Here is a 144179-nt window from a genome sequence, read left to right as displayed (position 1 = left end):
CAGCTTTAACACAGAACAGGCACAGCACATAAGAGAATGCAAAGCAAATAAAAAAATAATTGCCTTCCCAGTTTGTTCTTCCAATACGGGTCTCGACCTGCACCTTGCCCTCTACGTATCGACGATGTTGGCTCCTTCTGCGATTTTTTTCCCCCATTGCGTCGGTGACCTTTGCGTAGGTAGCGTCGCTCCACCGAGGTCGACTGACCTTCAGCGTTCCACTTTCAGAGGACGTCGCTGGCTGTGCGTCCTCCATCTTCATGTCGCATGTGCTCGGTGATGCGGTCCGCGGCGTCCGATAGAAGAATCAGGCCTTCTATTGATCTGGACACACGTAGGAGTGACTCTGGCCACCAGGGCGCAAACAGTTTGAGTGACTATTTTCGTCTTCTATGGATGACAAAAAGCAGCAGTAGATGTTCTGGGACTGACGAGCCGTGAGGCTGTAAAGTATCTGTCGGTCTCCTCGGCTCAAGGTGACCACATGTCCAAAACGAGAGGCCAACTCTCTTCCAAAATCAGAATCGTCAGGAAAACACTGAGTGAGTCTGTGTCCCTGTGAAGATTTTTTAAATTCCTCTCCAACACTTTTATTAATCATCTCACGTCTGCCACAAGCCAGAATTACACAATTCTGCATCACCTCGTCACCGCCTCAACTGTGGTGTTGCAAAGTGAAGATAAAACGATTTACAGATGAAAACACGTTTGGTCTTATAGGCCCAGTAGGTGGGTTTTAGGGCCATCTAGTGGTCTAGGGAAAATTCAGAGTGGTTGAAAATTGTTGCTTGGGGAGGTTGGCAGGAGGGACGGGTGGGCGTTTGGCTCTGTCCAAACCGGCCCGATGAATCTGCTTATCCAGGACGAGACCAGGAGACGACAGTAACGACAGACCTCTTCGTCTTCCATTTCTTCTTCTTCTGCTGTTGCTGCTTTGCTCAGCCACTGTTTTGTTGATGTTTGTGGCTAACGGTCCGTGCACGAGGTGCCGGGATGACAGATGGTTCACATCAGCTCAGACCGGATTCGTTTTTCCCCTTGAACTCAGAGGTCCTTGTGCCGCTCCTTCCAGAGAAAATTGAAGTGGTGCTGGGGAGAGAAGACGATCCCAGGCTCTCAGCTGCACTTAGTATCAGTTGGTCTCAGTTGGCTTCGATTGTAAGCATGACGAAAGCAACAGTGAAGTTCTGCTTCTGCTTGGCTTGAGTTTCATTCCGGATATGAAGTAAAAATGCATCCATCCATCCATCCATCCATCCATCCATCCATCCGTCTGTCCGATGCCGCCTGTCTAAAGATGAAGAATTTATTCCCTTTCTTTTATGAAAATGCCCCTAAAAAGCACCATCACAGTTCCGCATCGTTCTTTTTCCGGTTAAACGGATGTTTTGAATCCGACGATGTTGCCCCACCTGACTAATGAAGCCGTGACTTCACGTTTCTTTCTTTTTCGCCACAGTACAAACGTATATATATTATTTTACACAACACCCCGTGTGGAGTCGCAGCCAAACAACCAGATCTGAGGAAGACCTCAGCAAGTCACAGATGGAGACGCTTCTCATACAGCATCAAAAGGAAACAGAAATTAATTTGCATGTTAAGTAAAAGCGGCGGGCACCGACGCGGCAACTCTCGCTCTGTCTTATTTGAATATTATCGCTAATTAGATAAATATACAAATATATATTTTTTAAAAACAGTCATTGATGGAATTTTTACTTCTTGCTTTCAAAGCAAGAACCTTCATAAAATCAAGTGCATTCATTCAGTTTGAAGTGACAACCAGCCCCAAAAAAATGGAATTTGTTTGCATTGAAATATAGATTTAAAAATTCGAATTTGACTTGAAAAACAGATTTTCTGGCTGAACTGGCAGCATCCCAGCGTGACGACACTCTCTGCACCGCTTTGCATACACTCATGAAAAAATAATATGTAAAAATGAAAATAATAAATAATTAAAACAATAAATATTTACATATATTATTTTTAGCTTCATCTTTGTCCCGAGCCGGAGCTGGAAATGTCAGGTGATTTAGCAGGAAGCCACTTGACTGTGAGGCCGTGACGCTGCACCATCAGTGGAGAGGCTCCTCATCCGCCGAGCAGGGCTCAACCGCTCGGACATGATTGGGTTACATCATTAAGAGATGCAGCCAGGGGTCAAGGGTCAAGTCCAGCAATGGGATTTTTTTTTTTTTTTGTTCTGTCTTTTTGTAGTTGTTTTTAGGTGGGTGAGAGGGAAGAGAGGGAAACTAAAAACGCAAAGGCTTTTGCTCTGTCAAAAAATGGAAAACAACTTTTAAAACCACTCAGAGGATATAAAATGTTTTTAAGTTCAAAGGGCAGACAGTTGTTATACTGGTATACTTTTGCTACGCTAACCCGGCTGTCGTGAGAGCCTCTCGGCTCTGCGGCGAGGAAAAGGAGCGTTGCATCACTTTGGGAAGGCGACGCCTTCGTCAAGCTGGTTTTGCCGTCACAGTGCTCTGCAGTGAACGGAATCGTCTCCCTTCTACACCCCAGTTCACTACTACTACACCTCTACTTCAGACCTCGGAGCTAATGGCTTCAGCAACAGAGAGCAACACAGCTCATTTAAAAACTGCAAATTAAAATGAATCATCGGTCGCTGAACAATATCAGCGAGTTGAAAGAGAGCCGCGCAACAACATTTATTAATAATCGGGTGAGTGTGTGTGTGTGTGTGTGTGTGTGTGTGTGTGTGTGTGTGTGAGTGTGTGTGGGTGACAGGCAGCGCAGGACAGGGTGGGGTGGTTCAGGACGCCTCATCACAGCATATTATCACATTAAGAAAAAGGTGCTACACATCATGATCTGGGTGAGGCGTCCAGCCTCCACTGTCAGCGAGCAGAGTGCCAGGAAGCCAGAGAGGATGAATCACACGACTACAAGAGAGAGAAATAAATAAAGAACACCTCTCTGTTTGACACCCTCGCTTTTTCACACTCTGTCGCTGCAAGAATTATGCTCTTGAAGGCAGCACAAAATTCTCACAGCTTGTCTCCGTGGCTTGTGCATCGAAAACGATGCTCACGTCTTTGACGACGAGACGGTTTTTCAGCGCCCGAGGGAAAAAAATCGAATGATTTGACTCAAGGAATTCTAGACTCGGTGAATGAACGGTCGGAATTTTGGAAAGACGCTGTTCTGGATTGATCCACTCGTGCTGAAGGGATTCTATTTTATTCATTTATTTATTTTGGGCCAACTGACATTGAAAACTCTTTCCCTCCTCAACCTATGTTTTTTTTCCCAAACGCCTCCCACACTGAAGACAAGAACAGAACTTGATGAAATCCCCCGACATCACTTCTTGCCTTCACTTGCCAAAAAAAAAAAAAACCCAAAAAACCTCCAACATGGACAAAAACAGCAGCGGCGTCTTTGTGAGTTATGTTTTGCCACGACGACTGTTGCTTGAGGATTCGTTGCTTGAAGGCAACCGCGGCTGATTCCACTGGCTGCGTTTCTTCAATGAGATTCTAATCAATCGGATTCAATTCCAGCTTCAGTGTTTTCAAGGGCTGTAGCCAGTAATTGACATCCACCTTTGAGAAAAATAGATAGTTAATAGATATATTCAATGTATGCATCCCATGATTGAATATATATTTTAAATGGTGAAAAAACAAGGAAAAAAAATTGTGTATATGTACATATATACATATGCATAGATAATTTATTATGAAAAAATCATCAGTGTTTCATTTCCCATCTGATCACAACAGAACAGCTGAAAACAAGTTGAAGGCTAGGTAATGGTCACTTTGCTAAGCCCCTCCCCTTTAAAAGTTCACTGTCCAATCCCTAGTTAGCTGTTAGCAGCAGTTACTATGCAGAAGAGGTATTGCAGTCGAGGGTCGTATTGGCCCTCCCTAAAATACAGTTTCTGGCCGCTACAAAATGATCCGAGCGTGACATGTGTGTGTGTGTGTGTGTGTGTGTGTGTGTGTGTGTGTGTGTGTGCGGGCATTAAATGGGATGCAAGCAATGTGCAGCAAACACGCTGATCATTAGCGACAGAAAAGAAAAAATCTGGCCGTGCAGCTGCGTGATATTTATTTTTCCGATGGAAAACTCATTGAAATTCATGAAATTTGCATATTAGAGCTTTTTTTTGTGGGCACAAAGAGCCTTTTTGGTGAGTGGATGGATTTTTGATTTTGGCTCAGCCTCTCCAGCTGCGTGCGTACAGCCTGGAAGAGTGAGTGCGCTGTTGACACGGTGCTGCGGGTGCCACAAGTCAGGTTGAGACATTTTCGTCTTTGCATTCAAGCGACTCAAACCTCTCAGTACGGCGTGTACGGCTCGTTCCATTGCTGCAAAGACTAATTACTGGGGTGTTTTTCACACTTTTTTGTCTTATTATTTCTTTCAGAGGCTCTGAGTGCTGGATCGGACATGACAAGGAGGAAAACAATAATTATTATAATTATTGTTGTTGTTGTTGTTATTGTTGTGATAACTGGTGCTGAAGACAGTGTTCAAGATGCAGTTCCACGGCGATGGATGTCTTTAATCTGTTGGTTAAATTTTATTCACTTCAACATTGTTTTTTTACTCTTTCATTTCAACGTCCAATCACGTGGCTCACGCGGTTGTTCATTTTATTGCCACGGGGTGGCTGACACTCTCGACCTTGGAGAAACCCCTGTAGTGGTTAGATGGATTTAAAAAAAACTTACCTGAGTCGTGAGACTGACATAGTGGGAAACAAAATGCAGTTGTTTTTTTTTTTACGATGAGACTCAGTTGTCAGGAAAGAGTCGACAAAAAACCAAAACAAAGCTACTGTAGCTTAACTTGCAGAAAAGATTAAGATTCTTAATAAATAAGTAGTGTTCTATAACACTACTCCTCCTCCTCCTCCTTCTCCTCCTCGAGCTCCTCCGTCTGCAACCCTGAGGAGAAGAACGACATCAGGTGTGAATGAAGGACACGGCCGACCGCACGGTGATCCAAGACAACGCGCATCACGCCCGTGTAAAGTCCTGAAGCGCTCCGGCGGTGGCGCCGCTGAGAGCGAAGAGCGGCGGTGTGCTTGGAAATAGATTTCCTGCCTGGAAGCGCTGCTGCCCAAAACCCTTGGATCAGCTCATTCATTCTTATGAGATACAAATATTAATGCCCTGACATTGCACCTTGCACTGTTTGTGCATGTGTGTGTGAGAACAGATCCAGCCGATTTGTATTCAAATTACTGTCGTAGCCGACACACATCAAGACGGCTGTGGAAGGGTATATTCTGTTATAATGAAAGGGAAATGGAAAGAGAAGGAGGTGAGTGGAAGCAAAGCTTTACATGCATGTCAACACAGCCGTGCAGGCAGGCAGGATGTGCAGCCGGGAGATTCATGTATTCATTCCTATTTATTCCAAAGGTCACTGGCAACCCCGAAACACACACACACACACACACACACACACACACACACATGGTTGCGCTGCAGCTGGATGGCTCATTCAGATTTTAGCTGGAGCTCGTCCATCTTTTCAAACTCCAGTTGGCAATGTTTGTTTTTTTTTCAATCAGATGTTTTCATGGATTCCACAACCAACCAATCCGATTCCATTCTGGACGAAGCTGCGGGCACTTTTGAGTGTGAAAAGTGAAACATTGTTTCCTGCAACTGCAAATCAGGTGATCACAATAAGAGTACACACCTACACATGCTCACCGTGGTTGGGTTCTTCTCAGCCTGAGCTCCGAGTGCAGTGTGTTTCAGGGCCACTCCACTGGGTCTGAGTGGCCGAGATGAGGAGCGTTCAGTGGAGTGTGGAGAGAAAACACACACCGTCCTGCTAAAAGGGTTTTTTTGGTTTGTTTTTTTTGAAGTGCCTTTGGTTGATTTTCTTCTTTCTGTGTCTTGGTGCTTTATTTTGTGTGCGTTTTGCCCTCTGCTGTTTGCTCCAACACGCTCCAGTGATCGACCCTCAGCGGCTCCACCTGCGCTAATGAGGTTCCTCCTCGGCCCCGCCCCCTTTCCCAGAGAGGCCTCACATGGGCTCGTGTGTTTTGTCTGTCTCCACCTGTGCAGCGGCACACACACGTGGACAAACTACAGATTCAGGCTTTTTGTCTCGACACTGGAGCCTTTGACAAAAAAAAGAAAAAAAAGAAATCCTCTATAACTGCGTTTCCATGATGCCCAGAATTGTGCAAAACCTAAATATGGCAACAAAGAACTGGTGATGGAAACAGCTACATTTGGAAAAAGCTCTCAAATACGGCTAAAAGGTTTTGACGCTCTCATGAGGTGGTTTTTCAGACGTATCCAGATTTGACGAGAATTACGGCTGATGCTCTTCGCACCATTCAATGGAAACACTTGCAAATCGAAATTGTACTTTGTCGAAATTTTAGAACTATCACTTTTGTTTTGCGAAAATCTGTCATGGAAAAGAAGCTTCTGAAACGGCTCCTTTTGTTTCCGACCTCATGTGATTAGAAACAGAGGCTGTCTTTGAACCTTTTCTAATGGGACCTTTCACATGTACAGGACTGGAGTGCAATTCCCTGTGTTGCATTAACTTTAATGCTGTTAAGTTGTGTTGCATAATTGAACTACTGTAAAACCAGACAGCTCTCAGGAATCATGTTGGGCTCCGGCAACACGCACCGACCTGCAGCAGAAAATGAAATCGCAAACATTTGGGAGGCGGGAAGAAGATATATTCACTTCTGTTTTTCTTCAACTTAATTTTCTCAGCCGCCTTCATTTTGCTTCGTGTTTGCGCTGCATCCTCAGCGAGGCGTGCGAGACGTATAGCATCAACATCTGGTTATTCCCCAAAGCCTCCGCTCACTCTTACAAGCCTGGGAAAGCACGCACTTCTCAGAGCACATTAATTATCCAGCGCGCATGAGTAAACACAGTGGCTGGGGGGGAGTGCAGGGGGCGCCGAGGTTCCTCTGACTGTGGATCTCAGCAAGCAGTGGCGAGCCGTCGCTGCTCCGAGAAACGCTGGTCTCTTGGAGAACGGCATTCCGTTATTTTTTGTTAGCCCTGTCTTTTTAGCATCCTGCTAAAACTGTTCCTTTTCTTTTGGACCATGGCAGTTCTCAGAGGATGGAGCCAGGAGTTTCTATCCATCCATCCATCCATCCATCCATCCATCCATCTTCTACCGTATTTATCCGGAGTAATTTTTTCAAAATATTAATTATAAAAAACATTTTTCTTTTTCTTTTTGCCGCCACATACAATGTCATGTGACACTTGTGATGTGATGATATGTGCAAATAAAACAATTTACATTTTTTTTTTATTTGCAATAACCGCCTCTTAGGAAACAGCAAGATAATAAACCACCTCCTGTTATCCTGATTGTCCTTTGAAATAAGAGTGTGTGGGTAATTGTTGTTGTTTTTGTTTTTTTAAATGAGGGCCCTGTGATGGTGAAGTACGACATCACAAAGGGCTGAGTGTTTTCACACTTTTATGAAAAGCAGTAAACCAGAGAATAAAAGGACGGGGTTTTCTAATTTGGGGACAGCTTGCAGACGATTGTCAGAAATCATGGCTAAAGTGAAAGTGGCGTCATCGCAGTCCTGAAACCCTGAGAGAAAACAACTCATCAGCGGGAATGTACGTCCTCTTTTATCTTCTATTCAGACACTCAGCGGCTTCCAAACACAGAACCTCTCGTCCTTTGTTTAGGAATGTTCCACTCAGCTACTGCCTTGTGCCGTGACTGGCTTTTTTCCTCCCACTTTGGATGGAGACTTTCCCATCTGTCCCATTGTCAACTACTTGCCAGTAAGCAGCTGCACTGAAGAGGCTGCCACTGCCACTGCTGGTTGGCTGCTCGATGATAAGAGTTGCAGAAGAGAGCCCAGAGTGTTGCACACGCTCTTTTTCCCACACAGATTTTCTCAGCAGGGCTGATTAAGGGCCAAAATTTGAGGTTCGCAGCTCTGTTAGAGGAGCGGCAGCGATATGAGACCTCGTCTGACGAGCTAATGAATAAATTATTACCCCCTCTCCCACTCCTGTGGGAAAAAGAAATGGATGATGAAATGAATATTGCCGAATTGAGTAGGTGGGGAAACGTTTAAAATTGTCTAGTTTTGCTTGAAACTTTGCGGAGCTCGACAGCTTTCGGGGGGACTTAGAGGAATTATGTGATCCAGGACAATGTTGTGTTTGTGGAAAAAGCTCTTGAGTCTCCCTGTGGTTTGGTTTTGCAACGTGTTTCACCTCCAGTTGCAGAGCGACGAGCCTCCCTCCAGCTCGGCGGGGTCCGAGAGGCCGAGACGAGGAGTGTTCAGTGGAGTGTGGAGCCAAAACACGGCGTCCTGTGAGGGCTTCTTCAACCGCCGCTTCATTCCGCCGCCGTGTTCATTTCATCTTGTGCTGTTTGTGTCGACGCCAGGCCATCAAGCTCTCCTGTTTGCTCCAGCACGCTTCAGCGATCAGCCCTCGGCGGCTTTACCTGAGGTTTCTCCTTGGCCCCGCCTCTTTGCAGAGGCCTCAAATTGACTGTGTTTTGGTCTTTTGGTCCATTTGCAAATTATTGTTTTTTAAAAAAAAAATTGTTTTGTCTTTATGGTCAAAGAATTCCAGAAAACAAGTGTCTGGTTTACTTTAGTTCGACCCTCCCACCAGCAGAGGTGCCACATGGCCGATATTATTAGCCGTATGTTCAAGCTTAATATTCAGAAATAACAGCCCACACATGTGAACAAGATGTGAGCATTTATGGAGTTAGTCATGCTCTAACTTTGACCCTCTGATAACAGCATGCAGTGCACCACACACTATGCAAAATACGCATTTTAATTCCTGTGTGGTAAGATCCAGACAAAATTGCAAAACGGATGTTTTAGATTCAAAACCGGGCCTTTTATAGAGGTGATTGGACATTTTCAATTTTATTAGTAAAAAAAAAAACCTTCACCACATTCATGAAAAACAGTGTCCTAACTGGGACAAGGTCCAAATCAATGAAAAGTCCCATGATGCACCTGCGCGGGCACGTCTGACACGTGTTGTGGATGTCAGCTGGGCTGTTGCTCTCTTGTAGGACATATGGCAGGTGACGGCAACGCCGGCGTCCCCGGAGCATCAGCTGACGGCCGCTGTGGTTGGCTGACCTTCAGCTGAACCCGCTTTACATTGATTCTCAGAATCGGACCATGCGCAGGAGATGCTGGGCGAGCCAATCAGAGAGAGTCTTGTTTAGATGGAACACAAACAGACAGCAGCATTAAGGTTCCTGTCCGTTCCTGTCCACACGTTTCAGAAACCCCTCCTCCCTGCTCTGTAAGAGACTTGGTCGTATAGAAACCATGTCTGACCACTGAAGAGCCCATCGGTCTAAAGGAGCAAGTCCAAAGATTTTGTGGAAGGCATTTATGAAAGCTCTTCAATTTTGTGTTTGGACTATTTGTATTTTTATTTTCTTAACATGTGTATCTGTCTCACATTTTAGAAATAAGCAAAATCTTTGTGAACACCACAAAAATATTTGATCGGCCCAGTAAGCCTGCAACAAGCATGCCAGGCCAGTAGGTGGCGATACACACAATATCAACTAAATCGAAGAAACATCCTGAGCACGTGGTTTTTCCACCTTTGGATTGCTCCCTTCGGGGACGCCCACAGCCAATCACCTGCCTCCATCCTCGCCCCTCCCCCTTACGCCACCCGACCTCCTGTCGCCGTCTCTCAACCAGACGACGGCGCCGCCCTCTGGCTGGCTGTTTATGAGGCCGACAAACGCGGCGCGTCGAGATGAGCATCTATTTGCTAGTCAATGGGAGGAGCGTGTTTGCTCCTCTGAGCTCCTCGGCGGGAGAATGGAACTGCTCGCTCGCCTCACCTGGAGCTCGCACGGCCCACTGGCTTTTGTGAGGGAAAGGTCGCCTCCGCCCACAGACTCCAGGGGTGGTGGTGGGGTGGGGGGAAGTGGTGGTGGTGGTGGGGGAGGGGGGGAGGGGGGGGGGGGTCTCGCCTCTGGCTTTATCTCTTGCTGCCAGTCCCACTCTCTCTCTCTCTCTCTTTCTCTCTCCCTCCCTTCCCACACACACGCACACACACAATCAGCACACACACTATAATTACTGTCAAGGCAGCCTGCGCAGGGAAAGTCGACTTTTTGGCCAAGTTTTTAAACTCGCGGCTCCGCCAGCTGCCTCCATCTCCATCGTCTCTGTTCTGGTGAGTCTTGGTGACGGCGGGAGTCGGAACCACCAGAGGTCCGTCAGACGCTGGCTGCGAGTTGAAATCCCGTCCATTTGGGATCAGCTATTGGTTCCTATTTCACTATTTCACATTTTTCTTCTTCAAGCACACCTGCACTTCATTAATGTGTCTGAATGCACAGCTGCGCACGGTGCTGCTAGTCGGAGGGGTCCCCGAGGCGGCCGGTGGTCAGGATTGACTCCCGACTCCCGACTCCTGACTCCCGACTCCCGACTCCCGACTCCCGACTCCTGAACTGCTTCAAGTTCAGAAGGCTTGCAGCGATTCACTTCGAGCCCCTTTATAAATTTCAGAGGGAAACGACCGGCGCTGGATAGGTTTGTGGACCAAAGTTACTTTGACCTGCCCCCTAGTGGTTGCAGGACTTGTCTGTTTGAACAGATGTCTTCTGCTCAACCTGCACTGTCACATTTTTTTTATTTTTTTCATTTGTATTTTTGCGAAGTGCCGCGTGTTATGTGAGCAGCCGGGAGGCTTTTTTTCTCCCCCCCCCCTTGCAGTAGTTTTTATTTTGCATCCTTGGTTGCCGTGGTAACACAACACAGAGAAGTTAAAAATAGTGGCTGCCGGAGAGAGCGGAGCAGCGACGTGTCGCTGAGAAAAAGGGAGCTTCAAACAATGACGGCGGCCCCTCCGTCAACCGATCACAAACGCCGAGCACAAAAACTCAACAGCCAACGACGAAGGCGGAGAGAATCAAGCAACACTGGTCGGAGGACGGTGGGTCGGTGAGGTGATCACGTCAAGGACACAGCAGAGGGCTGTAGAAGCAGCAGGGCGAAAAAACAAAACAAATCAGTTCAAGTTTAGAAGAGGTGATAGAATAATTAATGGCTGGATGAATGATGGATGGATAATAGATGGGTAGATGGATGGATAATGGATGATGGCGCGCTGATACTTGTGGATGTTTTTATACACGTGCACAAAAAAAGAAAAAACAAGCCCCATCAAAGTGAGACAATGCAAACTAATCAAAGATGTTTTCAGCGTTGCAGCAGACAATGGGGGGGAAATTGGACCTCGTTACAGGCTTTTGTGGCCCAGTGGGTCCCAGGTAGCTGTTCACACGACACCGTCTCTTCCTAAATACCACTGAAGAAACATAAGAAGTCCCTGCCAGGGTTCGGAAGGCTTGTTCAGCGCCAAGATCAGGGTGTTTCCATGATTTTCAAAGAAACGCCAGTGTAAAAATAAAATGTCGATCAGAAGTTGTCAAGACTGCAATGCTAAAATCGGAGAGATGTCGATTTTTTTTTTTTTTTTTGCTTTTGTGTTAAATGGAAAAAAAAAAAAAAACGTCCTTTTTTTAGGCTGTTTGGCTGGAAAAGAAGATTTTCCTGCACGCTGGCTGGGTGTGAACGGCTGATATTGGCTGATTTCTCCGTTTACGACCAGGGCATCTGCAAACTAATGAATGTCGAGTCGGTCCGAGAGGTCGACCCGCAGCACATTAGTCACCATGTGCATCACTTCCTGTTTACATAAATCAAGGTTTTACAGCCCTTCGCTTTATGTGACAACTTAATATTTTTGCCGACATGCACGCAGGAAGCGGAGATATTTATTATGTATGGCTGACAGTTACAAGGCGCCGCTCCTCATTAGGCAGTTTCACGGCCATTTCTGCAATAAAGACTCAACTCACTTCTCATCCACCGCCGGTGTGAACGCCGCATTTCCAGGCGTGGAAAATAAAAAAACTGTAAATGTGCCAAGAACGGCAAAAACAAGCAATTTTAGCTGCCCGGCCTTAAACGCATCATCCTATTGTTTCAGACAACATCCGGCAGAGGAGGACACATCTGGCCGACAGCTGGCGGAGCGAGTGGATCAAAGTCCAGGGTGGAGAAGAAGAAGAAGAAGGAGGAGAATAAGAAGAAGAAGAAGAAGGAGAAGAAGAAGGAGAAGAAGAAGGAGATTTTTTTTTGATTTTTACAATCACATTTATTTACAAAATACAGGCTAAAGAAGAAGAAGACAAACAACTCGTGCCAATCAGGGCCGAGCCGCTGGGCTGCTGGCTGTTTAAGTCTGCGCAGCAAAGTCAGAGTGGGCAAACACAGCCTGTGCTGACTCATGAAGGTGCTGGGTGCTGGGTGAAGGTAACGCTGGGAAAAATAAATAAATGAATAAAAAGAGGAGTCGCCGCCAACTTGCAGAGGTCAAAGTCATACACAACTTCCAGGAACTGCATCGCAGCAGAACTGGACGTTCCTTCTGGCAGCCATGGAGAGTTTTCTGAAATATTATTGAAGTTATTTTCCAACGTTTGTCCTTTTTTGACATTGCAGCTTTTTCTTTCTAAACGTTTTCTGTGGGCTCTGTCAAATAAATGTGAATTCACTCTGGCCTGTTAAAAATACCAAGACCGATTTTCACAATTTGGTCCTGACTTTGTGTTACAGATGTGTGTGTGTGTGTGTGTGTGTGTGTGTGTGTGTGTGTGTGGGTGGGTGTTGAGTTTGATGGTTTAATGCGATTAATTATACAGAAAGCCTCCATTACCCTTCGTGACATCATCACGGGTGCATTACAGAACTTTGGTCTCAACTTTGCTGCTCGTCCAGTTGTATCAGGTTGTCTCGCAAAAAGATGCAGAACCTCCACATGCACGACCAGACTGCCTGTGTTTGCAAGATCTCTCTGACCCACCTGCATCAGAGGCAGCTGAACTGCGAGGCTGCTCTGTCGTTCCCGCCCTCATGCAAATGCGAGCGAGCGCTTTAGCTCATCGCGGCGCAAATGATTTTGTTTTTTTTTTCATGAGGGATAATCGCCGATAGAAACTGAACTTACGGACAGATGGACAGACGGATGGATGTACGGATGGATGGAATGTCAAACGGGAGCGTTCCATTAAAAGCCGCTAAGCGCCACGACTGCCAGCGGGAGGGGGGGGGAAAGGAGTCATTTCTTGCCATTAACGAGCTTCGACGCCGAAACATCATCAACGTGCAACAGGAAAACAAGATAAACACTCAGCCAGCGAGAAAATCCCCCTTTCAAGTTCCTCCGTGAATATTCATCAGCCGCTTGAAGTTGCGCTAGATGGGGAAAAAAAAAAAAAAAAAAAAAAACTCACAGAGTGCGGCTTGTAAACAACGGCCTTAAAGTGCAATAAGCTGCACCTTTTGCACGCCGTAAATGAGAGACATCGACCAAACAGCTTTGATGTGCACGACGGCCTCGTTTTTTTAAAAACCTGCCGAGGATCCCGACACGCACGCACGCACGCACGCACGCACGCACACACGCTGCTGTTGTTGTTATTGTTCTTACATAAAGCCGCCGCAGTGTCATCACCGAGCAAAGACGTTGAAATTGTCGGGAGGGGCGTAAAGACGGGCGGCTCCGTCAAACAGCAATAGACGACCAAAGAGACGTGTCAGTGGCTGCGTTTCCAATCCCCCCAGACGCTAACTCCAAAACGCTCCAAAAGCTCCTAGCTGCTCCAAAAACGCAAAATGTTTTGGAACTCCATCCTCCTCAAGGTGGGGTCTCGCAGGACTAGATTTGACGAGCTTCACACAATTCAATGGAAACACCTGCAAATTGCAATTGTACTTTGGCAAAGTTTTAGAAATATCGCTTTTGTTTTGCAAAAAATCTGTCGTGGAAACGCAGCTATTGTGGCAGGACAGCTGCTAGCCGCTAGTGGCTAGCCGCTAGTGGCTAGCGGTGGCAACCTCTACACACAAGTCCACTCTACTCACAAGCTATGCGTTTTAGTGAGAACTTGAGCCGATCCGAGCCAAAAACGTGAGGTCATCAGAGCGACTGGACAGGGAGCCACGTCACAGGATGTGTCATGAGAGCAATTCAATGAAGAAAAAGAAAAGGAAAAAATAACTGCAACTTGCATTCAAGGTCCAGTGTGTAAAACTTGGGTTGATTCATGATTTTTATGTTGGTAAAAGCATAACGTGCTGCATAAAGTGTATGCTTGCAGTACAATAACATTCATTTTGTTTTCCTACCCTCAAAACGGTTCTCATATATACATGTACAAGAATATAAATAGAGCAATAATGTTCTTGTTCCCAGTTAGCTGCCATCGTGTGCTGCCATTTTTAAGGAAGCCTTTCTGAGAGTGAATGAATGACCCTGAATATGAAACGCACTGTCAGGCAGGCTTCCTTCAAAATTTTGCACACTGGACCTTTGAGCCCGAGACTTTCTTCTTTTTATCAGCATCAAACACCGCAATCTCATGTGGCCCTGCGTCAAAGTGCAGGAGGGACACTGGTACAAAACAGATGTACATTTGATGCAAAACATTGCTTGAATAATGTAACTATATATGCATAGAGACGTACATAGAGGACATACAACAAAGATGGACATTTGATGCTAAACGTTGCTTGAATAATATACATATATATGCACAGAGACGTACATAGAGGACATACAACAAAGATGGACATTTGATGCTAAACGTTGCTTGAATAATATACATGTATATGCACAGAGACGTACATAAAGGAGCCCTTTTTGTTCCTCAGAGCAGCACTGCAGCAGCAGCAGCAGCAGCAGCAGTCCTGCTGCGTGGAGCCTCCAGCAGGAAATGAGTCATCACCTCCTGCTCCTGCGTCTGTGTGTGACCCCGGCCGGCGCGCGATTAATTAGCCGTCATTATCCCATCCATCCGCTCTCTTCGGCGGGCGCAGTGCGGCCTTTTTTGTCTTTACATATTTTGCTTTTTGCCCGCTCTTTCATTGGCATTGCTGGCTCCGCCGCCTCTCTGAAGCCGCTCTGGAGAGTTGGACCGAGAGGCGGCGGTTGGCAGAGGTCGGGCTGCCGATTCCGCATATGAATGCTTCTTCAACATCCCCTTTGTGGGGCAAAGCAAAAAAGGGAAGTTAGAAAGGCGGGAAGGATGTGCCGGGCCGACCAGAACAAGGAAGTTGAATGAAGTCCTGGAGAAACGCTGCGCTGGAGTTTGGCTCATTATCCATAAAAAAAACAAGCCGGAGGTGCGAATCAATATTCATGCAGCAGTCATTTGGTATAATTGGGTGCTAAAGGTCCCGCGTTGTCATCATTTCCACACATTTGCTTTTCACCCTGAACTCCGGCAAGGCAGCCTCGCATGAATGAGCCTCTGAGAAGCCAGAAAGACGGCATATTTAGCCCTCTGTTTGCAGCCTCCCGCTAAAACCGACGCCTTGACGGACCTTGTTTGGAAGTGGGAGGGGGTGGCGGAGCAGGGGCTGGTTAGCACACGGCCGTCTCTCGAAGGCGGAGCCAACATTTGACTGGGGGTGTGGTCACTCACCTGGGAGAGGCATCAGAGAGCTTTTGTTGCCCTTTGTGACATCGTAAAGGGTAAATTACAGAACTTTTTTTGTTTTCTTCGCAACAAGCTTGACTCCGCCCTGTTGCTCGGACTTTGACTGGATGCAGACACGTCATTGCAACAAAAAGTCAGCTTTGCATCACGTGGGTCCTTTAAGCTGGAGAGACTGCGTCCACTTCCTCCCGGTCGATTCTGGTGGTAACTACAACGATGTGCCTTAAGGTGATTTAAGCCAGTTTGTTCACGGTAAAGCAGCAGAATCATTCCTGCTGTTTAATTCCAGTAAATGTAAGGAGGCAGGCTGAACTGACAGCCAACACTGAAACCCTCAGCGAGGCGTCAAGAAAACAAGAAAAAAACAGGAAAAAAATGAACGTCGTGATTAGCTGAGCAGGAGATCTTTAAAAAAAAAAAAAAAGAGGAGATAATCTGAAAGCTATCGGAAAATTAAATTCATGCCTGCCAGAACTGTAATGAAGTAGGAGATTAAAAAGACGCGGCGTCAAATTAAATGCGAGGGAGTAATTATGATGTTTATCTGCAGCGTATGGTGCATTTTATGGCTTTGATTGAAAAAAAAAAATAAAGTAAAGAGAGAAAAAAAACGTTGTCGTAGAAATATTGTATTGACAAGAATTAAACTGTGTGAGCTTTCCGGCACACAGTGATCCTCAGGACGATTCCCAGCACCAACCGAGTCAGACGGAATGAAAAGTGAGTCGTTTCCTTCTCAGTGAATCACTCTGATGTCGCTCCAGTGCTGGAGTTCAGGATCCGGCCAACTGGGAATGTGGGAGTTTTCCTGTGTACCCAACACACATTTCCAATTACTCACTGCTGCTTTCATCATCCGGCTATGCATTTTTTATTTATTTATTTATTTATTAGCGATCAAAACAAACAAACAACCAACCAAACAAACGGGTAGATTTTATTTGTCGCCAAACGATGCACACTGACAGGTGAAAGTGTGTTTTTGGTCACCGACGCTTTTGGAAATTGCTGCTCTTCCGACCGGAAAGTTCCAAATTCAAATGAAGTGGAAAGAAGCAAATCAGCGCTGACACATCAGGCAGCAGCTCCGTGAAAATGCAGAGCGGCGGAACCGAACCTGTAATTTTATCTGCCACCACGAAGCCGCAATCACTCTGATGTGACGCGGCGGAAACTCAGCGTCGGCAGGGAGCCGCTGGCTGCAAGAGGCTCGGCTGCTGGTTGACTGGATTTCAGGCCGTAATTGGAGGGTTTTATACCTGCAAAAATCGGCCATATTTTCATAATTATTCAGTTTGTCTCTTCAATATATAATAGTTAAATGCAGTATTAGCAATATAAGTTTAGAGTTGATTAAGGTATTTGTTTTATATGCAATGTGGTCATTTGTAATCCCCTCCCTCCCCAGGAGAGAGATTGTAAATATTACACAATTAAAGAAATGTCTGCGTAAAAATTGAATCTGCTCGTTTTGGGAAAGTCGAATACGCAAAGATAAAGATAACAGCCGTCACCCTCCCTGCCCCTCTGGGCCAGTCAGGAAGTCTAATTCCCATCAAGCCTTTATTGCAAAAGATGGCGAGAGGAAGATTTACAGCGAAGGTCAAAGTGGGAGATTAAAGTTCACGTAAACCTCAGCGCACTCAACACACGGCGGACGGCGCCTATTGCGAAAAACGCCTCTCTGGGATTGAAACCGACGGCGCTCCCACTCGCCGCCCCCTGTGTGTTTGTCCTCACCCATCATGCACTGCAGCTTCCTCTTAAAGCCCCCCTGTGAACCTCTGCAGCCCATTAAATCTGCCAGTGGCCGCATAAAGCCGACATGATTGCTTTTATTTCACCGCAGCTCTCGCACAAATAGAGCTGGTGGCCCCTCGTTGTGGGAGGTCGCGACCTTTGCAGGTGACATTCAGAGAGTCCCTGACCGGCCGTGGTGGAGCTCTCGGCCCCTGCACGGAGCCTCCGACACAGAGGATTTTGTCGTTCAGCAGAGCGACCGAGCACAGTTTTCCTCCAGGAGACGTTTCAAAACAACACAACTTGAAGAACCGCCGCTGCACAAACACAGAAGTCTGATCATGAACACGGTCTGAGATCATTACGTCATCGCTTTCCCCCAAAAACAAACCCCGGCTGGCTGGAGTCTAGATCAAAGAAAGGAGAAAAAGCCAGGGGGCGCCGAGAGACTCGTGGCTGCGCTTGTCACCCCCGATTTTTGTCATAAGAAGACCAAAACCAAACATGTTTATTTAAAATTCCTGCCAAAAAGCAACTGGTGCCACTGGCAAAGCTACGTGCACACAGTCCAATTTTTTCCTTTTCCAAATCCATGATGAAAACAGAAACTTTCTGATGCTCCTCTTTCAGCAGACACACGCAATGAAGTGCATCATTTTAATGGTCCGGCTTTCTACAACCTCAGACCTGCATGGTTCATGTTTCGGACTTCTGCAGAGCAGCAAAAAAATTAAATCCCATTACATCTGTAGAAAACAACACATTTAGCCCTCTGTTTGCAGCCTGCGGCGAGATGCAATGCCTCGTTGGCGCTTCCTCGGTGTTCAGAAGGAGACAAGAACGAGGCGGCCTTTCACCTCCTCCCACTGAGAGCTCGTCCACCAGGACGGCTGGAGGCTCTTAGAGGCGCCTCTTTCCTTCTCCAGGAACTAAAAGGTTCCCATGTGCTGCTGAGAAGCACGACGGTGACACGCACGGCTGCGTGATGCAATCTTCACCCTGAAACCACCATTTTCCTGAGCGATCCCCTCTCGAGATGCGGAGCCTGAAGGTGCTCGGGGAAGAAATAAAAAAAAAAAAAACACGCCATGTTTTTTTAATGACTCCTGGAGGTCGGCGGGGCGATCGGGACGTCACATGGAGAATGACGGGAGGGAGGAATAGCGAACGCCGGCGGTCTGCTCGATCCCATCGGAGAGATCCGAGGCTTTCAGGGAGGGACCGTCACGGAGCCAAGCCGGGGCCATTGAACCCTCTCCGCCGCGCCGCTTGTCTAATGGAAAAACAAAGGAAAAAACAGGCGGGTCCCAGCGGGACCGGGGGCCCCAGCGGAGTGCCGGGGCCACGCTACAGGGACTCCGGCTGCCTCTCGGCAGGAAGCCTTTGACATCTTCAGGCCTTTTAACGCACATCGGCCGCAGGACGGAGGTGGAGACTCTGACTCACGCATCATGAATAACTCATCAATAGCTTCGTCAATCGACGTGCATTTTTTTTTCCGCCCCTGGCCTCTTCACGTCCAAATATAGTCTCGCACAGCTTATGGGAGCCAAACTCGTAGCTTTACACGAGAGAAGAAAAGAAAAAGAGCGCCAGCCTCTGGCTGCAATAATCTCCACTTGATGTTGCCCACAAAACAGGGATGGAGCCTTTAAAGGTGTTACTACCTACTACCTTTGTATTGTTCAGTGCTGCTGCACCCGAGGCTGCTGACAACCTGCAGGGAGTCAGTTTGTTTTGGTCGACGACACCTAGTGGCGAAACGATCATACGTCGACCCGTTAACGCAGCGGGACAGGCGTCACATGTCAAAGATGGGAAATTCCTTCTGTTCTTGGGAGTGACGAAGGCTGAAATAATCCTGTTGCCGTCGAGATCACATCCCATCACATCGAGCGACTCAGATCTGGTGTGAAAAGACTGGATTGAAAGCGATTTGTGCTGTTCATAATCAGATCTGAGTCACTTGGGACGAAAGGGATCAGATTGTGTGTAAATGTAACCTTGAACACACACACACACACACACGAGTCGTGACGGGCGAGACAGTTGATCTGATTTACTGTCTGATGTGAAATAAAGAGACGCGTTGTGATGTCGTGGCACAGAAACGTTGAATAGGCTGAAATCATGACTGGAAACTTGAATGTGTCGTTTTGTTTCATTTAATAAATATAAGGGGAAACAGACACATCGACACATTGAACAGATACACACTAAGAGGAAGCTGCATTGATTTCACACTGTGGAAATGTCATGACAAGCTCTGTGAAGAGACATTGACTCAAAATCTGTCAAAGCTTCAGAGAACACAGAAAGAAACACGCCGACTATCATGGCAACATTATCATCATCATCATTATTAATACTATCACTATTATGACTACATTTATCCTTCATCTCAGGTGCTCAAATGAAGAGACATTAAAAAAAACAAACACTCGACGAAGCTGCTCTCTTGCGTATGATGCCGCAGTGCCCCCTGGTGGTCGCAGCTGCCATACCCGCCTTGTTCAGACATGCGTGGGACGAAGGTCCGCCGGAGACCAACGAACAGATCTGAGAACACATGCTGGGACCGTGTGGGAAGTAACGAGGCTCTTTTCACAGAGAGAAGGTAGATATGTGACGGCAGCAGCTATCGGCCCTCTGCGACTCGGCCACTTCTACTGAGAACGCGGCGGCGGAGGCCGACAGAGGAGTCCCTGATGTGCAGGCTGCAGAGGCAGGAACTCGATTGATTGATGGCCAACATGTCCATGACATGTCCACTTAAAAAAAAAAATGTTTCAAAGTGTTACAGTCAAAAACTAAGCTCTAATGATGGAAAGACGGATGTGAAGTGGCACTTCATTGGTGGTCACTGCTTCAGTAAAAACAGTCCCCCCCACCCCCCCACCCTTTCACTGTTACACACATGCAAGCTAACTAAGATGCATCGAAATGTGTTGATCTTTTTGTATCACTGCAGCGACCGTCCAACAGGTTACAGGTTGACCGCTGCATGCACAGTTCGACCTCATCGCTTGGTAACAGTTACAAAGAAAAAGTGCATTTCTAACAGCGAATGTTCAAAGTTGTATTTTTCAATTGTCATTTCAACAGAAAGATTCAGAACCGGGACTCCCTGGGAGCTGTAACTCAGTGCACTAAAAAAATATACAGCAAGAGTCATACTTGGACACAGATGCACAATAGAACTGTAAAAAAAAAAATTTTTTTTAAAGCCAATCCATACGTCTTACGTCTGTACGTAAAAATTAGCTGGGCTAAATATGTAAATCCTGATCATTAAAAAAAAAAAAGACTGGAAGGGGAAATACGTGATTTTCATCTTTGTCAGATTTAACGTCACAAAAAGCTGCTATGTGAAGCTCTGGTGATGTTATCTCTTCACATCACACATCCTCTCTCTTGGTTTCCAGTCATTCTATCCTCTCGTTTACAAAACCGGACCGGCCGTGACCAGATCTTGTTGTCATGTCGCGTTTCCAAGGGGACAACCATCAGTGACGGACCTGCATTCAACACAGAACTCTGCCAAAATACGCAAGTGGTTCAGAATTTTTTTTTATTTTAGTGTAGAAGGGTGAAGTTGAGGGAACTGGGTTGGCTTTGCTTCTACAGTAAGAAGAAGCTGGAGCTCCTTCACTGTCGTGGTTATATCTCAGTTTAAGTGGCCTCCTCCAGGTCGTTGGCTTCCAGTCATCCTGCTTCTGCACACATCTGGCCAGTGGGCTGGTGCCACCTGCTCCTGCAGCCACGATTGAACATAACTAAAGAAAAAGTCTTGACAGAATTCTGCGTAGGAGGCAGGTGGTCACTGTGAGCGCTCCCCTCGGAAACACAACACGGTAACAAGAGTTATGCGACCTGGCTTGAAGGTGACCCTTTGAATTTAGGGTTGTATCCAGGCCGTTCAGGCCACATTCACAAGACTGCGCACTCTAGTGGTGATAAAAAAAAAAATATATATATATCACTTATTGCCCCTTTAAACGGCCGCACTGTTGTGACAGGAATAAGCCCAGAGGTCATGTGATCATATGGAGGCGAATGCGGAGAATATATCACATTTATCTTTAAAAATCTTGAGGGTTTTTTTCTTAACAGGGGAGGTTGAAGGAATTGACGGCTCTGCAGTTCAGATTTCTAAAATGAGTCATGAATCATGAGTCACGGCTTCTTTCTTTCTCCATTTTTAGAACTTACTCGCTGCAACAGATTGGCGCGGCTCGCCTCCAACCCCTCCACGACTCCCACAGGGGAACCTTGAAACTTCAAGAGAGCCGCTCCTCGCAGAAACACGACTTTGCAGAGGATGTTAGAAATGTAGATTTCAAGCAGGCGAGTGCTGGAAATGAGCATGCTCACAACAATCTCCCGCTGGGAAACATAAACTCACATGAAATAAAATCCACTGGCCGGCCGTTGTGACCCCTCGTCTCCAGCTCCGCGTCCTGAATCGACGTCTGTTTGACTCGCAGTGAACCACTGCGGCCACTGGGTGGCAGCGTCGGTTAGTCCAGCGGAACCTCGGCCACGCTGGGCAACATGAGCGTGGTGGCCTTCTTGGACTCGTTCATCTTGTCCAGGCCGAAGAGCAGGTCCAGCTGGGTGATGGGTCGAAGCCGCTCCTCGTCCACAGGCCTGGTGAGCAGGAGGTCAGAGGTCAGAGGTCAGAGGTCACACACTGAACTTCAACTCTTGGAGCAACTGCGCATGAGTTGCATTAACGGTCCAAGTCAGGGGCGGGAAAACCTTTTGAATGGTGGAGCCACAATGGGTGCGAAAATGTGGCAGAGGGGTCGGAGCAGCGGCAGATGGACGGACCGCAGTTTGGTCCAAATTAGTTCTGCACATCTCGTGAAAAACAGCATATTTAACCCTAAAACAGACCCTTTGTTGGACCTTCTACATGTTTGGAAGGAGGTGGTCTCGGCCAAAACCATCAGGGCCCTGCGTGACATCACAAAGGGCTCGTTTCAAGAATTACAGGTGTTGGCAAAAATCTTCTGAAAAACGGGGCAAGCAGAAGAAGTAGAAAAATTTTCATCAGATTCTGCACTGTGTTGCGAGCCGGCTTTGGAAGGCAAGCGACTGTGTGAGATGTCCTTTACGCTGGCACTGATCTACCTCCTCGTACGTCTTGACGTGAAGAGCAGATGTCCGCTTCGGATGAACTTGCCTGTGCCGTGCGAGCAGGCCAGCCAGCCAGCCAGCCAGCCAGCCAGCGCCACAGCCGGAGTCAAAGTTTGTGAAATGTTGCTTCATTTTAGCGTTCACGGCTTTTCTTTTTCTTCACAAGGGGCTGAAACAGTCGCTAAGCAACAGCAGCAGAAAGAGCGTCGCACCGATCAGACATTAAAGGGCCTCTTTCTTATATAAAAACCACAAGATGTCAACAAGACCTTCTGACAGCGCCCTATTATGTTTTTCCGTCACACACACACACACACACACACACACACACACACACACACACACACACACACACACACACACACACACACACACACACACACACACACACACACACACACACAGGCCTTTAAGAAAAAAGCAACGGCAGAATAGTAAAAGATGTGCTGGCTGCTTTGCGCTGTGGCTCATACCTCTCCTCCTCCAGGCCGTCGTCCAGCTGCAGAGCGATGCTCCTCATCTGCTCCTTGCGGACGTAATCCCGCACTCGGTATATGGCGGCGTCGCGGCACAGCTCCTTCAGGTCGCTGCCAGAGTAACCCCCCGTCTTGTCGGCGATCTCCTTCATATTGATGGCGTTGCTCAGCTGTCCACATTTTAAAAGGCGACACAGCACGTCAAGATTTGTCTGAATTTTCGCCTGGTGTGCATCAATAGCAGAAATATTTTAACTCATCCCTCAAAGATTCTTTATAAAAAGCGAGTTATTAAAGAATGGCAAGCGCGACCTCAAGCTTTAGGAGCTTGTGGAGATGAGGCAGTAAAAACTGATGTCACATGGTCAAACAACATTACGAACCAAAGGAAATCTTACATTTTCTCCTGCTAAAATCAGCTTCAGGATCTCGTGTCTCTGCCTTGTGCTCTGAAACCAGACAAGAAAAGTTTAAGTGAAAAAAAAAAAAAAAAAGCACCTCACTCATCTGGCAGCAGTCTGTCTCAGACTGACGGTGCGAACGCCTTGAAGACAGCGATTACTGTTATTGTATATCTGACGTGATGAAGGCCAGTTTAATGCGCTGGGCTGTGGTTCGACACACAAAAGGCGCGATGGAGACAAAATGTCACGTTGTCACGACTCGTGTCCATATTTTTTTTTTTTTTTTTTAAATGATAATTATCCATAACTTTCACTTCAGATTTTTACAGATAACAGTGTCAGAGATTTTAGGTTGAACACTGTGTGTGTGTGTGTGTGTGTGTGTGTCTCACTGGTAGGCCAATGTGAAAAGTTGCAGGCATTCTGCGCAGGATGGCCGGGTCCATGTCCTGCGGCCTGTTAGTGGCTCCCATCACCATCACCTGGAATCACACACACACCTTCATGACACTCGACTTGAACTCCATTTTCATTATCAGTCAGTTTTACCACTCATGCTCGAAGACAATCTCCCCCCACATTAATCTGCTGTTTCATCAACCTGGTGATAGAGCCGCTGCTGATTAATCAAGTATTAATCAAGTATTAATCAACACTTGATATTCTGTATCACACCTCTGTAGAGAAGAGAAAAGCTACATTCCCTTCAGTGGACAATTACAGCTCGCCTGTCAACTATCTTTATCCTTTATTTTGCACTTTGGTGAACCATGGCTGTGTTAAATGTGCTATATAAACAAAAACAATGTGCATTAATAAAAAAAAACAACACAGGAAAGACAGAAAACGTGAGGTGGCCGTGGTGCTACCTGGGTAGTTGAAGACGTGTCCAGGCCGTCCCACAGACTCATGAACTGGGCCTTCATCATGGCTGTGGCCTCGTGGTCCAGACTGGAGCGGTTCCTCAGGAAGGACTCTGAAAACACAAGAGCACAGCGAGCTGAGAGCGACTGACGACACTCACTGAGGGAGGGTGAACGACCTGGATCTACCGATGAACATCAATCTGCAGCTAAGGCGATTAACTTTGATGATGCAGCTGTGGCTGTCAGAGATCAGAGCAATTTTCTAGAGGTTAGAATTTGAGAACCTCTTATGATTTAAGAACCGTTGCAACAACGAGATATTCATTTAAATTAAGCTTGTAAGGAATGGGTTGCAAATGAAGAGGAGGAATAAAATTTAATGTGTGCTAAATTTACAGAAACAAAACATTTAAATGTATTAATGGTTTTAACGGCTGGGAAGTTCAAAATAAAAACAATTACAAAGCAAAGTATTTTCTTTTCACTCCGGTCCAAAACTTGGGAATTCTTAAAAAACAAAAGAGCACAGTTATAATTTTGGCTTCTGAGTCTTAAAAATTCTGAAATAAGTTATATATGGTTCAGTATGAACACTCGGACAGTGTTCAGACCTGACACAGACTCGGATCTCAGCCTGTTTGACACTTTCATCTCTAAAAACTCATCACTTCCATCACAACCTCACCGATCTCGTCGATGAAGATGATGCAAGGTTGAATTTTGTCCGCCAGTGAGAAGACGGCGGCCGTCAGCTTCTGCGACTCGCCGTACCACATGTCAGTCAGCGTGGAGGCCTGCAGGTTGATGAACTTGCAGCCCGAGGCTTTGGCTGTTGCCTTGGCGATCATCGTCTTCCCACATCCTGGAGGACCGAATAGCAGCACACCTGCGAGGACAAAACCGTATCAGGAAATGTAAGAGAGTGTGATTTAAGATGTGTGTTGTGTATGTTAGAATAAACCAAAAAGAACACAAAGGTTGATTCCAGAAGAATGAATGTGGTTTGGGTGAGCTGCTGCGGTACCTTTAGGGGGCTGAAAGAGTTTTGATCCAGCTAGAAGATGTCTTTTCTGAAAAGGGAGGATGACGGTGTTCTGCAGCTCATCTATGACCTCGTCCAGACCGGCTATATCTCTCCAGGTCACCTGCAGAGAAGCAAGGCAGACCAGCAAAGGGTTTAACAAGTCAAGTTAAAAGTCAAGTGGAAAAACCAATGAGACCGACTGGTTACCTTCATGGACAGTGGATCGACGAGGTGAGACGCGATGTTCATCTCGTACTCTGTGAGCTTGACTCCCTCCACGCCGATCCTCTTCATCATCTGTTCGGCCTGGGGAGTGAAGATAGGCAGCTAAGACATTTCAGTCACTCCAAATAAGGCCAATGATACGTTCCTCTTTTTGGCCAGTGTACCCTTTTCATGGCCTGTTTTTTCCTGGCCGATGTGGGATCCATAGCATCCACGACCCATTTGATGCTGTAATATGTGGCGGCACCAAATATGGTCAAGCGCAGCAGGAGGCCAACCACTTCATTCCTGGTCAGGGGCCGTATGAGGGCGTCTCTGGGGAGATCTTTGAACACCATCCCAACTGGCTGATGTCAGTCCATTGGCTGAAGTAAGAACAAGAAAACAGAAATTTGGCGACAGTGGCAAGAAGAACATTAATGGAATAAATCTAAAATGCAGGACAAACGTGAGAGATCACTGAAAAGACAGTTGGCAAACGCTCATTACGTCATATGTATGAATTTATTGGAAAAAGGCTACTTTTGAAATTTAAATCAGAGGGCTGCAAATAAAGAAGTGGCATATTTACATTTGATTCTTTTCTTTTTTTTCAATTTGAAATTGGATTTTGCGTTGTGCGCAATAATAAGTTATTTATTGTATCGTTTTAAGCTTTGCTTGTTCCATATTCAGGTTGAAGCAAAACTTGTTTGGGTGGGTTCCCATAAAAAAGATTGACTGTTATATCTAATGGAAGAATTTTTATTTTTTTTCAATAAATAACAATGTTGACCCACTGTGTATTTATTTGACACCCCTGGGCTAAAGCTAGTACAGCTGCAGTTAGCTAGTGCCGAAAAGTCACATCACCGTAGTCACGTTTATAAATATAAAAAACCTTTCGGGCCACTTCTGTTTGCCGCAGCAAATAAAGACAACACCACTCGAAAGACAAAACACATAACAAAAGACCTGACTTACCCCAGGTGACTTTGGAAATGCGACGAATATTACATCAAAACAGTCGAGGTTCTGCTACTGCTGCTGGTGCACCACCTTTTCCAACCCGGGTAGGAACGAGCACTTAATCTCCAGCGTTCGTTCCTACATAATAAACTGTAAATTTTATTTCTACCCCTGTGCCACTAGATGGCAGAGTTGCATCATACCTGCACTACGAACCTCCGTATGACCACCAGGAAAGGTAGACGAGACAAGAGAGAGACTAGAAAGGACAAAATGTCACAAATGAACTTCAAAGGTTGGTACAAAAGTTCAGAGGCGTGTTTGGGGGTTGCCATCTACTTGTAGTATCGAAATAAAACTTCAATTATACTTTAGCTTGAAAACCCGATGATGAAAACATGACTGCACCGCGGTTAATTCTTGAAATAGTTATTTGAAATACCATGAAAATTTTTTACCAAAGTACAGTTTACCCGCATTTGAGATGAAGGATAAAGAACTGAAAATGTGTCTAACGTGGAACCCTGAAAGTTAGCCACCGACGTATGAATTTGTTGTGCGCATCTTCAGTGACTGTTTCGTGCCTGCTTGCTTCCCACTCGTTGTTGTCTGATAACAGATAGCTCAGCCTTCTATCAGCAGCTTTCAAGATAAGGGCTACAAGCAAAAAAACAAACAAAGCTATTTATCTCACCTGGGTGGAGGGAACCGTTGATTGTCACAGGTTGTGAGATGAGTTTTCGAAGCATTTGCCAGAAATTGCATTCAAGTTCACTATAGTCCAGCCATTTTGCTAGTAAAATACAACACAATAGGCTGCTGCTGCTGCTGAGAGGCAAGCGATGCACAGATGACTTCAAGCCATGAGTGCGACTCCACAATCTGCACCAGGTGGCTGCAACGCGATATGGAGACGGATAGACGGGAATCTTTTGGCATTTTCACTTTGGGAAGGAAGAGTAATGAGCTGGTTTTTGAAGGACCCTCCCCACCACACTCCAACCCAACCTGTTGTCTAATTAGCTGCCCAAATTAAATGCAATGCACGGCAAGGTGAGGTCCACCTTTGTCGGAGGAGGAAATGTCATGGGGGCGGCTAACAGCATGCACACCTTTGGCCGTGAAAATACTCTGCAGAAAGCTGAAATCCTCCTGCACGGCGGCGGCCAGTCCCAGGAGACAACAGCCTGCCTGCCTGCCTGCCTGCCTGCCTGCCAGGGCCGCTTTGATGCGTCTCGGCTTGAAAGCGTCGGCTTGTGTATCTGTAAAGTGCAGCCGGGGCTCCCTCAACACCGTGCACCGACCACAAACGGCTGCTCTCAAGCGGGCTGAGCCAACAGGAAGGGGGAAAAAAGGAAAAAAAACAACATCCAAAAAATAAATAGATAAATAAAATATCACGGTCCCACGGCTGTCACCAAGCCGCTGCTGACAGAAAACTTGAAGCAATCTGCTTGAGGCGCTTTCCTACCTTCCAAAGCGAGAAAACAGGCTGCTGACCGATGGGGCTGCAGTGAGATACAAGCTCCTGCGGACAGGAAGAGCTGGCGCACTTTGTCATTTTCCCCCCAATCATGGTTGAAAAACTGGCCACAGTTTTGTCTATTTCCCCCCCCAAACACACTTTTCAAAAATAACAACTTCATATCGATTCCTCTGTGGTGAGTTCCAAGCAAGTGTGGTGGCTGGATACGAAGCATTTTCATCGGTTCCGAAGTGAACTCAAAGTCCACTTTATTAGGTACACCTAGAGTCACCGGGAGACTATATTAATTCTATAAAAAAAGCATATATAAAATGTTGAAGCAAATAAATTGGATAAACGTGATGTTAAGTAGAAAAGTGAAGATATTGCTTATGTACAACATAACTATTCGAGTTAAACCAGTCTAACGCTCGAGTAAATGTTGGTCGGTCGCGCACACACATGCATACACACACACACACACACACACAGGTACAGAAGTTGTTAATTACCCTCTCAGTCTCCAAGGGAAAAGATATTATCTCCAGCCTTATAAGGAACAGCCTTAGGAGGGGTTATTTATTTGCCTGTTACACCAAAGAGGCGAGTGGATTTATTTTGGAAAACACTTGGCCCTGCGAGTCAGCGACTCACCTGAGTGTCAGCACAGACTTCCGGACAAGGACGCTGCCTGCAGGGAGGGATGTATATACTTTTTCGCTGAGCTTTTTTTGGGGGGGGATTTTCATAAGACCCAGACCAGACCAGACAATTTTAACTGGCAGTCTGTTACAGCAGGGATGTATAATTCACAATGTAAGTCTGTCTGTGTGCACTCTTCCCCCCAGAACCTTGTTATTCACAGTGTACTTTTCCGGGGACATCATCAGTTCCAATTCAGTGAGTCGCGAGCCTACCTGTCTCATCGCTGCTGTCAGCTCCTGGCGCTCGCTTGCTCCCTCCCCAGTCTGTTTCTGCCGCCGCTGTTGTTGGTGAGTTTGGCACCATTTGTCAGGCTGGAAATTTCTCATTGTTGTTGCACTCCTTGGTTGCAACAACAATGACATTCCCTCGTCCTCGGGCAGAGCTGAGACTGGCCTTCATCCTCCTGCTCTCTCTTGCCTGAAGCCGCCGTCATGTTTACAGCGCGGCTCCGTTCTGCTGCAGGGGGAAACGCAGCGTCTTGTTGGCAAGGTCGGTGATTTCATTTGATTTCAGCGTTGAAGTGCGGAACACTGTTTGGGTTTCACTTGATGGCCCAACGCGTTGGATCGGCTTGGATCTTCATCATTGCAGAGACGTGGAATGGAGTGGGACGTCGGAAAACGAGAGGGTTTTGCATTAATGCTGTTTGCTCACTGCTAAAATCTCCCTTTTAACCGCTGCTGCGTGGATGCCTGGATTTCTCAAATATGCCGGTGGTTATGGTTTAATTCAATTGTCTATGCCTTATTTTGCAGCCTGACAAAAAAAAGAGAAAATTGATGTCAGCTTGGCATGCTGTGATTAGCATTCACAGTTACACAGACTCTATAAACCGAGTGCGTCCTGCTGTTGCTCTGTCCTGCCTGTGAGCTCATCAGAAATGAGAAAGGTCCACCCTGCACTTCCACTTTGCAGAGTGCTGAGACACCATTGCCCTTAGTGATGTCACAACAAAACCCCCGGTCTTGTTTGTGCCCAACAGAGCAGTCGTTTTAGCTGGAGGCTGTAAACACAGGGCTAAGCATGCTGTATTGTGTGTCACTGATTGAGCGAGGCTACGCCACTGCAGTCTGAATGAAATTCAAACACAGCAACCGCTGCTGTTTGGAGCGCCTCAATTTCCCAAACGATGCCAAAAGGAGGTTTTCGCGTAATTCAATTATTCATGCAGTATTTTTTGTAGTCCGTTGAAAAACCGATGAAGACGTTTTGAGCAAATAAAAAAATCATTTATTTATTTATTTTTTTTTTTTTAATTCCTCCAGGGTTGGACAGTCGGCAGCCATGAAAATAAGACAACACCAGGAGCTGAGTAGACTTTGAACCGCCGGCCGCTTTTCCTCCTCTGCTGTCCGCCAAAACATTTCAAGATTAAGGTCTCGTGCATAAACCCACCATTATGGTTTGGCAGGGGAGTGATGGGGGCACGGGGGCTGCCAAATCTGTTTCCGCCGCCTCGAGGGGATTTCGCGCAGCCTCCCTGCGATCTTTGTGCGCTGTCGGCAAAGACACCGGCGCCAGCTCTCGGCGGCGGACGGAGATGATTGCATTTCGGCTTGCGGCGGTTCCCTCCGCTCGGCCGGCCTCGCCGTGGTAGCAGGACGCACCGACAACAGAGGCAAGAGCGGGTGGGCGGCGAGTGGGAAAACAAAGGAGCGGGGGGATCATTTGTTTTCCTGCTTCCCCTCCATCACCTGAGACAGTTGAGGCGCATTCCCAGCGGCGTCTCCACCCGTGCATGTAGATTAGGGCCGGCCCTCTTGTTTTGAAAGGGAAATCGGTTTGTTCGGCGAATCAGTGAGATGGAAATTTGTGTTCAAAACAGAAAAAGCCTAAAAAAGGTTTGGCATCTGTGTCAGAAAAGTTTGTTTTTCTCCCACTGGGCTTTGAAAGATGTTTTTTTTTTTTTTGGGTTGTTTTCGGTAGAAACAGTGGGAAGTCACATATTCAACGATTTGAAAGCTACAAATTAAAATGATCTTTGATTGCTTTATGGCATGATTAGTGTTCAAACCAAGTCATGTTGAAAGTTGTTAAGGTCCCATTTCGTTCCAAAAAAAAGTGCCATCAGCAGTCTTTCCAGAGTCATTTAGAGACACTCTGCGCTGTTTTAAAGCATTTTTGTTTGTAGTCTGCAGCCGATGATGGCTGCATTCTCAATTCCTCCCCGGATTGGACAAGCAGCATGCTGTGCTGCACCTGCAATACAGGCAGAAAATTAAACCAATTTGGACACAAAACTGGAAGAGAAGTGACTTGTGAGCCGTTTTAGCCGTTTCAGATGCAGCAGCAGCAGCAGGGCAGTGAGAGCAGCGGTGTGGAAGCAAAGATCAGCACGTTTTATCTGACCACAACCGCCTTCTGTGACCGATTAGAAGACGCGGATTCAATCATCTGACTGCAGCCTGAACTCGCGTCACGCTCCATCATGAGGCTCCGTCCGGCTGGTGAACTCTGCAGAAAGGAGGAAAAGTGCTGAGACAAAATTCTGGAGATCTGCGCTCTGTGATGTCAGGCTCAACAAAGCATTAGTCTCAGCAGGAGGCTGTAAACACAGGGCTATTTCTCTTTTCTGGAGATCTTTTCTTACTTCTCTGATATTTTGTGACCTCTCTCGATGTTTGTTATCAGCTGGAAGTCTGTGTTTGCGTCTCCATGTCAACTGTGACAACAAAAAACCCCCACCAACAACAAACAAACAAACAAACAAAAAAAACGCCTTTCTCCACAGTGTATTCAACGCTGCTGCTCAAAGCTGCCGTGCAAATCGTTGGTTAAATGTCAACACGAGTCAGACGGAAGGGCTAACGGCAACACCACAGGTTTCCTGACATTTAATTGGCTCCGTTTACACTTTGTGTCAGCCTGACATTTTGTTTTGTTATTTGTGAAATGTCTCTGTTTGTTTTCAGACCATCAGCCTGTTCCAGCCTGTTCTTCAAGGAGTCCTAACAGATGTCAAAGATCAAATATTTCCTTTTATTGCTTAAACCTGTTTGTGAAGTTAAAAAACATGAATGTATGCAGTAAAAACCAAAAATCAGAAAATGGAGGAAGGAAGGAAATGCAGTGGTGCTGGTTTTCTCGTCAGTCTTGGATGATTAAAACTGCTGCCGCACAAAAAGTCACGCTGTGATCGAACTTTTTAAACCTCTGGTTTCTTTTTTTCACCTCTGAACCAAAGTCTTACCGAAAGACTTTGTGCTTCTCTTTGTGCCTAATATTTGGTATGGGAATAAAAAAAACAAAACAAACAAAACAACTTTATTGGAAAAATTTCCAGGACAGCATCGGTCACGGTCTCTCTCTAATATTTTTGTTATGTATTTTTTTTTTGTGCGCTTGAGGTTGTTTGTCACAATTTTCTGAGCTTATTGTTCAACAATTGTTATGTCTCTTTCAGCGAAAACAAAAAAAAGATTTCTAAGAGGGAACAACAACAACAACAACAACAACAACAACAACAACAACAACAACAACAACACTTTGCCCCCTGCCACTCTTTTTGAGCTGTTACGCCTCCTCTGTGTGAGATGGTTATTATGCGACAACAACCAGGACTAAAGTGACAAATGAAAACGATTTCAATTGAAGTTGCTCAGCTGTTTGCAACAATATAGATCTAAATTGATGAGAACTTCATTTTCGTCTCAGAATTGTGTTTGTGTGTTTACTGTTCAATTGTGTTGGTCTTTCAACGCAAACAATTAAGAAAATTGTAAAGTTGGTTGTCTGAACTTTGCAAGTATGTTTGTTTCCAAATGAAAGTCTGTCTGGCGGAAAATTTGTTATCCAATAAACCGAGCTAGCATAACACAACAAAGAAAACAGAGCGCCACAAAAAGTGTTCTGCAGTACCACCATATAGCCACAGGGGTTTTGCTTTCTAACTTTTCAGGTGATATTCTTGGACCTGAGTTTGTCGACTCAGCTGCAACGGCAGCCTGTGAGGGGCAGATCACGGTGAGGACAAGACAAGGAGGACGTTCGAGTTCGTCCTGTTTTGGGTAAAAAATAAAATGAAAAAATCTCTGATTCGTCACAGCTATAGCACTTGGACACGTGGAAGTGATTGAATAATTAGCCAAAGCAAAATTTCATCTCTGTTCACCTCCCTCCCTCCCTCCCCCTCCAGTTTCTCCAACACCCCCCACTGTCACGCTTGGCCCCCGATGTCTCAAGTCCTGGGAAAGAAGCCGAGCGTTTGACCTCGGACAGCTCCGCGCTTCAGCTTCCTTTTCTCCACGAAAAAGTGTGGTGGGGTTTGCATTTGTATGCACCCCATGTGGGTACAGAAAAGTACGCTTCACCCCTCACTAGCCTGCTCTCGAGCTGTGACCTGCCACATATTCATTATTGATCGCGGCTCTCTGTTGCCTGGTTACCTATAGACGGACGGCGCCTGGACTGTGAGGTTTCCTGCATGTACGATCCGGCTAGAAATAAGCGGCTTTGACGGTAGTGGGAAATCCGCAGGCGGTGGCGAACCGGCGACACCACGGGGTCGTGTCACTGGCTCCGTCGGTTCTCTGATCACAGAGGTGGAAAAAGTTAGAGGAGATCAGCAGGGGTGCTGAGAGTGCAACGTGTGCAGCTGTAATGAATGTGATTTGCGTTGCGGACGATGGGTGGAGGAGAAAAACTGCTTCAGTTTATTCTTCACGATGCAGTTGAATATGAAATGGTGCTGCACACGTCTTTAATTGGTTATTATCTGCAGAGGCTATCCAAACCTTCTCTAGTTAGCACTTTAAGGAATACAGGAAATACATCCTTGCGTGAGTCACATTGTAGAGTGAATAATGCAGTAGAAAATATGATGACATTTGCAGACAACACTGTTGTTAGCATTCAGAAAGAAGATTATTTGAATTGTGTTCAAGTCAGAAGGTATACTATGAGTCAGAAAGGTTCCGGTGATGTCTTGATGTCTGTGTCATAGAGACTTCCTGATTCGACCCTGACTGAAGAGTCCATTGACGTTCCTAATCTCATGTTCTTCGTGATGAAGCGTGTTGAAAAGATGTGGCAGCGTGGAGTTTACTTTACTCTCTTTGGCCAGAGAGCACCCCCCCCCCCCCAATAAGTCGGGCCGTCCCCTTTACAATATAGATGCTTTTAAAACACTCCGGACCTTCTATCAGTGGCACTGAGAACGTTCCAAGTGCATCATCCGTCATCTGGAGCCACTTCACTTAGTTCCAACCTGTTATGGGATGTCTTGGATCCATCCATCATCTGCGCCACCAAACCCAATTGAACAAGCCACATTTTTCCCCCCTCCTCTCCTCCTCGCTGTGGATAAAAAGCTCTTATATTCAGTATAAGATTGGCTCTCTCAGCAGTGGCGCATCATTCTGAGAGTGACATCTTCATCATAAATTACACGGTGGCGGCAGCGGCGTGATGGCCCCAAACTTCAGCCCGCGGTGGACGGTGACTGGTGGCTGGTGTGTGGTGGGACTGGTGTCGCTCAGCTTCACAGGGGGGGGGGGGGGGGACAACCATATTGATTATCACTCGTGTTTCTTTCAAATTCATCTCCATCACCCCGCCCCTCCAACCTCTCCGGCTATTTTCTCCATTACGTTTCACTGGAGCGGCGGGATGATGGAGATGGCGGGGGCTGAGCGTATGCAGCCCATCTCTGACGAAATCACATCAAAGATCTAGCCGCTTGTCTTGGAAGATGGGGATGGGGCTAATGGAAGGAAGGGGCCGGCGTCACTAGGGGTTGGGGGTGGGGGCCTCCTGGGAAACCAGAGACAACGTTTACTTTGGATGATTAAAACCACTTTGGTCCTGAGACACTCGACGGCGGCTGATTGATCATCATCGTCCCCGTGCATGTGACCCGATGATCCGTGCGCACATTTGTGTTGAATAGATCAATTTCCGGCTGGAATATTTTAATCTGCCCACCGCGTTGATAAGCGGCATTCCGATGCTGTGCATTTTTCCGTATGATTCACGGCTGCCTGCCCGTCGCCAGTCTAAAATAACAACGGACCAGTCGCTTAAATCAAAGATACGAAAGGACGAATGTGGGGCTGTTCAGACTCTGGCAGGAAATTCACTCTCCACCTTATTTATACCCCCCCAGTTTCAGGATTTCACCCGAGATGCCAGCCAGCGGAATATTTATCCTCCAAGAACCACCCACCGCCATCGCAATTTCTGATTTTTCCCCGATAAGCCTGCCTCCTTGGTTTGGAGGCGCCGCTCACGTCAGCTGGTGTCAGACGGATTTATTTTTCCTCCCAGCGGCCCTCTATCAAGTCCATCAGTGCTCTGTGCAGCCTGAAGGGGGCGCTGGCTCCGCCTCCCTCCACCTCCTGGGCGGGACACGGCGACTGGCTGCTTCGGATTCTTCACCTTGGCTGGACTGCGGGGGGTTTTCGTGCAGAAATGCCGGATCTGGAGGCAAACAAAGCTGGTAAACAAACAACACCTCTCGTTTCCCTGGAGTCTCTCGTCTCCCTTGTCACACGCTGCATTAAGGGAATGAAGGAGAAAGGGGGTGAGATGATGAGATGGTGGAGTTGCAAGAAGGTGCGTGAGGGTGAGAGGATTCCTGAGACGAATGGAATGTCACCGACATCCTTAGGATTTGTCTCAGCTATCCATCTGGCACAGAGCACAGGAAGTGGCGAATTGGATGAGCTGTCTGTCTGTTGCATTAAGGCAAAGATTTCTTGATAAAAAGTCAGTGGAGGGCAACGTGAATTATCTGTGTCCACCCATGAAAGCCTTCAGTTTGATTGTCAGGGAACCATCCAGTTCCCCCGCTATAGCAGCGCCAAGAACATTACATTTAGCAGAAGCTGACTGGTTCTGGGATCCTGACGGAAAACGCTCTGAATCAGAAGTTTTTCCATGGTCAGAAATCAAGCTGCGATGGTTCGAGATTCGCCTTCCTCATGTTTTATCCTTTATCTCATCAGTCGCAAAAAGGTTGAACCTGCAGCTGGTGGGGTCATTGCCATCAGTGCCCCTTGTGTCGTCACAATGGACAGGTTTGAACTGCGCATCTTGGCACACACTTTGTGCGAACACTATTAAGGGCAATTTTTCACAGTGAGACATTTAGATATTATAATATTGCAGTTTTTCAGTTTTCTTCCCAAGCTTGCTGTTTGTATTTTACCATTAAATGTCTCAATGGTATTCCAAGAGAGAGAGAAAAAAAATGTGAGACATGAACAACAAGAAGGAAGAATCTGTCCAAAGTACTGCTTGTCAAAAATAAAGAATGCATATAGTACAAAGGGAATTTAAAACAGAATATCCACTGAGGCTGTGCTTGTCGATCCCTTGTTGCCAAGCAGCGCTTCGAAACGTTTTTAGAGTAACGTCGACCTTTTGCACTGTCCTACCAAGCCACCCATACAAATCTCTGGGTTTTTTCTCCCCAAGCTTTCATTATGAGGTTTGTTGACACTAGAGGGCTAAAAATGAGACAGAAAAAAAATATCCAAATGCTTTACTTTGTGCTTTAAATGTGAGGCATGCCCTCAGTTTAGTGGAAGTAAAGAGACAAGATTAATGCAGTTTGTTCATTTTCCCAACTCGACAAGCTGCGCGAGTCCCCGAGGGGGGCGTGAACTTCAGATACATGACGAACTTACTTATAAAGCTGTAGCAGAGTGTGTTTGGGGGGGGGAGAAAAAAAAAAGATGAGAAACATGAATTGAGCGGGAGGCCGGCTGAATAATTTCAAACATTCCGACAGAATGTCTTGTGGGATGTGCACCAGAATTACAAACGAGCCTCGGGCTACTTCTGCTCTGGCATCTGGAACTAAGCTAAAGCGCCAGCAGCTTCCTGTTAAGCAATACATATTTTTAGCCAATTACATGTCTGTTTTATGATTTTTTTTTTCTTTGCCCAAATTTAGAGGAGAAAATGTATGTAAATAAAGCCTTAAATTACTCAGGTTTTGTCAACACCTCATTGTTTTTTTTGTTTTTTTTTTTAAATAAGGGTAATAAAAACAATTGGCATAGCTAATTTCATTTCAACAACAATTGCGACCACAAACCACTGCAAATGCAGGAAATCAGGGGGCGGAAATGGCATGGAAAAAACAGAAGGTGGCGATATTACCGCAAAGCCCAAGGATGCTGGCCAATCAGAAGCCAGAAGATAAGCAAACTAGGTTAAAGTCTCAACAGCAACAGCAGCAGCGACGCTAACAGGAGGGTGCCGAGTAGATGAGTTATTTAGATAGAAGAATGGAACATAAAGTAAATAAGGCTTTGAAAGAAAATGCCATCTGACGTCGTCTCTTGTTCTTGGTGAAACGGGACAGCGGATGTTCTTTCATGTGGCCTCATTTCTGCCTGAAAACTTCAAGCTAGCGGCGTCAGCTCCGTCTACTGTCTGTGTGTCTGTTGCTGAGTGGATAAAGTTGCACAAACTAAAATCGCACACAAACAGTGAAGTCAAACAAAATGGGACATTCATAAAACAAAAACAAAGACTGCTCATCAGTCAAGGTTTGGACAGTTAGCTTAGCTTCCGGACTTCTGGACTCAACGTTAGTTCTATGTGAAGAGTCTGGCAAAACTTTGCACCTTTTTTGAGGGCAGTCCACTGCACTCTTGCATAGTTTTCTGTGTGGTACAGCTCAAATGAGTGGTACTCGTGCACTCAAATGATCAAGTGTTTAATACCAAAGAATTACACTTTGTGTTTATGTTTGCAGTTTCTCAAAAATCACCTTTGGGTTCCTTCTTCATCACTGGTCTTCTGCCATCCTGCGTGATTTTCCCTCTTCAGCCACCAAGTCAGCCTTTGGCTGACGAGGGGGCGTGTTGATCCTGCGGCGGCCGCCTGATTGGAGCCACCGCCGCCACCGTCCCTGCAATCAGGCTGCGCATCACCTTCGCCGTGCTGGAACCTTTCTCTCCTTTTTTCCACCCTCTGTCTTCTGTCACTCGGCTTTTTTCTTTGACCTTTGAAAAATCACGTCAAGGTAAAACGTCTGTGCTTGGGTTGTTTGTTTACTCTCTCTTTGTGCCTGAAGGTTCAAATATTTTGATGATCCTCTGTGGATTGGTGCAGGGCAGCTGCCACTCGTTTCTTTGTCTGCTTCTGTCTCTTCCTTCTGGTCGACTTCACCTGAGTTTGACCCGCTTTAAGAGACACCTGCTCTCTCCTCTTTTCCTGTCACTGCAATGTTGTTGCCCTTTGGTGATCCATCCATCCATCCATCCAGCCAGCAATCCACAGGCACAATTTTCACAATCAGATGATTCACTCACAAAAATATAAATACATAGATTTAATCTTAGACATTTTAGTATTTCATTTATTTACATACACATAGAAAACCCCGGATGATCATATCCTGTATGTGGCAAATATTAGTATCACAATTTCTGATTGCAATATCATTCTAATTTTATTCACTGCGAATTTCAAAACAAATACATTTTAAAACCAAGAAAAAATAGACAGCTGTAGCTTTCGGCACTCCTTGCTATATTTAATCCCATTAAATAATGATAAAAATTCTTCCTGCATTTGATTAATGTATAATTGTATGCTATCTGCATCATAAAACAAATAAGATTACAAATGACACGGATGCAGGTGTCACCAGCATCTGTAAACAGTAATACTATCCTGCAGTCTGTCCCTCCCAGGCCTCCCAAAATTTCCAGAGAGTCTGCAGGGGCCCAGCAGAGGGCGCTGCACTCATGATCGCCATGGAAATATCCACCACAGCATTGCGTGAGGAAAAAAGGAGACTACAACACACAACAGAACCGATAGATGATCAACAGTAAATCAGATGGGAGTGAGGCGGTGCAGCGGCTCCGGCTCCGCCCACTCGGAGGGCGCCAGCTGGCACCGACAGCCAGGCGCCCATTCAGGACTCGTGCGCAGTCGGGGCAGCCATTAGCACGCTGTAAATTCTCCCATTAATATGTGAGCGGCGCCATATGGAGGGGAGATGTTTTTTTTTTTTCCGCCGGCTGCAACAAACTGCGGCTCAAACACCGAAACAGCCACAGCGACGTTCCGGGGTTGCGGCGCTGTCGGCACGAAGATTTCTGTGACTGTCGACGACTGCGGAAAGTTTCAGTGAAACGTCCCACTGAAAAAGCAAAAAAGATTTCCGAATTGTAAGAGTGCACTTGTAGGGGAATGCAGCATCCCAGCTATTGAATTAAAGTCACACAAGACTTTTAAGTGGTCTGGAAGACTTTTTCAGAAGATAACTCATTATCGTAATAGGGAGAGGGCCTAATTAGAGATTATTTTTCATTGCATTGAGTGTCCGTGTGTGTGTGTGTGTGTGTGTGTGTGTGTGTGTGTGTGTGTGTCTTATCAGCAGGCCGGTGAGCCTAGGTCGAGATAGGGACTTTCATTAGCTGCTGCACTGCGACGAGTCGAGTTTCGATGGCATCTCCCACCAATCAGCAGATGTGAATCAGCTGATCGTTCGCACGTGCACACACATCCATATTCAATGGCTTCATTCGGCAGAGTTTGCTGCTTTTTCTGACCTCTGCTGCTTCCTCCGCAGCCGTTGTTGTTGCCATCCACGGCAAACCCTATCGAAATTTTTTTTTTTTTTTTAACTTGATACACTTTCTGCTCTGGAATGACAAGAAACTCTTCCCCTTCAAAACATTCTTCTTCTGTAGTTCGGATGAAAATGCAATTCGTCCAAGTCCAAGTAAACAATGATGGTTTTTCACGTGTAGTTAAGTGTTTTCAATCAGTCTTAAAACTGCCCAAGGTTCCAATTTTCACCAATCAAAGTCAACAGTCTTCCTGGAGATTACCTGGCGGTGACCTGGCCCCAAGCGGGCTTTAATGGGCAGGTTGGTTCAGAACCATAATTCTGTTCCTGGCGGACGGCGACAAGGAAATTAAAACTTCAACACTCACTCGGACGAGTGCTTAAGAAAAACACTGAGCCCGAAGAAGAGCAGCAACACACTGTCCTTGTCACGAGCAATTAAGAGCAAACGGGCGCCGTGCGGGAAGAGCGGTTTAAAAAAAAAAAAGAAACGCGTGTTCTGCCCCGTATTTGTCTTGGGGTCTCGCTGTGGAGGAGCAGGAAGAAGAAAAACACTCTGGCTGTGTCTCAAAGCGGCGGCTGATGCTGGTTCCCCCGAGGCTGTCAGACCCCGAGGGCTCCGGGGGCCCGGGCCGATCAAACGCCCAGCGCGGCACTGTCAAATCCCATCGTGTCAGGCTGCCATCCGACAGACAGGGCTCGGAGGAGCTCCTCTGCTTCCTCTGGACCAGCAGTTCACCGTTCCATGTTGCAACCGCAGCGTGTTTTCTCAACGCGTCCTAGTTACCTACCGACCGCAGGTGAAGAGTGGGGGCCGATGCGAGCGCTGCAGGAAGCCGCGTTACAGCACTAACGTACAATATGCTTCAACTCTGCTCTGTTTGATATATCAAAGAAAGAGCGGAGAAGATGCAAAGAAGACGCAAAAAGACAAAGCAGAAGGCAAAAAAAAAAAAAAAAAAAAAAAGCGGTAATGAACACAAAACAACTCGGCCTCCAGGTCCAGCAGCAGCATCCAGGCCAAGATTAATGAGTCTTTGCCGAGACCCCAAATTAAAACAGCATCGCTTTACACGTCACAGGGACAGGGGGATAATTAATCACCCTCCAACGCGACTATTGTTTTCCAGGAACACTGTGATTACTGTACACTGTATCAGTTTGCATGAATGGAAGTTGCCTCCAAGCCGACAGACAGACACCTTCTTGTTCGGCTGCCAGCAGGTCAAGAGGGCAAGAACTTGTCTATCAAGCTGCAGGTTCATTTTACTAAGCCCTATTTCCGCACCGAAGAGCGGCACCCAGTGGCGAACTCAAGAATGCAGCAAGGACGCTGATGCCCTCAATAGTGTGTGTCCGCTGACCAGATTGCATTGTCAGTTCGCACTGTTCTGGTCCCGCGTTTCTAGACCACTTTGGAACAGTGCCACCTGTTTCGTGTATGAAACTGCAACTACACCACTACACATACCAAGTTACACCTTTAAAGTTTAATTACAAATTACAATTTGGTTTGGGATGGAGTTAGGAGTTAAGGAGGAGGCACTGTCAAAAAACAAGGGGTCTAGAAATGAGAGAACAGTGGGTCTGAATCTGCAGACACAGGCCTTTTACCACCGTGGTCGTTTAACTCTGCAGGGACTAATTGCGTCGGAGGACGAGCTGAACAAATCAGTGTCAGGCACAAAGGCTCACTTCACCTTCTCCTCATCAGTCAGGCCGATAAAAGAAGATCCACGGCTGTCAATAAAGGACCAGCAGCAGCACTGAGAGGTCTTTGATGAGCCAGGAGAAGGTCGTGGGTTCCATCCCTTGGGCCTTTTTGGTGTGAACGTTGCATGACCTCCCTGTGTGTTTGGGTTCTCTCCAGGTTCTCTGGCTTCCTTTCACAGTCCAAACACTGTGCAATGGTTGTTTGTCTTTTCATGTGGCCTTGTGATAAACTGGCAACTTGTCCATGGCGACCTTCTCCCAAAGACAGCTTGGACTGGTTCAAGCAATTCCTTTGATCTGAAGACAAGTGGTCATAGAAAATTAATGGATGGAATTTTGATTTAAGGACTCTGGACTGACAAACTTCACAGAATTGAATTTGAATCCTTTTTTTCTACAATTTTTTTTTCACCCCAAATCATTTTTAGGAAGGAAAAAATGATCCCAGAAACATCCAAAGACTCGACAGAAGCCTCTCCACAAGCAGAGAGCAGTTTCTGAACTTTCTGAAATGATTGGACATAAAAAAAAAGAAGTGTACTGCACCACTTTTTAAAAACTGAAAGTTCCGTAATTGAAAAATAAAAGAAATTCATTCATTTCCCATGAAAAATTGAATTTGGACAACAACGAATCTCAACAACAACAACAACAACAACAACAACAACAACAACAACAACAACAACATAAGGGTTTATATCTTCCCTATGTCTACAAGTTTTTCCTGGCCCTGGTAAAAATAATCTGTTACAAGTATCGTCCAGGAAGTGAAGTCAGTGTTGACCCTCAGCGATTCGGAGATCGAAGCCACATAACCTGTTTGGTCCTCCGACTTCACCAGTCTTTCCTTCCGGAACATTTTCTGTTCTAGCTTCTCTTCTGCTTAGCCAAAGGTCAAAAAAACAATATCTTTTAAGACTCTGCGCTTTCACCCCCAACAAAAGCCTTTTCCAAATGTCAGTGCTGCCACATTCCGCGCTGCCCTTTTGCAGGTGGTTGGAGAGAATCAAAAGGTTTTGATGAAGCTGTAAATGGCCTTCATCCTGCTCCGTCGACGCCACTTCATATTTGGAAATTCCTGTATTTGGTGCATACAGCACAGAGCGTGCACACCTTGTTGCGGTGTAAAGATTAAACACTTTGACCTTCAGCCATTTGCCGGAATGTGATGCAGCCTCCAGAACACGACATGTGAGAAGTTCAGATGGATTGTGCTGCCGTCCGATTAATTGCTGACATTAAAAAAAAACACAAAACAATTGAGCTTCTTACAGAACACAAAATGTGGGTCGGCGGTAAAAAGCGTGCGAGCTCGATATCAGAGTGCCCCCTTGGGGCAAACATATTTAAGCTAACATACAGGAACCAACAAAACTCGATAAGAGCTCCTGAAGCCACTAAAAGTCAAGCATTATAATATTGAAAAAAAAAATAACAACAGTGTTATTATATTTACTTTATGTAATTTCTATTTTTTTTTTTTTTCAAACAATACAACATTGCCATTAGCAAGGAAATTGCCACATGTGTAATTTCACTATCCTGACCTTCTGCTTGCTCGTTGTCTTCCGTTTTGTCCGCTGTTAAAATTATAATAATGACAGTAATTATCACGATAATAACTACAATTTTCCAGATGTTTCCGGGATAATAATGGAAGCGGCCAAGCTCTTGCGTCACTTATGGATTTGTAGCACAGCCGTATGTGCACAAATGGTTTGTGTTTCCGCAGCCAAATCGAGACGTTCCCATGTAGCTCTTTTATCTCTACAGCCACCAAAGCCTGAAATTGAGTTTCAGATATGAAAGAGAGACCTTTGCGCTGGAAAATATAATTTTACTGACATTTTGCGATTCTTGAGGCTGCTTTGTCCAAAGATTTTTTTTTCTTTTTCTTTTAAAGACCACGAGGCCATGAAGAAACAATTGATCTCTGAGGCGGAGCGAGCGTATCTTTCACCAGAGCAGACGCAGGAGAAGAGAATCAATCCAGAGCAGAAGCACCCAGCGCCACGCTTGTTTGCAGGTATCACAGGCACAACCCCCGACTCCCCCCCGCACTTTTTTTCTTCTTGTCTCATGAAACAAACAAACCATAAATCACGGCAGATTGGACACTGCGGACTCCAGCGGCTCACCCTCACTTCACACGAGGAGCGGCGAGATGGCCATTAGTTGGGGAAATGGAGGAAAATAAATCTTACAAATGACAAGATTCCATTGGAAAAATATAACAAATAAGCAAACCAATATGTTTCTGATCAGAGGGGAAAAAACTGTTTTAGATTTTTAGATGTAATTGGTTTTGTAATTTTCAGAATTTCTATTACATTACCAGGTTTTATGTATGTATATATATATATATATATGTATATATATATATATATATATATATATATATATATATATATATATATATATACATATATATATATATATATACATATATATATATATATATATATACATATATATATATATATATATATATATATATATATATATATATATATATATATATATACATATATATATATATATATACATATATATATATATATATATATATATATATATATATATATATATATATATATACATATTTATATTACATAACAAAGAGGTTGATACATGGTCAACCTGCATTCCTGCATTTAGTGAAGTCACATACAGACAACAGAAGAATTGCCATGGAGGCTAATAATCACCCAGCAGGAAGAATCAGGCATAACAAGGGCAGAGAGGCGGGAGAGGTCAGGAGAATTACTCGGCTGGCTCACAACACAAACACAGAATGTGGGATGATGGAAGACACTCACAGAGGTAGAGACCGCAGGAACTCCTGACATGGGGCGGCAAAGACGGGAGAGGGAGCACAGCTCAGGCGAGGGAGTGGGCGGGGCAAGAAGACACAGGTAGGGCACATTATTAGAGAATTAACCCAAACAGGAAGTGAAGACGGAAACTGGCCCGAGGGAGAGGCGCGACCTCAAAGTGAAACAGGAAATGTCAACAGATCGCGACAAGGTCCTCTGTTCAAGCTAAAGTGCCATCTAGTGGTGAGAAAACACATAGCAGACAAATGAACGACTGCTTATTTACATCACTGGTCGCTGCCGTTTTTGTTGTCTGACTAGTTGGCTGGATGACCCGCCCACTTTGGCGCCACCCTGGAAACATGTTTTCCATTTTTCAGTGTGGCTGCCTCCTAGCAGGAGCACCTGCTCTCAGTGTGAACATAAATACTTATTATTAGTGAACAAAAACACAACATTGGGAGACTTTATCACCTTTTAATACATACAAATATCCTCTCTGGTCCACTTCAACCCAATAGATGAATTTGATATTTTATAATCAGGGCTGTTGTACATCCCTGGAGACAGCCACTGCTGACACTGATGGTCATTTTGGTCATTTTTACTCTCTGATTAAACTGCAACCATCTTCATATTTGTTTTTCTGAGGAACAAAGCCCACTAATTGGCAATTACCGATCGCCGCTAGTCATGAGCGACGCCTCTTGAGTGCTGCTGCTGCTGATTGCACCAATTTGAGGGACTGATTGGGAAGGTCATCCACCAGTCCTTCAAGAGCACTCCTTCTCCTCTTCCTCCTCTTCCTCCTCTTCCTGCTTGCTGCCAAAACAACCTTGGACGTATTTAGCTCGGGGTCCATTCTCGGGTTCATTTTCATGGGGACCGTCGGCTGAGGGACGTCCTCGTCGGCGAAGGTGAGCGGTGACATTGTCACGTTTGTTTGTTGTGCAAATGTCCCCTTTCGAAAGAAGAAGATGAAGAAGAGGGAGGAGGAGGAGGAAAGAACAAAATGAAACAGCCAACTGTACCAAGGACATCGGAGGCCGAGTAAATTTGAACGGACAGGGACGATCATTCGGAGAGATAAAAGGAGGCTTGTTGGTATTCAGAGCGGCGCAGCGGCGGCCGGTCGGGATCATTGCTTGCAAATGAAGTCGGACCTCACGGGTCAAATCAATGGCCGTGTCCGCCGTTACACTGTAAAAGAGGCGCCATCGGGCCGCTTATCCTCTTTGGAAGCACTTCACATCCGTTAAGGTTTGCTTCCCTCTCTTTCATTTCCTACTCAGCCAGTTTTTTCTGATTGGCCTTTAAGCTGCTGGCTGTACCTTAAGATGGGAGGAGTCATCGTCACGTCATCCGCTGGTTTGTGGACACCTGTTCTGAAGTGCAGGGGTTGTCTCCACATTTCTACACCAATTTTAGTTTGCCAATTGTAGACTGTCACTTTTTGAAACCGTGTGGGAATCACCCGGTTTCTGTCATTTTTGGCGGCCCCTGCTGGCCAAACGATAGAATGAAGTGTTTTGGTGTTTCCGCTGTGGCCTCCTTTTTGAGAGCGGAGGCTGCGCCCATCTTTGTATACTGTCAGTGGTTTTAAGTACTGAGCTGAGTTGAACTCAACTCTTCTGCCTCGGTCTTGATTGCTATGTGATGTCCAATTGAGCTTCAGTGGAGAAGTAGACAGGTTAGAATCTCCTGAGGAGAAGTCTCACTCTCTTTTTACTGATTCTTCCAATATCTGGAATATCTTTAAAGTTGAGTCAAAACAGCTCTACCTGACCTGGGGTCCTGGCTGGTTAAATATTTAGTTCTTTGGAAAACCCATTGAGATGCTTGTTCACGTTTTTTTTAGCCTTAGTATTGTAAGGAACCTTGGCGAGCCTGTGGCTCAGAAACATAAAATCACCGAGAACCAAGTGCAGAGAACCAAGCACTGAAACTAGAGCCATTAAAATTCAAGCATCTGGTTGATCTTAGAACAGTTCAAATCGTGTGCGGGGTGAAGAAGAAGCAGCAGTTACCAAAGAGTGTCCGAGGGTTGTTTTTTTCTTTCTTCCAGAAGGAATCAAAATATGATCTCAGTGGAACTTGTCAAGTCAATAAATAATCTGTGTGGAAAACTTTACAGTATAACAGTCAGGGGGGCAGCAGCGAAAATTAAAATAAATATTTAAATTAATTATTAATTTTACATATGTGTATATTTTTTTAAAAAAAGTTTATTTGAAAAATAACATTATTGAAGTGGAATAATACAACTTGCTCTTTTACATGTTTCAACATGTGCTAAATTTTCCACTCAGTTTCCCTCTGAGTAGTATCATCTGTAATTTTATGTCCCAGTTTGTTACCATGGACCCGAAAGAACCTTAATTTCTTTGCTGCTGTTCACCGTCCTCATCTCCGGCTTCTTTTCCATCGTGCTCCAGTTTCCTCTGGCAATGTTTCATAATTATGCACAATGTTTTTCAATTTGATGCTGGATAACAAAGCACACAGGTGTTAAATAATCCATTCAAGTCACAAAACTGCTGCACGTGGTGAACATGGCTTTTTGTAAAGTGGATGGACTTTGGTGGATGGATGGATGAATGATGGGTGGAATAGGGACAGATGATGGGTGGATAGAGGGAGGGATGGATAGCGGGATGCATGGATGATGGGTGGGTGAATGGAGGCAGGAATGCATTATCAGTCTTTGTGTGTTCCTGCCCTGATCTGTGTGTGTGTGTGTGTGTGTGTAAGTCTGATCCCCTTTGTGCTGCATTGCCTTGAAATCCTTGCATCCTGCAAAACAAAAAACAAACAAAATAATAATAAAGCAAAACAGATGCATGAATAACTGAATGTCCCGTCAATCCCCCCCACCCCCTCCACCTCCTCCACCTCGCTGCACGACGAGATTGGCTCCGTTCATCCGTGTTATTAGAGGCCTGGAGGGCAGCCAATGAAGAGGGAGTACAGCGCGGTGACAATTCAATTAGCTTACCCTGGTCTTCGCAGCCCACCTCCGCATGACCTGCGTCACGGGTTTTTTTTTTTTTGCTGACGATCGAGCCCTGCTAAAGTGATGGCATCCTCGAGGTCGAACGCCGCCCCCGCACCGATTCGATTGGCTGAAAGGTCCGGCGGTTAATGGGAGAAGGGGGGCCGTGGGGAAGAGGAGGGGCTCCAGCTTCCCGGTCGGATCTGTGGAGGGGGCGGGGGGGGGGAGGAAACGCTGTCAATTTCATGGAAACATGGACATTCAAACACATTGTGTCTCCATGAATGCGACCAGTCGTCAGCGGAAAGAGTCACTGAAGCAGCAGAAGCAACAGCAGCATCCTACCTACTGTGTCTGGGGCGTGTGTGTGTGTGTGTGTGTGGGGCTCATCACGGCATCTCACACTGGCCCGATTAACTTTGTCCTCCACATATTTAACCTACATTCAGCTTTCACAGGATTTATGAGGAGTCGTTTGGGTCATTTTATCTTTGTCATTATCTCCTGCCGAGTGTCTCCTCAAAAGCACAGCGGCGTCAAGGTTAGAAACAAAACTTTTAACATTGATTCAGGTAAACATTAAAAAGCCTCACTTTTCATAAGTTTCACAAGAGATAATTTTGTATCATCATCATCATCATCATCATCATCATCATCATCACAAAAACAACAACAACAACAACAACAACGACAACAAAACAATTTAATGAAATTGGATTTCACACATTTTGTGCAGCTTGCACAAAATGACATGTTATGTCTACAACATAACATGTTTCCTTCCCCTGATTATGTCAAACAGGGCCCAATTTGATAAATTTGTAATGAAAAGCTTCAGTTGCACGTATTGGAAAAAAGAAGGGAGCAGCACCGCTGCAGTGAGCGTCTCAGGAGGGTTTTGACTTTATAGCAAGCGTAGCCGTCGCTGCGTTGCTGCATAATGTGTGCTAGCTGCTATTTTTAACCCAGCAAACATCAGAGTGCGATGGTGGAGGCTGCGTGGCGTGGCCTCCACTGCCACCAGGGACTGACGTCAAGATCCACTTGGCCAACATCCAGCAGGCCTTTGAACCCTGGGATCAGTGAAGAATGCCGCAGTGCACGCTCAGGTCTGCGCTGGGTGCCTCAGGACGTGCGAGGACGGGTAGACCGGACTGTTTGATCGTGTGCAACCTGTACCCGGTGGCCGCATTCATCTCTGAAATCTGACACATCCACCAGTAGACAGTTTCTTGATTGATTGACTGGTTCAATTGCCGCTCTGGACGAGGAGGCTGTTTGTGCTTTGAAAAAAACATAGATGATGACCATGAGCTGGCAACACCGGCTGATGATAAAGTTATTGGTTGACATTTTTATGGCACAAGTAGCACAAAATAGAAAGTTGACGGGAGTTCTGTTCATTGTCCATTGTAACCAATAGTTAAAAGTCCATGTCAGTTAAGCCACTGAGTGCAATATGATAAAGTCTGTTCATAGTTTTAAAAGAAAAAACTAAATGTCATGTAAAAAATAAATAAATCATCATCTACTGCCTCCGGATTTGGGACGTCGATTTGACATATTTGCCTTTAAAAAATAGCAGATTTTGTTTAACAAAATTAAGCGAATTTGAGTCGATTGATCTAATTTCATCCAATAGCGTTCTTGCACACAGCTTTCAGTCAAACATCAACATTTAGCTGCAGGCGTATGTCCAGGTAGCAAGTAGGCGTCAAGAGTTTTGTTCTAACCCCCATTTCGGCCACAACCCGTCAGTTTCCAGACAACCGTCGTCTGATTCCAGCAGACTTGAAAATAGTTAGCCAGCCGCTAAACTAGCTTGCTAGCCGTGGGCTCATGACCACACACTCATGTTGCGCAGAAACAAATCTGCTCGAAAGTGATTGACAGACAGTTTCGCCCACATCCTCCTCTTTGGCATAAAAAAAAGAAAAAGAAAAAAAAAAGCCTTTGCACTCTGGTGTTTCAAGTCAAACTTAAAGCTCCAAAAGTTGAAAGAAATGTCTTCAACTGACCTTCTCTATGTTTTCCTCTACTTTCTCACTTCGCAGGATATGCTGCATAAACAAGAAAGGGTGCCGCAATATATTTATTTATTTAGCTTTCTTTCTTTCTCCGCCAGTGCTTACGCACGCACTCACTGCCGCCTCCTGCACGGAGCTTCCCGGCGAGGGCGCCGTGTTAATGCACCGAGTGTATGTTCACGCTGGGCGAGACCCCTGCCTGCCGGGCGATGGAGCTGCCGGAGAGTTTAGTTTTGTTGCTGTTTTGTCAAATCGCACCTTCGGAGTCGTCAGCGGCTCCGATGCGGAGCGAGAACACGGACGGCGAGGAGGCGGGCTGACCTTGGCGGAGAGATCATTAGCATAACGCAGTCCTTCGGCGCCGCGCTGCTGGTGTGTGTGTGTGTGTGTGTGTGTGTGTGTGTGTGTGTGTGTGTGTGTGTGTTACTGTAGTCAGCTCTGCACGCTGCCTCTCAAAACCTCTACACAGCATGTCTATCTATCTATCCATCTATCTACCTATCTACCTTTCTTGAACCTTTCTTGCATTCTGCATTCACAATGAGAAGAGATGATGGAGTCTCAAAGCAATCGTTCGACACACACAAAAAAATAAAAATAAAAATTGAACCAATATTTTCACATAAAACACTACCATGTAATTCAATCAACCAAGGATCAACGAACTTCTTTTTTTTTTTTTTTTTTTTTTAATTAAAGATCGTTACACCGTCATAATTATTTTCATAATCGTTATCTGTGCCTCTCAGCGCCAAACCCTGTTCAATAAATGAGAGGCGAAATAAAAAAAAATAAAAAAATCAGTGTTAGCGCTCACGGGCTTATTGGACTGGGAAACTCAATTTTGCTACGCACACATCACACAACACTCTAGGCGGTGGTGCATCTAGAGTAGAAAGGGACGTTGCGGCGCCCTCCGCAGGTGTTGGTGTTTCTCCTGCTTCTTGTGCAGTGATGGCTCAATAATCAATGCTGACAACCTGCAGGGGGTCGATTTGTTTTGGTGAAATACAGCGGGGGAAAAAAAACAGGCCACCTAGTGGTTAACTAAGCACATGCAGCTCCTCTAGCAACATGTGGCCAATCACGTGCTCGTTTGGCGATCGCTGCGGCAGGACTGGCCAATCAACATCCTCCATTTATTTGTGACACATTCAATGTAAAAGACTGAAGCGCAAACAAACCTTCCATCTTTGATTCATGTATTTCTGAATGTTTGTGAATAAAGACGTCCAGCTTGGCTTCCATATATTTTCCTGGTTAGAGACTGAAAATGCAGATATTTCCAAAGATTTGCACTGCCTGCAATAACAACAACAATAACAACAATAAAAAAAAATGTTGATACGTCTCTCTGCCAGGCAGCAGTTTGGCGAGTTTAAAAGATATTTGTTTTGATGCAGTGAGAAACAAAGTTTTGACTTTCAGGAAAGCGAGCAACCGCAGCAAAGATAAATAAAAAGAAGAAAAACTGAACTGAAGAAACAAAGTTGCACTGAATAAAGTTTTACTTTCTGTAGATCATTAGAAAATATTGATGGGTGCAGCTTTAAGTCGGTCATGTATATATATATACATACATACATACACACACACACACATACAGTATATATATATATATATATATATATATATATATATATATATATATATATATATATATGTATATACAGTATATATATATATATATATTACATCCGAGTGAACAGAGCGCAGCACTGTGGGTTTACAGCCGCACCAGTTTGAACTTTCACATTTTATTGCTCTATTATTTATAGTTTAGAAATTTAAAACGTACAAACAGCCTGAATGAATGATGTTCTCTCCATCTCTGGTGAAATACAGCTTGTGTGTGTTGACATTGGGTGGTTGGGTGATGATCTGATCGATACCAGAAACATTTTATTATTCATTGAAATGCTGACTTATTTATATGCAAACAGATGCCACTGCATTTTCAGCAGTAACATGCGTTGGGGGAAAATAAATAAATAAATGAATAAAACAAACCTACGACACATCAGAGACCTGTGTAAACAAGTCGTGCCGACACCACGCTGCTGTTCTTGGCACTGTGAACTTCATGGATTATTTGGTGGTGTGTGTTTCTCTAAATGCTGCTACAACTTTATGCTGCCGCAGCAGCAGCAGCAGCAGCAGCAGCAACAGAAGCAGCTTACATCGATTTCCAAACACTGCCAGTGTTCTGTGTTCGACAGTGCCAGTTCTTCCATCTTGTCAAATCATGTTTAGACAACACAAACATTCCACTGAGAGATTCTTGCTATTGCTGTTGCTGTCAGAGATAGCAGACATTGTAGACATTCAATTATTCTTTTGTTATTCATTTTGTTCTTCTTGCTAATGGTAATATTAGCAAAGACAAAGATCTACTGTCACTCATACTATTATTATTGTTCTTATATATTATTATATATAAGAACAATATATGTATATATATTATATTATTGTTATTGTTATTATTTTATCATCATCAGTAAGTAAAATGTTTTAGTATAGTGGTATTAGTGCTAACATGTACACAGTAACAAAAATGCTTCTTCCTGAAGTTATGAATTGGTCTCTTACTATATTGCCATATGGAACTCAATCTGACTGAACTGATCGCAGCTGCTCTTCTGTGCATTTTCCAAATAAGGACCTGAGAGAATCTTCAGACTTGGTCGGTAAACAGCATTTATTTCCTACCCTGCAGCAATTTTCTGTCTCATTAAATGTTTTCACCCAGTACGGTAGCGTTCCAAACCGATAGACCAGAGAATCCATCCAGGGCCTGGTTCTTGGTTCCTAGTTCCTAGTTCCTGGTTCCCAGTTCCTGGATCCTGGTGTTGGAGAGGGAAAGAAACACTACCCAAGTGCTGATACACAGCAAACTCAACAAGTTCATCAAGCAAACCCCCAAAACACAATTCAGTTTGGAATAAACGGTCAGCAGAGGGTCTTTTTTTTTATTGTTTTGCTATTCTGACTAGATTTGCTTTTGAACACCATGGCATACCAGACACACACACACACACACACACACACGCACGCAGATAGGCATCATCCTCACGTGCACGGATACCACCTCTGCGCTGCCCGCACGGTTCAATCTTGGAGGCAGCGCAGTGCTGAAGCCTAATTGTGTCTTGGAGCTACAGCGCTGCTCATCTCTGGAGATCTCATTAGAAGATCCACAAGCTGTTCGGGCACGTAGCCGCTCGCCTCGCTCAGCTCTCAGCCCATCAGCTTGTACATCATCGCCGTGTGAAATCTCTCCGCTGCCCTCTGTGCGGCGCATCATTGTTGATTAGGAAATTGCAGCTAACGAGAGCGGCGCTGAGACAAAAGGAGTTTTTCTTTTTTTTTTTTTTTTTATGGAAAAAGAAATAAAAAAGTTCAGCAAGGTGTTTGATCAGGCTGCTCTTCGCCCAGCAGCAACTGTCTGCTTAGTGACTGCTTGACAGCCGATAGCACGGCTCTTTGTCCCGCCGGCCCTTTGAAAACATCGTTTTCCGCGTGATTGCCACATCAAAAGTCAAAGGTTGACATTCTCACATTCGGTACAATTTCTGATTTTTTCAGTTTTCATTCAGGCCTCGCAAGATCGTTGAACCAGAAAGCTCTGCAGAGTGCCAGCGACTGCAATCTTTAGGCCAATGTTTTACTGCCTCCTGCTAAAACTGAGGCCAACTGTTGGCGAAACAGGGAACAGGGAACAGGGAAAAGTGACTTTTTCATCTCAAGAAAGGCCCATAAACTACGACACTAATCAGGGCTGGTGTTTATTCCTGGCATCCATCCATCGAGATTATCCTCAGCCGATGTTTGCAGTGCAAAGTCCGTGTGTGTGCCGACAAGAAACTCTGCTCATTAAAAACTTGTTGAGACGACAACGTGTCCGAACCTCTGCCTTCAAAAAACGAGGCAGTAATTGTAGACTGTGCTTCATTTCCCTCATTAATAAAACCAGCGGCTCTTGTGGGCTCCATCAACAGGCCTCAGTAATTTTTTGCAAATCTCTTGTATTTGCACAGAGTTCCCGAGTTATAATTTTTTTTCTCAAGGACACCAGTGGCCAAGCTTTGCACGATTCATAATTAAAAACAAGAACAAAAACAAAAATAACTCTATTTACGTATGTAGCCCTCTGTTTTCCACTTGGTTTTAACCTCCTAGCGGTGTTAGCAGCCTTGCTGCTACTTTGGGCAACTTCCCAGATATGAAAAATAAAATTGTTGCTACGAAACCTTTTCATGCCCATGAAGAAGAATATTGCTTCCTCTGTTTCACAAAAAAACCTAAAAAGAAAACATTGTTCGCTGGATTGAGGTGTTTTTTGTTTGTTTTTGCAAAGAAATCTAATCTGCAGCCAATAGCTGCCTCTCTTATTTAACACTGTAAACGCTGTTGCCTGCGAAAACTGTTGGACCTTCTGCATGTTTGGAAGTGGAATGCGAACAAACCTCACAAATATGGAGGAAGCGCTGACGGTGTAGCTGTGCCCTTTGTGAAATCATGACGAGCTAATTTACCAAATCTGAGGCCTTTACGGACGCTCTCTCTGAGAAGTGGAGCAGGTTAAAGAAGCAAAGGGAAGAGTATTTTGTCTTTTCTGCAGAGTTCACACACAGATTATTGTTAAACATTGCGGGGGGAAATTTTTGCATAATACGGTGGAATGAAACTGCTTTCATTTGCAGCGTCTTTTACAAGCATGGACACGCACTCGCTCTCTCTCTCTCTCTCTCTCCCTCTCTCTCCCTCTCTCTCTCACACACACACACTCCCCAAACCCCTCCAGGCTCGACCCCCAGCTGTCTGAATAATGAAGTCACCTCAACACTTGGCTGGAGTCCAGTCTTTTTATTTTCATAAAAAAAAAGAAAAAGAATTGTCGCTATCAGAATGAGAAATAATGAGGGTCTCTGCTTGTGAGATGGATGTGGCGTCCTTGTCCATCCAACACCAACCGGCTCCCGATGACGTTTCCTCCCCCATCGAACTCCCTGTCACACCCCCACGCCTCACCCCCAACCATCCGTCTCACCCTCCGCTGGCCCATCACTCTGTGTCACCCTGTCAGCTGGTGTGAAGCTTCAGCACGAGGCAGCCTCCCCCTCACCTGCTGCCGCCCGCCTCTGCTGTGCACTCACACAAACACAAAATTAACTTCAAACATCACACACACACTCACACACACACACACACATGCACGCATGTATAATTTCACCTATGAACAGAATTCTAAACCCTGCATTTCAATAACAACGCACTCATGCTGTTTTCTTTTAAACAGGCTCATATTTGAGCAAACTTGAAGTCCAAAAAGTGACCAAAGTCTCAATGTGTATCTTTAAGCTGTGACGTAGCAGGTACATCTTGTGCCTTTCAGGGAAATCAGGAGTGTGTGTCTGCAGGATGTGAGCCTAATTGCAGCATCACGACCAGGTGGCAGCGACCAATCAGGGGTGAAACTCTGCCCTCCAGGAACCTGCTGCATGAGAGAAACAAACAAGACTCAGAGGGAATAAAAACAGAAAAGGTCCAGGGGGAACCATCGCAGCTTCCATTAACTGCCAGCAGGCGGCCTTTAAAAAGCCACAGAAGAAGAAGAAGAAGAAGAGGATGATGATGATGCTGAGAGAAGGCGATTATTGGCCTCTGTGGCTGAAAAGAAGATGTTTCCGCTTCAGCTTGGATCTAATTTTGGTATGTGAGTTTTGTGAAAGAAGAAGAATTATTGATCACAGCAGACGTCAAAACTTGATGATTCTTGCGGTGAAACAACAGCAGAAGAGACACTTGAGGAACATGTGACCTCTAGCCTGAGAGGCTTTGCCCACCCGGGAATTGAACCAAGAACCTTCCTGTCATGCACATCGGACGCCAACCCCTTCCAGCAGCAACAGGAAGTCACTGCCATCTGCTCAAACTGGGCAGTGAAAATGAAAATTGGCGCTCAGTCGCTCCATCCAGTCATGTCCAAGGTGTTTTCTCCTTATGCAAATGAGATGAATGCAGGTGAGCCGCACAGATCTGGCTGAAGTCTGCCCCTCCCCCTCCGCTGCTTCCTCAGACATGCACACAAACCCCATTGAGCAAACGCACCTTTAGCCGCAAGTAGCATCAATCCCACTCTGGGCTGTTGTTGTCAACCATCGGCGCCACTTCCTGGGAGCCGGCGGTAAATCAGCAAGCTGAAACCCCGATGAACTCATCCACTCTGTCAGCCGGGGTTAAATGACTCTGCTGGTGTTAAGTCCACGCAAACCCACATCGCCGGAATAATAATTTTCCAGTTCAGGCCATTTCCTGATATGCGCCTGCTGTGCGTCTGTAAACCTTGTCAAGGGTCGGGGTTAGATATTACCTCGTGTTTTTTTTTTTTTTTTTTTTTTTCCCTATTTGGAGGAAGCGCAGATGATGCATCGCTCGTGTGAAATGATGAGGGGCAAAGAAGCGTGACGCCGCGGCGGCAGCAGAAGGCAATCTCTCAACGTAAACCAGCCGGAAAGCAAATTAAAGTGAGCCCTCGGCACGAGTTGGTTTGATAGCACAGCCAACCCCAGTGGCGTGGGGGGTTGAGGGCTTTTCGCTCAAGGTTGCTTTCTGAAACATGCAGTAAATCTACCTTTGTCAGAGAATGTATGGACCAGTCATGCCTCTCGGCGCTGAGGAAAACACAGCCTGCTGAAGTGTTATCAATAAAGGAAAAATAACAAGGGAGACGTCCCTTTGATTTTATACTGATGATCCCATTTTATACCTGCTGTGTGCTGGAGGTGGAGGCTCAGCACTGCGGAGGACCTGCAGGCAGCCGCTTTGTTTTTGCTGCACACGGCGCAAAACTACGACATCTAGTGGTGAAATTACACGAAATTGCCTATTTAAATACAATTTGACGTCCAGATATTAAAATTTTGACTACTTGTGCATAGCTCATAAATTAAAGTGAGCACGCTCGGATTTCTGCCTGTTTTGTGAAGCTGTTTTTATATAAGTGGCTGCTGATGTGCGGCCTGCAGAGTTTGCAGCGCTTTGTCGTGACTGACAAACAATGACTTGACATTCACTGCACAGAGGAGGATCAGCGCTCTCCTTTTTTCTAATAACCACTGAGAGTTGTCACTCCACACAAGAGGCGTTGCATAATTGGAGAAAAACAACAACACAAGAGCGCAAAAAACAAACACGAAAAAAGAAGCAACATCTGTGGGCGTCTCTGGGAACACGTCCGTCGAAAGAGGCTGTAAAAGTGTTTCCACCACAAGGTGAGACGTTGGTGAACGTGAGAAAACTGGAGTGGCTTAAAGGAACCTTCTCTCAGGGTGAAAATCAGTGAAAAGCTCTCTGTGCTCTCGTCAGAGCTGCTTTTTCTCGTAGGCGGCTCGGAACAATGCAGCGCACGCGGCCACGAAAACCCTTAATGGAGGCTGGAGGTGGTCGGCGTGATCCGGAAAAACAAAAGAGGCAGCCGGCCGCAGCTTTCACCGTCGCACAAAAGAACAAAGTTTTCTTTTTCCCACCCCCAGATGTAACGCAGCACTAAATGCACTCCGGGAAGCTGAAATCAAGCGACAACTCTTTATACAAAGTAAATGAAAAGAGTAAAAGAGTGAGAGAGGAAGGACGTCACAATCACCTTGTCAAAAAAATCATTTTTTTTATTATCCTATTAATTATCAGAAGACAGATATCAGTGTTCCATGTTCTTTTTTTTCCTTTTAAACAATATATTACTATCATAAGACTGCTTTATACAGGGTTTATATATTAAGAATTCATAATAGATTTTGTACATGCGTTCGGGAGAGACATTCCCTGGTCTTGATGAAGCACAAAAAGAAGAAGAAGAAAGAGGAAAGGAACAAAAAAAAGGCACATGATTGCTCTCGTCAACACGGAGCAACGCACTCCAAAGGAGCTGCCGCCGCCGCCGCCGCCATCATCACTGCCGCCGTCGCCGCTCGCAGCGGCTCCCCGTCCGTCGCAGCGTGACAGGCGGCCGCTTTGAAGTGTTTTTTTACGTGCTGCCGTGGCGGAGCGACACGTATGAAGCAATTTTCCAAATCACAGCTCACCCCCCACCAGCGCCACCACTGGCCGGATAATCACCTCGTTGAGGCGACTGACAGCAGTCATATCTTAAGACTTTTTTTCATTTCTTTATTTTTTGCTCAGATGCGCTCGGGGACAAAAAAAAACGACCAAAAAAGCAAAGAAAAAGAAAAAAGACTTTGAACAAACGCAGAAACAGAAACACCTTCGAGAACCAAATTGACGAAGATCCAGTGAGTTCACAGGAGAAAAACCAAAAGGACGGACAGACGGACGCCATCGCTCAAGCGCCACTCGGCCGCCACTTTGTCTCTCTTGTTTTTGTACAAGCCTGATTTTCTTTTTTTTGAAAATGACGACCGTGTGTGTCTAACAGAGTCAAACACTGTTATTGATCGTCTTCTTCTTTGAGACTCGGTTGCCGGGAGCCAGTCTGTGCAGCCTGAGGGCAGATGAGAGCCGCCCGCCCTGCAACCCCTTCCCCACCCCCACCCTCCCCCGCCCCCATCAGATATCTGTCAGCCAATCCGGCGGTGAGGAACGCCGTCCAGACCCTCTCAGGTTCCTCCTCCTTGGGTGGCGGCGGCCTCAGTGCCTGGGGTGCTTGATCCAGTTGCGTATCATCCACTTCTGGCCGGAGCACCTCTGGACCACCAGCCGCAGGCCGAAGTTGGCCTCTTTGGACATCTCCACCTCCAGGCAGCGGCCGGTGTCGCGGCTGATGATCGGACCGTTCTGCCAGAGAAGAAGGAGGCAGGTTTAGGTGCAAAAACCCAGAAGCACATCGGCAGCGTGACCCATCCAACCAGTCGGTTCAGCTAGCTAATTTACAACAATGGAAGCAATGCAACCAAGTGGATATTATATGACGTGAAAACAAAAAACTATGGCAAATAACTTTGTTGTCATATGAACAGAAAAATTAACTTAAAAGTATCTTTAGGCCAGCAGGGAAGGCCTTGCCTTCTTGGTTCTGCGGTCTTTTGGCCCATTTTTCTGGAATCTCACTTTTGTCTTTTCTACAATTGAAAATGAAAAAAGAAAAGAAAAAAAACTAAAATGTCTCAGCAGTGTTTTGTTTTTATTGGCCATTTCCATGAAGGCGGATGTGGTACAAATCTTACAGCCCCAAACTGAGTCAAGTGTAAAGATTAATTCTAAATTTTCAATTTTCTGCACCTGAACTTTAACAGCTATGGGAAGGCTTTATCTGCACTTGGTGCATCTGGATGGTGGCGTCTCAAACTTAGTGTGTGGTCGGGTGAAGCAGAGAGTGCCTCTGGCTGCAGCGCCAGTGAGGAGGTGGATAAAAGAAAAAAAAAATCCAGAAGGTTGTGCATCGGAATTTATTGTACAAGTCCAAAGTTTGCTTCTGACTAACTCTGCAGCTCTGGAAAGGTCATAAGAGAAACATGTGGGTGCAAACGTGCTGAAACACCTTTGTTTTTTTTGTTGTTTTTTTTTTTACGTGTAGTTGCAATAGTAGTAATAGTACTGCAGTATTTGTCTGGTACACTTTACCTGTGTGAAGTCCCAAAGTCTCTGTGAGGTCCTGGAGACGGTGTCGCACTTCTTCAGCCGGGGGGTTCGTCCTCTGCCGTCGTCAACCAGACATTTAGTGTCAGGCAGGAAGGTGGTCGACCCCAGTGGCCCCAGCTGGAGGAGGCCCTCATTGGAGTAGCGGGCGAGCTGTGACACACACACACACACACACACACACGCACACACACACACACACACACACACACACACACACACACACAAAATGTCAGACAAGATTTAAGATAAACTACAACAACAATCTTTAAATTTGACTCTAAACAGGGACAAAACTAATCAGGAAATTCTCAGAAAGGACACAACACGAGGAAATCGCTACAGTGTCTGAGATGTGACGTGACGATGCTGGTGGGACTCAGGGGCGTTTGGTCCGTCAAAAATGTTCTTTTGTCCACAGAAAAATTTAATTTTGATAAAAAAAGAACTACAAATAATAAATGTTTTGGACTGTTGATCTGAAAAAAAAAAAGGGCACAAAATTATTAACGCTGTGTTGAAAATGTCTTGAGAACAACTGTTTTTTATTTTTAATTTTCTTATTATTTGGTGTCTGAAGTGATGCAGAAACAATAACATCACAATCAGTCAGATGCGTTTCAAGTTACGTAACAGACTCAGATCTTTGCTAAATGTGGGCCAAATAAACAATTTCGCTGTGGTGGTTCAGTTCAGTTTGCGTCCTTGCTGCACGTGCTGCGGCGCTGATCAGCGTGTAAACCTGATCGATGCCACCACGTTTGTTTATTTCCCTCTGGGCAAAACTTGATCCCTCCCTCTTCACTCCTGCACTTGAAACACTCTGCGGTGATAAATATCTGTTACGCAAGGCTTCTTCTGCATTTATTTATTATTTAAAGGAGAAAAAAAAAAAAAACAGATGTCAAATATGCATGCGTGCGCAGTGTGTGTGTGTGTGTGTGTGTGTGTGTGTGTGTGTGTGTGTTGTACGACAGCAGCTGAACGCGCAATCGTGGCTGCGACGCGGGACGTCGTATTCGCAGCGTTCCGGCGCTCCGCCTCTTTGCGACTCCTCCGTCTTCACCTCGGAGGGCGAAAACCCCTCGCACATAATCTCCTCCTAATACCTGTTTACGCCTCAGAGCGGCGGCTCTCTTTGTGCGCTAATACGGCGGAAATGGGATTGCAACAAATAATTAATGCGGGGGGGAAAACGGCTCTCGCCGAGCCAATTAACCCCGCAAACACAAGACGCCTCGTCGCCTCGCCGCCGTCCGGAAGCAGTGGGAGGTCAAGGTGGTCTCAGGCGCCGTAATGAGCTCATTAACGTCGCAAACACGCTGGGATGCGATACATGGGCACTGTTGCCTGGCTGAGAAGCTGGCACATCCTGTATGTGGCGCCACCAGCAGGACTTCTGGGTTATGGATGTATTTAAAGAAGCGCGTTTATGCAGCTTGAAGGTCCAGTGTGTAAAACAATTGGCCTAACTTATGATTTTCACATTGGTAAAAGCTTAATATCCTGCCCATAAATTTATGAATAAAAGTCTATACTCACACAATAAAAATCATTTGATTTTCCTACCCATAGTTCTTATCTATATATGAGAATACACAGTGATCAAGGGTCTCGCGCCCAGTTAGCTGCCATCTTGCACCACCGTATTTCACCATGACGACAACTGCATTTCCATATCTTTGCTGTTTTGCTTTGTTTTTAAACACACAATATCTGAAAAGTGGGCAGAAACCAAAATGATAAGCAAAAGATGAATTTACAATAACGTTTTTCATAAAATGTTATCATTTCTCACATCACATGGGACCTTTAACACAAACAATTCCATGCAAAAACCTTTAATGCCAGTGACTCATAAACGCGATACGCCGAGAGCTGTTCTGTCTGTTTTATGCAATGAACACTAATCCACTTTCAGGGTCACTTGTCGGTGCTACAAGTGAGGAGGATTTACAGCGTATAGAAATGTTGTTTTATTTACACCGAGAAGCAGCGGTTTAACCGTCCTTCTGCTGTGTCAATGAGAGGTGAGACACAGCCTCAGGTTTGGATTATTTATCAGAATTAGACACGCAGGCAACCTAAAAAAAAGAAAACAGTCTGTCACAAGTTTAGCAATGCAATGGTAAAAACGAAAAATCGGTTTAAGCCGCAAAAATTGAATTATGCCTGCGCGCAGTAATGTCGGTCACTGCTGTAATCTTATCATAGAGAGAGACAAGAATTCATCTTTGTTTGTTTTCCGGGAGAGGCCAGAATTTTTTTTTTATGTGTACACACAGCACACAACAGGAGAGTCGTTGCTCGGTCTCAGTGGTTTCAAATTGATCCATATCGTAAAGCCGGCGACAAGTTCTTCGCCAATGACAGTGAGTGGGTGAATCCTGATCTCTGTGCCGCTGTCTGCAGTTGCTGCCACCACTCGGTGGTCACCAGACATTTGCATGATGCCAGGTTTGTTCGTGTGCAGCATTTTCAGAAGAAGCAGCAACATCAATTGGTTGTTTTTAGACTCCTGAGTTTGCCAGTGAACTACGGTGACCTTTGCACACAAACCTTGATACTCGTCCACCTTTCCTTTGTTGGTTTATTTAAGAACACAAGCTTCACCCCAAATACAAAACGTGCAGTCAGGCAGCTGGATTGTCCACACCAGGCTTCCTTAGAAATATGATAGGACAAGATGGCAGCTAACTGGGAACAAGACCCTTGCTCCATGTATATATTCTTATACATAAATGAGAACCATTCTATTTGTAGGAAAACCAAATTACTTTTATTGTACTGCGTGTAAACACTTTTATTAATGTATTCATGGGCAGTATATTAGGCTTTTTCAAATATGGAAACACATTACGGGGCTGGGGGGGTGGGTCCTGACCTGTGAGGACATGCCGTGGCAGGGGTACAGGATGGCCTTGTCGTCGTCCTCGGCTCCCTGGTCCAGGCAGTAGCCGCTGGCTTTGCTGTTCCTCACCTGAGGGACATCAGAGGAATTCAGCTTTTAAACACATAAAACAAGCCAACAGTGCACCGTGTCATTGTTTTACTCAAAATAGCAGAAAGAGTCAATAAAAAGTTATGGAATAAGTTTTGCAGTGTTGAAATATTGTCACCTTTAAACAAGCAGGATTAGATGCTTCCTATCTTCAGAAGTTCCGCAGGGCTAAAGTGGATGATCACACCTGAAGCAGCTCAGGTTGAGGTAAGCCGCTGAATCGCGGCTTATCTCAACCCGGAAAACTTAAAGTATTTAAAGGAAGGATGTCATGCATCCGTCCAGTCACCGGTGTCTCTGTCCTCGTCAAGAACTCCACAGGAATGAGAATATTGCGTGCACTACTTCTGTTGTCTTGGAGTGTGTCTGTTAAACACACGGCCCCAAGAGATCTGACTGTGATGTCACCGAGGGTAATAACATCTTTCCCTGTTTCCTGACATTCCCTACTAGAGTCTGTTCCTTCCTTGGCAACCACCTCAAACGAGTGCGAGGTCCAATCAAAGCATCAGTTTAAGCAGGAAGATTTTTTAGATGGCTCTAAACAGAGGGCTAAATATGTTGTTTTGAGTAACATCATCCAGGGCTGCTTCACAGAAGACCAGGGAATAAAAAAGATGGGTATGATGTGGGATCTTCAGCCTAATGTTCCAGAAAGAGAGATTCTTCGTGGTTCTCCCTGTGCTTCCCGTCGACTAGATCCACCGCTGAGCGTTTACAGTGCTGGCTCCCGCATCATCTCAAAGTAATGACCCGTCCATGATGGGACATCATCATGCAGCAGCCGGCTGCAGACTCTTCCCCCACCTCCCCCACCCCGCCAACCCCCGCCCGCAGGCCTCCAGATGGCAGGGTTAGTGTTGCGCCGAGCTCTGTGTGATTGGAATGTGTAGCGCTTCATTTCCAGGTTGTGACAGATCTATCGCGGGGCCGTTGTCAGGCGAGGTTCCACTCGGCTGGTCCGGTCAGCGCACCCACCCGGGTTGCGGCGCTGATGCTCGCTGACGGATGAGACTCACTCCTGTGGCAGCAGCTGTGCGGCAACACAATTCTCGCCGACAGATCTGAAATAGTGCCACTTAAGTGGCCGCCGCTCCCAGGAATCCATTAGCCGGCAGGCGGCTGGAGTCAGGCGAGCCTTCGGGGAGCCCAGGAGGCAGCGGCCGTAAATTTGCGTGCCGTTGACCAATGGGGGAGGCTGATTTGATGTAATCCCACGCCATATCTATGGAGCATATTGATTTCTCTCTGTTATCCAGTGCTGAAGCTGATGGGAGCAGAGCCGGGGTCCTGAACGCTGCCTGACGATTCTCTCACCTGTCATAATCCTGTTTCCCACCCATGACTGTTCGGCGTCCGCTGCCGATCCCCAAACAATCACATCGCAAACGGGAAACTAATAAGAGTCGCATTTAATCTCATTCTTGTGGAAATCTAATCCGCTCCAAAATAATTCTAATCCTTCGTCAGTGTGCGCGAGGACACTCGGCTGTTGAAACGAAAGTTTCATTTTGAGTGTTGATTTGGTACAAAGGTCTCATGTCTCCAGTGCAGGGAAATGTTTTGTTTAAAAAAAAGAAAAGAAAAGAAAAGAAAAGGAAAGAAAATCCGCCTCCTCTGGCAAACCACAATTGAATAACACTTGCATATCATTTTGTGGGATCAAAGCCTGCAAAGTTTCACAGTTAAACTGCAGCTGTGTGACAGACTTGACAAAGTCAACCCGCTCTAAACACTGCTAATAAACCCGGGAACCAGGGACAGGCATTTCTCACCTCGCCGTACGTGATGGTGTTGTTGTAGATGCGCATCTCCGGGTAGACGTGCTCGAGATACCAGCGGAAGCTGCGACACTGCAGCTTCTTCCTCAGGGCCAATCGCTCGGAGACATCGCCGAAATCCACGCCGGGGTTCTGTCAACAAACGGCGGGAAGGGAAGCGTCCCTGAGCCCAAGGGTGTTTTTGTTTCAAGCAGCGAAAACAAACATACACGGTGGGGAGGAGGATTGTGGGGGGGGGGGGGGGGGGTGTCGAGGAGATGTGTGGTGCAGTTTAGCTGCAAGATGGATGGATGCACCTGGCGCCTTCATTGTTCTTTCATTAGGGCGCCATGATCCGCGCTGTGCAAATTCTAATCAGCTAGCTAATTATGAGCCCTCACGGCCCGGACCTGCGTTACGGAGGTGGCTCCTGAGATTGATGATGGCGGGCCGACCCCAACTGTTGCACCGCCTGATCCTCACAGCCACCGACACGCTCGAGGTCGAGGCGGAAAAGAAATTAAAATTTAGAATGTCACATTACACTGCCAAACACAGAATCAACGGACGCAAAAAAATGACAGAACCGTCTATACTGCTCTGCACTCTCCGGCCACTTCATTAGGTACATGTCAGGTCCATTGCTTGTTGACGTGAAATTGTCCATCAGCCAATCGCATGGAAGCAATGCCACCAATCTGTGTTTGTGAGCCGACGCTCATATTTATCAGGACGTTAGTAATTGGACAGACAGGGGTGCAAACTGCTCGCACTTGCTGAAAGCCCGACGAGCTCGTTCGCACCGTCAGGCTGGATGACACTGGAGCTGATGAGCAGGCAGCGCTGACGGCGAGCAATTCCAGGAGGTACGAGCACCATTAGACTCAGCGTGTGGCACATCAGACAATAACCAGAAACTATATGTGTGTGTGTGTGTGTGTGGGCTCCTGTGGAGGCTTGTGGGTAGGGAAGCAGGTGTAATAATTGCAGAGCGAGATATGTTTTGTTACACAAAATAAGGCCATGCCACACAACACCTGGGGTAATAATGCGACACGGCGCCTCCTCTGTAATCACACACGGCAAAGGGAAGGCAAGGTGCATCCTGATTGGCCAGATTCTTTGCCTTCCGCTCGATTTCCCTGGTTGGCGCCTGATGCTTCTGCCTTATGCGGCGTCTCAATAAGCTTCCCTGCCAGATTCTCTCTGCGGCCTGCAGACTGGAGCCGTTTCTGAAAGTTTCGCCGACGGCGTCCTTCACCGACGGCCATCTCACTCTGCACGGATGAGGAGGCAATTAGGCTGCAGCATTAAACTCTTTATTAATGAAAGTAGCTGCTTATCATGGCGCGGCTCGTCTCAAAAAGGCCCCCTGAACGCAATTAAGCTAAAGTGATGTGTGTGAAAACAAACTGATTAGGCAGGAGGCTCCTCTCATCCTTCCCTGCTGCTGCACCTCCTTTATCTGTTTGGAAGAGGCAATGCGTCGGCTCCCCTGCGCTCTGCCGGGAAGGTGTGAAGGTCAAGTGGGATGAAATCTGAATTTCGAATTTTTCTATCGACTGGAGTCTCGGGAGACTCCGCTTGTTCATGCGCGTCTGCATGAACAAGCGGGCGAGTGAGCGGGGGCGAGAAAAGGGATCCGGGGAGGGAGGCCAGGGGAGAGGAGGAAGGAGGAGGAAGAGGACGACGCTCCTACGTTCATGGGGATGTTCCAGGCCATGTAGACGTGGGATTTGTACTCGTCCATCCAAACCTCGGCGGCGCGCAGGGCATTTCGCTTGGCGTAGTAATCGATGTCGTTGTTGTAGGGCTTCTTGGTGCGCTCGATGTGCGCCACCCTGGCGCAGGGGAGGACCTCCATGCTGCCGCCACACTGCCACACCTGGACAAGAGAGGCAATGGCACGCAGAAGGAACCTCTGTTAATGGCGTCGTCAGCGAGTTTGAACTTGAGCAGCTGCTCAGCATGTCGACACAGATGACACAGCTCGACAAAATTCCAGGATGTGATAAATAAGGAAAGTTTTTATTTCCTTCCAATGTGCTAGCGTTCAACAGAGAAAAACACTTAGGAGGACACAAAACAATCTTAAGGGCATGCAATAATGATCCACAGTGGAAAATCCTAATGTGGTAGCATCATGTTTTCTGTTACATATCATGAACCCACACGTAAGGCTGTGAATTCATTTACGAGTGGCTGTTTTTCAGAGACGAGGACAAATTCACACTTAACCTGTGACTCCAACGCTGAAACCAACGAGTCAATAGTAGCTAAGAGGAGTCACTGGAAATGTGTCTGCAGTGACATGGTCCCTTCGATGTTCAACCCTTCTTTAAATGCGTGTGCGTGTGAATGAGCGCAAAGCCTTGAGACGGCCTTGAGTGTGCTTCTCTCGGATCCGAGACTATCAAACATTTACCCAGGTCTCCATTATCATGCTTTTCATGTATCTGTTGGAGCGTTAGGGTGAATTATGCGTTTAATAAAGGCCACTCTGCTCGATCGTTCTCTCCGCTGGCGCTGAGAGAGTTCAACTGAGATGACCTCAGCTTAAACCTGACTGACCTGCTCCGTCATCCACGCCACCAACAATCCCCAGGGTGGGCGGGTCCATCTTCAGGCTCTAACGTCTCTGCGGCCGCCCGTGAAAAGTGCTATTTGAAAGAGCCTCCGCGGCTGCTGCGCTTATGTGGGTGTCAGCGCAATACCAACTTAATGGCAAGCCTTAAGTCCGCGCACATTCTCCCCGTCACCTCTTGCACCTCCCTAATCTCTGCTTAATGCCGCCTTTCTTTGGTTTCTTTATCCTGGTTTTTCCTCCTCCCCGCTTTCGCTCAGAATCAATAGTGTGCATGTGTGCGTGCGCGCGAGAGCTCGCGGACGCGTGCACGAAAAAAGCCACTCGTGGATAATTGAAAATGTGTATAGGTGTAATTGCAGTTGGCAGTTTGCACGGCACTAAAAGCAAATTGAAGATCAATATTTTCTCAGCCACCACTTCCAGGAGGGGGCCGACCCTGACGGCCCCCGGGACTCCACACGCAGGCGTCTTTGGAATAGGTGCACGCCTCTCGCTGCCTCAAAAATGACTTTGATTTTTGTTTTTATTGAGTATTTGAATTGGTGAGACATGAACACCTGTAAAAGAACCAACAACAAAGTTTCTCTTCATTTACATTTGGCCATGTGATGAGAGTTTGATCCATCTTTTCCTCTTCTTTATTCGTTACCCACCAGCTTTATAAAAGCCCCTTTGAGGAAAGATTAAAGCAAACAGAAAATATTTTTCCACTCGACACGAAAAGACATAATAAGGACGTGTGCATTTTGTGATTCTAAAGAGGAAAGAGCAAAAAATAAATATATAAATGAATAAATAAAATCCACGTTAGCGTCCCTCTTCATGTTGGTGCTTTGCAACTCATTGAACTCCTGGATGAGTCATTATGAGAAATAATAGACGGTAAAACATCATTTCAAGACGACCGCTGCTGCCCTCATTAATGGCAGAAAAATAGCTTGTTACTTAAATGATCATGCACGCCATTAAATAACCCACACACGGGCATTATAAGGGACATAATAAGACAATCATAAAGCAGGAGGCACGCTCAGTCATTACTAGAGAAATATAACACGGTCTTAAAACACCAAATAGCCTCATCAAAAAAAGTCTTTTATCTTGTTTATCACCCTACGCAAATCTCAAAGTCCATTTTGCTTTGACCCTTCATAAAGTTGCAGGCCCACATCATTAGAAGGGAAACACTTAATACGCAGCACTTTAATGCGTGATGGAAAGGCTAATTTAATTTGATTGTGCACGCGGTTTGTTCATTGATGCCGGACCGTTTTTGCACGATAAGCTCCGATGGAGGGCTGCTCCAAACTTCGGCTCTTAAAAGGCATCAAGCCGTTAGTAGCGTCGGTAGACAGACTCCCACCAGGACCGTTACACAGCACAGTGCAGTGCAGTGCATTGCAGAGCAGTGCAGAGCAGGCAGAAGGCTGCGTTCACTAGCAGAATTTAGAAATTTAGAATTCTCCCTTTAGGATGCATATTTATTTGTTTCCTTCATTGCAAACTAGTTTCTTTTTTTCTTTGTCAATGTGCATGGGCAAACGGTAACGGGACAGATGGGGTGGCGTGCTTCGTCAGCAAGAAAGAGCAAACAGCAGCGGCTCCGCCACCGCTTTGATTATGAACACTTACAGTTATGATTTTTTTTTGCCTTTTGGAAGGAGTTTTTTGTGCTCGCTCATCAGGATGCAAATCTTATACAAGAGGCAGAAAATTAAAAGTGCAAAAAAAAGAGGAAAAAGTATGGCTCCTTCAGGGGAAGTGAGGAGTTATTGACCTTTGACCCCTGCTTCCTTTTCTTTGGCTATTAATAAAAAATCAGGAGACAACCTTCAGTTGGGAAAAAGTATTTATTTCTTATTCACCTCAGGCTGTTGCTATTAACATCTCAAACTGGATGACTAAAGTTTTTTTTTTATAATTATTTTTAGACAACGTCCATGGAATCATTCATAAATCATGCAGACATTTTTCTTTTAACAGAAAACTTAAAAGAATCAGGAGTACAAATATCTCTCCTGTACATCCTCAGCAGCGTCGCCTTCTTTAAGGCTTGTTGGCCTTCTTTTGTTCAGTACCTCCTGTCCACCAAAGGGGCCGCTCTACCACTGTCCTGGGGACAATATGGCGACAAGTAAGGCTGCTCTGATTCGGACTCCAATACGTAACTACGAGAACCCGAAAGTGAATAACTGGGAGGCGTGACGTGGTGACGGGAGTCTGATCGGGTCAACAGCACCGATTGCTGGCAACACTCCAACCTGTGCAGGTTTCACTCCAGCAGGCTGGCTCACACGTCTGCAGACTCTGGGACGCCAGCCGTCCAGTAAAACCAAAGCTGAAGCGCCACAAACTCGTCTTTAAGCAGATGATGAAAGAAAAAACAGTCTGCAGCGGGTTGGTGCTTGATACAAATCTGCTATACACCATTCTGGATGGATACACACAGACCAGGAAGTATTGCCGTTTAAAAAAAAAATTATATCTGAATATCTGAGTACTGCAGGTTTTTTGTTTTCTTTTGGCTTAAAGTTCAAAATGGCAGTCGTGCCAAGTAGACCAACCTCGAGGGCTTCGAGGAGAGATGCACAAGGCTTTTAGTCGCCACCTCTCAGGACCTGGATTTTAACTGAGAAGGAGGATTTAGGAAGGTGTCGCTGCAAATTACCCTCTTAGCTGTATTTGGTTTCGCACTGTTGCTCTCCAAGGGTTGGGAGGTTCTTCTGCGCTAAGTAGATGCACTAACGGCACAAACAAACTGCGGAAAGTCTTTAAAGAAGTTCGTCCAATCGAGACTGAGGCCTTGGGAAAACATTTTGAGTGAAAGTGCAAGGATGATTTAAAAGCTTTAGCTCCTAAGAATGGTCCGAATAGGAAGAAAAAAAAACCAGGGCAGAAGTAAAGGAGGCAATGAAATGGACGGCGATCAAAGGACTTGTAGCTGCGGTGTAAAATCCACCGATGGGCCTCACCTTGAGGTCTTTGACAGACGGGCAGAAGGAAGATCAGGCGGCAGCGAAAAACGCGGCTCTGATTTTCCTACACGAGAATTGCAGCGTGGGGTCGCCGGGAGTTCGAGGCAACTTTTCAAAGCCGACCAGTTCTGCTGCAGCAGAAAGCCGAGGGCCGCCGGTTGGGAGACGTGAGAGACGCTCAGATGCTCAAAGGAGAGCGTGGCAAAGGATGGTACGGAGCTCACTGTCCACACTGACCCCTTCAGTGGGAAGAACAGACGGCATTGGCAATGAGGCGGCTTCCTGTAGGTCCGCCGTATTGGCCGTTAATATTGTTATTGATCGTGGTGGAAAGAATGTGAAGGGCTTTGAAGGTACATAGAAAAAGATAAGAATCAAGCAATTCACCTCCTGTTTTAAATGTTGGACCTTGGCTACAAACAACATTTAAAAATAGTTACCAATTAGAAAAAAACAAACTGGATTAATATTGACACACACTGCAGAGCGACTTCAAATTAAGCAGTTTTCACAACAAGTTGTTCATTTATTCATGGTTGTTGTTGCAGACCTTTTGCGTGCTACTATTCTAAGTTCTCAGAACTCTCATGTACTTCCTTTCCTAAACATTCACTCGTTAACTGGTCTGATTGTACCTCAGTTATCTCTAATGTCACGTAAGGTACATTGCTGAAATGGCAAATAAATAAATAGATTCCTTGAATCCTGTTCAAGCAGCCAATCATCCTTGAGCAGGCGTCGCTCTGCCAGAAGGCCTGCGCATATTAGATTCATTCCTGGCCGCCAGCCTGCAGCTCTCGGTGACGTGCGCTAACCATTGTGATTCGTCACCGTGTCTTCCATCATGTCCTGCAATCTCCGAGCAGAATCGACACGCGTGCTTGTGCATGTAAGGGAAGTCTTCCCTGCTGCTCTGTGAGAAAATAAATAAATAAATGACGGAACAAAAATCAATGCTAATGGTTTCCTTTGTGTGGTGGTTAGCGGCTCTACTGTGTCTCTGTTGTGGAGACACGAGGGGAACAGGACGGCTTTAGTCTGCCTGGTGGACAGATGTCTGGATTCTACAGGTCGATTGAACTGATTGGTACGACTCTCCTCCCGCACTGCGTTAATATTGACCGGAACTTTTATTTTTCGTCCTACAACTTTCGCAGCTGAGCAAAAAAGAGAGCAGAGGGGTGAGTGCGTCTTATCACAAAGTCATAACATGTCAAATAGTTTCTGGTTCACTGGGGGCCTTAATTGGCTGTCACTCTACCTGACGCGTCTTGGCAAAACGTTTTTTCTTTTTTTTCTTTTTTTTTTTTTTAAATAATAATTAAATAAAGACAAAATTAATTTCCCCTGACTTCATTTGTTCCTTCTCCATATGGAGCAGAAGATAATTGTGAGTGTGTTCTTGCCACAGTGTTGGAGGAACACCGGGGGAATTAACTTTAACAAACTTTATTTCTTCACTCTCAAGCAGCTCCCCTCGCCTTTTTTTGTGCTTTTTTTCCCCCTCGGTATTCTCGAAAGCAGGTGATTATGGACTTAAGCAACTATGTCGTCTCATCCTGACCTCTCAGAAATTCTACCGTCACAATAACAAACCATAACATCAGCCGTTTTCTTTTTCATTTGACATTTTCCAGGCCTGGAACGTAGGCAGTTTGTTTCTGCTGCAACGCCGCTGCCTGAATCTCGATTCCATTATGCATGTGCAGCATTTCCATAAGGTCCTACAGGGTGCGGCCTGCGTTCCTGCGATAGAGCCCGCAGGACTGCGACGCTTAACCTGCGCCACAGAGGTTCCTTCACGCTTACATGAGAATTTTCACAACTCATTTGGAGCCGAGCCATCCGCCGACTTCCCGCATCCACTCCAGATAATGACTTGTGTGCTCTCGGTTCCATTAGGGGAATTTTCATGTCCCTGTTTTTAATTGAAACGCCCTCAACTCTGCAATCTTCCCAGCCGTGAGAGGAGGGAGACGTTTCATTTCACGGGATAAAATCTTAGAAAATCTCCAGGAAAGGCTGCTCAGCCATTTTATAAGGTTGTGGGGACAAAACATTAAGACAATTCACTAAAAAAAAAAAAAAAAAAAAAAAAAAGTGCATTGAGGAGAACTCAAGCTTTGGCGATTAATTGGAGACATGTTGACTTTTTTTTTTTTTTTTTTTGCTGTTGTGAGCCCAGAAATGATGGCTTCTAACTCACACAGGCAGGGATGAAACCTTTATACATATTCAGAATTGGCTCTGGTGTCACTATCTATTCCATGTTTATTCACACTGACAATAATTCCCAGATCTGAAAGCTGTGAATAATCACACGACAGTGAGTCACAAAGCCATCGGCTGAGTGAGAGAATTACTCAAAAAGGGAAAAATAAATCAAATACCTGGGTGGGTCACATTCTAATGTGAAGGACAGCCGCCACGCATGGCTGAAATGCTCGGCATTAAAACTCAGTCTCACCCATTCTGAGAGGAGTCCAGCTGAGTTATTACCCCTCGCTAAGAGCGGGTCAAGCCTCCGTCAGGTTGGCCATCAGAGAGTTAAATGACTGCTGAGAAATTTATGACTTATCGACCTCCATCAGCAAAAGGAGGAAATGCACCATTGGCAGGTCTCTGGCATAGTTCACTGTGGCATTTCATTACCATAAATAATACATCCACCTGAAAGCACAAACAAAAGCTAGCCGGCTAGCTGCTGCACACTGGGACCTTCAATGGCAGGACTCACAATGAGGGGCTGGAGGAGCTGATTTCTCTCAGCGGAACGCCACATGAAAGAAGGCTTGTGCCAAAAGGAAATGGGAGTCAGTGAGTCACTCACAAAGCCTGTTCCTGGAGCCTCTGAATGCACTTGACATTGGACTTGACCTTGACTGAGCCTTGCATGGCCAACAATATGCTGCACATTTTGTCCCCTTTCGAGGCAGCTGGATCGCTTTGCTTTGTTCTGAATCAGATGATTTGCTCTGCAGCAATCAGCAGATTTCCCTGAAGTGGCTCCCTGTTCAAGCTGCTACACTTTATTGGACAGCAGGCCAAAGGACACGCCCTCGCAGGGGCACTCACATCCATCTGTCACAGCAGACCACGCTGTGCGTTGTGGGACAGCGACAAAATGAGCCGTGGATCAGCAGCAAAGAGGTGCGATAGGTAACTGTTTTTATGTATTTGTGTATTATATTGTAAATGCTGACGACCCTATTTCACACAAATTGGAAACACAAAAGTAGTGAATTAAATAATCCCTTTGGTATAACTGTACATAAAGGCGTGAGACCATATTTGACATGTTGACGAGCCATCCTCAGTTCTGCTGGTTGGGTTGGTTGTGTTCCCAACTGCTCCTGGGTTGGAAAAAACTGAAATAGACACTGTGTCTTCTAAAATGCTCTGGCTTCTGCTTCCAGGTGCTGAACGTGATATCCAAATGATCCACAGAGCCCGAAAAGGAAATGGCCCCCTTATTTTGGAACATTACCTCCAATAGTGCAGTATTGGTGAAGTAACCTTCAGCTTTTCTTGGAGGGAAGTCAGATTAAAAGCAATCACAAGCATAGTTTCATCCTGTGAGCAGTCCTGATTTACATGTGATCGGTCCAGTCCAATGGTAGTCAAGTTTCATCACCTCACCGGCTCCTACAGGAAGGGCAGGAAGTTGAACTGCCAAACAATCCTTTATGGGACAACTTCTGCTATGCTGTGGATTCACAATTCAGTCTCCTGACAGCCAAGAATTTCAAACCTTGACCTTTAAATATCTCCGTATCCACACAACAGCACATCTCCTGTGTCTTGAACCTGTCTTCCAGACCATGTACAGTGCACATAATTACATCTGTTAATAACTTTAGCTCTGAATGTATCTTTCCCTGTTAATGGGCCTCTCACATTAAATAGATGGGCTGCCATGTTTTGCCCGGTGCCTTGCTGTGAGTGATGTTTCAAAGGGTCTGAGAACTGAAGGCTCCCTTCCTCCATCGAGAGGCCCGCAAGTTAAACTAATCCCTGAGGGGACATCCTCTACCAACCCTCCCTCGTCCTCACGCATTGCATAGAAAAGAAGAGGTTGATGGAGTGGATGGTTGTGGAGGGAACCCCACCCCTCCCCCACCCTTTCAGAAGCCGGCACCATCCGCTCGCTGCCGTTCATCTTTGATAAGCCTGTTCCGAATGTGCTGGTGAAGCCGAAAGCGGCTCTTCAAACACGTCCCCGGCGTCAGATCGTTGCGAGTTTCCTCCACGGCTCTGCCGAGACATCCGAAAGCAACAATTACGTGGACAGATTAACTAACGCCGGGCGCTGGCAATGATGAGACGGGCCGTTCGGCACTTGTTAAGTGTCATTATACCTTCCGTGGATGATCCCGTCCAGACGGAGGAGGTTTTGATGCTCCTTCACGGTGCGCGGGGAGTGCGGCTACGGCGGGGTGACAACTTATCAGAAATGATCTTAATTACCTTTTGGAGATGTGCTCACATTAAGGTGGGGGGAGTATCTGCAGTCGTCCGACTGAGCTTGCCATTGAAATTCATGACTGGGACGAGTGCGTGGCGCGCAGACAGGGCCTGTCTAATTAGCGATCCCTTTGGCCCTCCAGCAGCCAGTCTTTGAGGTATAATGATGCACAGGCAGGCTTGTCATCTTTCCACAGCCGTTCCAGGCCGAGCAGTGTGTGTGTGTGTGTGTGTGTGTGTGTGTGTGTGTGTGTGTGTGTGTGTGTGTGTGTGTGTGTGTGTGTGTGTGTGTGTGCGTATGCAGCGGGCACGCCATGTCATTGCAGCACAGTAAATATGAGCGCACTCTCCAAACATGCACCATCTTTTTGAGGTGTAAATCGTAGTCTGGATCGGCACCGACATTATGAGCCTCGAATTATCTATGCATGGAACAGGTCCACAAATGCAAATCACCGTCATGTTTTTTTTATGGTATCAGCCCACCGAATGCAAACACAAGGGTAAATTCCGCCATTCACATGCAGAGCTGCAGCACGTCTCCATATGTCGGCGCTAAGCCCTTTTAGTAGCTGCGGTAATGCCCCTTAAGCATCCAGATTAAGGCTTTGGAATGCGGAATTTGTACACCTGCATCCATTTTCTCTCAGATTTCTGCAACAGTGAGACGGTTGAGGCTGGAAGATACAGTAATGAAGCGTGGAGTAAGTAAATTTAAGTCCATTAGGGGCCTTAACCGATTGACTCCCTAAATAATGCAGGCATTGAGAAAGACAAACGTCCGGATCGATAGCCGGTGCGATCTGAAGCTTTACGGAGGGGCTTGTATTGATGAAGGGAGGACGGTTCCTCCTCCTCCCCACAGTGCAGCTCCACAACACTGTGAAAGGATGACAAAGAGGTGTGCAAAGAGCAAACGGCGGAGCTGGAGGGGAGCAGGATGAGGCAAGTTAAGTCACGTTAAAGACATCGGCTCGACCACTTTAGAGCCGGGGCTGGAACCAAAGCCTTTTGAAGAGAAAACGGATCCGTCGTTTCCCACAGAAACAAGGCTTTATTTCTGGGGGCAGCGGCTACGGCGGGCGTGCGGACATGACGTCCATGTCAGTTTTCCCCTCTTGAACTGAAAGGAGTGAGCGAATCAAAGGCTGCGGCCTGGGCCTGTCTGAAGACTCCACCCACGAACTCGCTCGGCGTTTCCTCAGAAATGAAGGAGGAGTCTGCATGAGTCCACAGCATGCACGGATGAGCATGGGTGAAAGAAGATATTCTGTACATATTGAGATGTCTAATATCTAATACATCTAATACATCATGGCATCACTTCGCTAACATTGCTGGTTTCACTCAGGGCAGCCCATGGGCATTTAATGACGTCTTGGAAAATAAAAAGGTGCAGTGACATTCATCAAAATCATGTCAAATTGAAACATTGTTAAAATGTATGTTCATTACAGGAACCATCCTTTAAACTGACTGTGGTTGCAATATCTAGAATGTATCTCGCGTGTCTTGTGTTTTGTAATGCTAATATTTCACAGTCACGAGGCTACAAGAAAAAAAAAGTAGTGTGAGTGTTAAAGAGTCCACGGCTCGCTGCACACACCGTCTCTGCTCTTCCCGGCTGCAAATGAAAGGCAAAGAGTTTGGTCAGCTTCCTGCACTTTCCCCCCTTTGTGAACAACAGCAATCTTGCGCACTCGATAGAAGCTCTTGTTGGTTTCTCTCGGCGGGGATCGATTAGAAAGCAACACAAAGCATTGGCGTAATGAGAGCTCGTTAAAACGCTTCTGCGACAGGCAGCCGCTCCCTCAGCTTCTCGCGCGGCAACATCGGAGGGAAGTGGCATCAAGTGCAAACAAGCTACTGCAAAATTGATGAGAAAGGATCAGAAACGACAATTTACGAGGAGGGACGGTGGTGACGGAACTAAAGGTTTCCAAATTAATGCCTGCAGGAGTCACTTTCATCGCGGTTCCCTCGTGGCTTTGACATCCATCCTCAGGTTCATCCATCTGATGGCACATTGGAATCGCATTAGAATTCCACGGACACCTCCGATTTGTCCTCAACTAGAAAACGACTCCGTCACTTGCCAACGGGATTTGCATATGGTCTGCACCCGCTGTCATTTCGCACCTTGATGGACACGAGCGCGCCGGGCCATTTCTGACGCTGCCAGGACGGCCAACCGTCCACAGATGGCCGAGGCTTTTTAATGCCGCCTGGTAACGACGACCCCGTCCTTTGCAAGGTGACCGTGCGGAGGCACAGAAGCTCCGACGTGTTCAGAGCGTAATCAGCTGGATGTGACTGCACCTGCAGGTTACGGCTGTGCAACAACTGCCCGAAGACACGCGCGAAGAGGGAGCAGGTGATAAATTATACGCGGACAAAGGCGATGCAGATGGGAACCCAGCTTATCAGAGAGCAACCAGGCTCCTCTGATAAAAAAAAAAAAAAGAAAACCTTTTCGGCACGTAGATAACATTTATTGTGTTTGTCCTGGGAGAGGAACGGTGGAAAGTGTGGCGTTGCTTTAATGCTGCTGTCACCGCCGCTGCCGCAGTGTAATTTCAGTAACTTCAGAAAAACACCAGATGGAATGTTTTCTTTTCCCCACACATCCATCTGTTGAAGGGCCCGTGCAAAGTGTCTGTGCAGGGGAGGAAAGACGAAAAAAGGTGATCAGACGCGCCATCTGCCTGTCAGGTTCATGAGGACAACTCAGATTTCTTGGCGCCAGATCGAGGCTTTACGACGGTCCAAGGGTTGCATGTTAGTGTGACTGTCGCTATGCATCGCTGACTGGAGTAAAAAAAACAAAAAAAAACAAACAAACATGGAAAACGTGTTTTCCACCATTTTCCACTGATTCCATCTGTTCTTGTGATTATTTTAATGTGAAAATGCCTCCAGTTCTGACACAGTTCCATACTGCGCTCATCTCCTTCGCAGCAGCTCTCTTGCGCTTTGGCTCCGTCATCCTGTTCTCCTTTTTCTTCTTTTATTCTTCTTCTACTTCTGTGGTTTTCCAGAGCAGCTGCTTTGCACCTCCAGCCTCTTTATCCTTAAAGGAAACTTCTCAATTGCAGGGAAATTCTAACTCACCTGCTTCAACGCTCATGATTTCAGGAAGTTCACAGCAATGCTCACACTTTGGCCGTGGTGAATGGCAGTAAATGATGTGTTTTTTTCTATTTCCCCTGATTCTTAATGCAAGCCTTGACCCAATAAGAGTCCCACCCCACACACCTTAAGTATATATTATCACTGTAGTGCAACGTAATGAGGACGGATTGTGCTTCAGTGACTTCCTCCAAAGTGCAGCCCGCGGGCTCCTAATCCTTCACTGCCTTGGAAAGGTCAGCATGAAATGCTACGGTGGAAATATTCCATCAAAGTTCAAAGTTCGACTTTATCGTCCCACGAGGGGAAATTAGGTCTGCAGCCGCGGTGCAGAGTGCATCCATCACAAACAACATTGCAGCAGCACAATTCAGATAGAACAGCACAGAAATACAGCAGGAGAAGAGGTTTCCTCCAAGCACTTCACAAAGCCCAACAGCCACTGGGACGACTGCTGTCTTCTCAGTCCTGCCAGCAGGTGTCCAACCAAACTAATTCATTTACATTCAAAAAAAAAAAAAAAAAAAAAAAAAAAGGATTTCCATCTTGTAGCTTGTCTACGTGGGCAGTGGTTACATAATTTTAGGCCAGAGGTTTGTAGACCAGAAGCTACGATTTAAACGCACCAATTATTCCTTAATTAGGTTCAGCTGTTCAGCTGCACTTTATCTAATCAGCCAATCAGATTGTAGCAACTCAGTGCATTCAGGCATGCAGTTTGCGACAAATCCACGACGATGACATTGTCACGCAACAATGTCAAGTTAAAAAAAAAGGGGGCAAACGTTGGAAAAAGGCCTATTTGAATATAAATAAGTACAGATCGCTCACTGCAACGCAATCATTCTTTAGACAAAGCGGTGCATTTGGACGCCGTCGAGTCCATTTGTGTCTGCAAATTGCAGATGGCTTGTGAGGTTAACCAAGTGTGTCAAAGTCTCCTGCTTCCACATTCCATATCAGAGGGGCAGATGTTGGCAGAGGGAACTAAAAGCAGCATCCGAGTGCGTCGAGCGGCTGCTTTGAAGCGACACCTGTTATTGTTGCTGTCGGAAATAATCTCCTCCCACTTATTTATTTCATTTTCCTGCGGAACGCAGGAACCATATGGGGGAAAATAGATGGACTGCGATGTGGCGCAGGAAGCGGTGTGCTACTCTGCAGATGGGCCCTTGGATTTATTGTCACAGTTGGCTGCAATATATAATCAGCATATTACACTGCCATGTCACTATATATGGTATTTGAACATAAGAGATAAAAGTTGGAAGAGAGTACATTTTGATCTGAAAACTTTGAAAAAGTTTGAAACTCAGTATTTGTTCATGATTTAAAATAAACAATATTTTTGGGTTTATTTAACCCTTTGTCATGTATATTATATGCATATTTAACAATTTATGATGTATATATTATATTCTGTATGATATTTAATACTTCAGAGTTTTCACCAGAGCAAATCTCAACCAGGTTCTGCCCCACAAATTGGTTAGAATTTTTATTTATTTTACAACATTTATATATAAACTATTTTATGGCCTGATGATCAGTAGCATTGAACTAAATGTTTTTTTTTTGTGTGTGTGCCTTTAATAAAATATTTACTTCTACCACCTGAAAATCCCCTCCAAACCCAAAACGATAACTCATCCAATTCAAGTGCTGCGCTGTAAACTGTCATTGCGTTGTATCAACTCTTGACTGGACGCAGGAGGGACTGAGTGAAATGTAATTACATCCTGTTCCTGTCTGCCACTTTAATTAGCTCCATTCTCCTCACTACACAGAGAGATATGACCAGATGCCTTCAGGACCGGCCCAGGTGGTTATCAGGAGGAGGCTTCAAAGACAGAAAAAAAAAGAAAAAATAATGAAATCCTCAATTTTTTTTGGCAGGGGTGCTCATTACTTCTTGAAAGGACTTCCTGGTGAGTTTAATAAATGTCACGGAACGAGCCGTGAGATGACATTTTGTCTTTCTGGGATTTGGATGTGACTGATTGACTGGCTTATTATGAAAAATGAGCCGGACATTTCACTGATTTGACTGAAAAGGGAAATGAGAGGGCATATTTATTTTTCTCCAATGCAGTGTTGTAGTACTGGAGATTGGTCTTGGCCTCCAGACCACTTTTTAAGGGTCTCGGCCTCGTCTCGGACTCGGAGGCATTTTTACTGGGTCTTGTCTCAGTGTGGGACTGGACGGACTCGGGATTTCTAATCAAGACCACAAAATGGTTCAAATTAGAATATAAAAAATAGCTTTTGAAAATTGTGCACATCAGAGAAGGAGCAGGAGCAGATTCCAGCTTTTTTCTTATTCCCTCTTTAAAGTTCTGATTAAGTGCTGTTTGCTGTTTGCCTTCCCCACCTTCCAAACGGAATGCAAAAGTCGCGCTCCCCAGAGAAGCTAAATTAGCAAAGACCCCGCTGTCGCGCGACAGACACATTACAAGATAAACCCGTATTGACACTTCTGGCACAACTCATCATTCCTGTCTGCTCAGCCCTTCTGTTTGCAAACGGCGCCTGGTGGCAGGTGGGATGTTCTGCCTTCGTCCTGGCATTTCAGATCTAGCACCAAAGTGAACGTATCACACATCTGGGCATCAGGAGCGGGAGAGTGTGCGAGGGAAGGGTTAGGCTGCATTAGCCTGGAAATCCATGTTGAGGTTGGTGTCGCGCAGGGAGTGTTAACTCACTGAGCTTTTTTTCTTTTCTTTTTTGGCTCTGCGCTTCGTATCTTGATCTTTGTATCTCATGAAAAATCCCTGTGATTTATTTTGCTTCCCTCGGTTTCATTTGATCCTCTTCCTTGTGGAAACGACATCACATGCAACGCTACACGCTTTATAATCAGCCCCATTGCACCCCCATTTCCCAAAGACCCATTTTTTTCAAATGTTTTATGTATTATTATTATTATTATTATTATTATTATTATTACTATTATTACTATTACTATTATTATTAATTATTATTATTATTATTATTATTATTATTATTATTACTATTATTACTATTATTATTAATTATTATTATTATTATTATTATTATTATTATTATTATTATTATTACTATTATTATCATTCCTGCCTTGGGTTTCTGTCAGAGAAGCTGAGAACAATAACAGTAAATTATGGATACACAGAACCCTTTGTGCGTGAACTTGTGCCTTTTCATCAGACAGATGGCGCCGCTCAGCCGGGGCTATTGCGAGCTGCCCTGGCTAATTGTTAAACGTGTCTTCGTCAATCAAGCCGATCCCGCGCGGCAGCTCCTCAGCGGGCTGCCGGGGAGGAGTAATTGCCGTCCACTTGCCAGAAGCTCGTCTCCGTTTCCGTTTGAAACCCGCACGACACAAAGCAACGGCCGAGGCTGCCCGCTGACGGCAGACCCCTTCACAGGGCCCGCGAGTTTCATTTTTGAGCCAAAACAGCAGCGGACTTAACTGCTTTTGGGATTTTCAAAAAGTCAAGAAAGAAAAAAAACCTTTAAAACGCTTTAAGATTCAGGCCCCAGTAAAACACACACACACACACACAAAAAACATCTAGAGCAGTGATTCTCCCCGTGGAGATGGACGGGATTGATTGGCTGCCTTGTGGGAGTGTGAATCGAAGTTCACCGCTACACCTTTATTCACACCTTCAACGGAGACTTTCTAACTTTAGTTATTTTTTTTAATGTTTGCTTGAGCTGAGCTGATCTCACCGCTGCGACCTTGAGGGATCCCGCTGGCAGCTGGCACAAAGCGCTCGCTGCTGGGAGACTGCTCCACACACAACACTGGAGGCCAAAGAAAACGCAGGGGATGTTTTCGCAACCGCTAAACTTGCGAGGAACACCAGCGGCCTTCCAGGCTGAGGGAATTGAGTCGATGTGGATCAGTATCGCATGAACATCCTTTGAGGAGAAAGAGGCAGCACCTTCGTCAAGGAGCTAGTTTGACCAAGACGATGAGCTGCTGCAAGCCTGAAAGAAGTGTGGTCAGTGTGATCAGAGCTGGATGATGTTTCCTCTGGAGGAGAAGAAGAAGAAGAAGAAGAAGAAGAAGAAGAAGAAAGGCTTTTCTCTACTCTGGTTTTGGACACCGGTTTTAGCAACATCAAAACACTAAAACTGTCGTTTAAACAGCAGTCTTTTTTTTTTTAAATCTGACTCATCCACCTTGGCAACCTCCAAGAGACAGCACTTTTACACAGCATTAAAGTCTCAGTGAGGATTCCGCTTCCTTTACAGATCAAGAGGTGGACTGAACCGCTGCTCCAAGCTCCTCTGAAGAAGATCAAGAAGAAGAAGAAGAGAAAGGAAAAAAGAAGCTGCTACGAGTTGTGAAAGACGGTTACCACTAAAGAGGTGCGCATTGATGATGCTAGTAGTATCATAACTGGATGGCTTCAAAAAAAAACTTAACAGGCACCAAAGACATCTGATTGGCCTCTTATTAGCTCGACAGACAGAGCGCTCACCCAATCACATTCTCCGCTTTATAACTATGTCCCCTGGGCTCTTTGCCACATGGATGTGTCAGATAAATCCAAGAAACATCCGTTCCAAATGAATTCCACCAGATCTAAGGATCGCACTTCTGATACAGTCAGAAAAGTGACACTAACTTTGAGTGTGATAACGAGTGGATGTGAAGCGGATGTGAGCGTGTCTCGCTCAAGCATCCGATCCAGTGCCTTTTCTCCAAGTGGCCGGCACTTGAGGGGTGTCGCCGAGGGCATCACCTGATTTCTAAAATGGAACGTGGAGACGACTTCAAATGAGGGATCCCATTCGAGCATGTCTCATTCTAAAGGGCTGGAGGGGCGCGTTCACTTTCAGAGAGGGGTTCCACTCCGCTGCAGAGAAACATTTTCTGAATTTAAACACACGCCAATTCTTCAGCAGGCCCCTCCCCCGCCCTCCGACCACCCCCCTCACCCTTCCCGCCTCCCCACACCCCGCTCACATGAAGCGTTAAATTCAACTCAACGCAGCAGCGAAAGAGATTTACATTTTCCATATGCAGGCTTCAGAGCCTTTACTTGGGCTGAAGATTTGCATTAAGGGGATTTTTTTTTTCCTCCTTCCTCTCTCATCTCTCAGCAACTCTGCAAAGTTTAATCAAGGCTTCTGTTGACGCCCCTGGGTTTTGTGTCTTAAGCTTCGTCTATCCAGCTGACTTAGAGACGTTAAAAGTAATGCTAAGTCATTCATCTTGAGGTATGTTTCAAAAAAAGAAGAAAAAAAATGCAACTTGGTGGAACCTGTACAGAAAATTAAAAGAGCCTCTGCCAGCGGGAGATCTGAGACTCATTTGCTGCCTTGCTGAGGTACAGTTGTGCAAAAACAAAACAAAAAAACTTTGGAAAAAAAAAATGGATTTAAATTGCTTCATAATTGAATCAACTCCTGTGACACATTTCCCCGCCGCCCCCGACTGACTGAATCGTGCTGGGATTTATATGATGTGGTTTTGAGTGACCCAGTTTTTAAATGGCACTGATCAGCAGATTAAAAAAAATGCTTGAAATCAGATATTTTTTCAGATTGGAATCTTTTGTAGGAAAGGAAGCAGATATGAATCATGGGTCTGCCAGTGAGTCTGGAGTCTAGACATCTGATATTCCCCTGGCAATGGCGGTCATGTGTGTTCAGATCGCTCCTCTGCCTACAAATGTGCCGACTATTTCCCGTCCCAGGTCACCGAGATCACATACGTGACGTTCCGAGTGTAAGCAAAGCAGTGAACATGCAGTCAATCACCGATACGGTCATTAGATTCATCAAGACCAGCAGTGGAAGGAGAAGACGGTGGTTCCCTACCCGCATGCCGAGCTCGATGTTTTCTCCGCCGTAGACCTCCATGCCGGGATCCAGCAGACCGATCTGACCAAAGTATTCCCGATCGACCACAAAGGAGCAGCCGATCATGGCCGGAGTTCTGGAGGAGCAGAGACACAGAACACTCGTAAACAAATGATTCAGCCTCACTCAAGTTTAAATGATTAGGTTTTGTTTTTAAAGGCATTAAACAAACAACAAAAAAAAAAACACAATTCAAACTGTAGGACACGGGTTAGTCGCTATTTGGACGTAAGTGGACTTCCAAATAGAGACCGGAGACACAAAGACAACATTGTAACTTTAAAGGCGCGATGCTGCTGCTGCTGCTGCTGCTGAGAGCTAAAAACTGGATGTCCTGTAAGTGTTGAATCCTGGGAAAAAGTCCAAACAGAACAACAAACAAAAAAAAATGCCAAGATGCTTTGTATTATGCTGTAGGGCCCTGTTATTTTATGCTAGTTTTCTCTGTGAGTCACACCCTTCATAAAACACACTTGGATTTAGATTTGTTAGAGCCACAACTACTCCCACCCAAACAATAAAAAAAGTCTAATTTGCTGGTTCCAGCCCAGTACAACAATCCAGAGTGAGGCTTTGTTCATGTTTGCAACCTTGAATGACTGTAAAAACAAAAAACAAAAAAACAACCCAGGAGACAAAAAAAGAAAAAACCCTGGACTTGAAAATAAACACATGAAGTAAGTACAGCCTAAAATCTACTCCAGACGAGGCGGGAGAACAACGGATGGAGAGTGTTTTCCCCACCAAAGGAAGAGGGAAGTGCCCACCTCCAGCAGAGGAGATGCCGCCACTCCTGCTGCTTGTTCCCCCCTCAGGGCTGCTTTCCATGACTATTATCTGTCAGTCGAAAGTGCTCAGGGACAAAAAAACCCTCGCACAAAGTCGTACATTCAAAAATAGCATGAGTGGTGCATCCCATTTTGTCGCTACCCTCCTCATCTCCAGAGCGAGCGAGATCAGGCTTTGTTCTCCTCTCTGGAATAGAACAGGCACTCGTACAGGAAAAAAAAAAAAACAACCTGAGACGTTTCAGCAGGACAGAAATAAGAGAGCTGCCCAATGATTCACCCAGGACGTTTATAGAGCGGATTAAGCCATAAAGTGTGGGTGCCAAGAGGAGAAGCTCCTTTAAGTTTTACTCTCTACATAAAACTCTTTCTGGACCATGATGGCGTTTCATCCTGCCACTTCAGAGGAACATCCGGCCAGCCATGACGTTTACTTACTCAACTTTGAGGGGAATATTTTTTTTATTTATTGGCTTATTTACAGCCTACATTTTAATATTATTGGTATTACGTTGTTATTATTTCACTGAAGATGACAATAATGACAGTATAAATACATTGGAATCATGACCTGTCACCAAAGTATGAACAAAGCTGGACAAACACAACCGTGACCCTTCGCGGCCACCATATGTATGCTTTTTGCAGAAAGCCTCTTTGTGCATCTCTGCGAGGCACACTGAAGTTTCTTTATGGCTAAAAATGAAGAAACGGCCGCCTTGTTCTCCTCCCTGTGCGAGCGCAGGCACATGTGACAAGCGAGCGAGGCCGCGGCCGGGTTCGATTCGCCTCTCATGCTTCTCAACGCCGCCATGTAACGCCGTGACGCGGATAATAGAATGTGTCACAGCCGTTTAGTTGCCGATGCCGGGTTGCGCAACGTGATCAAACATGCAGTGTTTAGCCGTGCAAACCTGATTTCCCCCATCAGCCGCTGTTATTAGGAGGCAAAAAATAGAGCCACGTGTTTTCCCAAAGTGGACAACGAGAACGTGGTTGGAATAAAAAGAGGAATTCATAATCATTTTACAGCTCCCATGTTATATAACCAGTATTGTTTTTTTTATCATCCTGAACTCCAGCGAAGAAACCTGTCATTATCAATCTGAAAAAAAAAAAAAAAAAAACCCTGAATGCTTCAGCTCTACGGTAAATAGCCTAATTATCCCTCTGTTTACAAGCTCCTGCTAAAACAGATGCTTTATTGGCCCCTTATTGGCAAAAACCAAGAGGGTGGAGTCAACACCAACCTGACAGTACTGTCATTCACCTGCAGGGGGATTCAGTGACCAAGACATGGGGACATTTTTTCAAGACTGTGCGCTTTACCACCAGGGGGATACAGACACACATTATTGATGTTGGTTAAGGAAATTTTTACACAAAGCATGCCATACTATCATAGCTTTTGGCTAATTGGTGACCTCCTGCTCTCTCTCTCACTCTCTCTCTAACCTTCTCTCTCTCACCTTCTTTCTCTCTCTCTCTCTGGTGGATCAAGCAAAGTTCGGACTGGAATGTTCAAGTCATTTCCTCGTGCGTGGCACTCAGTTGGGTTATTTTTAGTGTGCAGATGGTCGGCCTGCAGGGCTCGTCCGCCCCTCACACCCCTTAACTTTGGCCGCAGCATGGCTTGCTCGCTCGCCCGCCCGCTCGCAGTCTGCAGAGTGAACATCTGATGCGAGTTTGCAATTTGGCAAGACGGACATTTTCTTGGCGGTGTTTGGAAGCCGATCCCCTCTTCCCAGGAAACGAGACTTTAGGTGAGGAAATACTTAAAAAATACGCAGTGGCCAGACGTACCACCGTGGGAGTTACATTGTAGTGAAAAAAACAAAACTATGTATACGCATATATATATATATATATATATATATATATATATATATATATTTATATTTCATATTACTGCTGACTGCAGTAGTTCTGCGCCGCCCTGTGCGCCGAAACAAACCGGCTCCCTGCAGGGTCTTTGATGTAGCGTTGCAACAGAACCTTCAGTGAGAAAACAAGGAGACAACCTGGGCGCAGTAGACAATTGTATACCATTTCAGGATACCTTCTAGCAGACTATGTAGTGTGAAATGACTTCACGCTATATGCCATACAAGAGAGGGAAAGCAGTACTGTATCCCTTCAGGCAAGAAGATGGGATTAAAATAGCGCGCAGGTTCTGTTATGTTGGCCTTCTTTACAAAAAGCACAAGCATGCCCAGCTCCCTCATGCTCCCGTCTATGAATAAATGCTGCAAATTTGAAAGTAAATGTATCAATAAGTCACCTTTTTTCCGCTCGAATCCCTGAAATGCTTTTTGTAATGCATTTGTAAGTCTGCGTACATTCTCAGGGCCTTTCTATTCCTTTGGCGTTGAATGTGTCCAAACAGCCAGAGAGCTGTTGGAGTCGGAGCCGAGTGAGTGTCTGCGGGGCGTCTGTTGTTGATGGGCAGAAACCTTGAGGAAACAAGTGGCTGAATGATTTCCAATACAAATCTCTGCAGCCGACACACTTCAGCTGGGCCTCGGGGCGATCTGTCAGCGTCGATTGGGAAGACAAATCAGCTGTGCGGCATCTGAGGCTGCTCTGTTTATTTAGCTTGTCTCTGGTCCAAAGACTTAATGCCCAATAATACATGATCTTTGTAAACACCACCTGCATTTAGGCCCCGAGGTCTGAGGCGAAGCGAAGCAGGTGCGATTGTTCCGGCTCTGCATACCCTGGAACTGATTCAGGTGAGGAGGCTCGTTTTTTTTTGTGGTTGTTTGTTTGTTGGTTTTTTGGGGGGGTTTTTTGGGTGGGGGGTGGGGGGTGGTAGTCGGCGTGGGTTTGGTGTGTTTGCTCCAAATCTGAATGTTTTGGCTTAAGGCAACAAGATATCGTGGCTCACTACAGCATCTATCACGTTTGCCAGCAGTGCTGCTCTAACAGAAAAATGGAAACTATTTTCTGTTTTTGTGACTTGCAAATACAGTTGTGTCGTAAATTACATACTGCATAGCATTTGCCGATAGCACGCCTCAACACAGTAAATTGATGGGGGGCCATAGATTTTCCTTTATTACAGCTAGTTTTTGATTCTATATGAAGTGATTTTTTTTTTTTTTTTTTAAGTAATAAAAAATAATCAGAGTGCAGGATGAGTGCCGAAATAAAAAAGAAAAAAATGTATCAGCCTTTGACATGCATACATGATATATGTCCTGATACGACGTGGTAAATAGTATAGCACACAGTCGTGTTTGCACCTCAGAGACATCTGCTGTCAGGCAGTGTCATGAATTTGTGAAAAGGTGGAAACCTGCAGGATGACGCGGCCTTTGTGGCTCAACCGGGTAGCGTGAAAGCACCTTTATGTGTCCTGTATTTATATCTTGGCGAAAGGCAGTCTGGAATCCTCATCTGCAGTGTGGCATTTATTATTCATAATTTATATTTTCTCTGACTTTTATTATCCTCGAGAGTCAATAATGACCATTAATGGACATTATGTGAGTCATTTTCTCTCGACACGTCCCGCACTGCTTCGAAATACGTGTCGATGGCTGCCGTGTTTCTGCTGCTGCCTTGCCGTGGCAACAAAGTGACGCTCATTGACTGTCAAACATTGGTAGTTGTTTTTTTTTTCCTTCTAAATTTATAAATAGAATAATTACTGCCTAACTCTACTTTGCATTTTTGCACCTTCACCACTGAGGAGAATTAGGTAGTAAAAATATTGAGACCCTTTTTAGTCCTGAAAATTAGACAGTTTTCACAGGAGGGCTGTCACCCGCCGCCACCACTGCTGCTGAGCTTGGTTGTTTCATTAATTAACTTGATAACTCAACTATTTCTCAACACAAGATTTCCTGCTACTCAACTTAATGTGGTGCCTCCCATCACGACCTCAACATTAGTAGTTTATGAGACATCATGAAGCTTTATTAGGCATTATATTACACTGAATATGACATTTCATAATTACAGCTTTTTATACCGTTGTCTTTAACGGGTTTTTATTAAGATGTAAATGATGTCAAAGATTTGTCTATTTTTGCTTAAGCTGTATTTGTGAAGCCGCGTGCAATGAAAAGTGAGTCAAGAGGAAATAAATCTTTGAAAACATGCTGCTCCAGCAATAATGCATGAAAAAGCATATTGATTTAAAAGTCATTTATTTTCTTTTTCTTTTTTCTTTTGGCAGAGTTCATGCCAGAGTTCTCATTACGTCTCTGAGGTGACGCTGCTCTAATATGCAACGTTATTTCGTTGAGAGAACACAGCACAAGATGCTTCATTATTTCTCTGCTGCGCTTTATGCGTAACAACCAGAGAGCTCTCAGATTCCAGAACCCTGCCACAGTCTATCGATGCTACATGCAGAATATCTCACTTCTCTCATTTCTGCATGTAAACGTGGGTGGTTTAAAGTTCATGACACTGTCTTCCGTCAAAGTCCACGTAGACTGTTTATATTTTAATTGTAAGTGCGTGATTGCACATAATGCACAATCCTCCATGGACCAAAACAGAAACAGTTACTGTCTCCATGTAACATCCGTCTCCTCTGGTCCTTCTCGAGTCACTTCAAACCTCAAAGCGTTTGACCCAGAATAAACATAATCATAATCAACTCTCACTCCTTTTCTTCCAATCAGCAGCTGCGTGGCTCTGTGTCCACGCTCATCCCCAACGTTACAATTAGTCTAATAACAGTGTGCGGCGGTGGCCTCACGATCCTGCACCAACAAGACGCAACTCATCATGGTCATTAGCCGTCCGTCCGCGGCACCGCTCCATTTGTGTGTCCAAGTCACACGGCTCACTTTTTTATTTATTTATCTATTTATTTTGACAGCTCCCAAGCATGAATAAATTATATCCTGCGGCTATCTATATTTCATCAAACATGCTCATCCATAATGGACGACCGGGTCACGGCAACCTCCTCACCTGATGGGGGCGGTCTCGTCGCCCCTGTCCAGCCACTCCTGCGGCGGGATGATGTACATGCACCAGAGACCCCAGTTGTAGCCGTGGGCGGCGTTGGCGTACTGCTGCACCTCGAAGGTGTTGTACTTGATGTTGTCTATGGCCGGCAGGATGATGCGGGTGTGATCCTCCTTCATGCGGGTCAGGATGGGCATGGCCCTGGTGGGGACGGGAAGACAAGGGAGCCGGACGTTAAGAGCTGAACTTTCAGGAATCAAATATTTAGAGGCTGCATCGCTCATGGGAGTGAAGAAACGAAAAGAAAAAAAAAAAGAAAAAACTATGGTAGAGTGGAGAGCTTTGTGCCACCAGGCAGCTCATAAGGTATATTTCTTTCTGAACTGCAGTGTCCTGGGGTATTAATACTGCAATTTTTGTGATAAAAACAGTTCAGTCTTGACAGCGTATCAAAATGTGAATGCAATTTGAAGAATCTGTGAATGTAGTGGAGTTTTGTTTTTTTTGTATAAACTGTGAACTTTTTCAAAATCACAGTTGTTTTTTTTACTCAGCCTGCTGACGCCCACACTGACGCCAGGAGCGACTTCGGCTGATGTCATGTCAACTCCCGGTGGCGCCGATGCATTCTGTCGAATCAGCATTCACGCAGCGTCCAAAATGATTGCCGGGATTCGCTTCCCTCTGCCGTTTACAATGTGATGGCCTCGGAAAATGAATTCAACAAACACTGCGGCGACCTATTTTATATCTCCCGCTCGTGAAAATGAAATGTCAAGCCGTGACACTTATCCCAGTCGGGAACTTGATATGAGGCAAAACCTGATAACGTGGGGGCGAGGGCGAAGCGGAGCGCGGCGCACTCTCCGGGAAAACTATCAACTCTCCGTCTGTTTTTTCCTCCAGGAGAAAAGCTGAAGGTAAATCGATGTGGAAGACCTTGCTGTGTTTCTGGCTTGGAGGCTGGAATACAGTCGGTTAATTCGCAAACACACAGCGTTTCCACGTATCACTGTATTCATATTTTGACAGTTCAAGTAAAAAAGCACATTCCAACAGGACTGACTGGATATGGGCATCACTGTAATGTTGCTTTAAAGCAGGATGGCTTGGGGTTCAATTCCCAGGCCCGGGGCCTTGCAGTGTGGAGATTATATGTTGTGTCTAAACAGGATTAATAATGGAGTAATTTTAACATCCATTGAAACTGCTTCAACATAATATTATCTTATTCTAAATAAGGGCAGTTTGTGTAGAAGATGTGAAAATGGTGAGTTTTTAGGGAGATAATAACCAGAGTACAGTGACTGTCCTCCCTAGAAATTCTATAGATCCGAACTGGCTCATTTGGAGAAGCAGCCCAAAAGTCATATTGTCACCCCTCTCTAGTTTAACACAGTCGCACTTAAATGAATCACTTTTAGCAGCTGGCTCAGTAGAGGAGTTTGGCCAGAATTGAAACACTGTCCTAGCTAACAGTAAACCCCAGTCCAAACAAATGCACTGGCCGTATGTGCTTATATCGACCAGCCCACATCTACTCTTAAAGTGCAGCAATGAAACTTTTGATGCCACGTCACACTCTTCCGCCAGACGTCCAACACTTCATTTCACCGCCATCACAATAAACATACTAACTTAGAGCCAGGGACTAAACGGCCCAGAGCCTCTCCAACAGTTGTGTTATAACAGGGAACCCAAGAGGCATCATTCTTCCCAATTAGAGGAGTTGAAGAAGAACTGTGCTGCTGATCTGCCCCTGTTTTTGGAGAATTATCTGCTCCATCCTAGAGGAGGACGGGAAGGTTGCTTCAGTTTGGCATTGCAAAGGGTTGATTATATTGAGTCATCATGCCCATTTTGTCTTGGAGACTGTACCGTTCCAAGGTTTAATCATCGTCGTGCGTTCTCCTCTTCTCGGTCACTGGGATCGCATCAAAGAAACCCTCCTTATGCCACTTAAAGCCTTGGCCAAGAGCAACGTGCTCTTAATATCTGCGTGGCGCAGAAGACCCCGGAGCTTTGCTGGCACTGGCTACGCTCACATAATCCTCTCATGCTGCGAGATGATCTCCACACCACATCTTCAAAGCGACTCCTCGCACTGCTCACTTCCTCCTGTGGTCTACTTCTGGGGAGAGCGTGCAATTATGAAGATGATGAATGCACGGCTTGCGAGCACTCCTACGCTCTAACTTTTCACCTCTATCTTTCCCACCCACCAGCTTCCCTGTTGTCTGTCTTCCCGCCCAAACCGCTCTTCTATCTACCCCCCACATCTCTTCAAAACATTCGCAATTTATCTTCTAGAAGCTAAATTATGACTACTTTTTGAATAAAAAAGATAAAAGAAGGTGGAGCGGGGCGCGACGTATGGAGGAAATAGATTTGGAATGAACTATGTGGGTATGAGTTTTTTTTGGGGGGGGGGGTTGTTTTTGTTTTAAAAAGCCATTATTCATAAGCTTGGAAGGAGCTGGAAAATTTTAGTGCAGCAGGTGCTTCTATATCTGTCTTCACTCTGTCTTAGTCTGAGAAACAGAAAGAAGACCATTCTTTGAGCTGGCCCAGGAAACTCTTGGCAACAGGATTGTCTCTTGTTTCTGATCATGTTTTGGCTAATGGCTGCACAACAAAGGGTCTTAGATGTACCATCCGTGAATGAGCAGAAAAATAATGACTTTTTCTGACTGTGCTTTTGTTTTGAAAGCTGTGACGTAGAGGAGATGTATGTGGACAACACCAAGGCAGCAGAGGAGGGCCTTCACAATTGCTAATTACACTGACGAATGGAAGATATTCTGGGATACCTTCAAAATGATTCACTGACTGCTGAGACTCCCGACTGGAATGCTACTCTGTGCATTTCAGAGCAGTGGGATGTTTACATCCTGTGACGTCTCATGAATTGGTAAAAAAAAAAAAAAAAAAATAGAAAAAAAAAGAAAAATATGGGTTTTCTTCAACCCATTAAATCTTTTATTGGCCTTTCAAACATTCAGACTGACAAAGTTAAAAATGAATCTAAGGAAAGAGAAAGAAAAATCGCACCGCTGAGTTCGTTCAGCCTGTGCTCATTGCTGGATAAGTCGCGAGTGCCAACTGCTGTCATCTCGCTGCAGCTCAACCAGAGCGGTACACCCGCAGCGCGCTCAAGTCCTCCTGCACTGACGCCTCACATCTCAGCGTGGAGGACACCATTGGCACCAGTGGCCAGCTCAACAGCCGGAGCTCAGCTGGGCGTGGAACTGCAAGACCAGTCTGACAACAGGGGGATACGGTGCCGAGGTGATTTACATGATGAGGAGAGGCGGGGGGGTGGTGGCGGGGGAGCGGAGAGATTTGCAGAGCGGCGACCATGTGGCGAGGAAACGTTGCGGCTAATGAGGCTGCGTGTTATGGGGGACCGGACAACAAAAATGGGGCCAATAATGTGAAGGATTGCACGATGGGGAGCCGCACTGCAAAAGTGCTAATCTCCTACCAGTGAATTGTCAAAGGGCTGCAGAGAAAACACGCACGTTATTATGTTATATTATGAGTTATTATTTATCACTGCAGTATAATTGCACCTTGTTGATCGCACTGTGTGGAGGAGGATGCGGACAAAAATAATAAGTTGTTTGAAAACCTTTTAAAGTTCCTTTGTTCCACTCATTCTAAAATGAGATCTTTCAAATTTTTCTTTGGGTCCTGACGTCATCATTATATTCATTTTATGCAATCAGCAATGTATTTAGACTGAAATCAAGGCTGCCACATTTTGCGTGGCCTCAACTGTTTCTACTGACTGGCTGGATTTCGATCAAGATCGCAGCATTTGGGTCCGTTTCTACTCTCCCAAACAACTTTAATACCAAAATAATTTCCCAGTGTCCTTGAGACCGGCAGCTCCCGAGATCGGCGGGGACTCATAAGATAAAGATGTTCTGGAAATGAGGACACAGCTGGCTGTGACAGATGAGCTTGTGTCATTGCTCTTCCTGGATCTGCCATTTCATCCGCATGACACCAAGAGGGTCATTCATCCACATCGGCCCGAATCAGCCTCAATCCCACGTTACAATTGGATCTCTCCGCCCTCAGAGCATCCACTGATGCAATACTGCAGATACACGCTGACAACCGTCACTCATCAGCGACTCTGTGACGTCTGTCATCGACGTTCGCCATGACGCAGGGCCGCCTCTTCATTTATTGACTTGTGTCGGCTGATTTTTACCTTTACAACATGCAGTCTAAAGAGCCCGTAAATATTATGGCCTGTTCAAATTCAATATATGTCCCATATCCTTCAACTGCCCGACGCTGATAAATGAAAGCCTGCGGGTTCTCTGCTTTCAGATAACATTTGGATTATAAAGAAAAAGAAGAATCACAAATGGAATCTGACCAGTCTGTTGCCCCTGAAGCTGCAGGAGCTTTCAGTGCCATAAACTGAGATGTCCTTCAACTCTGCAATGAATGTCAAGCAGATCTAATGTAGCCTGAGTTTCCATTAAGATTTTTTTCTTTTTGAAAATATCTTTCATGAAGGGTTCTGAGGGTAAAAAAATGTAAAGGTCCTACGTCATGCTAAATTTATGTTGCCAACAATCAATCTCTGTCTTGGCTGTGAAGCCTCCACAAAGGGCAAAAGATCATATCCAACTTATTCTGCCTTAATGTTCCAGAGAATGCGTAAGGAAGCATGATGCTCTTGAAATGAGCCAATTGTGAAGTCACAAAGTGCACTACATGGAGCAATATTGTTAGCAGGTTAGCGAAAACACCCGTTGCCATTACTGCTTTCCAAACATGTGGAAACACAAACAAAGCATCGGTCTTTAAACAGAGGGCTAATCATTCAAAAGTGGGTGCCTAGTTTTTTTTTAGTACAAATCATATGAGGTGACTTCATCAGAGTGATGGATGGAAACGATGGAGCAAAATGGGGGTATTTTGAAAATTGAGAAATGCTGGTTACTGGGTTAATTTCAGATCTCACTAAATTAAAATAAAAAGTCAAATGGGCTTAATTAACTTCAATAAACCAACAAGATTTCTTTTTGAAAGCTCAAGACACTTTTCATAAAATACGTTTTTTTAATAACTCTTTTAAAAGGAAGCCATTATGATGTAAAAATTCTGATTCATTTTGTTCATGTCTTTTTTAATTATCATTTAAATTTTTTTTCCCCCTCAGTTACAAGGCCGAAAACCAATGCACATTATGAACAAGTGCTCTGTCGCCAAATATGACTGTCAAAGGTTGAATAGTGCACAACACTCACTCAGCATACGCAGCTGTTGTAGACATAAATCTAAACAGAGCGTATTGGCAAATGTGTTTTAACCATTTCACTACTGATGTACTAATTTGATAAACCATGAATTTGTACTGAAAGGTAAAGGTAAAGGTCTTTTACCTGCGCGAACATTAGCATTCAAGAAAGCTATAAAACGACCCAGATCCTCGACGTGATCATTGTGTTATGTCACACATGCAAGCGATCGGATGCGATACGTCTTTGAGAAGAATTTAAGCCTGCAGCGCCTCCGGCCATTTTTAAGCGCATTAACTCACTGACGACGTGACGCCTTCCACCATCCCGGCAGAGAGGGTTGGAGCAAAAAAAACCCAACCCAAAAAAACAGAAGAAGCACATATTAATATTGGCGAGTCTCCTGCCTCTTATAAAAAATGCAGAGTCCAGAGCAAGTTAAAGCTATCCATGCAGAATTTTAATGCATTATGGCATGCGGGCCCTTTTGAAGTGGACAGATGGATGCAGAAGCATGAGCTAAATATAAAGGGATCTATCAAAATGTTGGATTCTCAGAGCTTCGGCGGATGTAAAGGTGGAATAAATCAGTTTCTCTGCCAAGCGGGCGGCGCGACTCCAGCCGTCCTTGTTGTCTCCAGACAGACACAAACAGCGAGCCAGACACCAGACAGCGGGCCTGCTTTAAGAAAGTGTTTACTCTTTCTAAAGAAACACTCCTCCCAGACGCCTAGAGGTCTGAAATGTATGCAGACTACAGATTTAACATTCAATGAGTGCACCTGCACTGCGTTATGAAGAGATGGTGACGCGAGATGCATGAGATCTGAAATCAAAAATGGGGAAGATTATCACAGCAATATCATTATAATAGCGCTGGGAAAGTTACCTGACTTATTAAAGCCATGGATTATTATCATTCCTGGACAACAATATGAAGAATAAACTTCATTCATGCAAAAGCTTCAATGCATGCTGCTCAGTGTCCAAACCAAGCAGTCAGCAGAACAACAATGACGTCGACAAACAGGTTGACCACAAAACCTGCAAAGATAAAGTGAGACCAGTCAAGTAGTGGCATGAACCACGTACTGACCCCCAAATTCCAGACACGAGACATCAACTGCACAGTCGAGGCAACATTCATAGATAATAAGTAATGACTAACAATGAATAATAAGTCATGACTGTTCTTTGTTCAAGGATCAAAGTCTGGCAAGTTATGCATTCTCGGTGGTTTTTTTTTTTTTCTCGCAAAAACTGCTTTCGAAATGTCTGATGATGAGATTGCAATGGGTATAATATGAAACATTTTTACATTTCTAAATGACAGCAAGAAGTAAAACATTACAGCGATGGCCTTAACTGGAAGGTGAGTGCTTTGGTTGTTTTTTTTTTTGCTTTCTTACTTCTCATGACTTCCAGCTGCTTGTGTAATTTTCCAATTCTGGGTCACGTAGCATCAGGCCATTTAAAATTCATCAACGCGTTGTTTTCCGAGGCGTGCACTTCATTAAAACCTCCCCGCAACGACAATCTCATCTCCAGCTCGCTGGCACGCGGCAGGGAGTGGCCCGCTACACTCCCCATCATTAATCGTTCATAATCTACCATCCTCAACTGTGCACAGGCTTTAAAAAAAAGAAAATCAAGTAAATATCAATTTCCCCGCGCCTTCCCCTCCCCGGTCGCCTGGTTCGAGTGCGGGGCACAGGCGGGTCTTAATTATAACCCGCTCCCGTTTCCTGCCGTTAATCCTGTTTATAGGGGGAGCGTGAGAAAGGGAGCATTGTGGACAGAGAACAAAACCGCTTCCTTGGCGATATAGAGTTCCAGGAGATGGATCGCCAACATCTTAGTTAATGCAATACGCCTTAATGACAGGCAACAATGTGGTGTTGTAGGACCAAGACCAGTCTCCAGACCATTGTTTAAGGGTCTCGGACTCTGAGGCATTTTGACCCGGTCTTGTCTCGGTCTCGGACTGTATGGACTCTCTGACCAGTCAAGACTCAGCCAACACTGCAATAACATGATAATAAAATAAAAATAATCCAGCTACAGCTGTGTTACGGTTATTTATTTATTTTTTTTTACTGTTTTGTTGTTTATTTTTCTTAGACATATAAAGTCTTGCTGTCTTGGTCTTGTCTCAATCTCGATACTCTCTAGTCCTGACAATGTCTTGGTCTCGGTTGGTGCCGTCTTGACTATAACAGTGTACAACAATGCCATATCCCTCGTATTAAATCAGCAGCAAAAAAGTAGGGAAAACTAGATTCCGTCGCCTCCAAACGTTTCCCAACTCCTCGTAAAGAGACCTGGCGCTCGAAAGGAGGGAAATATATGCCGGCCGCGCTCTACTGCAGGACGCGTCGCTCTCTGCTCCCACTGCAGTGGGACCTGCGATCCACCCTGACTGCCAGTGCTCAGCACTCGCATGGCGGTGAGCTGGGTGCGATGCTGTGGAGCCGGGAGCTAGCTTGCAGCGTAGCGCCGCCATGCACAAGGTCACCGGGGGATGCTCGCCACGGCAATCCAGAGGAACCATTCATCTCACTTATCGACGTGCACGCAATGGTGAGTAATCATATTATGATGAATGTAGCCGGTCTCTGTGGTCGCAGCAAACAGAGAGCACCAGTGAACCCGTCTGAACAGCGGAGGGTCAGGGAGGGTCTGCAGTCCAGCAGCAGGTGAAAATTCAACACACACACACACACGCACACACACACACACACACACCCTTCTCTTCTCAACTATGGAGGCAGCACACGCTTGCTCGGGTTGCATCTCTATATTTCTGCATCTACTGGGCGGAAAAATCACAGGCACTCTGTTTCTCTGTTGCTGTCGACTCCTGCAAATAAAAACCTCGGCACGATTTGAAGCAACAAAACAGGAGGTGGGGGAAACAGCAGGGGCAACAACAACACCGACGACGACAACAAAAAAAAAAGATGACGGAAGGTGGCACGTTATCAAAAGGAAGACTGAGGCGTGTCTGTGGGTGGAATGTGTTTGCCGGGGGAAAGGTTGGAGCGTTGGAGGGACGGGAGGAGCGCGTGATGGGGGTTGGGTTATGTCTTTATCTATTTTGTTTAGTTATTTATTTTTCTAGATTAGGGAGCAGCCGTGGTTCCAATTAGGGGAGGCAATCCACAGAGGCAATGATGCCACTTCCTGCCGTTTGTTTCTCGTCACCTCACTCTCACAGCGCCTGGGTTCCCTCCGGCCACTGCATAGATAATCAATGCAATCAAGGCAGCTGGTTTATAAGAGCAGCAGGATCAGTGGGACGGTGGGTTGTGCCGTCTTATTAATAAGGTCACACTCAGGCTGACCTAAAGACATTTATTTAAAGGTCCTGTATTCTGCCAATTTTCACATCTTTGGTCTTCATCCCAGACTCATATTATACATGATTTGATGATGATGATGATCTGTGGAAACAGCATTAGCCTGCTATTTAGAACCTTCTGCTCAAACTGACGCTGTCAACCGTGTTGGAGGGCAACAAAATGCAAAGGGAGAAAAAAAAATCCTTTTATTTTCAGACCGCTTTGGGGCATAGAGCATTTTGACATAAGACTGTGTCACGTGCTGATACCGATCATCCATCCATTTTCTACCAACGCTTTCCCTGCAGCCAGAGAGGGTGTGTGTGTGTGGGGGGGGAGCTGTCGTCTGTCCCAGCTGGACACGTCTGCCGTTCACAGAGAGACAAACGACCATTCCGCAGCCACACCTGAGGACGATTTAGAGTTGCCAGTCAGCTGAACGTGCACGTCCACAGTGTGGGAGGGAGAACCCGGAGAGAAACTCTTCAGGCTCGGAGAGAGAACATGCAGCTGTGCGTTATTGACCAAATCATCTAGAATCTAAGGATCTTTTGCAATGAATCTCACATTTCTTTCGCACATGCTGCAGGAACCTGGGTGGGCGGAGTTTCACCCCTGATGAGATGTTAGCACCTGGCCACCTGCTCCACTTAGTCCACAGAAGGCCACCTGCCTCTCTCGCCCTGCTTCTTTCTTCGTCTGTTTTTTTGCTCATGCCTCACACCTCAGCACACATTCACACAATTCTGAATGTTAGAATGACACCTCATATGTATCTGATTTATTAGCTATTACGTCAAGTTTCTGCATCATCTATTCTTTTTAATTATTGTCTGTGTTTGTGTGTCTGTGCAGAAAACCACCAACAAAAATGCATTTGGCTGCATAAATCATACGGTTATTGAAAACTATGGACAAAAACAAATGAAAAAGACACTTAATGAGGACAATATTGCTCACCTGAATAATATCATTTTTCAGAGAGGCAGAAGGCTCAAGTAAGAAGTATCTTAACTTCCAAAATAAAATATGGGGATAAAAAGATGAGCCACACAGTGTAAGAAAAGAGCCATAGGTTTCATCATGGCATTAAAGAAGCCTCGTGTTTACATCCTCCCACAAGAGATGTTGGGCTGATTGACATCGACATTTTACATGTTTTGAAGAAGACATAAATAATGCTGTCTGCCACGGCGGAGCCAACACTTTGATGGACATGTTGCCACTCTTCAAACACTGTTTCAAAAGTGGCAGAAGCAGAGGGAGTAACAGACAGACTTTTCTGAATTCTGGGGAGCAGTGCAAAACATATTGTTGTGTTGTGAATTTTACACTTTATGGAACTTAAAAAAGTGTTTCATAAAAGAGAACGCAATGCTCTCTATTTAGAAACTCCCACATTTGTCTTGTTAAACAGGCATATGTTCACATATGCAAAGAGGTTCCAGTGTTTATTTATATTCCTAGCACTCAGTGAGCCAAACAGGCTGAGCTGCGACCAGGGAATCCAGAGCTTCCTTTCACTATCCCATCTTCCTCCTGCCTCTCAGGGAGCAAAAGCTACATTTCATTTTTTAGACAGTGACAGCGTGACAGGCCCAAATTAGGTGCCAATTACATCTATTTGAGTGATTTGTTTGCTGGTAAACTTGAGCAGCAGGAAGACAGACATTGGACTGAGACCCCCAGAGGTAATTTCATATTGCAAAATAAGCCCCGGGCCTACAGGAAATATAATGTGGAGAGGCTCGACGTTTCGCTCCATCTAATTACACTCATTCCCTGCCTGTCACACTGTTGGGCTGTCTCAATGTTGTCTTGAAAAGGTAGCGCCTTTTCAAATGGGCTGCCTTTCACTCCACTGCACTCTGAAGTCCTTTTATGCACAATTTAAAAACACGAGTCAAGAGAGACTTTGCTCATTAGAGGCGGGACCCTGTTCATAATCGGGGTCATTGTATGGAAAAGTGCTGTCTCAGTCAGAGGTCTGTCTCAGCATTGGCACTCTACCAAAATGCCCACGGTTGACCTCGCTGCATATCTGCGGGAGCTAATCGTACATGACATCGACTGTAGTGATGACTTAAAAAAACAAGGCCGCGGCGGCGAAAGGTGAGACAGGTCAGAGCAACAGCTCAGACTCCGCTGTGACGGAGCGTGACCTCTCCTTACCAGCCCGTGTTGAACTCCACGTGCGCATCAAAGAAGCCCACGACGGGAGCCGTGGCCGCATTCCAGCCGTGGATCCTGGCTCTGATGAGGCCCTCGCGCTTGCTGTTCCTCACGATCTTCACCAGGCCCGGGTAGCGCTTGTTCACGTACTGGTCCAAGTTGAACTTCAGCTCCACTGGAAGAGGAGGGGCACACGGCAGGGAATCAATATTACATTCACTTCCAGAGGGAGCGTCTTTGTGATCAGGACTACAGTTTATAGGTTGTCTGGGTCACACTGTAATGGGATTTAGGGGAAGTTGGAAACACAACCTGCTGACATCCAGACACAGAACACTAGGTGGCGCCTTGTAACCTGAAGCATTGACCTCCTACTCAAACACAACAATAGACAGATTCTATATATCTGGTGACTTGAGGCCCACCAACCAACCAAAGACACATGATTGCATCAGTTGCTTTCCAATATTGTACCTGGATGCGGATTAAATTCTTCATCCCAGCTGTAAACGAGATGTCATTTAAAGAGAGTATTTATTTCTGGTTTGGAAGTTTGTGGTTTTGCCCGGACTGAAAGTGCTCTATTATCTTGGGCAGACATTTATCAACTTTTGGTCTTTAAAAAAAACTGCTACTTTGTCCTTGTCAATGTTAGTTATATTTCCTGTCGGTAAGATGAAGAACTTCTTTTGGAATTTTTTCATAAATTTCACAATTACTTTATATTTCCATGTTGGGATGGACATTCATTCACAGAAACTCGAATGCAGACCCATCCTCGCAAGCAAAGAACACAAGAAACACAGGGACTATTTTCCCTATATTGAGATTCCAAATGCATTTTTTTTATTCTTCATGCTTGACTGAAGAAGGGCAGGGCAGCTTTGCATGGATAATCAACAACCAGAACAGCATATTCAGCCCACTGTTTGCAGCCTTCTGCAAGAGCATGTGTTTTTGCACACATGCTATTGCTATACACCAGTCGTAACAAACGCAGTTCAATATTAGTGGGTGATGGTTGGCAGACTGGCACGTTTTGGCAGAATGACGACTGTCTCAGTGAGGTGAGCGCCACGAACGCATGATTCCAGGAGACCTCCACACGCGGAGGGAACTCTGCTGGTTTTCTTCACAAATCCCAACACACGGCACAGTGTTGCGGCCGGTGAGGGAGAGATGCACCTCATCTATCCTGAGTCACCAGAGGAGGCGCTGGCAGGTACGGCAGCTGTGGCTCAGGTGGAGCAGCGGTTTGTCTGGCGATTGGAAGGGTCGACGCGTTGACGTGTCCTTGAGTTTGTTCCCCACCGCTCCAAACGTTGACGCGTGGCCGGTTCACACTTCTCAGTGGAAGTCACTGCTTCCAGGGTGTGTGTGTGTGTGTGTGTGTGTGTGTGTGGATAATTGCTAATTTTATTCTGTAAAGGGGCTTTGAGTGGACAAGCGTGTCTAAAAATGTGCTCATCATCGGAGAGAACCGAGCAATGCGGCCTGGAAGCAGTGCTGAAGTGCTGAACAGAAGAAAGGTGGGTAAACCATGAATGTATAAGGCAGCTCTCTCCTGACTTATAAAACAAGGCGGATACACTGTAACATTCAGTGACCCATATACAATGTGAAACAGAATCCTGCACATAGAATTACATTAGAGCGTTTGTACTTCAGAGAAATACTTCAGAATGATTTTTTTTCCCCCATACTATAAGAAAATTCTTGGTACCAGCTGATATGCTGTCAGTACTCATAGTTTATTTTAAAGAAACTCCTTCTGTATTGTCTTCAATAGATTAAACATAAAATATTAAATATTACATACATTTTCTAATTGTTGTTAGCATTTTTTTTCTCCTTTCCTGCACTCTCAATGCTGCTGTAATTATGCAAACATCCTCAGAGTGGAATTACTAAAGTGTTCTTTCAGTTAAATAAGAGAAGAACACGATTATGTCAACTGCGAAATGAAATCCACTTTTGCTAGCGTGCTAAGTGCACAGTCACAGACATTTCACCGGCTGTAACTTCAGTTCCTTTTCCACCTGCGCCCCCCTCCCCCCCCCACCTTCCCTCTCTATAATGTTACACAGAGTGTATTCATTGCCACAGTGAGTGTGGTAATATCCAGTCGGTATCGTCACTGTAAATGGGCTCTAGCGTTCAGATGGGCAGCATTAGCGAAGGTTAGCCTTGATCAATGTCTAGTGACATTATCCTTCGGTGCCCGGCGAATGAACGACATTAAGTCAGTATTGTGGAGCTCCATCATCACAGTGTATGCCTTCCCCTTACTGACAGTTAAACAAACCATTTAGACCTACCATTCGCAGCCTGTAATCTTCTTCTTTTTTTTTTTGTTGGTTCGAATGGGTTGAATGAATGACACGCGAGACGTGCTCGATGATGTAACCTCTTGAACGCCATGCGACAGCGACGTTGTGTGTACACGCCGAGGGAGCGAGAGGAGGCGGGGCAGGTGAGACAATGTGCTCAACAAAACCTCTCTCTGGATGGATGGATGGATGAGGGATGGATGGATGGATTTTTGAGTTTCCTCCGGGTTACTGCTGAGCGCTCCATTTTCTTACGGAAAGAAGAGATTAATGTGGACGGCTGGTGGCACACGGCAGCTCTCAACAGCAATCCGCACCTCGCTCCCGACGCCGTCTCACAACATAAATCAGCCAGTAAGAGTAAAAAAAAAAAAAAAAAAAAAAAGTCAGTCTAATCCCTGCATGTGTGAGTTGAGGGGATGCAGTGAATTTAGTGGCTGTCAGGAGTCGCTGAAGGTCTCTGAGCAGGAAGAAGGATGAATATGGAAGCAGTGACCCTTGGAGCTAACGGGCATTAGTGTTTGACACCAAATTACACCAAGTCAGAGAAATTTGGTATCTGTCTTCTACTTGGTGGATTTGTACTACAGTTGTTCTCTCTCATTTTTAACAAGTCGCATAGTGCCGCTAATGTATGTAAATGCAGCTGTCTAATACCAGAGATAGTAAAAGCCCTATTTTCCTCCCCCAACACTTTAAAAGAGCTGCAATGCAATATTTGGCTCATTACACTTGCAAAAAAAAAAAAAAAAAAAAAAAAGATTTTGCTCTGTGCAGAACTCAGGGAGTCATGACATCTTGAGTCAAGAGGAAAGACTCAACAGCGCACTCTGTGGGTGTTGTTCTCCTGTTTCTTCTACATTCATCATGTGCTTGTCGTTCCCTCTTCCTTCCATTGTGTCACGAAGCAACAAACCGAGCAAAGTCAAGAGGTGGCACTGTAAGTGGCCAATGGTAAGCCAAGAGGAAAGCTGGAGTGACAAATTAACAACCATGTCCAGCACAGCAAGAGCTCAGATACATCAGGACATTAAACAGGAAGCTAATGACAGAGACATTTCTAAAATACCACATTACAATAGGTGCAGGCGAGGCATTAGTTCCTAAGTGAGTGTAAAAGACAAGTCAGTAAATCGGCAGGGGAAAGAGCTTTTTGGATCAGAAGTTGAAAAAAAAAAATATTTCCTCTGAAAGCCTGCTTGTTATTTGTCAGGTTTTTTGATGTACTGCCACCGTAAGCTGTAACATAGGAGGCTGAAGAACGGAAATCAAGCCTCGCAGTTAATTCAGAGGATTTACTGTAGTTTAAATAATCAAAAGAATGTCTAATACCTCTCCGCCATCCATCCGTTAACACAACGACTTCCATAATCCCCCTTGTCACTGCAGGAATTTACGGCTCTCCACTCGCAGCCTATGCGTTCACCAGCTCATAGCGTGATGGATAGTTATTTGCTCTTTGCAGTGTTGCACAACGTTTTCCTGTGCACATTTTTTCCTTGCTCCATTACTCTTCTCCCGTAAAAATGCAATCCAGTGTTTCACTTTCTGGGGCGACTGGGAGGCCCATAACTTTTCTCCTTTCCGGTAAAAGCCTGTAATTAGAGCAGCCTAATAGCTTTAATCATACTGTGGCTGCCTGCAGGGGGTGCTGACGATGCAGGGGCACTGTAGCAAAGGTTGAGAACCTTCAGTCAGGTCTACAGTGAAGGCACTGAGTTCCTGACGTGATTTGCCGATCGGCTGTTTGAATTAACAATGAATGTATGTATTACTGTCGATGCTTTTTTCACTTTTATTGTCTTGAGATGTTTTAAGCAGCCAGCACTGCTATCTGGGATGGATTTCTCCAATGGGTCAATTAGATTATAATTAACTGACTGGATACAGCTCTGAGGCTTTTCATTTTCGATGTATATACATTACGACTTCACCCTAATGTGTTCCAAACACCTCCCCTGTAGCTCCAACTAAACCTCCACAGAGGAAATAAGGATCCTGCTCTCAATATCACCTCCAACTCCAGTGTATTCTTATGAGGTGAATGGGGCAAAAAAAAAAAAAGCTCCATTGACTATGCACCATACAACCACAACAGCAAATGTGTAAAATATCCTCAAACACCGTGAACTTTCGACTCCTCCGTGTTATTGGAACCAGACAATAAGTCCCGCGTGGCAGTGCTTTGCAGAAACTATTTTTTGCCTCAGAATTATAGAGATTTTTCAGGGCAGGGAGTAGTAACCGAGGTCGCGTTTACCATTCGTCCGTCCTTAACCTGGTCTTGACACCGTTCCATTCGCCAACGCTGGCAGCATAACGCTTAGTTTCACATGAATCATAAATTATGAAAGCATCAGGGGTAAACCAAGCAGCCTGAATTCACTTGTTTCCTTCTCTCAGCTCCACGCGGCTGTTGGCTTTTTGCCCCCGCAGCATTATGATGCAGCTTTGTATCCCGGGCCGTTATTTAGACTTCTCAAACAGTCAGAGTCCCATTGAAAAGGCAGCCTGTTTGAAGCTGAATATTTTCCTGCACAAAGACAATGTCTCAAACTTGCATAATGCTCTTTAATGGAAATCTTCTGGACTTTACTTTCTGCGAATAGGAAGGTAAACACAGTGTCATAGTTTATTTCGTTGTTTTAAGCCAGTGCCACTAGGACTGAAGGAACCAATATACAGTACTTGAAAAAACATGGACTTGGCAAAGACTTGGCATTACAAAATATGGCATATTGGAGTAAAAAAAAATAAATTGCACATTTTGCACTCATTTCAAAACTGTAGTTGTATCCAATACTTGCACTGGCATTATGTTCACTTAACTGGCAATTTAAGACAATCACTCCTGTGATCGCAGCTTAATCTGACCATGTGAGCTATTTAATTTAAAAGCAAACTTGCGTTTCATGAAAATGTACATTTGAAATCTTGTGGTGAACAGAGGCAACGTTGAAAAAGAAAGTATCGCACGCCACAGAGTGTCAGACAGATTTGCGGCGCCAAGTTAACGAGCACGGACCCTCCACAGCTCGGGCTTTAATTAAATTCACATTCATACAACATTTAAAGCGATCCCGCTCCGCTTGATGTAAATAATACAAGCCGTGCAGAACCGGTGCTCAGTTTATATCCTGTTTTCATTATATGAATCATTAAGTTATGAATTTGCTGGCGGTATTTGCAGGGATTGAATCATGTAGGGCTCATTAAGTCGCTCTCTGCTGCAAACATTGCGAGCAACAACCAACTGGAGATCTCCTGCACGTGGCAAGAAAGAAAAGGAAATGAAAGGAGACAAAAATTCCCTTCAAGAGCAAATAAGAATTTAGATGAGAGTGCTGGAACCCAACCAGAAAAAAAATCCCTCAGCCACTGAGAAATGTCACCGGCGAAGGGAATGTGTCGCAGCGACAAGGCAAACATGCTTCCTGCGCGTGATTTATTATGCCAGGAGTGAGAGCGGCTGTACCTCGGCTCGACGTGGCGCTGAGCCTTGTGTAAATGAGTGTGGACAGACGGCGCCAACCGGAAAAGGTCAAGCAGCCTCGCCTTGCATGTTAATTGTCTAATGTCGCTGCGGAGCAGCTCCCCAGAAAACAGCTCTCACATCTGCACAAATTATCTGCACTGATGGTAAACACACAGTGAGTGGCGCCGCTGATTGGGCCAGTGGCCCGAGTGTGACCTTCTTGCGTGAACGGCACAGAACTCGGCTGGCGGGGTTTTGACCGGAACGAGAGCCCACATCTCTGCTGTATTATGCGGGTCTCCGTGCACGTCTAGCTACTTTAAGATTCCACTGATGACTTTTAATGCTCTTTAAACCGCTGCTCTCTCTCTGACCTTCTGCTCGGGCCATTTGCCGTGACACGAGCCGGCACAAGCACTGAGACCCCCGAGACGGAAAGATCAACTGGAAGAGACCACGTCGCCCCAGTCAGTCATCTGAAGACGCACTCCAACTGGTCAGTCTATCCAGATCTCACTCAATTTTTTTTCCTTTTTAGAATTCTTTTGAGAAAAAACAAATTAGATCCAACATTTGTCATCTAAATATTGTTGTGACGTCTTCATTTATTCTCTCTGTGCTCATGCTTAGCACTTATTTTGATCAGTCCTCTATGGTAATAAGAGCGCTATAATTATTGAACTGGCTAAAGTTCCACTTTAGAAGGTTTTCTTTCAGTGACATTGGAAATCCTATCTGAGGACATGCTCTCAATTTTATCTTTATTTTCAATAATTTTGCTTTTTCAGAAATCCTTTTACAAATTTTACGTCGTCCTCAGCTACTATAATCATTTTCCGCTTTGCCTATGATTAAAAGACCATCAGATTTTAGAAAAAAAAATCATAAATATGTGGTGGACCTTGGAACACAAAAATGCAACAGTCAGCCAATAATGTGACATGAAGGACATTTGACAACATTCTGCTATCAAATGAGCGTCTGCGATGCTTTGCAACGAACTAATTACACGATAAGTGTTGACAGCCTGGACCTTGTTTTTATTTTTTAAATTCCACAGGCAGCTTTAATCCCCTTCAATTTGTCACGTCTGCCAGGAGGCGACAGCTTCATTCTGCCATTCATTCCGAGTTCTCAATGCTGCCTCACATTACTGTGTCAAAGTGGGCAAAATCACCAGGGTTTAATTAGAGCGAACGAAGAGCCAATTTCAGGGGCAGGAAACTGTCAGGAGTCGAGGCACTCGGGTCATCTGTTGTGGACATAAAAGGGCCAATTTACAAAATGTGACAGAGTCACTGCCGATTGCTGCCCCGTGTGGTCATTACCAGCCATAGCAGCTCCATCGCGAGGTAACGTGACCGAGCTGTCGCCGCCTTTGTTTTTTTTGTACATTTTTGCCTAAATTTCATCTTTGGATCGTTGGGAATTTGATCAAACAACATCAATCACATTTGGATATCTAACCACTGATTTCCACCAAATGCATGCGTCTACTCACACACACACACGCGCGCAGAAGACCCCGACTTCAACAAGAGAGGAGATACGATAGACAGGCACAGAGTTTGGAAGTGGTAGAAGAGTTAATTATGAAGCAGGAACAGCAGAAATAAATGTCTCCGATCGTATTAGTGTCAAAGCAGAGGGGGTGAGGATGAGATCCAGGAGGCCTCTGGCAGAGAGGGCCAAATAATAGCTTAGTCAGAAAAAAAAAGGTCTGAACCAAGAAAAAAGGATGACGCCAGTCCATCAAATAAGTTTCGCTGGGAATATTACTGTAGCAGACACAAGAAAAGAAGCAGGAGGAGGAAACAGGTTCGCCATCAATTTTTGGACATGTGTGTCTCCAGCGCCTGACCGTCCACCAACTGAGTGAGATCAAAGGAAGAAGAAGATACGGGTCAGAGAAAGTTGAGGCGGTGCTCTTCAAATAAGCATAGATTACGGCAAAAATGGATGTTGGGTCGAGTTTTGGATGTCTTCACTTCTTCAAGAGTACAAGACCTTGTGGCTAGCATATAAAACTAGACAGACCAGATTGTATAAAAATATGAATGTGTAAAAATTCATGTCACCCTGTGTGCATTATTATTATTGCAAGCTGCTGGTTTGACCTGCCGATATCTCTGCAAATGGATTCAGCGACCATTGATTTTCTCTCACTTTGCGCCTCTTCCGTGACCCTGGCTAAGCCGCGGTTGCAGCTCTGCCGCCCCTTCAAAAGATTTGGGGAGGTTAACAGATTACCGCCGTAGCTCACGGCCGTTCTGTGGCTTCCTTTCACGGGACGAGCTTCCGGCTCGCCCTTCTCCAACTTTGTCAGTTATCGACGTCGCGTCCGCCCACTTGCATGCATCTCCTCTACATGCAGAGTGCGAACAGGACTTTTTGGCTTTTTTTTCCCTCTCTCTCACTGTTTCTCTCTCTCTCTGCGGCATGCACAACTTTTAGAGGACTTAAAACAGATGATGGGGTAAGAGGAACCTGCTATCATGATAAGACATCAATCTTCTTTAATGCCTCAAGACTGGATCCATCGGTGCAAGTCCCCCAGTGCAGGGATGAGCTGGGGGACCAGTTCTAACATTTCAATGTAATCAGAAGCAGCTCATCAACTATCATATAAAATAGATTCCAACTAGAGTGAAACTATCCAAAGGAGAGTGATTCAAATCCTTTTGTCCTGTATTGCCTCTGTCACTGTGCCTCTGTCACTTCTCATCAATGAACCTGCTTCTACCATTCTGGAAGTCAGCCCTGTATGATGTCACAAAGTCTGTCCGCTGAGACTGCGTTGTTTTCGTCCCTTTCCAAACATTTGGGAGGTCCAACAAAGCTTTCGGTTTCTGGCAAAGCAGACGGTTTGGGTGCCTGTCAAAGTGGAATCAAACCTCTTTGATGTGGAAATAAAGTGAATTTCAATCTGAAATTTGCCAATACAGAACAGACCAGTTTTGCATACTGTGATTAAAACAAGACAATGGTGCATTTTAATGACACAATTACACTTACCAATGAATATGTCAATGGAGACATCAATTCTACAGCTATTTAATTTTAGAAAGGAGAAGTGTGTGCACCCATAAAAGGCTTTGGAAAGCCACAGGTCTAATCAAGGTTTTGTTCTCATCCACTCCAAACTGCTGTTGTTCAGTGCCAACGTATTTCCTTTTCTGGGATGCCAGCCAAATAACGCAAGGAAGGTTTGAGCAGGTGTAAAATGCAGATATCAGATATGTGGATTTAAGCGGTTAAAAAGGGGGCAAAAAATTGGCATTGGCCGTTCAGACCGATATTTCAAGTAACTACTCAGATTCTAAGTGGAGGGGTGTTCTTATACACAGTATATCTGGGTGAAGGGAGTTAGTGGAAAGGTGGACTTGAGGAAAAAATAAACAACAGGAGAAAATAAAAGTCGTCAGATTAATTTTGATCTTTGGATCGTGAGGGCCAGTAGCACTGTGGTAACGGCAGTATCTGGCTTTGCTGCCCAAATAAATTACAACAAGTAGTTAAACTGTGTTAATAAAGTAGTTTTTGTGTGTGCCTGGGAAATACTTTATGACAAGGAAGAAGAAGTTAAATATGATACAGTGGGGACAGACATCACCACACTGGGCAGGAAGCTGACTTTGGCCTTCAGCTTCACCCGCTGTGAAGAGGCTGAGTCCCCACAACCTCAATCCAGACACGGGCTTGTACCAGTGAGGCCTCAGCGGGGAGCGGAGACGTGGCAGCTCCTGATCGGCTCTCTTTCCCCACGTCATTCATGCAACCTTTTCCCTGCCAGCCTGGGGCAGGTGAGGCCTGTTCGCCCAGTGCCAAGTGAAGGAGTGCCAAGTTTGGCCTGGAATCTAGTCCACTGTCCCTCTCTTCCTCTAAGAGATTGTTTTTTAGGAGGTGAGGGCGCTGATGTCATGGACAAATGAGTGCGTCGCAGTTTGGCAACAACAACCCAAAAGAAAAAAAAAAAAGACAAGACAATTCCCATTTCTTGTCTCGCCTCTTTAAAAATAGCTGTTGTGTGTGTGTGTGGGTGTGGGTGTGCGAGGAGTTCACCCTCAGGGGTTCCCCGTCCCTTCAACCACCTCAAAACGGAGGGAAAAAAAAGTGTGTCACACACAAGCGAGCAGGCATGCACATATAAAATATGCATGGGGACCACTGCATTATACCTTCTTTCGCATCCCAGCAGGGAAAACAAAACATGATAAACAGGCCGGCTGCCTCCGAACACGCCAGCCTGTGGCACGAGGCAGTGACACAGTGCACTTTCCACAAGTTTGCGGAAGAAACGATTTGTCGTCGTTAGAAAGACTTGGAAGGGCCAGTCAGTGGCCCTGTCGCCTGTGCCAGTGGCCCTGTTTAACACCCCGTCGAGCCGCCCGGCATCCCGCCGATGAAGCCGCGAAGGCGACTCACCGCTGTCGCTGTTGTCGTCCACCAGGATGATCTCCTTGAGCAGGTGCGCTGGCGTGTGGTTGACCACGCTGTGGACGGAGCGCAGGATCACCGACAGGGCCTCGTTCACAAAGATGAAGACCACGGAGATCTGCGGCAGGTCCTCGGGGTACGTCAGCTGCTTGCACCTGTCGGAGCGCACACACACACACACACACACACACACAATAGCTTACTGGCGATGGCCTGTGCATGCTCGCATTGCTTTATTCTCAGTTTAGCTCCAAACGTCAACAAATGTTCCGCGTCAATGTTCCAGCCGCCTCCACTGACTTAAGGCTGAAATGGCTTTGAGATAGATTTTGTTTGAGCGTAGAGGTCGTTCATTTTGTAGTGTCTCTGTGGAGGCCCCAGTGACTGGCCCACCTGCAGCTAATTGGATCAAGACAAGGTTACTGACATCAGCTGCAGCCGTTTAAACGACAGTCTGACCTGGAACAGACGGATGGTTGTCAGGGTTGTCAGGCTGTTTTACACCTAAAGGGAACATTTGCAACAGCAGTTCACCTCTAGATGTTGCAGTTCTGCGCCGTACGTACAACAAGACAAAGCGCCTCTCTGTGAGTCCTGAACAGCACTGAATGTTCAAATGAGCAAACAAGGATATCACGGATACAACAGGATCGTCATGCAAAAAGCAGGAGCAAAGAGTAACTTCGTTATTATGCCACAGAGCAAAGGTGTCATGTTCTCTATTTCCTGTTTTATTTTGAAGTCTGTTTGTTCTATCGTCAGTGACTTTAGTTTTGCTTCCTGTCTTTGTTTCTTGACGTCTGTCACCTGTGTCTCGTTTTCAGCCCTGCCCTTGATTGTTCCCACCTGTGCTCCCCAGCCAGCCCCAGTGTATAAATAGGTCTTGTCTCCCTTGATCTTGGTTGGATCATTGTTTGATGTCTTCTGTCAAGGTTCATGCCGCGCTGTTCCTGTTGTGTTCTCTCAGGTCTGTTGTTTTCTTAGTTTCTTGCTGCGATTTTCTTTGTACCTGCCTTGTGTTTTTGTTTAAACCTCCCACTGTGTTATTTAGTAACCCTCTTGGGACACCTTTACTTTAATTTTTTTCATAGTTAAAATCCATCTTTTATCTAAAAAATCTGCATCCTGGTCCTGCCTCCACGTTCCTGCTGTGACAAAAGGACCAAATGAAAGACTCACATATGGCTTCTTTTACGGTTTCCTTCTGTGTGTTGAATGTTTACGGTCACATTCTCGGTATAGATTGTGTGCAGCCTCCAAAAACAAAAAAGCCTTGTTCCTCAGAAAATATAATAATAAAAAAAAACGAAACAAGTTCTTCCCCAGTGCTTTGAACACAAAGACTAGCAGACTTCAAAGATTCATTCCACGATAAAACTGGAGCTCTCTGATTTATATTTTTTATTTTTTTTTTGACTATGGCTGCAGCCTCCTGGATATGTCCCAGACAAAAAAGAATAGATAATAGATTGAGGAGAGCAGGGGAGTGAGATTTATGCATCAGTCAGGTGATGCTTTTCGTACCCACAGGAGATAGAAAGCATTCCCCTTTCAAAACATTTTACCGGCGAGCAAAAGTTAAACACGGATTTAAAAGTTGCGAAACAGACCTTCTCGCCCTTACTTCGAGTCAGATGGAGAAGCCAGATCATGTCACCTTATTTAATCCAACAGACTGTGGGCAGAGGAAAGCCAAATTGAGTTCATCTTCTGTCTCTGCTGAAATCCATTCAGCAGAGAAATGAAAAAGTGTGTTCGGGTGTGAAAAGTGCATGTCGGTACATGAACTCTGCTGACAGCAAATCAAAAAAAAAAAAAGGGATAATACTACCCTCACCCGCTGAACAGGCAGCTTTTCCAATCGAGTAAATTGAAGAAGTGTGAAATCTCTGCATGTGCAAACACAGAGTTGGGGTAAATACGGTTGTTTCCAGTGGAATGCAGTATTTTTTTAAAGACATGCCGCGGTGTCGAAGCGAGAGAAAGATCAGCGGTGGCTGTGTGAAGCGCCAGAAACACAATGTGATTGTTTCCCCCGATGCCCCAATTAGCCTCTGAATGCTGCGGCTGACAAACGGGACTCTGACTCGCCGCTGCCTTCGTTTCTAAAGGATTTTCCAAAGTATTTTACGCTGCAGCGACGACTCATTTCAGAGCCATAATGAGATAGCCGCTGCGATTGTTGCAGCTGAATTATTCACCAGGCAGCCGCCTATAGTCAAACACTTGTAGTGCCTCGGATCAGACGGCAACAAATGTGAATTTATCACCTCTAGTGCAAGTGTTTTATTGAGCTTCCCAAGTCTTCAGTCCTAAAGTCCCCAAGTCCTTTGACACAACAGCACCAAGAGGCCCATTGTAATGCAACACTGACAATGTAGAATACTTTTTGAAGTTTAAATACAAATAAGAAGATATCTCCTTGAGAGTGTCGTAAGTGAAGTTCTACGACACAAGAGGGAGAGACTACAAACGGATCTACCAACTTGGATTGGGCCCAGATGACAGCTGCAGTACGACAGTGGATTATGATTTGTACAAGCTGAATCAACTGAATAGAATAGAACTGAACAGCAAGAAAACACAGCTTTTCGCATTCATGTTTCAACTGGACTCCCCCAAGCCTTAGAATTAGTTCTTATTTTATTTTTCCATTAGAACTTTCTGGTCTTCTTCAGTACGTGGCTCACAGCTGCCAATTATATCTCAGAGTGATTAGACTTCACAGCGAACTACGCAACTCAGCAATCATATCAGCATATTTCTTTTTCCAAAACAAACCACCTGAAAGCAGACAAGACGAAAAACAAAGCCCTTTCACTTCACTCTCGTGACTTTGCTGATGTCCCTCCCCTGTTAGTTGCCTATTTATATCTGGCTGATATTTAGGATGAAGCTCTGCAGGCGTTGTACCACCTTGAACATGTTTGGTTCAAAGACAGTGTGTTTGTCGCTCTCACAACCCTAACTGTGAGCCATCTGAACTCCGCCGGTGCGCCGATACCTCGGTGAACCGGGTGTCAGATTGAGTCAGCAGTATCCGTGGGGCCGGGCCACAGGAGGAAGGACGGCAACAGATGGACCCCAGCGTGGCGCTGCTCGCATCCTCCCCTCTCCACCCAATGAGAAGGCGCCTCGTTATTCACAGGCAGTGGGTCCTGGGAGAGTGTGTGTGTGTGTTTGTGCAGGGATATGCATGGCAGACACGTGTTTGCGAGTTCTCACCTTTCTAACAGCAAGGATTTGGCAAGAGAGGAAGCGGTGATAATGGAGGACGGCACGACAGATGGTGTCTTATTTACATGTGAAACTGTGTTATAATTGCTTTGGAATCTCCAATTAAAATATGCATTAAACAGCTTATTTAAAACAAGTATTTATTTTCTTTTTCTATTTTTCTATTTGGCACCGAATTTTAAGTAGGTGGAAGGTGTCAACTTTACTGAGATCTTGTCTCCTGCGGCTTGAACTGGGTGCTCTTTAACTTTAATTTAATCCATATTTAAGTCCACTTCAAACTGTTGCAGACTCATTAAACCAGGCAGTCAGTCAACTGAAAATCTGACAGGCGTACATATTAAATTCTCCCTTTGAAAATAATACACACAAATGGCTGAACAGGACTGAAAATAAAGAAGTTTAGTATTTTCATTGTTTAAGTTTTTTAGGGACATATTTGGAGGCATTTAAGGGATAAATCACCTAAAATTGAAACCACTCACGGCTATTATTAACAGAAAAATCCCATACTATCAAAGCAATGTACTCAAATACCAAAAGAACAGAAGAAAATCTGTGATGCTCATGGTGTGTCGTCCCAGTGTCGACCTCTCCAGTCTGACAACTCCAAAAACGCCATGTTTCAGGGAAAAAAAAATCCATTTCGGCATTTTAACCGGGAATGAACTCATCAGCTTTTGGGTGAAGTGTCCCTTTAAGAAATTGGGCAACACTTTGGCAGCAGGCGGCGGCAGCGTTGGAAGCGTCGCACTGGCTTTGACTACCTCTCCTGAATGCCGTCTCGCCAGCCAAGTAAGCCAAGTGCTGGATGCTCCCAACTGAAGGAGCTTAATTTCATGCACTGCTATCAATCACGCACATTACCATAGCCCATTTGACAGCCGAGAGTAATAAAAAGAAAACTCAGCCAAAGAGAGTGTTTATGACGGAGCGAGGAGAGCACGTCTCTCCATACTTTAGGCCCCACTCTGGCACTCTATTTGTAAGAGTAAATGCGGGAGCGATATGATTGATAACCCCACTGTATCATTCCGGTTCCTTCTCTGGTGCTCCCCTTTTGTCCTTTTGCGTGACTAACAGATCTATATATTGTGTCCCTCAATCAGCCTCGCCAGGTCTGTTAACACAACAATGGATTTGGCAGAGAGGGTTTTGTTTAAGGAGGAGGGTATTGGGTGTTTTATTTATTTTTTTTGCAATGTGTCATCCCTTGAGCTGAGATAGAGCCGTGACGTGGGAAGAGTGCCATACAAAGTGGGCTGTATTTCACTCTTTTCCGGCTATACGGCCGCTGGCAGGAATGCACATTTAATGAATATTACCTGAGCGATATCTTGGAAATGTCACGGCGGGTGCAGCGGCCTCATTGCTTTCTGCTGAGATGTGATGTAAGGTTTCGGATCTCGCCGGCCGACATCGTAAAGCCATATCGTGGCTCCGCTGGCCTAGTTACCGCACCCAATTTAGTGCGTTGCGCGGCCTTAAATTCCTACCTGTCTGCAACGGCGGCGGAGCGGCCCAGTAAAGCCGTAACTGGATGAACGATCGACTCATATGTTTCTAATGGGACTGAGCTCACTGGTCCTGCGCTCCATAATTTGACCCGGAACGAGCTTTGACAGAAACAGACCGGCGGATTACGAATCATTCCCATCACAGCGCTGCCTCCGATTCCAGCGCCAGCCTGTTCGCCCACATCTCAGACGTTCCCTCCGCCTCGCCGGCTGCTCTTATTTGCTGTGAGATTTAACATTAACCTTCCGTCGCCCGCACAGCACAGGCAACACCAAGTAAACTTCCCAATACACAATCCCCCCCCCCCTCTCCAGAAGATAATCGCACAGCCTGGCCATTTGGCCGCCTCGCCCTTCTTTTCCCAGGAAATAAACCTCAGAATTGGGAAGAGCAGCAATTTCAGCCACTGCCCCTCGGAGACCTGCCGATTCCATCCAGGGTGTATCAGAAACTGACAAGGTGAGGTATGCCTGTTCTCTGTTGCTTCTTCAACCTCCACTGAGCAACAAAACACTGGACTTACAGCCGTCCGACTTGGCCCAGCCTGTGGCCATTCGGCTCCCCGCATACGTTTCCCGCCTTGCCAGAGGCTCTCATTTGCTGTGAGATTTCCCATTAACCTTGTGCAGCCCAGGCGGCCGCAGACAACACTGGATAAACTCCCCAATCCGCGATTGCTCCCCTCTCAGAGAGATAATCTCGCCGTCTTGTCATTTTGTCCACCTCATCCCTTTCCCCAGAAATAAACCCTAGAATTGGAAAGAGCAACAATTTGCTGCTGCTGAACCTTGGACACCTTCTGATTCTATTCAGGCTACCTCAGGAAGAAGTTGAGGTAGGGCTTTCCCTTGTTGTTTCTTCTTTTGGTTATTAGCATGCAATGATGGAAGAAACAGCGGGACCTACAGCCTGCTAGTTCCACCCAACCTGAGGCCTGTTCAGCTACCCTTGCATATTTTCTCCCACTCTTCCTCTACTCTTATTTGTAGTGGGATTTCACATTAATCCCCTGCAGCTCACTGCATCCACATCCCCCCCCACTGTTTTCCAGGAAATAAACCCAGGAATTGGTAAGAGCAACAATTTGCTCCTGCCCCGCCGAGACCTTCCGATTTCATTGAGGCTATATCCGACGCTCAGGAGATGAGGTAAGCCTATTCTTTGTTGCCTTCCACTTTTGGTTTATCACTCTCCAACGGGTGAAAAAAAAAACACCGGACGGTCGCTCCTTGGGAAAAGGAGAGGAGCAGCAGAGCTGCAGTGATATTGTGCTTTTGACAGCTATTTTGACAAAAAACTAAATCTAATCTGCAGCCAAGTGACAATACAGATAAAGGCGGGACGTTAGTGTAATTGAATATGAATCTGCTTTGAAGGGGAGAGATGGCGCAGGGGGAATTGGGTTTCATGCCCTGAACTGCATTTTTTCCCCCCATTTCCCTCATGTTTGACAAGTTCCATTTAGGACCCTTAGTGAGCATCAGTAATCTCATCAGCTCGCCTGCCCGCATTTGTTTTTATCTCGGCGAGACAGTCTCACGCCTGCAGTAAGCCATCCAAGGACAGCAAATCGCAGGCTCAGAGTCCCCATGCGGACTCAAATCCCGCAGCCATCCTCGGTTCAGAATGACACTTTCCAAACGGTGAAGGGCACAAGAGGAGAGACACATGCTTGCAGACAGCAAGAGAGGATTAGGACTTTTTTTTTTGAGCGGCAGACAATTTCAGCTGTAATTATTGTGAATTAGTTTTTCGCTGCAGACGGGCAAGGTTTGAAAAGGCTCAAGGACATGCTGATTTTTCATTCACGTTGATGGCTTTTGGCAGTCGTCAAAGTCCCCGGCCATATGACGCCTGTTCAATTAACAGCCCATCACAGGGGCGGAGCCTGCTTTCTGTGTTTTACCTCACGTCCCCAGTGCTGTGCCCTGAATCACCCCTAAATTGCCATGTGTAGTGCTTTCAGTCACTGCGGTCCAACTCTGGAAAGCTTTGTTCAAAAACATGATTTTAGTTAACTGTTTGGTATTGTTTGTAAACTCTGATTCAGGATTGTTCTATGACAAACACCTTCTTTCTCCTGTTGCATCTTGTTTGTCATTTTGACATTTCTCTAAGTACTATGTCTGTTCTATGCCTTGGTAATGCAAGAAAAACCAAGCAACGGTGCAAACTAACCTGGCAATGAAGACTACACTGATCCCACTTTTTACCTTTTCAATGACATGTAGCACGATTAGTTTGCATACGTCTTTTCTTATATAACTGAGGCACATTCCACATGGCAGGCCCCATATTCAGTGTGCTATATAAATAAATCTGCCCTAACTTGCAGATGCCCCTTTTCAAATTCACTCTTTTATCCAAGTGAATAATTATAGGAGTAGAAATCAGAAATGTGTCAGTCTTTGATAACAGTCTTGCACAGCATTTCAGCAGGTTACAAGTTTACTTTTCTATCAGCAGGAGGGCATATTTATGCATTCTGGCGACAGAAAGCAGGTCCTGCTGCACTTCTCTGAAATCCTAATCTAGATTTTATGCTCTCTGGTGGCCCTGTGAGCTTAAAAAATAGCCTTTTGAGAGTATTCATGCACTTTGGCAGCTTATGAGTCCCATATATGCATGTCACAAATAGCATCAGCAGATTTTTTTCTTCTTTCATTTTTATATTGCAGAAGTGTCCCTTTGACAGCGGAGCAACTCAACCCAAAAAATTTAGAAACATTTAGTTGTGTCTTTTCACAGAGACACGTCAATGACTTGGAAAAGACACAAGGCTGACAGGGTTGGTAAAAAAAAACAAAAAAACAACTTCTTAATTGTAAAAAGGTGCAATTACTAAAGCATTATAAAGAATAGCAAATCCTTCACTGGAAGTCTCACTACTCACTGACTGATTTTTTTTTTTTTTTTTTTCCCCTTTGCTCCTTTTTTGTTGAGCTGGTTGATTAAAGGAAGGAATTTCCTGAAACCTCCCCACTGTCCCACAGGCACTCTCAGCTGACTTTATTAATTAGCGAGACCCCCTTTTTTTCCAATCCCTCCCCTCACCCTGCCTCTTCCAACTCCTTGTCTAATTTTTTTCAGAGTGTGAAAAAGAATGGTGAACAAAAGCGCTGCGGATGAAATGAATTGTTATCCCCACCAAAGCCCGTCAGATTTCCTCTCGGCGTCTCTGCCTGCCTGCTCGCCTGCCATTGTTCTGTGACACTGTGTCATATAAACCCTACTGGCAGCGCTGATTACCACCCTCCCTCAATAACCCGACTCCAGCAGCAGTTGCTGTATCGCAGCTGCGCTTCACTTTCTAAATATAAATCATGTTTTTTTCAGAGTGCCATTAAGGCCGCTCCTCTGGGTCTCCTTCATGGGAAGAAGAAAAGACTCTAAATACGGGATATCCATTATTACTGCATTGCAACAGCTCAGCGATGGCCACTTCGCCATCTCATCTCCGGTCTCTCATGTTGGGATTACGTACGTCTGAAGTAATTTTCTTCTCTATGACGACTCCCAGAGATGTCCCGATGACTGTACTGCAGCTTGACGGCATTAGATGGAGGTAGTCAATGAGGTGGGCAGAAAGGAAATGAAACAGGAAGTGAGGGCAGCCTTTGATGGAAGTGACCGTAATAAACGGGCCAGGCACGAAATGCATGACTGACACAGCGGGTAGCCACGGCTGAGACGTCTGCATGCACAGTTAGAGGGTTGTCAGAGAAGAAACCTGAGGCGTGTCCTCAGAAAATTTAATTTTATCCAGTTCAGCAACGACACGGCTCTGGACAGGAGATAAGAGCAAAATAATGAATTTACTGATCTAATATAGTCTACCTTGTTAGAAGTCTTAAAAACTAACCTTGTGGAGCAGTGATACTGGTGCGGTGGCCTTTGCCGATACGATTCTGGGCCTGGCCCGCTGACATGCTACTTTCTTAGGTTTCAATCCATCATTTTGTCCAAACAAAGGGTTAGAACATCAATGAGGCAGAGTGACACATGCGTTTAAAATTTCCAGTGTCCCTGTCGTACCGAATGACAGCCTCACAAAGGGCCTCTGGTCTCGGGCTGAGGCACTGTTCCTGTTGGGGAGCGGCTGGTAAGCTACTTCACGGCAATGCCCTCCTTATAATCAGGGATGCTGAATGATAAAAAGCTGCTTTGTCAAACTACAAAAGTGTTGCAGAAATTCTTTCAAAGTAATTATAGCTGTCAGGCCTGTTGGAATGTATAATGTAAAGGGACTTTGAAATACATGCCAAATTTTCATGAAGGGGGCTCGTTTGAATGGCACAAGGAAGTTGCCCCCCCCCTCTCATCCACCTACATATTGTTTGAGCAATTTTCGCTTTGACTGTCATTTGGGGCTTTAGTAATTTATAGCCTGGCAAGTGGCAGCGGGAGCGCTGGATGCAAAATTAATGTAATGAACCCCAAGCTCTGAAGCGGCGTCCTCTGCTGGAAGCCGGTGAGCTTCGCCCCAGGGGGATATCTGACTTTTCCAGCCGGGTTTTGACACAAATGACATCGTGCCAGCAGCAAATTCTTGGCAGGTGGAGATGAAGGCAATGTGGTAAATATGCAGCGCTTTGAATCAAAATGAATTAGAAAACCAATTTGGGCATCACGCTCCATCGACCCCAGGAGATCCATCCACCAACCTGTCCCTGACATCCAGAGAGGATGTGGCAAACCCAATAAGTCTCACCTAATGCATTCACGCACTAAGTGCACGCTGACACGACTTTACTGGCCCTCAAAGTGTCTCGAGCATTTGGTCCCCAGCTGTGACGTCACTTTAGCTCCTACCACTGGAACTGCAATCGCACTGCTTGGATTGAAGAACCTTGCATTGAAGACTGAGGATGACATCAGAACGTTTTTACTCATCCGTAACTGTGAATCCCTGTTTCTTTGCACTTCTCATCTTTTTGTATGGGCTAAGGCGTAGGGATGCAATCACCCGATCAGGTTTGTGGGTTACTGTAGATACACCATGGTGCAATAAGACTGCCTCAACACAAGTAGACCCACTCAGTATGTGAGTAAAAATACTAAAACAGAAACTCAAAGGCGACTAACTTGTATTTCCCAGCTCATTTAATGCCAGTAGATCTTCCTAAATGTTTCACTTCGGGCCTGTAAAAGCAAAGCAACTGTTATCGGTGCAGTTTATCTTATCCAGACTAATCTTTTTCCTGTGAATCAGGTATTCAGCTGCAGTGAATGTTCCAAAAAAAACCAAACAATGAACACAAAGGGGCACAGAGTCGAGCGAGCTCTGTACGCTCCGTGAAAAGCCTGTTTCCTGACAGAATGTCCTGTCTTACACTGTGTACCTTTGCAAGAAAAATAGAGCCCATCAACTGCAGCAGGGATTAAACTGGCAAGCCTTGAAGTTACAAGACTCGCTGACATTACGCAACCCTGCCTAGGGGTGGGAGAAAAGCCGGTCTGAGGCTGGAGACGGCGGGATGGAAACGAGGCGAAAAAACGGATAAAAGAAACAGAAGAGCGCAGATGTACTTTTTAGGTCTGTAGTCGGGGATGCTCCTGTCCAGGGAGATGCGGTCGCTGAGCTGAGCGTTGTAGCCGTACTCTTCGTACTTCCCCTCGGCCTCGCGGCTGTCCTCCCCGAGAGTGGCGGCCGCTCCTCCTTCGCCGAGGCCTCCGGGTCCCTCCACCAGCCCCATGGGCTTCGCCAGACCTGAGAGGGAGAGAGATGAGAGCCACGGACAGGAAGTCAGTCACACATATGTGCGTGGACAGCGCGGGTGGCGGAGGATGAGGCAGAGCAGGAAGCGAGGCGGAGATGCCGTGGCCGGAGGGTCGGCTGATTGACGTCGTCTAACAGTGGAGGAGGAGGAGGAAGAGGAGGAGGAGGAAGGTTGGCTGCTGCGTGGCAGCTCCGACACCCAGCAGTGCTCGTCCGAAGGCCATCATTACGCTGTCTGTCAGCGGCGGGAGCTGCCACACACCCACACAGGGAACGGACGTCGCAGCGGCAGGCAGAGCGACGCATTGTCTCAGGGTCAAGGCAGCGGCGAGGCACTGAGGTGACAAGGCCCTCGTGTGATTACATGGAATCCCTCTTTAAGTACCAGTAATCACGAGTACTTTTGCAACCCTTTAACCTCTCCGACCGAACTGTCAGGTCAGGTCTTGAGCATTTGATAGAGGTCTGTATTTTTAAAACCACATGGTCTGTTGGGAAAAAAAAAATCTGTAGAAACCAAATTAATTATTTTTCCCATTGTTTTTTTTTTTTCTTTTTGGATATGTTGAAAGGGATAAGGAGTCCTACATACCTCGGTATCGAATACTTAACGCGTAATGCCCGGATCAGACGCCACGATGGCCACTATGTCAGATTACACAGACACGGTGATGCTGTGTGTTTCCAGCAGCGAGTAACTGCATTGCTTTGTGACACTGAGGGTCACACGAGTCGTGACAGAGACGTGCTGACAGTCAAGCACCAAGGCCTTGGGTCGCCTCTGAGCAGCATCCTGGCTGCTAGATCACAAGCCACCTTCCAACTCTCACTTCCTCTCTTCCTCTCCACACACAAAAAATACACAAGCTCACACCTGGTCTCACATGTTTTGTTTTTTTTAGACAGTGTCCTATTTTTCATTTCCACCGCAAACAAAACAAGCGCAGCTGCACTGTGGAAGTGCAGTTATTACCGTGGGAATCAGCAGCGCGCCGTCTGTGTTTCTTCATGAGTGAATTTAATGATTTGTGTGCTCGCTGTAACGTTATTGGACACTGTCAAAACGTCTCCTGTCGTTTGCCGCAAAAAAGAAAAAAGAAAAAAAGAACCATTGCCCAAATGCTGCCAATCACTTGCCAGCAGATAATCTTCAACCGTTGCAATCTCATCATTCGTATTGGGAATTATTTTGTTCTTTTTCTTTTTTTGGAAGTTAATGTCAAGGTTGCAATTTCCCCGATGTGCGAAGAGGCCGAGGCAGGAAGAAAAATGCCCGCCGAATCTCCAGTTGGCTTTTTTCCCCTCGATTTTCACATCAAAGCCGAATTTTGCTCGCCGAGGAGCTGAGAGCTCGTCTGCGCTCGCCACCCCGCCTGCGTCACGTTAAGGCTCCTTCCGCTCCGCCAGTAAGCGCCGCACCAGATTTAATGTGTCGGGCTTAAAATACCCCTCCGCGCTCATTCAAATGACTCATGGCTGTCATTTAACAGGCCGCCGCTGTGGCACCGTGACAGTGGCAATTCCAAAGAGGCAGAGAGAGAGAAAAAAAAAGCTGGGGCGCCGCTTGAAAAAAAAAACCCAAATCCTGGCTGATGGAAAAAACAATAATACTGTTTAATGCGGAGACTGCTTGCATTTTCTTTATTTTGATTCCTGCCTCGATATTTTGCCCTGCAGAGCTTAATTTAGAATGACCAATCCTTCGGTTTCTCATTTAAACGTCCAGCGTGTAAAATTTGGCCAAATTTGTTTTAATGATTTTATGATTTTTGTATTGGTGAAAGATTAATATACTGCCCATAAAAACATTAATAAAAGTATGTACTCGCAGTGCGATAAAAGTCCTTTGGTTTTTCTGTCCAAAGAAGAAGCCTGGTGTGGACAATCCAGCTGCCTGACAGCTTCATATTTAGGGTGAAAGCTCTCTTCTTCAAATAAACCAACGAAGACGAAGGTGGGAAGGGTACCTAGGTTTGTGTGCATAGGTCACTGTAGTTCACTGGCAAGCTTGGGAGAGGCAGGCCGAGTCAATGTTGCTGCAAGCTAAAATCGGACCACAACAGTTTTACACACTCCACCTTTCACATAGATTGAAACAGTCAAAGCATGGACCTATGTCTCCGCCTGCCGATGGGTAAACCAGCATCTTTAAGGTCTGCAAACTCACTGTCCACCGGAGACTGGTGCTGCACGCACATTGTTTTCGCAATACACACTGTCCACTCCGCTTTATTTATTGATTTTTTGCTCCAAATCTTTGTAGAATGGCATAAAGTCATAAAATATAAATCTCTGTAACGGGAGCATAAAAAAACCCTCCGTCCGGCAAAAACACTCTCCCTCTCTCTCAGCTGCATGAATCCATTCAGTCTGAAATGGTTATGGGGAGGAAAATAAATAAATAAATAAAGCTCAGCTCATATCCGGCCCCGCTGGCTCAACCATTGTCCGACTATTTAAAACTCTATGAAACAGCGGGATCACGTCAAAAGGATTGCGGTTGCGAGCAGCCAGGCACTTCCACAGCGATGGTGGTGCAAGGCCTGGTCCTGGTCGCCATCGCCAGATGGACTCACAGGCAGCGAGTAAATAGCATGTCACCAACGAAGGAGCTCCGGCTCCCAGCGTCAGTCCCTCCAGGAACTGCCGGGGTAATCGTTGCGTTTTTGGCCGGCCTCAGACGGCGAGCGCCGCGGATGAAGATTTGTAATTGGAGCTGAAAGGGCACAAAAAATGGGGCTTCTCCGGGGAGGTGGTGGCATTTTGACAAGTGTGGGTGTGGCCGGCGTGGCGGATGAGCCATCTGGCATTGAAGCCTCCACCCCACTAGTGGCACAGTGACACCGATACCCTGCGGAGCCAGAGACTCGAGTGCAGAGAGGCCTCTTTGACTCGGCGTGAGTCTTGGAAGCGGGATAATGCCTGTCAGCTTTCAGCTCTCTCTCTCGGCTCGCTGAGATGTTGTTTTTTTTTGCTCCTGCTTCCTGTGACTGTGGGAGAGGCTGTGACAGAGGATGGGTGGTCTGAAGGACATTTCCAATGTGGTCCGGCCGAAGCGCCTCAACAAAAAAGGCTTTTTGGATGGCATTTTCACCATGGGGTTTGCCATAGAGCTTCCTCAGACTTCTGGCTTTGTTTTCAGCTTGTATGGAAAAAATGTTCACAGTAAGAAGATTAAAGGCTCTATATTGCACCGATTTTCAAAAAATACTCCGGTGTTGCAGCCTCATGCTGAAAAACACAGATAACAGTGTATTTAGCCCAAAACAAGTACAGCTTTGCTGGACCATACACATGTTTCAGAGGCTCTTGGTGTCTGTTTGCACTAAAATGGCAGAGGTACCACTTTCCTCTCTGACATCACAAAGGGCTGATTTTAAGATGGGGTGCTTGTAACAAACGTTGTCTGCGCAGTAGAACTAGCAGATGAAGTAAAGGAATTTTGTCATCCCTGATGAATTCAGACTGACATTAATTAACTGTTAGATATACTGGGACATTCAAAGTTAGTGAAAATGCTTCTAATCTATTTTTCATGGAATTCTCGATTTTGTCTTTTCTCCTTTTGGAATTAATTTGGAAGAAAGCGAAACATTGGGGGGATCGATGCCTAAGACAGACATTAATCCCCAAGAAAGCAAAAGAAAATTATCCTCAGTCGAGCCACATTTTCTGTCTGTGAAACAAGATTTCTCTCGAATAATAGCAACTTTCAATGGCCGTATTGATATCTGAGTGGACAAGTTTGACTTCTTCCAAGGAGATGGACGGTGTGAGCTAATCTGACTGGATGGGTCAACATTGCATGTGTGCTTCGCCCTGAGGGGCCACTTTGTTTAAAAGCATCACGCAAGCGAGTCCCAGTGTTCAGGTCAACAAGCAGCTTGACGACCACTGGGGGTTTGCACACTTTCAACCACCATCCATCCTGGTCAAAACACACAAGAAGATGTAGAAACATGCATCCGCGGCATTTGACTCTTCCCTTCACCACATCCCGACAAGAGAGACTCCCACCCCGCTCGCCACATTAGCAGGCTCATCATCTCACTTCCAGGCAGTTACAGCCCGACATCTGTTTCTTCCGCTCAGTGTCGGCTTAATGTGAATCCTTGAAACGTCAGGCAGCCACTTTGGATCTCATTGTGTCCGAGCGTGCATCCGTCTCCGTGGATCCATTTTGCACAAAAACCCTCTTGCCGTGATACATGGCATCTGGGGCCGCCGATGAATTATACAGCAGCCCTTAGGAACACGTCTGGATTGGCCTTTATGGGAGTTCAAATATGAGCCCATTTTTAATAAATGATTGAGGAGCAAGAGGAGGATTTATGTGCGTCCAAAGCGATGCGGCATGAGTTCTAAATATTGATGACAGGGATGGCGGAGGGGGTTGGCGATCTCTTCAGGAAGAAGGAAATAACTCCTGCTCGGGAGGCCCTAAAGCCCTAAAAGGCCAAAACAAATCTGAGTAATATTGAGAAGCCAGTTGGAGAGCAGCATTAATTCCGGCGCTGCCACTCACAAAGGCAGCTGGCGAGCCAGGAAGACCACAGCCTCTGACTTGGGAAGAGCAAAGGGCTTTTATAAATAATCTCTCAACAATGGATGGCCCCGCTTTGGCAAAGGCAAACACATCAGATCTCAAGTCACGCTTAAAATAACAGTCAAACAACCAACCCTTCTGTTTTTGTTCCATATTTTGTTTCATATTACGACAGTAGATTCGGAAACGTTCTGCATTTGTGCTGCCAACACAGCGCCCCCAGCTGGCTATATCTGTTGCATGCCTGGCACCTTTTCCGTGCCTGTCTTTTCTGACTAACTAGCAAGCTAGCTAACTAAATAATGGCTAGCTCAGGGGTGTAGTTGTCGACTTGTAGCACCAACAACTGAAGCCCTGACACTGACATAGTACGGCCTGTGGGGGGCATGATTATGTTCTGTTAAGTCTACGATTCCGTCCTAGTCTGGCTTGCTAGCTTACATCATCCTTTGCCAACAGGATGGCAACGGATGGTATTGTCTCAATTACAAGGTTGACATTTTACCAATTCCAAATCAACAGCTCTTGGAAATGAACATTTTAAAACAGTTTCATAGCACAACTTCATACTACATAGTGCATGCATATTTCATTAAAAGTTGTATTTTATTAATTTACTTTATAGAAATACATCTTTGGAAGATGTGCTCGTTTCTAACAAGAATCTTGAGAAACTCTCGCCGCGGGGTAAACAATGCCGCATTGAAGTTTTAAAGTGGATATTCAGCCTAGCTGCGGCCAAATCAATCCAGCTGCATGTGTTGTTATCGCTCAGTGGGAGCGCAAAGCGAAAGCCACAATCTGTATCTGTAATTTCACACTCAACGTTCATGTTGTTTGTGCTTCTGTCTTGATGCACGACGTGGCTTGTTGGCCTGCCTTGTCCGAGACTAATTGCTTCCTTCTGCCTTGTCAAACCCTTTGTGGTCTGCACGAAGTCGGGCCTGGCAAGGTCCGGCGTAAGAGATGCACAAAGATCCGTTGATAACATCCACCTCAGCGAATCAAATTAGACACCTTGAGGGAACTGGCTGGGTGCCGCGAATAGATACGCAATACCCAATTCGCAACATGGAACACAAATCTGGAACAAGGTTAGCGGCGGCAGATAGAGACGGTTCAGACAACAGAAGATCTGAAATCCTGACAGATTTTAAAATCGGGTTGCGTCACAAACACGAGGAGAAACTTCAGAGACATTCTGGATACGCAGCAGATTTTCTTATCTTGTGGTTTGATCGTGTTTGGAGATTAAAGAGAGGATAATCTCTGAAGATTCTTCTCATGTTGCCTGACGCAACCTGATCTCAAATACGCCTTCTGAACCTCCTGCAGTCAGTCTGGCTGCCTCAGTCATTTTAGAGAATACGATGCCGCAACCCGCTTGTCTTTTGGCAGATCTGCAAGTCGACTCCCTCTGCATTATCCGAAGACCTGATTAAACCAAGACGCCAAACAGCAACAACGTTATCTATGGACAGAGCTCAAGCCAAATGGCGGCAGATTTGGATTCAATACATAAAATGCAGTAAGAAGCTCCTTTAAGACAAACGAGTCTTTAGAAGCTAAGTAATGGAGCTGGTCCATCCATGTACGTATGTACGTAGACATCTGATTGGCTGTTCGAACCTCCCGGCTTTGCTGTTGCTGCTGTCTTTAAAAGTTTTGCTACTTGCCAACACGGAGTTCTGCTACAGCGATCCCCTGCGGGCTCTCGCTGTATCATTCCCTGTAAAAACTGTCTGGCAGATGATTTATTCATTTTAAATATCCTCGTGCTCGGACAGGGAACGAGGGACCAACTGAGGCTCAGCCTTGATGCCAAACTTGTAAGTTCAGATATAGATGCTGAAATATAAAATTTACAGCCTGTAAATATTTTTGAATTCAGTCCAAGAGTCATCTGTAAACATGCTTTTGTTTTTTCTTTACCAACTTCCCCCCTGAGGGAAAGCAAAAAACTTTGGTGCAGAAAGGCAAAGAAAATCAATTAACTGCAGTAATTATCCATCCCCGGAATAAAGGCCTGAGCCCAAATGTCTCTCCACCGTCGAATGTCATCATTACTTGTTTGTAATGTAATCACTGGATGACTTTGGGCTAGTGTAAATAAGACAAATGCTCGGTCTCCCCTGGAAAAGGACAGAAAAAAAGCCATTTTTGTCTGAGGCTGACGGCTGATTGTCAGGTTTGCAGCTGAATTCATTACGGTGATACCTTCAGGCTGAGCAGAATTGATTCTTATCTGTTTCTAAAACATTTTGCCCCCTCCCCCGCAACCAACTTCGACCGGCGTCTCATCTCCATATCATTATTGCAATGTATTTCATTTCATCAGCTCCGCCAGGCGCACCCATGTGACGCCCGCCGCTGCCACCATTACACCCTGCACGACAACACGCAGGCGCCCGGGCGACACCTATCTATTAAGATACAGTCGGGGGCATGAAGAGGAGAGCGACGGCTGTGACATTTTCTCATCAACTCCCGAGCTTAGCATATAAACAGCGTTTGGTCTCCCGGCCGTAATTGGGCATTACAGATAAGGAGCGTATCAGGCGGCGCAGCCGGGCCCGCAAGGGCGCCATCCCATCAGCGCCGACACGCAGGGAGGAGTCCAGGAGTGACACGCATGGCTGGAGACGACCAGTCTCGGTAGGGTGGCGTACACGTAGGGGAAGGACGGCCTTAGCGCCCAACAACGGGGCGCTCTTGACGCTGCCGGTGGGAGCGGAAGAAACGCCGCACTGGTGTCTTGTTTTTCAAAAGAAGCCTATTTTTAGAGCTTCTGGTGACACGACAGCGCAAGGATGTAAAAGAAAACGTTCTAAACTAGACCAATGATACTCATCAAGTTCATACATATATACATGTATGTGTGTGTGCGTGTGAGAGTATGTGTGTAATTGATATTTATTGGCCATTTTGTCCCATTTAAAAGGAAAACGGCTATATAAACGGGCTGTTTGTCTGGCTGTGACTATTTGCAGCAGAGCAGCATCGACTCATGGTAGATTTAAGAGTCTGTCAGCCTCCCTGCAAGCATAAAACTGCACTATGTGAGCATGAGCTCACCGGTGTTAAAATAAAAATAGGGGAATTAGAGTGGCGCTTTAAGTTGCCATCTTTCTTCAGACACAAAAGCAGCAATCGATACCGATCACATATAAACTTCTGCTGATTCTTAAAAAGCTATGCAGGATGTAGGATTCAAAAAGGTCATCAGCTATAGCATAACAGCGCTATAGTGCAATACGGCATCAAAAAGCTGAGTTACTTCACCACCTATTTCCTTGAGTGTACTTTAATACAGTGTGTTTATTGTGTTTATTGTGCCGAGCTAGCTATCCTTCGGCACTCACATTTTGCAGTGTTTGTGTCACTAGTTGACTTTATATCCTCTTTTTTTGGGGGCCATATTCTATTCTATTCTTGAATTTCTTGAAATGTCTTGAAATTCCATACAGTATGAAAAGTAGAATTAACACTCAAGGCTTTCCTTTATCCGCAGGAGTTTTTGACTTCCTCAGCCGACACGTTCGCGAGCCAGCAGAAAGCTGCAACAGCTGTGTTGACGTATTTCAATCTTTAAAATGAAGGTTTGAAGGTTTTAAATTGAACACCTGTGTGTGTTAAGGATCTTTGGTTTAGCCCTAAACACCCAGCCAAAAATAAATAAATAAATAAAAGCTCCAAACCTTGGAACGTCACTCCTGTTACTGAACAACAGCTGCCCGTCTTTTCATTTCATTGCATGTTGTTCATTCATTCAGACTCGTTAGCAGGTAAGCACCACTGAGGATGTAGTTTGTTTTGTTTTTTTCTTCAGGTAAAAACGCTGCTTCATCAGCTTGTTAACAACCTTATATCCCCCCTCGTGTGATTATTGTGCGGCCTTGGCGCAACGCCGTGGCAATGATCCTCGTCTTTGCTCACTTCTGCGCGGAACAGGCTGCTGATGAAGCAGGAGCGTCGCAGCCCCGGCCACCGTCCGTCAGGCGGCCGTACAAGCGATTTCCGCGACTTATTTATGTCCTTCAAATCTAATTGGACCTTGCCGCGGCAACCGCCGCCTGCCATTGCAGGACAATAAACAACAATGGGGATGGGCAATTACTTCACTTCGCTGCTGGACGTGGTAATAGTTATTGGCGCGCTGGGTCTTCATCTCTCAGTGGTTATTCCCAGAGGCCCCGGAAACACAATTTGTGGTCGCGCAGGGTTTGGAGGGAAAAAAAAGTGGGCGGGGGGATGGCGGTGACCCGGGATATGAGGATATGATTAAGTATCCCATTAAAAGAGCTCAAGACAAATCGCGGAGGGATTGTGACAGCCGGCAAACGTTTCCAGCCTGGTGCGCGCTGCCTGCACACGTTGCCGCTGTCAGAAGGAGAAATTATGAATCCGCCATTAATTCCTTTTCCTGTCGCCGGGCAGAGAGAGGTGGCGCCGCGCGCCTGCCGAGGTGGTTCCGCCGAGTGCAAAGTCTGAATTTTTGATTCACGCCGCCGAGCGGCTGTGTTAACTCGGGTTAATGGATTCAACAACTTGCTCAGACACGCTCAATTTGGAATTCAGCGTAACAGCGTGATACACCGAACGTAATTGTCACAACACGCGCTTTACTATTTATTTCCTCTCCGATTCACACCTACACCGCTCCTCTCTGCTTCTGCACCCCGCTTTTTTTTGGTTGCACGCCGCGGCAAGTAATTGCCTCTGATTTGCACTTACCTGATCGCACGTTGGCCCCAATCAGCTTCCCGCGTCCCAGATGTTCTTTCGCCTGAGACGTTGCGCGCAGTCAAAAGTACTTGTGTTGTTGTTGTTGTTTTGTACTATTCATAAAGGCTCCACACTTTCACGAGCCCTTCAGTCAAAATTCACGGAAAAAAGCCAGCAAAGTTCAGGAGGAAGGTTTCCCAAAATCATCGGATTGATTTTCATGCGTGACACAAATCATTTGCAAAGGTGAGAATCCTTAATAAAAAAATAAAAAAACACCTTGTCTACTGTGTTCAGAGTTGACCATTCACATCACTTCTGCCTAGAGAGCCGGTGACACGTTGGCTAGACTTGAGTGCTTCCTCCTGGTGTGACTGTCACCAACCCCGGCTTGGCCTCGGTTCACTGTCCCCATTTAGAACAAAGGCTCTTGCCACAGCCAATCAGGTTGGAAGAGAAAGCATCCTCTCAGCTGTGAAACAGCCTCCAGTGGGTCTTCTAGTGTAAAATAAATAAATAAATAGTTAAGCTGCTTCCTAAGTACACTCACCAGCCACTTTATTAGGTGAAATGCTAATTGCTTGTTAACACAAATTGCTAATCAGCCAATCACGTGGCAGCCATGAAGTTCAAAGCGAGCATCACAGCAGGGAAGTAAAGGGGGATTTAATTGACTTGGAATCGCAGCCACCCCGGCTCGAAATCCTCCCCAAACCTGGCCGAACTATTTTTTTTAAAAATCCCCTCCTGGCTGTGTATTTATTACCTCACAAACGAAGCTGAGTTTTAATTCCATCAGTTCTTTAAATGGAGTGTACGCAGCAACAGCGGCTTCCTGTCGTCCTCCGGGGTCCTCCGTGCCTTTGCCTCCATGTCCAGGCGAAGGGACTGGGAGGAGGATGCAGCATTCTCCAGAGAGGCGATGCCTGTTGGCCGGGCTCCAGATACCAGGCATAACTCAGAGTGACAGAGTGAGCCTTAAATAGCAGGCGAGGCCCGGGCAAAGTGACAAGATGGTGCGGGAAGCGTCCCCGGTCGCACTGTTTTTGGGGGCCGCGAAGCGCTGAAACGTCCTTAACTGTTGAGAAAACAGCCACCCGGGTTGTCAGGACTTTGCAAAGCTCCTTCCTTATGCCCCCCGCCCCCGCCCCTAACCCCACCCCCGCATCACCCCCATCCTCGGCGCCCCCTCCCGTCCTTGTGTCTTTCACTGAGTCATCTCTCCGAAGCCTGAGCAAAATTGTTTTCTCAACAGATTTGCTGTTTCCTCCCTGAATCCCGGATTTAAACAGCTTTTGTTGGGCTGCACTATGAAAGGAGAGAGGCGTCAAGATATCTCTGACCCCTACTGGTGAGCAGCATGAAATACAACAACACGACTCAACCTCCACTCCCCTCCCCTGCTCCGCCTCCTCTTCTTCCTCCTTCCCCTTCACCTCCTCCTGCACTGTCCTCTGGCACACCTCTGCTTCCGCCGCTCAGCCCGAGCTGCTTATTCACAAGAATGATAAAGTCACCGTTTCCCGGCGGGGAGCGGCGGCTGCTAAATCGAAAAAATGGACTCTGCTGATAGATTAGAAATCAATCAGCAACAACCCGCTAAGCAGCAACATTCCGGCCGGCTGGTTTGTCATGATTTGGCCCGCGTCCATGAGGTCTGAGCACAGATGAAACGCAGCAGTCTGGAATCACGTCCCCCATGACTGTCGAGAGGATGAGTCTGAATATTTTTCATTAGCTGGAACGTCTGAGGGGGCGAAAGGTCTCCTCGGCAAAACTCTGCTTCCGCGTGAATGCGTCACATAATGATAATAATTATTAAGGATAATTGTGGGGGACTTGTTTTCAGTATTTTGAGAGTTGTTTCTTCTATTTTTCCTTCCGGTTTTCTGTCAACCTTGTTGCAGAGACATTACTTTTTTTTTTCAGGTCATAGTATTCCGGCACAAACCCGTTGGCATAGTGCACCTCACAGAAAAGAAAAATTGGTGCTGTCAGACCCCAACACTGCAAACACCTTTTTACCTTGTGAATATATTGTTGACTTTTGCTTAAAAAAAAATATCTATACACATTTTTTTTTAAATACATTTTTTTTTTATTTATTTATTGCATTTTAGGCTCCATGAAGTGCGCTGATGAAAATGTGGAATGTGGAAACTTCAAAGCATCTCAGAAGAGGGCGGGTCAAAGGCATAGAACACATCCCAATGGACATCTCAGTGCTTCTCATCTACAGCATTTGTGATGAGTATAGTATCTATTTGCGAGATGGGTCTAAAAACATAAATACAGCTATCGTCTCTCACTCGGTTCATGGAAAAGTCACACATGGTTTTTATCAAGAATAGTAACAGTAACCTTCACCCACATCGCTACTTTTCTCTCACTGCAATAAAAAATAGCCTGCAGCAGTGTTGGAAGTCAAATTACTGTATAGGGAGGTCGTAGTGATGAACTGGCAACCGACTGAGTTCAATTTGTTTATGTGGTTGCTAACTTTCCTATTTTATTTTATTTTATTTCATCAGTTGGTGCTGAACTGGATGCACTCGATGTCGAGGACTATACATCCAAGAATTCTGCATGTGATGACCTTTGTTTTTGTCAGATGTCGGCTAACCTTAACCAAATCATGTGTGGTTTTTTTGGGTTGGTTTTAATGAATGAAACACTGACATTTGCTGAGTCAATATAGGCCATATATACAGTTGTATAACCTCGGCCTGTCTGTCGTTTAACGATGGATCAGGAGTTGGCACTTAGTGAATATTTAATGTGCTCATTCCGAGACCGACTGATTTTGTGTCTTCGGCCTCAGCACTGTGATTGGTTCTGATTTCCCAAAGGAGAAGGAAGTCAGAGTCACATGTGACCCCAACCTGATTTCAAAGATTGCTGCCCTGCCTGGCAGCTGCCCGGGAACTGAGCACTCCCTCCCTCGCTTGCAACCTCCCTGCGGACTAATGGCCATGTAATGAAATACACGGCTGTCACTCGGCCGCGGGGACCCTGCCGCTGCTTATCAAACCCTCCGGCTGCACTGTCCCTGGCAAAAGTGATGCAAAAAAAATAAACATCCTTCTGAGTCCCATTCTGGAGTTTACAAGTCAGTGGCGTGTATGAGGGCGTATAGGGCAGCGATAGTGAGGTGGACACAATCTGAGAGTCCAACTATGAAAGTAGCAGCCCAGTCAGGTCTGTCTGTCTGCTGCATGTGCCAAGTGTTGCGCTCTGATGTATCACGCCTGCTGGACCGACAGGGTCAGCACGACTGAGAGGACCTAAAGCAAGTTTCAATCTGCAAAGAGTCTGCAGTTTGCCAAAGAAATGAGTCTGGGAAAATATGCACGAGTCATGCTTCAGCCGCACGCACCCCTTCTCCCATATGTTTAGGAATTTTTGGAGTTCGATCCACCACCTTCGATCCCTGCTTGCTACACAATCATGATACAAATGATGTGGGGTTTGTGAGATTTTTTTTTCGGTCCTACCGTTCAGTTGGTTGTAGACCACGTCCTCCAGCCTCTCCAGCCTCTGGAGAATGGACTGCCTGTCCACCAAGTTGGAAACTTTTCCATTCCGGGCGCGCAGCCTCTGGTCGGAAACGCGGCCGAGCTGGATGAGCTCCTCCGAGCGGTCCTGGATCCGGCAGTACACCGAGAACAGGATGATGCCCACAAACACCAGGATGTTGACGGTCAGCAAAGTTTTGATTTTGCGTGCCACAGCCATGTGAAAGACGGATTGTTGTCCGGCTGAGTCCCGAGTCCTCCAGCCCCAGCAGCTGCTTTGCCCGTGGCGCGGTGGCCTGCTGTGCCACCTCACTGGGGGGAAGGTTGCTACGTTTGGCTGGCTGGAGGTGAGGGTCAGCCTCGTGTGGCGGTTGAAGGGGCGGGCAACGCACACGTATACACGCACGCACGCACACACACAAATTAATTAAACCTCCAACCCGCGAGAAAAAAAAAACGCGGGATCCCGTTCAGCACCACGGACAGCTCCGGGAGCTTCAGGTCATCGCGCCGTCACACGGAGCTCCGCAGCGGTGGGGACAGGGAGGCTCTCCGGCGGGCTTCCCGGAGCTCAGATCCCGCACGACGCGTTCACTCGACTGGGCGAGACGCAGCTGCGCTCGACGTCGCCACCGCACATCACGGGCGAGGGATGACGCCACGCAGGGCGCTCTCCTCCTCGGGCAGCATCTCGCCTCCGCAACGTGACAAGTCGCCAGCTTTCCCCTCCTTATCTCTTCTTCTTCTTCTCCCTCTCCTTCTCCGTCTTCTTCCTTCTCTCCTTCTCTTCAGCCCCGGCGCGTCTCGTCCATGATCCTGCGGGAGACGGAGCCGCATAGGAAGCAGCACAGCAAGCGAGTCTCGCCTCGGCGGCAGCCCGCTCACCGCTGCTCTGCCGCGGCATCTCCCATCCTCGCAGAGGCGTTTGACGTCCCTCCCGCTCCTGCCAAACACGAGAGGCGAGGCTTTTTTCTTTTTTTTCTTATGTCCTCAAAAATTATGTGCACGCTCCATAAACAAAGGCGGCGCTTCTCTCCCCGGTTTCCTCCCGCCCTCCCCCTGTGTGTTCCTCCCCTTTTGCGCGTCTCTCTCCCCTTGCCCCGTGTATTTCCCGTCAGTCCGGACTTGCTCCCAGTGCTCGGCGGGCTGAGTCCGGAGCGGATGTGGTGAGAGATGAGCAGCCGGACTGTGGCATACTGCCCCCCCAACACCCACCATCCCCTCCTCCGCCAGGGAGGACGAGCCGCCGCTGCGTCCTGACGTTTCGGAGGCACAATCATGAATATTCAAGGAGCGGGATAAAATAAACAGCGCTCAGCAGAAGAGCTGCTCTCTCGGCTGCTGTCGGAAAGTGCTTACAATGCGCGCGGAGACGCTGTGCTGAACTGAGGCCAAAAGTTGACGGCTTTGCCATCTCACCTCAAGCTGTCCAACGTTGCCGAGAAGGGTTTTTAATTTCACTCTTATGTAACTGTTGCCAAACCCTGCGACTTAAATCCGTCTCTCTCATCTTTTTCCCTCCATCCCAGATGCATTTGGGTCCCCTCGAAAAGTATGTTCGCGCACTGAAAGAATAGGTCACATCCAGCAGGAGTTCATCTTTAACCTGGCTCATCTTTTCAGCTGGGCCCCATTCCATTTCACCCCTGCCACAATCCTCCCCTTCAGTTTTTACGTTCTAAGGTGTACGGCTTCCTGCAGACCGTGAAGTGCAGGACTTTCAAATTGTCCACCCAGCAGATATTTTTCAGGGTCATGAACAGCAATGAGAAAACACTACAACTAAAAAATTCTATATTTTTCTTGATAAAGGCTCCAAATGCAGCATCATTTCACCACTAGGTGTCTTACTTACGCAGTGTTTTTGTTGTGTCTTGATGTCAAAGCAAGAGGAGGGCTGCGGTTCAAAAGACTGGGAGGAAGAGTAGATTCACATGCATTCACACAAACAATCAGTGAACAGTGCGCTGCAGAAAAAAAAACATGCAGATGTCTTGGATTTTATTTACGACAGCATATGTTTTGCAAAAGTGATGTTTAGCTGATTTAGCTGATGCTAAAGTTGCATTTGTGCAGTCGTTTTTTGTTTTTGCTTATTAACAGTGCTGCCAATTTACTGGCATATCAAAGAGCGGCTATTGCCCACACAACCTACATAAGAGCAGCTTAAGAAAGAAAAAGCACATTCACTACTTATGATGTAACTTGTTCTTGACGGCAGTGTCCCATTTTGTAAGGGTGGATTTCAATTGATATTCCCTGTGTCTCTACCAATAAAAAGAGAAGAGGAGAAATGGCACTGGGCCTTTATGTCGCTGCACACATTGCGCAAGAGGAGAAATTGCAGCCTGGCACCACGACGCGGAACATGGCTGGTGCGAACTGCAGCCACTCAGTCCTCGTTCAGTGGCCAGCAGAGCGTCTCACGACTCAATTTACCTACTGTAACCCCAACCGCCCCCCCCATCATCCCTCATTTCCCAATCCAAATGGGTTGCAGCTGCAGAAAATCACGTCGTGGGGCAGATTCAGTGTCACTGTGTACCTTCACTCGATGAAACAAAGCCAGACACGACGCAAGCTTTTGATAAGGACTTTGATACGGCTTCAAAACTGCCTGCAGCAGCAGCAGCAGCAGCAGCAGCAGAACATTTGCACCCTATATTTTTAGTTTTCCGTTCCACGATAATTACACATGCACGGCCTGAAACGGTAAGAGCGCCGATGGGCTGCGCGCTTCCCACATTTGTTTACCACACAACAAACCAGGGCTTCTCTACGCGTCTCTAAATGCATCAATGGTGCAACTCCCCCGGATGAAATCCATTACGTTTTGTTTCTTTAAGTTGTTGTTGTTGTTGTTTATGTTTGTTGGTTTTGTTGCTTCTTATTTACCTGAGTTTCAAGAGCTTTTCTGTCTAATCCTCTCTAGCATCCTTTTTGAACAGGAGGTGAAGTGGTGCACGGTGATGCTGAGCGTGGCAAACTTCAGTCAAGAGGGTTGCGCTAATCACTGGTCGTGATAGTCTGCGCTGAACATGACAGGAATGGAGCAGAATCCTCAACAAATCCTTCATACTGCACATTCACTTTGTCTTCTTCTTCCTCCTCTTCTCCGGGTTTGCAGCCCATGCACACACACACACACACACACACACACACACACACACACACACACACACACACATTCACTGTAAGGCATTTCCATTTGAATGAATTTGCTTTGTGTGCATGTTTAATTAGAGCTGCTGCTGCTGCTGCTGCTGCCGCTGCACACGACTCCCCATTAACAAAAGGTGCTGATTTAATTCAAGGTCTGCAGAAAAAGACAGACTGGGGAAATCAGTGTTAATGCCACTTCAACCTCCGAGCAGGCCTCTTGCACAGCTGCTTATGCAGCAGGCGCTGGGACTCTCCGAAGGGCCACCCGTCCTCCGGTCCTCTGCATTGGGGAACCTGCAAGCAGACTCTGGCACGGAAGTGTTCGGACCATATTGACCTGGGTCACTGCCAGCTGCACCTGAGTCATCCCACTCAGCGCTTCAGCATCGGCCACTTGATCACATTCAGTGGGAGGACGGCGGCTAGATGGGGGCCAGGAGATGGGCGACAGCTAAAATTATACGCTGCTATCAAGCCAAAGTTTTGTGTGTGCGCGTTCCAAGACCAAATGTCGATTTTACCAGCCTGCGACTTGGTTTAAGTGTCTTCATAAATCTGTCGGGGTTCTGTTTAACACAGGCGTCACCGTGTTGGCATTTCTTTTAATAAGTTATCTTCCTAAGCTACCCTTTCCCAAGCTTTATTTTTAACCCCAGGCTCCAGCAGCTTTACATAATGAATAAAAAAACCCAAAACAAAACTCTGTGGATCTCCAGTACACAACATGTTTCACCCTCTGTTTACAGCTGACCGCTAAAAGGCTGGCTTTTAGCTTCATTTGACCTTCCAGTTGCTGGAAACAGAGAAAAAAAGAGGTGGTCTTCAGAGGGCGGAGCCATCAGCTTAACTAACCTGGGAGAGACATGAGTGCCCTTTGTTATGTCACAAAGGGGCTGATTTTCAGAACCAGGGTCTGGCACCAATAACTGGCGATGGGCGCCTGTCTTGCCAGCTTGCGTCCATTTCATTCGGCTCCTGGATTTGAGTCAGTTTCAGTATTTGTCACCAAGCAGCATCCAATCAGTGGTAATGAAAGAGAACAATCAGGAAGTGACGAAGAGGAAGGAACGGAGGGAGCGACTGGCTGTTGCCAAAGAGATTAGCTTGAAACGCTGCAGTGGAAAAGTTGCCTATATGAGAATCAGATCGTGAAGTGGCCTCCTGGTTGCTATCTGACGACCTGCCACATGGACATGGGCTTAGTGCTGGCAGACAAGAAGTGAAATTAGGCAGAAAGTGTCTTTATTTAGGTTGCACGGCCAAGAGATCAATGACAAGATGAAAAAAAAAGGAGCTGTCGCCTGTTAAAAAGTACAAACTGGACATTTGACAATGCGTAGGCACGAACTCATCGTCCTGCTACTCAGGAGCCGATGATGTAAGAGGCAGTTATGTGGTGCTGTGTAGCTTAATGCGATCCTATATTAAAATATTTTTTTTACGTGTGTGTGTGCGTTTGTCCTGATTCGACCGTGCACAGGGGTTGTGCACTCCACATACCACTGGAATAACCAGCTTCATTCCGGAGCCATCACTCTGTTTGACCCACAGCAGTGATTTTGGCTCCAAAATCACTGCTGTGAGAGATGATTTAAGTAAATTTCAGAGCCAAACACCACGACCCGTCACGCTGGATGGAACATTTCCAAAATCCTGTTTTTTTTATTGCACAGATCAATCTGGCAAAAAGCCCGTAGGGCCGCATCGGGGATGGGCAAGCCTTTAAAAAAATAATAATAATAAATAAAAAAAATAATTGAAGAAACATTCTGTTATCTTCAAAGCAGATGATACTGTACAGATCCAAAACTACCTATTGATAAAAGAGAAAACACTTAAGCCTGCCTGCCAAAGCCAATCAAATTTAAAGCTAAACATGTTTTCCACCAAGGAATGCCTTCAGCATCATTCTTTGTTCATCTTTTTCATTAAAAAAAAAAAAAAAAAAAAATCTATCCGACTCTGCCAGAACTGCTGCAGCAGCGGCAACAGAGGAATTTCATCTTCTTGGTCTTCTTCTGTGAAGTGTTTCTCAGAGCACCTCGCCTTTCATCACAACCGATCCTTTCTTGTGACGCCCACTCTTTTTTTCTCCTACAAGGGATGACGATTGATCGTGCAATTGTGTGACCGGCCAAAAATGTTGTTGGTCTGAGCTTTTTCAGACGGACTCATGCGGTTTCAGACCTTGAATCTCTGCTGTCCAGCAGCACCGCAGGCTTATGCTATCCTCCTTAGAATAGAACGGAATGAAATGCAATAGAATAGAATAGAAGTTACTAATGAAATCTGCATAATGAATAAACATGCCAATACGCATCTAAAGTTCCAAGACTGATTCTTTTATGTAAAATCTAAAACCCGTGAAGAAGAGAGAGGAAACGAGACAGTATTGATGGGCCAAGTGGTAAACAGGAAGGAGCTCAGCCACAACGGTACGAAATCACCCACTGACTGTAAAACACAACTTATTAAGCGCTTTGCTGCTTAGTTTGCCAGGCCTCGGTGGTTTTCATGCAGCAGGGGACTGTTGTCAGGTGGAGCCGCGCCGCACCACCCGGCTCACAGGAGGATGACATGGATGGGTGGAGTGGGTGCGTCCGGACTGTAGGCCATTAGGCAAGGACAGTCAGGAGTCAGTGTGTATGAGCACACACACACACACATACATGCACACACAGACCACATGGCTGCAAGAGCGTGTGGAGTCGAAATTTTTTCCCCCCGCCTTAATTTATTCAACATTTCATGAAAACTGCATGTCCCACAGTCAAGGAAATCAAAATCACCCTTCAGGGTATGTTTTTCAATTTTAATAGGAGAAACACCCTTGTGGTCTTTCTGGGAATAAAATAAATTTTCAATAAAATAAAGAAATTCTGAAATAAGAAAAAACTAGGAGTTGCTAGCAGGGGTTAGCAAGAACCGAGCAACAAAACAAACAAACAAGTAAATAATTAAATGTAGAATATTTTACAGTTGATTTGACTTGCGTCTGATTTTTGGCCTTTGGACCTTGTGTTTAAGTCTGTATTCACTGTGGGTAGCGTGCACAGCATTTTAGCGTTAGAGCGAGTGATTCCGAGGCCGTGGTGGCTGGCCGCTTTCAGGGGAGAAAACAAAACAAGGCCGGTTCTCCCCTCTGTTTCAGCCACTGCGAGGATACTGGCGGGACGGCTAATGTGTAGCGCTGTCTGCTCCACTGCCACCGCTGAGCTCATGCATTATCACTTTAACCTGCAGGCTAGCGGCGAAGCCCCAGTTCTGTCTGCCTTAACTTGGCTCATTCACATTCCACCTCTAGCTGCTTCTCGGCGCCGCGCCGCTGCCGGAGCTGTTGATTTGCCTAATGCCTTGACCAAATTAGAATAATAACCCCGAGGACTGTCATGTACGCTCCTGCTCCACTGCCGACACCTTTTACACTACTCTTTTTTTTATAATTTTTTTTCTATTCCTTCCTGCATACAGTATATGGGCCAAAACTGGGGGCAGGAGCTTCATGTCTGCGAATGCCAACGTCTGATTAAAGCTCGCCGTGCTGCGTAACCTTGGCAGAAAAATGAGCCTATGGTGGTAATAAATCTCGCAGCAGCATCCCAATCATATATGCAGCAGTAAATCAAGTGTTTGTTGTTGTTTTTTTTCAGGTCATGCGGGTTTTAATGCCAAATCTTGACATTAGAGGCCGATTGTGAATTATTTAAAGGGCTCTTTTGGCAAGGAATGGAACGGGAAGTAAGCATTGGATGCTTTTAAGTTTAGATAAAAAAATAAAAAAAAAACCCCGACAGAAACATAAATACCTACAGCCCAGAGTATGGCTCTGGTTTAGTGTTGTCGTGATATTTACCCTGTCATCACATTGTTTTCAATGTGTTTTTTCACCAACAGGTGGTACTAGACCCAACGCCTCTGGGCCTTAAATTTAAAACCGTCAGCTGTTAAGCCAGTGCCATCCCTGTCCAAGATGCAAAGTAGTTTTTTTTTTTTTTCTAGCAGGGGAAAAGGCTATCGGCAACAAATAAATATTGATGTTATTAGCTGATTAAAAAAAAAAAAAACAAGAGAAAAATAAGTAACTGTGGCTCCAAGTGAGGATCTTCCTGAGGTTTGCTGCTTCTGGCCTGAGGTCCCGACTGGCATTAGAAAAACGTGAGATCAAGAAGGTTGTGGGAGGATCAAACAGGATCAACTCCAACACTGTTTGCCATGTGCTTTCCCGCCATTAGACGCCACAAAAACTGAGGCTCTGAAAAATCGATGGGAACAAAGTATTTGCCGCTGTGCCACCGCCGTGTCGAACACAAACACAGTGACAGAAAGTGCCAGAGCAGCTGCTCAAGTATCAGACCTGTCGGAATAATGACCGGATTTATCAATATTTATACAAACCCCAGCGTTTTTTCACAAATGGAGGTCCCTGGGTGACACCCCTTCCCCCAAAAAACAGTTTCCTGATTTATGGAAGAAGCAATTACACCTGCGCCAGCGCACCGACTCCTGATGGACGAATCGCTGCAGGTAATTAGAAAGAATAATGAAACATGGAGCCGGGGGGGAATGAATCCTGGCATCGAAAAAAAAATCTAATCAAAGAGGAACTGGCCACGTTACCAACTCATTATGCCGGAAAGATTATTGTTTTAAATCCCTGCGCGCAGAAGCAGCAGCTACGGCCTCTTCCACCCGAACACGAGCCGTCACTCGGCCGACACCTCCGACTTGTTTACAGGCTGATTGATATTCCGCGGCTTGTGAGCCTCCACCCCCTCTCCCCCCACCTCTGTCCCCCTTTTTTTGTGTGATGCATGTTTTCCATTTCAGGGTGAGACAATGGCAGGGTGTGAAGGAAACCGCTATTGATGGATTTACAAAGGAAGAGAGAAATGCTATTAAAAAAAAAAAGAAAGGAAAAAAGCACCACGGCGCATCCCTGGAACGGCGGCTGAGGTTTTCTATTGAGTCCAAGCCCGAGCTTTTAAAATGACACCTGCCATTATTACAAACAAATCCTCCAACTGCTATTCTTTTTTTTATTGTTGGTGCGCCGCGGTATCGAGCTTTCCCCAAAGGCCCCGCCATAATGCTTCTGCAGAGCCCTACGATAAAGGATTATCCAGGAGGGTTTGGGGTTTTTTTCAACAAGTTTGAAGCTGTTCATTAAAAAAAGAAAAAATGAAGAGTGAAAGTAGCAGGTTCCCTTTCTTACACCGAAAACTTTTCACAAACGAAGAGGAGCTCCGAGGCAGGAGGAGAGGAAGCGGGAACCAGCGTCCAGGAGCTACAGACTCAAAGCAATTCAGCAGGAGGGGGAAAAAAAATCTCGGCAGCTCCTCTTTTTCATGATGTTTTTCCCTCTGAAAAATCTTTGCTCGCTGCGGAGAAACACAGAGTTTCAAAAGCCGGGGTTCCTTTTGTCTCGTGCCTGTTTTTCTTTTTCCAGGTTGAGAATCATCGGGCACAAAAGCAGCCAATGAGCTGAACTCCACTTCCACCCTGCAGGGAACTCAGGTGTTTATGTGCAAATGAACTCGCAGATGTCTCGGCTTTAATAGTCAGTAAACCTTGGGATAATAAAGATTATAGTTTCCTTTATTATTTTAAAGAAAATGCATTCACAACTATTCTTTGATGCTTAATATGTACAACCAAGTGGTAGTTGCCGTGGCTTTGGGGATAAGGAGTTATGCTGTGTTCAGGTGGTGTCCGGAAAACTGGACGGTGAAACTTGGCCAATATCATTGATAGCGGCGGTGACGTAGCAGCCTAAAAAAAACACCCTATTTCTACTTTATTCAGTTTCTCGTGAACAAACTGCACACCTGCGTTTTTTCTTCCTGTTGTCTGACGCTGCCGGGCTGTTTTTGAATGCAGCATTAGTGGGGTTGCAGTTATTTTTCAGGGCCTGAACACCGACAGCGCCGTGGACCCCGCCGGAGTCGATGTTTGGCCCCTATCTCAGTCGGTTTCTGTCCTTTTCGTGGCCGGCGGTCAACATCTCAGCAGCAGCCACTTGAATCAGAGACTCACAGCAGCAATCAGAGTCTTAACAGCTCGTCAGGCTGCACAGAACAGAGGGGGGGGAAACAACACAAGCCTGCGCCTGCAAAGAAAACAGCAGAGTTGGACTTTATTCCTTGATCATAGTGAGGCATTTCTTTTTTGCCAACAGTGTTGGTAAAAAAGAAAAAAGAAGGTTTTGGACATCTCATACATTGGTAATGTACTGTATTGCGTTAAGAATCAGTCTTACGTCTCCAAGTGCAGTTTATTTTAGTGAAGTTGCCAACCTTTGGTCACATCCTGCCTGTGCTGCGTTGTTCCGTCCAGCTCAGGACCGGATGTTTAGCGAGATAACGCCCTTTGCAACAAACACATTCAGAGTACAAGAAGCACAATTACTGCTACTACTATTTTTAATTTCCATTTGTTTGTATCCTACTGATGCAGCCAAATCTTTTGAAACTTGCACACAAATTATTTGGCAATATTTAATTACAATAATTGGAATTGGAATTTCGTCTACTGTATGTCTTGGTTTTTGCATAATGAGAGACACTCTTTACAAAGACTTAGATAGCAAACGCACTCGTCCTCTCACCCCCACGCACAAATAGATAGATTCCATGCTTTACATGCAGCCAGCGGAATATGACGCTGTGCGGACTGAGTGGTCGGAATTCTGTCATCTCGTCAGGGAAGAAAAGAATCACGTGGAGGCCCGGACGTGTCTGCAGCTTCCTGTTAAAGCCTCGGCTCCGCTGTAATTAAAGATAGAGGCGAGGGGGGCTGAAAAAAATAATTACGTGACTCCGCCTGTGAAGAGGGCATGAGCGTGGGTGTCGGAGCGGCGAGGGGAGGTGTGGGAGGCGGGTGGGAGGGGAGGAGGGAGGGAGAGGTGAATAAATGGAGGACCCTCAGCACACCGATGGCGGGGAGGGAGGGGAATGGGGAGGAGGAATCGCAGGGGAGGTGGGAGCTCAGTCGCCGCTGCCGCCAGAGAGGACTGTAGGTCACCGCTCCTCTTTGTACAAAACTCCCCGACGGCTGATTAGAGGGTGGAACAGACAAGACAGGGGGGGGGGGGGGTGGAGGGGGTGGTGGAGGCGTCGGAGAAACATCTTTAAAAAGGGATTTCTCACCTGAGTTTGCGTGTAGAGACTGAAGACCACGTTTTAACTGGGATGCTGGGAAAACCACAGGAACCACGCGAGACATCGGGCGAAACTGGAAAAGCAGAAGCAGAGGCAGCGTGTCGTTTTGTCTCACGTTCTTGTTGGCGCTCTTCCAGCGGATGCAATTCGCAAGCATTCATTGATTGAAATAAGTCACACAACAAAATTGCCGCATTGAATTTTTGGAGAATTGATTTGAATTGATGGAGTCTCTTCCTGCTCTCATGCAAGAGACAAATGCCGCCCGGCAACAAGACCAGGGTTTTTTTTTTCTCAGAATTTTATCTGGCCACAAACATTAAAAAGTCTCCTGTTTGCATTTGTTACCATTTTCACCTGACAGTCAATTTCAAATGCTTGTAAATTACCCGCTTAATCAGTTGGATATTGCAGCTGTGCACAATCAGAAGGGGGAAGTCTTCTTTCTCCTGTTAACAACAACGGCAGGGAATCCGATGCGGTTCTTCAGATACTTGTGCTCAAAGTGTTGTGTCGGGATTACAATTTGTCTTGAATGTTTTTGTTTGTTTGCTGGAAAACAAACAATAACAACACACAGAACGCGATAGTGGGCTGTGACAGCCGGCGTAATGAGGAAGTGGCCAGACTGTGATCCATCCATGGGGAGCTGGTGGAGCAGCGGCGGTGATCCATCACGCAGACATCATCCCACCATGATCAGCAGACACACACACACACACACACATATATTAGCTTAGCTCGCTCGGCACAGATTGTAGATACACAGTGGAGAAACGTAAACATGCTTGGTAACTGACTGATATTCATTCCGTTCTAATTCTGTCTCTCTGCAGCCAGCACATAAATGTTTTCACTCCATCCATTATTTGGTATGTCACAGAAAAGAATCTGCTTGTTTGTCAGTGCCAGTTTGCGGTTCCAACCGGTGAGGACACGTGCTTTTGTGTACCGCCAGAACCACGAGTGCGACACCTGCTGGCTGGAGTTAGATCAGAAAGATCTATACACAATGCGTATGAATCAATACAATTTGATTAATCGTTTGATTATTTATGAAGCCGTCACGATAGCGCGGCTCTATATGAATCGCCAAAGGGGGAAATACAAAGGAGGGTTGGAGCGTCGCCTTATTATTTATGACACTCTCCAACATTATTAAAAGTCCCCTCAAATTGAAAAGGGGAAACCCGAATAAAACCCCTTTTCTTCTTCTTCTTCTTCTTCTCCTTCTTCTTCTTCTTCTTCTTCTTCTTCTTCTTCTTCTTCTTCTTCTTCTCCTTCTGTGTTTGAGCTATAAATCGCTGCACTCCGGCCCCATTTATCAGCCATGCTGTCTCTCTCCCGTCGGATCGGGCGAGAAAGTCAATTGAAAGTTAATTCCAATGTGTCTGATTAACGGGCGCTGGAGGACAGCGGCTCTCCAATCTGCCCACCGCTACACTGTTTCATTTGGAGTCGCGCTCATGTTATTACAATTTGCCTTCTCCTGGAGAGAATGTTTTTGTTGCCCCCCCCAAAACACACACACACACACACACACACACACACACACACACACACACACACGCACACGCGCACACGCGCGCGCACACACAGACACACACACATAGACACACACTATCTGGTTTCCAACCACCCAAAAAAGGAAGAAAAAAAAAACTATTTACAGGCGGCAGATGGAGTCGCGGCGGCCGGAGTGGATCATCTGCCGTTCGGCTCAATGACTCTGAACCATGTGGCCGCACGTCTGAAGCCCAGATGTGTCACCGCGGGGCGTTTGGATGTGTGTTGTTCCAGGTGGAATCCCGCTGGCTCGGCTCACCGGTGGCCAGCACACTTCACACCACCGACACTCAGCCGTTGTTTGTCTCTCTCTCACTA

General features: G+C 45.8%; 2 protein-coding genes across 2 annotated transcripts; both read right to left on the bottom strand.

Moving 5' to 3' along the window:
• Positions 1-19417: 19417 nt before the first annotated feature.
• Positions 19418-26516, bottom strand: atad1a (ATPase family AAA domain containing 1a). The gene is made up of 11 exons (XM_076046915.1): positions 26369-26516; positions 25570-25770; positions 25388-25486; positions 25181-25301; positions 24842-25042; positions 24160-24266; positions 23683-23772; positions 23285-23335; positions 22884-23056; positions 19939-21918; positions 19418-19906 (listed from the first exon to the last, which is right to left on the bottom strand). The coding sequence occupies exons 2-10, from the start codon at positions 25741-25743 to the stop codon at positions 21789-21791; spliced, it is 1146 nt and encodes a 381-aa protein (XP_075903030.1). The 5' UTR covers positions 25744-25770; positions 26369-26516; the 3' UTR covers positions 19418-19906; positions 19939-21788.
• Positions 26517-56254: 29738 nt separating this feature from the next.
• On the bottom strand, positions 56255-132999 carry galnt9 (polypeptide N-acetylgalactosaminyltransferase 9). Its single transcript, XM_076047189.1, has 11 exons — positions 131956-132999; positions 119001-119181; positions 108705-108871; positions 98475-98649; positions 87701-87898; positions 81939-82056; positions 64666-64851; positions 62982-63119; positions 61090-61185; positions 58191-58358; positions 56255-57404 (listed from the first exon to the last, which is right to left on the bottom strand). The coding sequence occupies exons 1-11, from the start codon at positions 132194-132196 to the stop codon at positions 57258-57260; spliced, it is 1815 nt and encodes a 604-aa protein (XP_075903304.1). The 5' UTR covers positions 132197-132999; the 3' UTR covers positions 56255-57257.
• Positions 133000-144179: the final 11180 nt, after the last annotated feature.

Source organism: Nelusetta ayraudi, unplaced genomic scaffold (genome assembly GCF_046127955.1).
Source record: "Nelusetta ayraudi isolate G7.1 ecotype Tasmania unplaced genomic scaffold, CSIRO-AGI_Nayr_v1 ptg000092l, whole genome shotgun sequence".
In the NCBI taxonomy this organism is placed as follows: Eukaryota; Metazoa; Chordata; class Actinopteri; order Tetraodontiformes; family Monacanthidae; genus Nelusetta; species Nelusetta ayraudi.
Note: the sequence above shows the minus strand (reverse complement) of the source record. Positions and strands in the feature narration are given on the sequence as shown.

Bases quoted from the DNA above. Each gene is read 5' to 3' on its own strand.
- atad1a (XM_076046915.1), bottom strand. From the start codon at position 25,743: ATGGTGTTCAAAGATCTCCCCAGAGACGCCCTCATACGGCCCCTGACC. The intron at 25,302-25,387 runs GTAACCAGTCGG...GCTTCTCTGCAG, and splicing joins TCGATCCACTGTCCATGAAG to GTGACCTGGAGAGATATAGC. The intron at 24,267-24,841 runs GTGAGGTTGTGA...TTGTGTTTTCAG, and splicing joins CATCTTCATCGACGAGATCG to AGTCCTTCCTGAGGAACCGC.
- galnt9 (XM_076047189.1), bottom strand. From the start codon at position 132,196: ATGGCTGTGGCACGCAAAATCAAAACTTTGCTGACCGTCAACATCCTG. The intron at 98,650-108,704 runs GTGAGTCGCCTT...CTCCTCTTCCAG, and splicing joins GGACGACAACAGCGACAGCG to TGGAGCTGAAGTTCAACTTG. The intron at 58,359-61,089 runs GTCAGGACCCAC...TGTGTGTCACAG, and splicing joins GCCACGGCATGTCCTCACAG to CTCGCCCGCTACTCCAATGA.